We start from the raw sequence: 144,179 nt of genomic DNA, 5'->3' as shown, positions 1-144,179 counted from the left end.
AAGAACTGTGTCATTTCAGTTGTGAGGGATAGAAGCAAGAAGTATGATTTAACTCAGAGCTTAATATGAATAAAACAGTGAGTCCCGAAAAGAAGTAAACTGATTCCAGTTACGTGTCACTCTTCTCCACTGCCCATCCATCCCACTGAAAGTACTGAGGGCAATTATAATCACACTTTTATTCATGTTCACAAAATGAAAGAACAAAAAAACAGGTGAGAACTAACTGTGTGCAAGGCAGTGTGCTAAACACTCTACATATATTATTTCCTCTAACTCTTATTGCAGCATTGAGATCATTACTATTATTATAGCTCCCTAAGAACTTTACTTAAAGTCCCAAGACCAGTCCAGAAGGCCAGGCAAGACTGAAGCCCAGATCTGATGACTGTGTCATGCTGCAGTCTTTATGATCAGAAAAGATTTTGATTCTCCATAAGTGAAAGAAAGAAAGACGGCCTCAGCAAAGGGATGGGAGGGTAGGAAGAAAATGAACAGAAGTGAAATCCATCGACTCCACAGTTTTGCCTACAGCATGCCTTGGTTTTTGATTACATGGGGGAATAATATAAAACAATAATCAAAAGAGTATTAATCATTGAGTTACAAGAGGACAATGAGAAATAGGAGGGAAAACTTAGGGTATGAAATTGTAAGTCTGTTATAATGGACTTTTAAACATTTTAATAATTAAAATAATCTCTCATCTGTAGAGCTGTGGTTACTATAGAAGCATTATGCTTTGGGGGACAGGATCCATTTTCCCAGGAACTACTATAAGTCATTTGAAGAAAGGCCCATCAAGATAAAATAAGTTTAGTTCTTTCAAGGACAGTAATAAGCCCAATTTTAGGTATGAAGGGTACATTCAGTTTCAACACAAAGACTTCCTGAAGGGAGACTTTCTTCTCCATAAGTAGAAGCTTCTAAAGACTTTAAAGACTCCTATGTCATCTGGCGTGACAGTTCCAGCCAGTTTGAAAGCAGCACTTATGGAGCTTTTAGTAGTCTGGGGGCCTGGGATCTAGTACTGTTTCCTTGGAACATGGGGTGAGTGATTCCACCATTCAAGTATTAGTTTATTCATCTGAAAAGTGAAATAATTCTCTCTCTCTCTCCCATACTAGGAGTGTATAAGGGCAAACAGAAGAAAAGAACACTAGTAAAAGTAGAAAGCAAAATAAGAGGTTATTTTCATTTCAAATAAATTATTTAAAACATTTGTTTAAACCTATTGAACTTCTATTAAGTATTAGCTCATTCATTCACTTACCTATATTTCCAAAATAGTCCAAAGCCACCATCATCTCTTTCCTGGACCCTGGAATAGACTCCCAACAGGTCTATCTGCTTGTATTCTTACACCTCACCCAATCCATTCTCCAGCAGCCAAACTTGTCTTTTCAAAACATAAAAGAGCATTTCCACAATGACCATAATGGAGTAATAGTATTCAATTAGCCCTTCCACAATTAAAAAAAATTCTGAAACTGGACAAAATGTATGAAATAAATGTCTTCATATGTTGGACATATATAGCACAGGACTGTGATCCTCAAGAGAAGGGAAACAAACAAGGTGAACCACATGATTGTTCTTGCCTTTTTCTTGGAAGTAATTTTCAGCTACAGCACAGGTGGGGGACCAAACAGAGTTCAATGATTTCAACAAGCTAAGGAAACAGAGATTGGAATTCAAAGTTATAAGGCAGCTGGGTTTTGTGGGACAGTGTACCATAGAAAAGAGATTTGTTCATAGAAGGAACACTAGAAGTCTATACAGGGATCCCCTTGAATCTTTGCTACTTTTACTACTAGTGCTAAACTACTTAGCTGCACACTAATTGGATGAGTTTCCGTGAGACTGAATAAAGAATAACTACTAAGGAAATAACAATTACCAGAGATCACACTGGGCTGGGAAATGTTCAAGCTCCCATAAGCCAGAGTGAAGAGACATTGCCAAACATTCAGTAGAGACTCCAGAAAGATCCTGGAGACTGGGCATTCAGTAGAGACTCCAGAAAGATCCTGCTTTAGGAATTACAATAACCTAGTAATAGCAAAAAAGTTATTTTAGAGTCTCTTTAACAAAACTTGAAAACATGCCTCAAAAGTATCAAGATGATCCTAAGTAAATTAACAACTGCTTAAAAAAGAAGAGAAAAAGAAAAATGAAAGAAACTACTTGCTTGAACAAAACTCAACACTATTAAAGAAGACAACAAAATCCACTCAACAACATAGCCTCATAGTCTTCATAATATCCCGTGTACAATAAAAAATTACTAGATAGGGGGCTTCCCTGGTGGCGCAGTGGTTGAGAATCTGCCTGCCAATGCAGGGGACACGGGTTCGAGCCCTGGTCTGGGAAGATCCCACATGCCGCAGAGCAAATGGGCCCGTGAGCCACAATTACTGAGCCTGCGCATCTGGAGCCTGTGCTCCGCAACAAGAGAGGCCACGATAGTGAGAGGCCTGTGCACTGCGATGAAGAGTGGCCCCCGCTTGCCACAACTAGAGAAAGTCCTCGCACAGAAATGAAGATCCAACACAGCCATAAATAAATAAATAAATAAATAAATAAATAAATAAATAAATAAATAAATAAAATTTAAAAAATAAATAAAATAAAATGCACTTTATAAAAAAAAAATTACTAGATAGGCAAAGAAGCAGGAAAATGTAACCCATAACTAGGAGAAAACAAGTCAATAGAAACAGACCCAAAACTGACAAGATGATGAAAACAGTAGACAAGGATTTTAAACAAGCTTTTATAAATATGTTCAAGGACATAAAGGAAGATGTGAATAAAATAAAAGAGACAGAAATTCAAGAACTGAAAAATAAAGTATCTGAGGATTTCCACTTTCTGGAAGATGGAGTAGATGTACTTTTTTCTATTCCTCTCACTAAGTACAACTAAAAACACTGGGTGTTATGTATAAAACAAACATAAGAAGACTCTGAAAGATGGAGAGAAAAAAGCAAACTGGCTGGGGACCTTGGGACCTGGGGACCTGAGGAAGGACACAGTGATGAATTCCCTTGGTTTTATTTTTACCTCACATATCCCAAACAATGCCTATGAATGGGGGTGGGGGTGGGGGAATGGATGTAAAGGGAGGTAAAGTTATTATAGTTCACCAGAACTGGTAAAATGAAGGTACGATAGATTGTGATGTTATGTATACATAATAAAATACCTAGAGTGACCACTAAAACTTACCCTCCAAGATAAGGAACAAGGCAAGGATGTTCTCTCTCACCACTCCTATTCAACATAGTGCTAGAAGTTCTAATCAGTGCAATAAGGCAAGAAAAGGAAATAAAAGACATACAGATCAGAAAGGAAGAAATAAAACTGTTCTTATTTGCATATGATGAAATTGTCTATGTATAAAATCCCAAGGAATCCACAAAAAATTTCATAAAACTATTAAACTATAGTTAATAGTTAAACTATAGTTAAACTATAGTTAATAGTTAAACTATTAACTATTTTAACTATTAAAATTTCATAAAACTATTAAATGAATTCAGCAACATTACAAGATACAAGCCATAAATCGATTGTATTTCCATATACTGACTTTAGACATATGGACACCAAAATCAAAACTACAGTACCATTTATAAATTCTCAAACAACAACAACAAAAAGGAACTAGTTAGATGTAAATCTGTAACAAACCATGTGCAGAACTTGTATGCTGAAAACTACAAAACTGTTAAAAGAAATCAAAGATCTAAAAAAAAAAAAACGAATGTATGGGGAGAGAGAGGATCATAATATCTGGAAGGTACTTTCAAATGGTTAAAAAAAGAGAGAGAGTGAGAGCAAATAATAAAGCAAATGGAGCAAAATATTAACAATTGGTGAATCTGGATAAAGGGAATACAGATGTTTCTTAGACTATTCTTTTGACTTTCGTGAAAGTTTGAAATTGTATTAAATAAAAACATTTAAATATCATATTAAAAATAAATGTATGGAGAGACATACTATATTCAAGGATTAGAAAACAGCCTAGTAAAGAGGTCAATTCTCCTCAAATTAATATACAGTTTAATTCAATTCCTATCAAAATATCATAAGTTTTGATATTGACAGACAAGATTATTCTAAAATTTATATAGAAAGGCAAAGGAACTAGAATAGCTAAAACAATTTTGAAAAAAGAATAAAGTAGGAGAATCAGTCTACCTAATTTCTACACTTACTGTATAGCTAAAGTAGTCAAGACTGTGATAATCAAATTTCTGAAAACTAAAAATAACAAGAAAATCTGAGGATACATTATATACAGGGAAATAATAAGATTTACTGACTTTTCATCACAAACAATACAAGCCATAAAACAATGGAATGACATTTTTAAAGTGCAGAAAGAACAAAATGTTAACTCAGAATTCTATATCCAATAAAAATATTCTTCAAAATTAAGGTGAAATAAAGACATTTAAAGACAAAAGCTGAGAGAACTTGTTGCCAATAGACCCATACTATAAAAAAATTTTAAAGGAGCTTCTTTGGGCAGAAGAACTTTGTTCTATAATATGAATGAAGAGCATCAGAAATGATAACTATGAGGGGAATGGTTTTCCCTATCTTAATTTCTTAAAAAATAATTGACTACTTAAAGAGAAAATAATAACAGTGTTTTGTGGGATTTATAACACATTTAGAAGTAAAAGTATGACAAAACTACCAAAAGGCAGGAGGAAGGAAGTAGATACCTTCTATTGTAAGGCTCTTAAGTTATACATAAAATGGTAAAAAAGAAAAAAAAATTGAAAGTCTAGAAATAAATCCATACATCTATGGTCAAAATCAGTTGATTTTTGATGAGAGTGCCAAAACCATTCAACAAATGGTACTGGGACAACTGGATATCCACATGTAAAAGAATGAAATTGGGCCCATAATTCACACCATATATAAAAATTAACTCAAAGGCCCAAAGGTAAGAGCTAAAACTATAAAACTCTTGGAATGATACAGATGAAAATCTGTATGACCTTGCATTAGATAATAGTTTCTTAGATATGACATCCAAAGCACAAGCAATCAAAGAAAAAATAGGTAAATTAGACTTCATCAAAAATAAAAATTTTTTATGCTTCAAAGGACACATAAAGTAAAATGACAACAGAATGGGAGAAGAATTTTCCAAATTATATATCTGGTAAGGATCTAGTATCCAGAATATATAAAGAACAATTCAACAGTAAAAAGGAAAATATCTCAATTTTAAAATGGGTGAAGGATTTGAATAGACATTCCGCCAAAGAAGATATATAAAGGGGCAATAAGCACATGAAAAGATGCTCAACATCATTCATCATTAGGGAAATACAAATCAAAATTACAACGAAATACAACTTCACACCCACAAAAATGGTTACAATTTTTTAAAAGGATGGCCATTGGCAAGGATGTGGAGAAATTGGAACCCTCATACATTGCTGGTGGGAACGTAAAATTATGCAGCTACTGTACAAAATAGTTTGGCAGTTCCTCAAAAAGTTAAGCATAGAATTACCATATGACTCAGCAATTCCACTCATAGGTGTACACCCAAGAAAATTGAAAACATGTCTACACAAAAACATGTACATGAATGTTCATAGCAGTATTATTCGTAATAGCTTAAAAATGGAGACAGCTATCCATCAACTGATGAACTGATAAACAAAATGTGGTATATTTCATACTATTTAGCCATAAAAAACAATGTGAAGTGCTGATACATGCTACAACATGGATGAACCTTGAAAGCATTATGTTAGGTGGAAGAATCCAGACACAAGAGACCACAGGTTTTAAGATTCCATTTATATGAAATGTCCAGAATTGTTCAACCCATAGAGACAGAAAGTAAATTAGTGGTTGCCAGGGATGGAATGAGGAGGAAATGGGGGCTAACTGCTAATAGGTAGTGTACTTCTTTTGGGGTGATGGAAACGTTCTGGAATTAGATAGTGGTGATAGTTGTACAACATAGTGGATATACTAAAAACTACTGAAGTGTACACTTAAAAACAGTGAAATTTATGTTATATGAATTATATGTCAATCAAAAATGAAAAACAATTAACAAGGGTTATACTTTAATCATATCAATAATTACATAAAATATAAATGGTCTGAGATAGCTGAAGATAGTGATGGCTACTTGGCTACCTGTCTCACACTATTTCTTCCAAAAACAATACAAAAACAAAAAATAAATAAATCTATGCCTTCAGGAAATTAAAGATAGAGAATTCTGAAATTTCAAAATAACTGTAAGAGGAGAAAAATCTCCAAATTCCAGCATGTAGTTTCTCTTGCTCCTGCCACACTCCTGCCCTACTGTCAGGCTTCATGGTGAGCAGACACATGGAGAAAAACTGGGGAAGAGAGAAGAGATGGCTTAATGATGGGGCCAAAGTCTGGTCTACAACCACTCACTAAGTCTGAAAATTCCAAGAAATATCCAGATAGATTGGAATAGGGGAGGAAATTAAAAGTATAGGTAATTTAAAGAGGAAGTCTTCAAAATACATAGTTTCGGGGGTGGGGGGAAGGCAAAGAATGAGTCAAGGATGACTGAGTCAAGGATGACTGCGTCAAGGATGGACTTTTTAATACATGGTATTGGGACAGCTGGATAGGCATTTGGAAAAACATAAAATTAGTTCCATACCTAATGTCATACATAAGAATAAACTCCAAGTGGATTAGAGATCTAAATGTAAAGAATGAAATCATGTACTAGCAGAAAACATGGTAAGTTCCTCTTTAACCTCAAAATAGCAAAAAGTTTCCTATGACAAAAGCCAAAGCAATAAACAAAAAGATTGATAAATTTTACTACATAAAATTTTTAAAGTTTTGCATAGCCAGAAAAAAATATTCCATAAAGTCATAATGAAACTTATATACAGGGTAAAAATATTTGCAACATATACCACAAAGGACTAATATCCCTAGTATATAAAGAATTATTAAAAACTGAGTGGCAGGGACTTTCCTGGTGGTCCAGTGGGTAAGACTCCACGCTTCCAATGCAGGGGGCCTGGGTTCATGCCACAACTAAGAGTCCACATGCCGCAACTAAGAGTCTGCATGCCGCAACTAAGAAGACTGCAAGCTGCAACAAAGATCCCGCATGCCGCAACTGAGACCCAGCACAGCCAAAAATAATAAATAAATAAGTGGCAAAGGAAAAAAACCTGAAAATAAGAAAAAGAAAAATGGGAAACAACTTAACAGACTTTACACACACACACAAAAGATATAAAAATGGCCTTCAAACATATGAAAAAATGCTAGCGGGTCTAAATTATTTCAGAATAGAAAAGATTTTAAATATATGAATGTTGTGGTAGGTAGGATTCAAAGATGGCCCCAGTGACCTCTTTCCCTTAGGGATTTTGCAGATGCAATTAAAATTACTAATCAATGACCTTAAAATGTTGATATTATCCAGGGGCTTCCCTGGGGCTTCCCTGGTGACGCAGTGGTTGAGAGTCTGCCTGCTAATGCAGGGGACACGGGTTCGAGCCCTAGTCTGGGAGGATCCCACATGCCGCAGAGCAACTGGGACCGTGAGCCACAACTACTGAGCTTGCGTATCTGGAGCCCATGCTCTGCAACAAGAGAGGCCGCGATAGTGAGAGGCCCATGCACTGCGATGAAGAGTGGCCCCCGCTTGCCGCAACTAGGGGAAGCCCTTGCGCAGAAACAAAGACCCAACACAGCCATAAATAAATAAATAAATAAATAAATAAATAAATAAATAATTTTTTAAAAAAATGTTGATATTATCCAGGTGAGCCTAATGTAATCACGGGAGCTCTTTAAAAGAACAGAATTTTGGGGACTTCCCTGGCGGTCCAGTGGTAAAGAATCTGCCTTCCAATGCAGGGAATGCCCGCTTGATCCCTGGTCAGGGAACTAAGATCCCACATGCCGTGGGGCAACTAAGCCAGCGTGCTGCAACTACTAAGCTCATGCGCCTCAACTAGAGAGCCTGCATGCCACAAACTATAGAGCCCACACCCTCTGGAGCCGTTACACCACAACTAGAGAGCGAAAACTCGCCACAACTAGAGAGAAGCCCGCGTACCACAATGGAAGATCCCATGTGCCACAACAAAGACCTGCAGCCAAAAATAATAAATTAATTAATTAATTTTAAAAAGGACATCTTTAAAAGAACAGAATTTTCTCCCTCTGGTGACAGAAGGAATCAGTGAGATTTGAAATGTGAGGGGGATTCTGCAGCTGGACTTGAAGGATTCTGTTGCTTACCACAGTGTGAGAGGTCCACAAGAGACATAATACATGCGATCTCCAGGAGGTGAGAGGACCCACCAGCTAAGAGCCAGCAAGGAAGTGGGAAACTCACTCCTTATTTGTAAGAAACTAAATTCTGCTAATAACCTGAATGAGCTTGGAAGCAAACTTCCTTCATCAAGCCTCCAGATGAGAATGCAAGCAGCCAAAACCTTAATTTCAATCCTGTGAAACCTTTACAGTGAATCCAGTTATGTTGTGCCAGACTTCTAATGTAAGAACTGTGAGCTGCTAAATTTGTGGTAATTTATTATATAGCAGTAGAAAACTAATACAAGTGGACTAAACATTCCAATGTCAGATTGGATGAAAAAGCAAAACCAAACTATATGTTGTTTACAAGAGATACACATATGTAAGAACGCAGAGTAAAAAAGAGGCACAGTACTAACAGTAACCACAAAAAAGGCTGAAGTGGCTATATTAATATCTGATAAAGTAGACTTCAGGATTAAGGAGCATTACCAGAGGTGAAGAAGAACATTTCTTAATGATAAAATGGTCTATTCCTCAAAAAGACATACAGTTCTAAATATGTATTCATATAATAAGAAAGTTTCCAAATATATGAAATAAAAACTGGTGAATGGAAGGAAAAAGTAAACAAATATACAATTATAGTTGGAGTTCTCAACACCCTTCTCTTAGTTGATAAAGCAAGTAGTCATAAAATAAGTAAGGAAAACATGAATAACACAATGTAAACCAACTGGACCCAACTGCCATTTATTGAACTCTCCATCCAAAACTGAAGAATACACATTCTTTTCAAGTACATCTGGAATATTCATTAATATAGACCATATGTTAAGCAATAAATAAGTATTAATACATTTTAAAATTCAAAATAATAACAGAATAGGCTGTCTTATCTATTATATAGCCACAACAGAATTACATTAAAAATCAATAATGAAAAGTTATCTGGGAAAATCTCCAAATATTTTGATATTAAGCAAACACGCCACTTCCTAATCTATGGGGCAAAGAGAAAATCTAATGAAATCAAAACATTTTGAAGGGAATGATAGTTAAAAGCACATATCAAAAGTTATGGGACACAGTTATGCAGTCTTCAGACAGAAATTTATACCTCTAAGTGCTTATATTAAAAACAAAGAAAGATTTAAAAGCAAATGATCTAAACTTCCACATTTAGAAGCTAGGAAAAAGGAGAGCAAATTAAACCCAGAATAAGCAAAAGGAAGGACATTATGAATGTAAGACTGGAAATCAGTGCAATAGAATATAGACAAAAATTTGAGAAACTTAGTGATATAAGACATTGGTTCTTTGAAAAGATTAACAAAATTGATAACCTCTAGCAAAACTGATTAAGAAAAAAAGAAGATACTTAAATTACTAATATTATGAATGAAAGAGAGGATATTCAGACCCCACTGAAAAATATAATAACCAAAATAAAAAATTCATTTTTGGGCTCAATAGTAGAATAAAGATAACAGAAGAGGGAGCCTGCTGAGCTCCCAGGCCGATCCACTGCCCTCCAAATCCCCCTCCAGGCCACATGGGTCCTTGGGGGCATAGGAGGGAGGCCGGGGAGATCAGGAGAGGCAGATGGGAGGGGCCCACCCAGACCCCAGACTGGAGGGGCAGGAGAGGAGAGGAGGGTGGTTGCCCCACTCACTTAAGCCCAGGAAGCCTGCTGGGCTCCCAGGTGAGGTCCCCTGCCCTCTGAGACCAGGGGTCAGAGGCAGCCTGGGCCCCTTCTGTTCTTTGAGCCTAAGCCCCACCCCCCACAGCCCCCAGGGCCTTTTCCAGCCCTGTGGGTCCTGAGCATTGGCCCTGCCCACTGTCCAAACCTCGCCCTTGCTTAGGCCCCACTCTCCACAGCCAAGGCCTCCCCCCCTCCTTTTTATCCCCCTCCTCCTCTTTTTTCCTATTGTGGTACTGAAGTACCTTCCAGGTGTTGATTCATCTATATTTTTATTTTTATATTCTCTCTAACATATCTGTTTACTAGTCTAATTTTATTTTTTCCTTTGTTATTGTTCTCTCTCTTTTTTTTTTTTTTTTGCCACCCCACGTGGCTTGCGGGATCTTGGTTTGCAAGTCCGGGGTCAGGCGGAAGCTCCTGTGGTGGGAACTCTGAGTCTGCACCACTGAACTAACAGAGAACCTTAGACTCCAGGGAATATTCATCGGAGTGAGGTCTCACAGAGGTCCTCATCTCAGCACCAAGACCCAGCTCTACCCAATAGCCTACAAACTCCAGTGTTGGAAGCCTCAGGCCAAACAACCAGTAAAACAGAAACACAATCCCACTCATAAGAAAAAAAAATGAGACAGCAAAAAAATATGTCACAGATGAAGGAGCAAGGTAAAAACCTACAAGACCAAATAAATGAAGAGGAAATAGGCAATCTACCTGAGAAAGAATTCAGAGTAATGATAGGAAAGATGATCCAAAATCTCAGAAATAGGATGGAAGCACAGATTGGGAAAATACAAGAAATATTTAACAAAGATCTAGAAGAACTGAAGAACAAACAAACAGAGATGAACAACACAATAACTGAAATGAAAAACACACTAGAAGGAATCAATAACAGAAAAACTGAGGCAGAAGAACGAATAAGTGAGCTGGAAGACAAAATGGTGGAAATAACTGCCAAGGAGCAGAATAAAGAAAAAAGAATGAAAAGAATTGAAGACAATTTCAGAGACCTCTGGGACAATACTAAACTCACCAACATTCGAATTATAGGGATCCCAGAAGAAGAAGAGAAAAAGAAATGGTCTGAGAAAATATTTGAAGAGATTATAGTTGAAAACTTCCCTAACATGGAAAAGGAAATAGTCACCCAAGTCCAGGAAGCACAGAGAATCCCATACAGGATAAACCCTAGGAAAGACACACCAAGACACATATTAATCAAACTAACAAAAATTAAATTCAAAAAAAAATATTAAAAGCAACAAGGGAAAAACAAAAAATAACATACAAAGGAATCCCCATAAGGTTATCAGCTGATTTTTCAGTGGAAACTCTGCAGGCCAGAGGGAGTGGCAGGGTATACTTAAAGTGATGAAAGAGAAAAACCTACAAGCAAGATTACTGTACCCAGCAAGTATCTCATTCAGATTCGATGGAGAAGTCAAAAGCTTTTCAGACAAGCAAAAGTTAAGAGAATTCAGCACCACCAAACCAGCTTTACAACAAATGTTAAAGAAACTTCTCTAAGCGGGAAACACAAGAGAAGAAAAAGACCTACAAAAACAAACCCAAAACAATTAAGAAAATAGTAATAGGAACATACGTATTGATAATAACCTTGAATGTAAATGGATTAAATGTCCCAACCAAGAGACACAGACTGGCTGAATGGATACAAAAACAAGACCCATATATATGCTGTCTACAAGAGACCCATTTCAGACCTAGGGACACATACAGACTGAAAGTGAAGGGATGGAAAAAAATATTCCATGCAAATGGAAATCAAAAGAAAGCTGGAGTAGCAATACTTGTATAAGATAAAATAGACTTTAAAATAAAGACTGTTAAAAGAGATAAGGAGGAACACTACATAATGATCAAAGGATCAATCCAAGAAGAAGATATAACAATTATAAATGTTTATGCACCCAACATAGGAGCACCTCAATACATAAAGCAAATGCTAACAACCACGAAAGGAGAAATCGACAGTAACACAATAGTAGTAGGGGACTTTAACACCCCACTTACACCAATGGACAGATCATCCAACAGAAAATAAATAAGGAAACACAAGCTTTAAATGACACAATAGCCCAGATAGATTTAATTGATATTTATAGAACATTTCACCCAAAAGTGGCAGAATACACTTTCTTCTCAAGGGCACATGGAACATTCTCCAGGTTAGATCACATCCTGGGTCACAAATCAAGCCTCGGAAAATTTAAGAAAATTGAAATCGTATCAAGCATCTTTTCTGACCACAATGCTATGATATTGGAAATCAATTACAGGAAAAAAAACCTGTAAAAAACACAAATACATGGAGGCTAAACAGTGTGCTACTAAATAACCAAGAGATCACTGAAGAAATCAAAGAAGAAATTTAAAAATACATGGAAACAAATGACAACATAAACACAATGACCCAATACCTATGGGATACAGCAAAAGCAGTTCTAAGAGGAAAGTTTATAGCAATTCAATCTCACCTCAAGAAACAAGAAAAATCTCAAATAAACAATCTAACCTCACACCTAAAGGAACTAGAGAAAGAAGAACAAAGAAAACCCAAAGTCAGTAGAAGGAAAGAAATCATAAAGATCAGAGCAGAAATAAATGAAATAGAAACAAACAAAACAATAGCAAAGATCAATAAAACTAAAAGCTTGTTCTTTGAGAAGATAAACAAAATTGATAAACCCTTAATGAGACTCATCAAGAAAAAAAGGGAGAGGATGCAAATCAATAAAATTAGAAATGCAAAAGGAGAAATCACAACTGACACTGCAGAAATACTCAAACTCTTCCAAAAGTTGCAGAGGGAGAAAAACTCCCAAATTCATTCTACAAAGCCACCATCACCCTGATACCAAAACCAGAAAAATATATCACAAAAAAAGAAAATTTAGACCAATATCACTGATGAACATAGATGCAAAACCTTGAACAAAATACTAGCAAACAGAATCCAACAGCACATTAAAAGGATAATACACTATGATCAAGTGGGATTTATCCCAGGGATGCAAGGATTCTTCAATATACGTACATCAATCAATATGATACACCACATTAACAAATTAAAGAATAAAAACCATATGATCATCTCAATAGATGCAGAAAAAGCTTTTGACAAAATTCAACACCTATTTATAATAAAAACTCTCCAGAAAATGGGCATAGAGGGAACCTACCTCAACATAATAAAGGCCATATATGACAAACCCACAGCCAACATTGTTCTCAATAGTGAAAAACTGAAACCATTTCCTCTAAGATCAGGAACAAGACAAGGTTGCCCACTCTCATCACTATTATTCAACATAGTTTTGGAAGTTTTAGCCATAGCAATCAGAGGAGAAAAAGAAATAAAGGAATCCAAATCAGAAAAGAAGAAGTAAAGCTGTCACTCTTTGCAGATGACATGATACTATACATAGAGAATCCTAAAGATGCTACCAGAAAACTACTAGAGCTAATCAATGTATTTGGTAAAGTAGCAGGATATAAAATTAATGCACAGAAATCTCTTGCATTCCTTTACACTAATGATGAAAAATCTGAGAGAGAAATTAAGGAAACACTCCCATTTACCACTGCAACAAAAAGAATAAAATACCTAGGAATAAACCTACCTAAGGAAGTAAAAAACCTGTACTGAGAAAACTATATGACACTGATGAAAGAAATCAAAGATGACACAAACAGATGGAGAGATATACCATGTTCTTGGATTGGAAGAATCAATATTTGAAAATGACTATACTACCCAAAGCAACCTACAAATTCAATGCAATCCCTATCAAATTACCAGTGGCATTTTTTACAGATCTAGAACAAAAATTCTTAAAATTTGTATGGAGACACAAAAGACCCCGAATAGCCAAAGCAATCTTGAGGGAAAAAAACAGAGCTGGAGGAATCAGACTCCCTGACTTCAGACTATACTATAAAGCTACAGTAATCAAGACAATGGTACTGGCACAAAAACAGAAATACAGATCAATGGAACAGGATAGAAAGCCCAGAGATAAACCTACACACCTATGGTCAACTAATCTATGACAAAGGAGGCAAGGATATACTATGGAGAAAAGACAGTCTCTTCAATAAGTGGTGCTGGGAAAACTGGACAGCTACATGTAAAAGAATGAAATTAGAACACTCCCTAACACCATACACAAAAATAAACTCAAAATGGATTAAAGACTTAAATGTAAGACCAGATACTATAAAACTTTTAGAGGAAAACATAGGCAGAACAACACTCTTTGACATAAACCACAGCAAAATGTTTTTTGACTCACCTCCTAGAGTAACGGAAATAAAAACCAAAATAAACAAATGGGACTTAATTAAACTTGAAACTTTTGCACAGCAAAGGAAGCCATAAACAAGACACAAAGACAACCCTCAGAATGGGAGGAGATATTTGCAAATGAAACAACAGACAAAGGATTAGTCTCCAAAATATACAAACAGCTCATGGAGCTCAATATCAAACAAAGAAACAATCCAGTTAAAAAATGGGTGGAAGACCTAAACAGACATTTCACCAAGGAAGACATACAGATGGCCAAGTGGCACAAGAAAAGATGCTCAACATCACTATTAGAGAAATGCAAATCAAAACTACAATGAGGTATCACTTCACGCTGGTCAGAATGGCCTTTATCAAAAAAGCTACAAACAGTAAATGCTGGAAAGGGTGTGGTGAAAAGGGAACTCTCCTACACTGTTGGTGGGAATGTAAATTGATACAACCACTATGGAAAACAGTATGGAGTTTCCTTCAAAAACTAAAAATAGAACTACCATATGACCCAGCAATCCCACTACTGGGCATATACCCTGAGAAAACAGTAATTCAAAAAGAGACATGCACCGTAATGTTCATTGCAGCACTACTTACAATAGCCAGGACATGGAACCAACCGAAGTGTCCATTGACAAAAGAATGGATAAAGAAGATGTGGCACATATATACAATGGAATATTACTCAGCCATAAAAAGAAACAAAATTGAGTTATTTGTAGTGAGGTGGATGGACATAGAGACTGTCATGCAGAGTGAAGTAAGTCAGAAAGAGAAAAACAAATACTGTATGCTAACACATATATATGGAATCTTTAAAAAAAAAAATGGCTCTGAAGAACCTAGGGGCTGGACACAGGGAGGGGGAAGGGTAAGCTGGGATGAAGTGAGAGAGTGGCACTGACATATATACACTACCAAATGTAAAATAGATAGCTAGTGGGAAGCAGCCACATAGCACAGGGAGATCAGCTTGGTGCTTTGTGACCACCTAGAGGGGTGGGATAGGGAGGGTGGGAGGGAGATGCAAGAGGGAGGAGATATGGGGATGTCAGTATATGTATAGCTGATTCACTTTGTTGTAAAGCAGAAATTAACACACCATTGTAAAGCAATTATACTCCAATAAAGATGTTAAAAAATAAAAATAAAAATAAAATAAAATACATCTGGAATAAAAAAACAACAACCAACATAAGACAACTCTTAGAAAAAGAGATTAGATTTGCCATTATCAGAGGTGGGGGGAAAGAATGAGAATTGGATGAAGGCAGTCAAAAGGTACAACTTCCAGTTATAAGATAAATAAGTACTAGGGATGTAATGTACAACGTGATTAAATATAATCAACACTGCTGTATATTATATATGAAAGTTTGTTAAGAGAGTAAATCCTAAGAGTTCTCATCACAAGAAAAAAAAATTAAACAGACAGCAAGTAAGAATAAAAATAAATGAAATGACTAAGTGCTGACTTAAATAAGCTTTTTGGCATAAACTCATCTTTGATATATTTTTAAAATTGACTAGGGTAATATTTTGTTCAAACACTACCATTGTTTTCATGGGCCAAGGACAGATAACTTGTAATGTCTATTACTGATAATTTTTTGGTTCTTGGCATGATGTAAATAAAATGCACTTGGATAAAAGATTTTTGATGTTGGTAAACAGTGCTAGAATATTACCTCCTAATGTGTACACACCTAGGTAAATCTATAATGGTTTCTCCTCAAATTGAGTTCAACCTAATGTAATATAAAACCAGTTGTGATAAATTCTCCAGTCACAATGAAATAAGGAATAAAGCTTAACCATGTGCCCCAAACCTTGAAAAGCAACACCAAAGTAAAGAAAGAAATGATATGTGGAATTTTCATGTAGCACAGCTTCTGACCCCCACCCCACCCCAAAGAGAGAATACTGAGAAAAATATATAAATTATTTGCTTTTAAATCCTGAGTATTCCTACTAATAGCCTTCAATGCTGAGATATGCTAGCTGATACTTTGAGTGAGCAGACCTGGAAATGTAAAGCCACTGTGAGTAGAAGTTCTTGGGGTTCAACTTGAGACCTCAGCTTAGATAGAAAGATCATACACAGCTCTTCATCTTTCAGGGCACGAAGCTGAGTGGATGATGAAATTTTGCTATCATAAGAATAGAAAAGATCTCTAACTGTGATAGCTCAGACTGGTAAAATTTGGGGATGATATGTATTTCATTATTTATACTTTTCTTTCAATGTTTATATTTTTGAATAATGAGTTTGTATTATTTTTATTATAGCAATACTTATTTTTTAAGAAGCCAGAAATATAAAAAGTATAATGGGATAATCAAAGATATTCACAAAATACATGCAGAAGAAGGTTTATCATAATATTAGCGGTTATCAACTCATGTGGTCATTACTATCTTGGCATGTTCTTTTTTTTAATTTTTATTTTATATTGGAGTGTGGTTGATTAACAATTATGTGTTAGTTACAGGTGTACAGCAAAGTGATTCAGTTATACCCATACAAGTATCCATTCTTTTTCCAATTCTTTTCTCATTTAGGTTATTACAGAATATTGAACCAAGTTCCCTGTGCTATACAGTAGGTCCTTGTTGGTTATCTATTTTAAATATAGTTCTCGGCATGTTCTTACAGGCTGTCAAAATCATAAAACACCTCATCTCTTTAATGTTTACCCTTGCTTCATTATGAAAATAATCCTTTGAAAGTGCTTGGCTGGTCATTCTCTCAAAATGACCCCTTCATTCTCAAAGGTCTTATTTGGACTAATTTTTAGCTATGAAGCACTTCTTAGTTAATTGAAAAGGTAATTGAAAGTAAAAACCAAGTTTGAAGCCTATTTGTGAGGATATCTCATAATTACAACATTAAATCGACAGGATTTTGAAAATTACCATCACAACGACAATTCCTATGTCCATATATTACATTTTCTCAGAAGAAAAAGAATTATTACTTGAAAATGAAAACCATAAGAAATCTCAAAAAAAGATTTTAAACATGAAGGCAATGCTACTAGATATTGTAAATTGTATCTTAAAAAGGAGAAACAGGTATTCCTTCTTCTAAATTGATAGCAAATAACTTTATGACTTGAAATAAAATGTGATACTTGAAGTATATTTTAAAATATTTGAAATATAAAGATATTTACCAACTCTACAGGGAAATCAAACATAGCACCATAAGATATTTTACATCAATATTACCCAAGTCAGAAAAATTTTATAAATAATTTTATATGCAAATACTATCATTGAGCCTGAATCATTAGTATTAGTATCTTGTAACACAATGGGGAATAAAGCTCAACTTTTGGGCAGTAAAAAAAAAAAAAAAGATGCAGACATAGAGAATGGACTTGAGGACACAGGGAGGGGGAAGGGTAAGCTGGGATGAAGTGAAAGAGTGGCACTGACATATATACACTACCAAATGTAAAATAGATAGCTAGTGGGAAGCAGCCACATAGCACAGGGAGATCAGCTTGGTGCTTTGTGACCACCTAGAAGGGTGGGATAGGGAGGGTGGGAGGGAGATGCAAGAGGGAGGAGATATGGGGATATATGTATATGTATAGCTGATTCATTTTGTTATACAGCAGAAACTAACACAACAATGTAAAGCAATTATACTCCAATAAAGATGTTTAAAAAAAATGTTTGATGGTTGAAAGCAAAAATTATGATATTGTCTGATAGGGTTTTTTTTCTGTATGTATATGTAATATAGAAGACAAACACATCATAAAGGGGGGAGAGTAAAGGGACTAATATATTGGTGAGGTTTCTATGCTGAACTGGTAAAACTCCAGTTGTAAATGCACTGTGAAAGTTAAGTACTTATACTGTAATCCCTATAGCAACCATACACATACACAAAAACTATAGAGTTAAAGAAAAAAAATAAGCCCACAACAGATAAAATGGATACTAGAAAAAAATTCAAATTACCCAAAAGAAGGCAGGGAAGGGGAAAGAGAGGGACAAAAAGAGAGGAAACAAGTAGTAAACAAATATTAAATGGTAGACCTAAGTCCAAACATATTAATTATTACATTAAGTGTAGAAAGTTCAAATGTATCGATTAAAACAGAGCTTCTCAGAATGGAATTTTTTAAATGACCCAACTATATGCTGTCTACAAAAAAAGCTCATTTCAAATATAATGATGTAGCTAAATTAAAAGTAAAAGGATAGAAAAAAGATATAACAGGCAAACAGTACTCAAAAGAAAGCCCAATGGCTATATAAATATCAGACAAATTATTTTTTTTGAATTTTATTTAATTTATTTTTTTATACAGCAGGTTCTTATTAGTTATCCATTTTATACATATTAGTGTATATATGTCAATCCCAATCTCCCAATTCATTCCACCACCACCACCACCCCCCACTGACTTTCCCCCTTGGTGTCCATACGTTTGTTCTCTACATCTGTGTCTCTATTTCTGCCTTGCAAACCGGTTCATCTGTACCATTTTCCTAGATTCTACATATATGCGTTAATATACGATATTTGTTTTTCTCCTTCTGACTTACTTCAATCTGTATGACAGTCTCTAGGTCCATCCACACCTCTACAAATGACCCAATTTCATTCCTTTTTATGGCTGAGTAATATTCCATTATGTATATGTACCGCATCTTTATCCATTCATCTGTCGATGGGCATTTAGATTGTTTCCATGTCCTAGCTATTGTAAATAGTGCTGCAATGAACATTGGGGTGCATGTGTCTTTTTGAATTATGGTTTTCTCTGGGTATATGCCCAGTAGTGGGATTGCTGGGTCATACGGTAATTCTATTTTTAGTTTTTTAAGGGAACCTCCATACTGTTCTCCATAGTGGCTGTATCAATTTACATTCCCACCAACAGAGCAAGAGGGTTCCCATTTCTCCACACCCTCTCCAGCATTTGTTGTTTGTAGATTTTCTGATGATGCCATTCTAACCAGTGTGAGGAAATACCTCATTGTACTTTTGATTTGCATTTCTCTAATAAGTAGTGATGTTGACAAGCTTTTCATGTGCCTCTTGGCAATCTGTATGTCTTCTTTGGAGAAATGTCTATTTAGGGCTTCTGCCCATTTCTTGATTGGGTTGTTTGGTTTTTTGATATTGAGCTGCATGAGCTGTTTATATATTTTGGAGATTAATCCTTTGTCAGTTGCTTCATATGCAAATATTTTCTCCCATTCTGAGGGTTGTCTTCTCATCTTGTTTATAATTTCCTTTGCTGTGAAAAAGCTTTTAAGTTTCATTAGGTCCCATTTGTTTATTTTTGTTTTTATTTCCATTACTCTAGGAGGTGGGTCAAAAGGATCTTGCTGTGATTTATGTCAAAGAGTGTTCTGCCTATGTTTTCCTCTAAGAGTTTTATAGTGTCTGGTCTTACATTTAGGTCTTTAATCCATTTTGAGTTTATTTTTGTGTATGGTGTTAGGGAGTGTTCTAATTTCATTCTTTTACATGTAGCTGTCCAGTTTTCCCAGCACCACTTATTGAAGAGACTGTCTTTTCTCCATCGTATATCCTTGCCTCCTTTGTCATAGATCAGTTGACCATAGGTGTGTGGGTTTATCTCTGGGCTTTCTATCCTGTTTCATTGATCTCTATTTCTGTTTTTGTGCCAGTACCATATTGTCTTGATTACTGTAACTTTGTAGTATAGTCTGAAGTCAGGGAGTCTGATTCCTCCAGCTCTGTTTTTTTCCCTCAAGATTGCTTTGGCTATTCGGGGTCTTTTGTGTCTCCATACAAATTTTAAGAATTTTTGTTCTAGATCTGTACAAAATGCCACTGGTAATTTGATAGGGTTTGCATTGAATCTGTAGGTTGCTTTGGGTAGTATAGTCATTTTCAAATATTGATTCTTCCAATCCAAGAACATGGTATATCTCTCCATCTGTTTGTGTCATCTTTGATTTCTTTCATCAGTGTCAGATAGTTTTCTCAGTACAGGTTTTTTACTTCCTTAGGCAGGTTTATTCCTAGGTATTTTATTCTTTTTGTTGCAGTGGTAAATGAGAGTGTTTCCTTAATTTCTCTTTTCAGATCATTAGTGTATAGGAATGCAAGGGATTTCTGTGCATTAATTTTGTATCCTGCAACTTTACCAGATTCATTGAGTAGCTCTAGTAGTTTTCTGGTAGCATCTTTAGGATTGTCTATGTATGGTATCATGTCATCTGCAAACAGTGATGGTTTTACTTCTTCTTTTCCAATTTGTATTCCTTTTATTTATTTTTCTCCTCTGACTGTCATGGCTAGGACTTCCAAAACTATGTTGAATAATAGTGGTGAGAGTGGACATCCTTGTCTTGTTCCTGATCTTAGAGGAAATGCTTTCAGTGTTTCACCATTGAGAATGATGTTTGCAGTGGGTTTGTCATATATAGCCTTTATTATGTTGAGGTAGGTTCCCTCTATGCCCACTTTCTGGAGAGTTTTTATCATAAATGGATGTTGAATTTTGTCAAAAGCTTTTTTTCTGCATCTATTGTGTTGAACATATGGTTTTTATTCTTCAATTTGTTAATATGATGTATCACATTGATTGATTTGCATATATTGAAGATCTTGCATCTCTGGGATAAATCCCACTTGATCATGGTGTATGATCCTTTTAATGTATTGTTAGATTCTGTTTGCTAGTATTTTGTTGAGGATTTTTGCATCTATATTTATCAGTGATATTGGCCTATAATTTTCTTTTTTTGTAGTATCTTTGTCTGGTTTTGGTATCAGGGTGATGGTGGCCTCATAGAATGAGTTTGGGAGTGTTCCTCCCTCTGCTATATTTTGGAAGAGTTTGAGAAGGATAGGTGTTAGCTGTTCTCTAAATGTTTGATAGAATTCGCCTGTGAAGCCATCTGGTCCTGGGCTTTTGTTTGTTGGAAGATTTTAATCACAGTTTCAATTTCAGTGCTTGTGATTTGTTTGTTCATATTTTCTATTTCTTCCTGGTTCAGTCTTGGAAGGTTACACCTCCTATGAATTTGTCCATTTCTTCCAGGTTGTCCGTTTTATTGGCATAGAGTTGTTTGTAGTAGTCTCTTAGGATGCTTTGTATTTCTGCAGTGTCCATTGGAACTTCTCGTTTTTCATTTCTAATCTTATTGATTTGAGTTTTCTCCCTCTTTTTCTTGATGAATCTTGCTAAAGGTTTATCCATTTTATTTTTCTTCTCAAAGAACCAGCTTTTAGTTTTATTGATCTTTTTTATTGTTTTCTTTGTTTCTATTTCATTTATTACTGCTCTGATCTTTATGATTTCTTTTCTTCTACTAACTTTGGGTTTTGTTTGTTCTTCTTTCTCTAATTCCTTTAGGTGTGAGGTTAGATTGTTTATTTGAGATTTTTCTTGTTTCTTGAGGTGAGATTGAATTGCTGTAAACTTCCCTCTTAGAACTGCTTTTGCTGCATCCCATAGGTTTTGGATCGTCATGTTTTCATTGTCATTTGTGTCTAAGTATGTTTTGATTTCCTCTTTGATTTCTTCAGTGATCTCCTGGTTATTTAGTAACGTATTGTTTAGCCTCCATGTGTTTGTGTTTTTCACGTTTTTTTCCCCTGTAATTGATTTCTAATCTCATAGTGTTGTGGTCTGAAAAGATGCTGGATATGACTTCAATTTTCTTAAATTTTCCAAGGCTTGATTTGTGACCCAAGATGTGATCTATCCTGGAGAATGTTCCGTGTGCACTTGAGAAGAAAGTGTAATCTACTGTTTTTGGATGGAATGTCCTATAAATATCAATTAAATCTATCTGGTCTATTGTGTCATTTAAAGCTTGTGTTTCCTTCTTAATTTTCTGTCTGGATGATCTGTCCATTGGTGTAAGTGAGGTGTTAAAGTCCCCCACTATTATTGTGTTACTGTCAATTTCCTCTCTTATAGCTGTTAGCATTTGCCTTATGTTGTGAGGTGCTCCTATGTTGGGTGCATATATATTTATAATTGTTATATCTTTTTCTTGGATTAATCCTTTGATCATTTTGTAGTGCCCTTCCTTGTCTCTTGTAACTTTCTTTATTTTAAAGTCTATTTTATCTGCTACTCCACCTTTCTTTTGATTTCCATTTGCATGGAATATCTTTTTCCATCCCCACACTTTCAGTCTGTATGTGTCCCTAGGTCTGAAGTGGGTCTCTTGTAGACAGCATATATATGGGTCTTGTTTTTGTATCCATTCAGTGAGCCTGTGTCTTTTGGTTGGAGCATTTAATCCATTCACATTTAAGGTGATTAATGATACATATGTTCCTATTACCATTTTCTTAATTGTTTTGGGTTTGTTTTTGTAGGTCCTTTTCTTCTCTTGTGTTTCCCACTTAGAGAACTTCCTTTAGCATTTGTCATAGAGTTGGTTTGGTGATGCTGAATTCTCTTAGCTTTTGCTTGTCTTAAAAGCTTTTGATTTCTTCTTTGAATCTGAATGAGATCCTTGCCAGGTAGAGTAATCTTGGTTGTAGGTTCTTCCCTTTCATCACTTTCAGTATATGGTGCCACTCCCTTCTGGCTTGTAGAGTTTCTGCTGAGAAATCAGCTGTTAACCTTATGGGAGTTCCTTTGTATGTTATTTGTCATTTTTCCCTTGTTGCTTTTAATAATTTTGTCAATTTGATTACTATGTGTCTCGGTGTGTTTCTCCTTGGGTTTATCCTGCCTGGGACTCTCTGAGCTTCCTGGACTTGGGTGGGTATTTCCTTTCCCATATTAGGGAATTTTTCACCTATAGTCTCTTCAAATATTCTCTCGGGTCCTTTCTCTCTCTCTTCTCCTTCTGAACCCCTATAATGCAAATGTTGGTGTGTTTAATGTTGTCTCAGATGTCTCGTTGGTTGTCTTCATTTCTTTTCATTCTTTTTTCTTTATTCTGTTCCACAGCAGTGAATTCCACCCTTCTGTCTTCCAGGTCACTTATCCGTTCTTCTGCCTCAGTTATTCTGCTATTGATTCCTTCTAGTGCATTTTTCATTTCAGTTATTGTATTGTTCATCTCTGTTTATTTGTTCTTTAATTCTTCTAGGTCTTTGTTAAACATTTCTTGCATCTTCTTGATCCTTGCCTCCATTCTTTTTCCAATGGCCTAGATCATCTTCACTATCATTATTCTGAACTCTTTTTCTGGAAGGCTGCCTATCTCCACTTCATTTCATTGTTTTTCTGGGGTTTTATCTTGTTCCTTCATCTGGTACATAGTTCTCTGCCTTTTCATTTTGTCTATCTTTCTGTGAATGTGGTTTTTGTTCCACAGGCTGCAGAATTGTAATTCTTCTTGCTTCTGCTGTCTGCCCTCTGGTTGATGAGGCTATCTAAGAGGCTTGTGCAAGCTTCATGATGGGAGGGACTGGTGGTGGGTAGAGCTGGGTGTTGCTCTGGTGGGCAGAGCTCAGTAAAACTTTAATCCACTTCTCTGCTGATGGGTGGGGCTGGGTTCCCTCCCTGTTGGTTGTTTGGCCTGAGGTGACCCAGCACAGGAGCCTACTTGGCTCTTTGGTGGGGCTAATGGTGGACTCTGGGAGGATTCATGCCAAAGAGTACTTCACAGAACTTCTGCTGCCAGTGTCCTTGTCCCCATAGTGGACCATAGCCACCCCCTGCTTCTACAGGAGACCCACCAACACTAGCAGGTAGGTCTGGTTCAATCTCCTATGGGGTCACTGCTCCTTGCCCTGGGTCCTGATGCACATGCTACTTTGTGTGTTCCCTCCAAGAGTGGAGTCCATGTTTCCCCCAGTCCTGTCGAAGTCCTGCAATCAAATCCCGCTAGCCTTCAAAGTCTGATTCTCTGGGAATTCCTCCTCCCATTGCCGGATCCCCAGGTTGGGAAGCCTGACGTGGGGCTCAGAACCTTCACTCCAGTGGGTGGACTTCTGTGGTATAATTGTTCTCCAGTTTGTGAGTCACCCACCCAGTGGTTATGGGATTTGATTTTATTGTGATTGTGCCCCTCCTACCATCTCATTGCAGCTTCTCCTTTGTCTTTGGATGTGGGATATCTTTTTTGGTGAGTTCCAGTGCCTTACTGTCAATGATTGCTCAGCAGTTAGTTGTGATTCAGTGCTCTCGCAAGAGGGAGTGAGACAAATTATTATTCGAAGAAATAATAACTAAGAACTACAAAGTCTCAGAACAAAGAAAATTACCAGGGATTAAGAGGGTCATTACATAATGATAAAAGGGTAAATTCACCAAGAATATATAATAATCCTAAATGTGTATATATCTAACAGAAGAGTTTCAAAATACATGAAGCAAAACTGATAGAATTGAAAGGAAAAATGGGGGACTCCACAATTATAGGTGGAGTATCAACACTCCTTTCTCAGTAATTGATAGAACTACTAGACAAAAATTAGTAAGCATATAGAAGAACTCAACCAAATGGATCTAACTGACATTTATAGACTACTCCATCTAACAACAGCAAAAAAAATATTTTTTTCAAGTGTACATGGAAAAACTGATCAGGTGTACATGGAAAGTATAATCAAGATAGGCCATATGCTGGGCTATAAAATTAACCTTAACAAATTTAAAAGAGTTTAAATCATGCAAAGTATGTTTTCGGACCATAATGGAATTAGACTAGAAATCAAAACCAGAAAGATAACAGGAAAATCTCCAAATATTTGGATAGTAAACAACATGTTTCTAAATAATCAAAAAGTCAAAGTATAAAAATTAATGAAAACAAACAAACAACAATAGTAAAAAAATCAAAGAGTCTCAGGTGAAATTATAAAAAATTTTTACTGAACAAAAATAATACAACAAATCAAAAATTTTAGAATGCAATGCTTAGAGGGAAATTTATAGCATCAAATGCTTGTATTAGAAAAGAAGAAAAGTCTCAAATGAATAAACTAAGCTTTCACTTTAAGAAATCAGAGATGAACAAACTAAATCCAAGGCAAGTAGAAGGAAGGAAATAATAAACATAAGAGCAGGAATCAATGAAACTGAAAACAGAAAAAACAACAAAAAAAAAAAAAAGGAAAAAAAGCAGTTCTTTGAAAAGATCAGTAAAATTGATATACTTCTAGCAAGACCGACAAAGAAAAAAGATGCAAATTACCATTAGCAGTAATGAAAGTGATTATACACTCTTAAAAGATAATAAGAGGGCCTTCCCTGGTGGCACAGTGGTTAAGAATCCGCCTGCCAATGTAAGGGACACAGGTTCGATCCCTGGTCCAGGAAGATCCCACATGCTGCAGAGCAACTAAGCCCATGAGCCACAACTACTGAAGCCCATGCATCTAGAGCCCATGCTCTGCAACAAGAGAAACCACCACAATGAGAAGCCTGCACACCACAATGAAGAGTAGCCCCCACTTGCCACAACTAGAGAAAGCCTGTGCATAGCAATGAAGACCCAACACAGCCAAAATAAAAATAAAATTTAAAAAAAAGATAATAAGGGAAGACTGAACAACTATGCGCATACATTCAACAACTTAGATGAAATGGACTAATTCCTTGAAAATGACAAAAGCCACTCAAGATGAAATAGATAACCTCAATATTTCTATAACTATTAAAGACATTGCATTCATAGTCAAAAACCAGAAAGGAATCTCCTGTCCCAGATGTTTCAGCTTACATACTGTACTATTCCATTTTTATCACATTTTCAAAAAGACAAAAAACTATAGTGATAGAGAAAAAAAGAGTGGTTGCCAGGGGTTAGTTAGTGATGAGGGCAGGGTGGGGAGTAGGACTACAAAGGAACAGCATGAGGGAACTTTCTGGGGTTATGGAACTGTTCTGTATTCTGTTCGTGAATCTATACATGTGTTAAAATGAACTGTACACACAAAAAAGTCGATTTTACTGTATGTTCACTTAAAAAAATTTTTTTGTATAACCAGGACTCCTTGGGCAAATGGTTTATTCCAGACCTGGGGCACAGGAGGTACAAGATGAGCCTGGAACATCTTGTTATGCTATAAAGTAAGGAATTACTCAAAATAAGAATGGGCACATGTCTTGAGGGCAAAAGAGACAGCTTGAAGGAATTCATAATGACAATATCTTGAAATTTTAGCACCAAAATAATTAAGGACAGTAATAAATTATACACAATTAAAAATAGAAATCTATGAATCCCAACTTATAGCAAATAGATACATACATACATTTATACATACATACATACTGTTGCTTACAATAGAATGTCTAGTGCTTACTGCTAAATACAGAGGCAATACTGAGGTTGTGAAGTCATATTTTGCAGCCATCATAACAAAGATTACCTCAGGCAAGAATATCAATGAATATTAAATCTAGGAGCAAATTTTTATGAGGTGCAGGATATTTGCATGATCTTAAAGTGTGTCCCCATAGATGGTTTATTGGTTATCAGGGAAAAATTAGTAACTCTACAGTAGAGAAATCAAACAACTTGACCAGGTGATCACAACATCACAAATAAGGGGTAAATGGATATTGTATGCCTTAATGGATATTAAACCCTGAGGAGAACAGAGCTTTTATGTAGTATTCTGATCAGAAATGCATAACCTGAATCTAATTATAACGAAACATCAGACAAACCAAAACTGTTTCTATTTTTTGGAATGTTCTATTTTTTAAAATGTCAATGTCATAAAAGACAAAGAAAGGCTCTGAAAATGTTCAAGATTAAAGGAGACTAAAGAGACTTGACAACAAAATGCAGTGCCTGACTTTAGACTGGATCTTGTGTGAGAGGAGGGGAAAATTCCATAATTGACATAATTGGGTCAGTTAACAAAATTGGAGTATGGGGACTTCCCTGGTGGCACAGTGGTTAAGAATCCACCTGCCAATGCAGGGGACACGGGTTCGATTCCTGGTTCTGGAAGATCCCACATGCTGCAAAGCAACTAAGCCCATGTGCCATAACTACTGAGCCTGCACTCTAGAGCCCACAAGCCAGAACTACTGAGCCTGCATGCCTCAACTACTGAAGTCTGCGTGCCTAGAGCCCCTGCTCTGCAACAAGAGACGCCCCTGCAACGAGAAGCCTGCGCACTGCAGCGAAGAGTGGCCCCTGCTCGCTGCAACTAGAGAAAGCCCATGCGCAGCAACAAAGACCCAACGCAGCCAAAAGTAAATCAAAAAAAAAAAAAAATTGGAGTATGGACAATCGACTAAAGTTTCATATCAATGCTAAATTTGCTGAAGTTGATCAACATTGGGTGGTTAAGTCATAGGATATCCTTATTCTTAGGAAACATACTCTGAAGTATTTGGAGGTAAAGGACCATGATGCTTCCAACTTATTCTCAGACTGTTCAGAAAAAAACTGAGTGTGTGTGTGTGTGTGTGTGTGTGTGTGTGGCAAGATGTGTGTGTGAGTGTGTAGAGAGACACAGACAGTGAAAATGATAAAGCAAATGGATAAAAATGTTAACAGGTAAACATAGGTAAAGGAAATATAGGCAATTTCTGTACTATTTTTATTTTTCCCAATTTTTTCCTAAATTTAAAATTATTCCTCCCTCAAATTTTTAAAATTTTGTTCTTCAAAAGACACTGATAAGAAAACAAATAGGCAAACCTTAGCCTAGGAAATATTCACAATACACATACAGGACAAAGGATTTGAATATAAATAACTCCTACTCAATAATAAAAAGGCAAACAAGCCCAATTGAAAAAGGGGTAAAAACTGAGACAGGCAGTTCATAAAGGAAAATGTACAGGTGGACAATTAACATATGAAAAAATCCTTAACAGCATTATGCATCAAGAAAACACAAATTAGGCACTTCCCTGGTGTCACAGTGGTTAAGACTCCACGCTCCCAATGCAGGGGGCCCGGGTTCAATCCCTGGTCAGGGAACTAGATCCCACATTCATGTCACAACAAAAGAGCTCTCAAGAGCAACTAAGGAGCCCACCTTCCACAATCGAGACCCGGTGCAAGCAAAATAAATAAATTGAAAAAAAAAAAAAGAATCCACTATGATAGGAAAAATTTCATTAAAACACACACACACACACACACACACACACACACACACACACATTAAACCACAATGAGATACCATTTTACACCCACTAGAATAACAACAACAAAAAATGAAAACCTGTCACTGCCAAATGTTGGTAAGGATGGATGTGCAGCAAACAGAACTCTCATACATTGCTGATGGGAGTGTAAAAATGATTTAACCACTTTGGTAATGTCTGTCAGTTTCTCATTAAATTAAACACACACCTAACCCTACACACCTGCAACTCTACTTCTAGTTATTTACCCAAGAGAAATGAAGCCATATGTATACAAAAAGACTTGTACAAGGACATTCATAGCTGCTTTATTTATAGTGGACAACTCAAATGTTCATCAACAGGTGAATGGAGAAACAAATTGTGGTATATCCATTAAATGGAATTCTACTCAGAATTAAAAAGGAAGAAGTTTCTGATACAAACTGTGGATGAACCTCAAAAACATTATGCTAAATGACAGAAGCCAGACACAGAAGAGTACATATTGTATGATTCCAATTATATAAAGTTCTAGAATAGCTGAAGCTAATCTGTGCGAAAGAAATCTAACAGTTGTTATGAAGGAGGGTGGGGAATGATTGGGGAGGGGCTTAAGGAATCATTCTAGGCTGATAGAAATGTTCTGTATCTGATAAGGTGTGCGCTATACTGGCATATGCAGTTTTCAAAACCACACTTTACACATGCAGATTGCATGTGTATATTGTGTATGGTATGGTTATTGTGTATTTCATTGTATGTTAATCATATCTCCACTTTTTTAAAAAGGAAAAAAATAGATTATGTCACTACCCTGTTTAAAACTTTGCTTCCTGTTGCTAAGATCCAAACTCTTTACTGTGGCTGACAAGGCCCTGCATGATCTGGTCTCTACCTGTCTTTGCAGCCTCATCTCCCATTCTCTCCTGCTTGTTCACTATGCTCTAGCCAGATTGGTCTCCCTCCTGCTCTTCAAACATGTCAAGCCCTTTCCTGTCTCAAGATCTTAGTACTTGCAGTTTCCTCTGTTTAGAACACTCTTTTCCCAGCTCTTTGCATAACTGGTTCATTCTCATTCTTCAAGTCTTATCTCAACATCACCCCCTTAGAGAACCCTTTCCTGACCACCCTGTCTAATGTAAGCCCCTTCCAGTTACTCTTTGGTATTATCCTAATCATTTTCTTTTTAGCACTCTCATTATTTGCTATGATTTTGTTTTTCATTTTTCAGTTGTTCATTCTTTGTTCTTCATCTCCCTCCACTTTCATTGTTTTCATTGTTCAATACTGTATTCCCATTGCCTAGCAAGGAGTCTGGCACATAGCAGGTACTTAATAAATATTTGTTGAATGAATGAGTAAATTGTCCTCTAAGGGTAGAAAAAAGGAGAAGATAATTCTTCAGTAAATACAGAAAACAAAATTGAGGAACATGTGTTTCCATCCAATTTGCCTAAAGAGGTATTCAAGAATTTCTTGGAATAATCTGGTACATCCACTGGGAAAAATTATTAAGGGAAATAAACATGGTTTTAAACTGTTAAAGTTTAATTAATTTTATAATACACTGATAAATTAAATTCAGATAAAATTTAATTGAAATTTGGAATATAAAATTAGAAGATGTTAACAATGTGTTCAAACTTGAAAAAAATGAATATCTTGGGAAATAACAAAATGTCATCTTGCAGGACCAAGAAGTCATCTAGAATAACCAATACTGCAGAAGTCAGGAATCATGAATTTATCAGGAATATCTTATATTTGTATTCACTTGATCTTCCTAGTCTTTTGATAGACAAGCCAGAGCTCACATATAGGATGTCTCTGAAACCCCTCGCCCCAAAAAAAACAAGTTGCCAGCGTTGATGAAAATGTGAAATAGCCTGATATGTTGTAAAGATCACTGGGTAAGAAGTCAAAAGTCCCCAAGTATAGTTCACAATTCTTCCACTAACTAGCTGAGTAAATCACTTAATTGCTCTGGGCTGAGGGGTTTTTAATATGTAAAATAAAAGAGATGTACTAAATTATCTCCAAGAGCTCTTCCCATAATAAAGTTCTTTGAGGTGGAAATGGAAATAAAATTGGAGATGCATTGCCTAGTAAAGGTGTCCCATGTCCAACATGGTCATATGAGCTCAAGGTTTGAAAATAGAAAGTATTTAGCATGCTTATTTATCTCATTTTTTCTTAGAGAAGGAACAAAGCCTCTCTGAAGTGTCTTCCACCAGGAGAATATCTCCACTGATGTCTAGAAAGCTGTTTGGTTGGTGAAGGAAATGACACCATGGACTCCAGAATACTGTCAGGACAGCTTTCAAATCCAATGGGATGACTATACAGGCTAGTAAAAGAAAGGTAACTTACAAAGGGAAGAAAATTCTTTTGTGTGCATCACACTCTGTACTAATTACTTTATATAGCTATCTCATTTACTCTTTACTTATGTTATGTACTATTCCTATTTTTTAAATATAAATGTTTAGATAGAGGAGAAATTGAGGTTCACAGAGTATAAGTGATTTGGAAGCCCATATCCCTTCCACATTCTATCCCATCTCTGTCCAGAGAGTTAAATTCTTCCATGGAACTTTCTTACTCCTTCCGCAGAAGTTTCCTTGACCATCCTGGCCCAAGGTGATTTCTTCTTCTTCAGAGGTTCTCTGGTGCATATTACCTATACTACCAATTTCACACCTATAACTTTATGCAATGTTGGTTATATTTGACTCATTTATTAATCAGTAAGTATTTATTAAACAGCCACCATGGAACTTCACTAGGCAGGGGGATACACAAATGAATAAGACACAGTCCCTGCCCTCAGGAGTTAAAATTTAGTGGCGGAGACAACCTCATCTGCAGTCTATTAACACCCCGATCCATTCTAAGATTAAACCACTTTCTCTACTCCTCTCTCCTCCAGTTCAGAACACTTCCATTTCAGCTCTCAGGCAAAAACAAAACAAAACAAACAAACAAACATACCAATGATGAGCTGGAAAGTAGCAAAACTATGCCTTAAGGGAAAGGGGAATTTTAATTAATGAATTAACAGTAGCAAATACTCTATAAACATCGAGGACAAAACAAAGAGGAGGTAATAATTGACTGAGAAAGTTAAATTCTAAGCAATAGCACTCTTCCCAGGCAGCACAGAATGACTGGTAACACACAGCTGTCTTCCTAACACATCCCGGGGGGGTGGTGGGGGTGGGGGGGTGGTTATCTCTTGCTGGTAACTAGGCATGGCTTCAGGAACAAGACTATCTATTCCAGTCACTGTTCTAGCCAGTTACACTACTAACAACATATTTCTAAGATAGTCTTCTTGAGTGCAATGACTGTTTTGTAACAGATGGTGAAAGTCCACAGATAAAAGTTATGTGGTACATAGAGCAGTCTGGTACATAGAAAAGGTTCTGCTCAGCTTTGGTTTCTTCTTGGTTCTTTTAGTCAGTCTAGATCTTGTGCTCTAGCAGTGTTAAGTTACTTTTTTTTTCTTCAGTGTCATACTCCGGGATACTGAGTTAATTTAATCCAATTTAATGAGCACTTTCAATATGCAATATGGTTGGTACTTAAGAGAAATAAACATGAATAAGAGGATTCCTGCTGCAAAGAGTTGGGAGTTGTGCAAATAATTATCTAGACTATGGACCTGGTAATGTCATGTTCTGTGACAAGTACTTCTGTTCTTGAGAGCCATATATAAAATCCAGATATATGGCCTAGTACATTCTACCCCATAGTGTAAGATTAAATTACTGTCATCTCCAAGGTTCTGGGCTGCGGTATGTTAATGAGGAGTCCTGGTCATGCTTACTAATAGGCTTTTCCCAGAAATGAACTTGCAAGCATTCTCTGAAGTGGAGCTGAATTCAGACAGAGGATCTATTGGTCTTACCAGTGTAACCTAGGATCTGAGAAAGAGAGACCAATCCCTGTGACTTCCTATTACCCAACATCTTTCCTAGAGGTACCCTTGAGGTACCAACCCAAGCCTCACCCCGCCTACTAAGCAAGAGGTGAGGCAGGTGAATAGATTCCCTTTAAAATGTAAAGGGTAGGGTTAAGGGACTGAAATTCATTGAGCATCTACCATGTGTTACACAAAAATCTCATTTAAAGTTTACATTAACACTCTGGAGTATCATTGCCCCCATTTTACATCTGAGGAAACTGAGGCCCAAATAGGTTAAATAACTTGCCCAAGGTCACATAGCTTGTAAGTGGTGTTGATTCAACTTCGAGAATGGCACTGGATGGAGACCTAGTTCAGAAATCTGCTGGATCCTGCCTCTACCAGGGACCTATCATGGCTAAGTGATATTTCAAATTATCAAACTGCTCCAAAGCCATGGACAGGAAGCCCCCACACAGCACACTCAACTCCAGGAAGACCTAGACAATACCTGAAATTCAATTTCACCAAATCCCTTTGGTCTCCAAAATTCAGTTTTTTGCACCTTAATTTCAGGGTGCTTCCAGATTAGAAACGTGAGAGCTCAGTTGCCATAAAGCAAAAGAACTCACACCAGGGAAACTCCTGCTGAGTTGGCAACACTCTGGGAGGTGGAGATCCTTGAGGCAGAGGAAGCCAGGGAGCAGGAGAATATAGAAGCCCCGTAGCCCTGAAAGAACTGAAGATCCGGGAGGCCAGGCAAAGCGATCAGAAGGGTGGCCCCACAGCTGGTGGTCATTAACAGCTCAGGGCTGCATAAAAAGCAGTGGGAAGGCAGGGGATGGTTTCGGTCAGGCTGCCAAAGTCACTGAACCAAATCCTGGAGCCCCAGTTCACTGACCCTTCCCACTCAGCAATTTCCACAGGTAAGTCCAAAGGGGAAGTGCTTCAGGAATCTGACAATTTAATTCTGCTTTGCTGATATAAGGATATCATCACCAAAACTAGAAAGAAAATGGGCCAGTGATTATGACATGATTTTTTAATGAGGTCAACTCTCATTTTTCTGTAGGGAGCTTGCCAGGAATTCTCTAAAACAATAGACAACCCCCAAATCATTTATATTTAACTTTGGGATTTGGGGTGGCACTTGGCAGCAGGTTCCTGAGTATGTTTAACCTGGGTTGAAAATAAAAATTAGTAGTCTTTGAGAATGCACAGATTGATGAATGAGGCACAAAGGGGAACCAACTGTTCATTTAGACGTTGTCATTGATAATCCACAAATGGGGAGGGGAGTTACAAATGAATAATTCTAGCCACCATCAGAAGCTGGTTCTTTGTTAGAATTTGGGCACAGGCCTCAGCATGAAACTAGGCTGGGGAGAAATATTTATTAGCCGGAAGACTTCTGAAATCTTTTCCACAGCAAGTTTATACCCTTTCAGAGAGGAATTTATTTTCAATCTTTGTTTTCCTTTGGCCTCTAAAGTTCCTTCTCAGAGAAAAAGTCAATTCCCTGCTCTGGGCTAGGGCAAAGTACTTGAGGTTTGTCCGTTTCATCCCTGTCCACAGGCCTAGTAACTTTAAGATGGACTTCCTCAGGGTTGCAGGTCTACTGATGGTGTTTTCATTTATCTCTTAGGAGGGCCCTGAATTTTCCAAACTGCCTTTGAGAGACTCAGATATTTTATTTTATAAATAGTAGTTAGTACAGACTTTATGTATCCATCACTCATATCATCTGTGCAAAATCAAGAAAATATACTCTAGTGGGTACAAACTTAGAGTACCAGGCTCTTAGATATGAGAGGTAATGGAAGTCCCTTGATGGTTTGTTTTCAGTGCAAGACGTACCTGGAGCACATCACTTACTGTAAATGACCTTTACAAGGGGAAGTTACTTTGGAGTGGTTTCACCACGTGAAAATGAGACAGGACCATCACAAGAATCAATAAAATCGTTTATCAAAAGCCAGATCTCAAGTCTAAAAGAGGAGAAAGAACTATTCTTTGCAAGGTTCAAACCTCAGAACAGATTCTTCTCTGCTGGTGTGTGGCATTTCCGCATCCTGCTTAGACTATCCATCTGCCTCTGCTATACAGACCTCCTTATAGGCCCAGGCCAGCCTTAATGCCTCCTGCTGACCACAGGCATTCAGGGAGAAGAAAATTCTGTTGCTGCCTTATTTCTGTCTCTGGAAAGGATGCCTCTCCTCCTAGCCTGCAGCCCTTGGTCAGGCGGGACTGATGGACCGCTGCCTTCAGGACCCACAGAGGCAGGCAGGCAGGCTCCTGTCAGCTCTGCCACTGCCCCTCCACAGCCCTTCCAACGCAGGCCACAGGCCGGCCATGCTCTTAAGCAGAAGTCTAGGCAAGGATTTCAAGTCCTTTTAAGAATTCACACTGGGTAACGCTAACCTAGGGCTCTGAGTCAACAGCTGGGAATATCCTCTGTGAAGGATATAATGGGGGGAACTGCTGGCTCCCACCTCCTGCTCATCCAGTGGATTGGATCTGTTGCAGTCTTGGCATCAGCGCAATCACACCTGACTTTACCAGTTAGTTTACAGAACACCTCAGATGAGAACTGAGTAAGATAAGAGATATAAAAGCAATTGGTAAACTCCAAAGTCCCAGAAGAATGTACAAGACAATATGACCAAAGATTTCCTAACCCATTCCAGAGTTTAGTCCTTGGATTTCTGTCCTTTTCTCTATTCCCATTCTCCCTGAGTGATCTCATCTGTTCCCCTGGTTTTAATTATAACCTATACGCCAGTAACACCCAAGTCTGCATGTCTGGCTTAAATCTCTCCACAGAACTTTAGTTTTTATTTCTAATAGATTCCTAGATAACTCTATTTCAGTGTATCCCACAGATATGGTAGAGTAAACAGAACTCACCCGTTTCTTCACTCAGCCCTTCTCTTCCTTCGGAATTTAGCATTTAATTGGTGATACCATCAGCCAGATAGTCACCTGAGCTAGACACTAGAGAGCCTTCCTTGATTTTTGCTTTGCCTTCATCCCCTTGCATCCAAGGCCCTTAGGTCTGTTGCTTCTATCCCAAACTTACTAATTCAGGTGCTCATTTGTCTTTCCCCTGTATTATTCTGCTTTTAACCTTGATTATTTTCTCTGGTCTTCTTGTCTCCAGATATGTCACATCAATCTACTCTCCACACCTCTGCTAGCACAATATTTGTAAATTAAGTCTGACCATACGTCTCTCCTGCTTAAAATGTTTCAGCAGCATCACAGGATATGGTCCAGGCTCCTTAATCTGATATATATAAGGCTCTCCCTGTCTGTTTCTCCTCATCTTTGAGCCCTTCCTGCCCCCATCTTTATTTCCCTCCACATATTTGCTATCACTGACTGGTCTTTCTGTCTGAAATGTGGTCTCCTTCTGTTGTCAACACCCCGACCCCACATAGCTAAATCCTATTCATCATTTAAGGTTCAGCTCAGATATCCCTTCTTCTGAGAAGTCTTCCCTGACTAGCCCCATCCCCTGGTCCATAAGGTGCTGGCATATCTTATATATACCTCTAACAATGCACAAGGCTCATTTATAATTATTATTATTCATTTTTATAATTATATTATACTTATCTCTTCTTCTGGACCGTAAGCTCTTTGTAGGCAGAGACAATGTCTTTATATCCACCATTTCTAGTAGAGTGCATGGCATAAACTAAGCCCCCAATAATTGTTTGAATGACTGAATGTCAGAAAATTAATCTTAGCTTTTTAAAAAAGTCTTCAATGGTAAAAACTGAAAAATTATTTTAGCTAACCTCAGTTACCTAGCATCCTCTTGCCCTAAGTCCCTGAACATTTTAGGTAGTGAACTGAATTGATTTCTCTGAATATATTTTAAGTTTATGCCAAAAATTACATAGTGATATTGAAGAAGGGCATTCCTTAAACATTCCAGTACCCAATTTGATGATCGAATGTCTTGGTTTCTCCCCTTGTCTCCCCACTACTGGGTCTCCATAGAGTTCCTCTGAGACACACACACACCGCTCAGATATTCTTCTCCCCAAACCAGAGCTCTGATGTGGCCACCTGGGGGCAGTGCAGACTTGTGGATGGACTTCACAGTAAGGCTTAGGGAGTCCCAGCGCTGAGCAGTCCCAGTCTGTGTGCCACTCCGCCCAGTTCCCTTTCCTCCCACTTTGACTCAGACTCCTATTGAGTTGACATGAGGCTGACTGGAATAGGTGCTCAGGTGTGAGGCACACTCACAGAGCAGCATGCATACCCATACCCATATCCTGGAACACTTCTAGCCTCCAACTCCTGAGAGGCAGGGTTAAACAAATCAAGCTGGGGGTTTCTTTGAGCCAGGTTGTGAATATGTCATATTTCTGTAGTTCTCTAAATTAAATATCCTTGGCTCCCATCCACCAGTGGGTGGAAATCCAATCTTGGTCCTTTTTTCAGGATCTCACAGGTATTTCAGAAATGCCTCTCAGTCAGTGCCTGACGCCTTTGGAGCTCTTTGCCCGTGACAATTGTCTGTTCTAGGACCCTTTCTCTAGACCTAACTGGGGCATAGAGACCTCTCTTGAGGCTCCAAAATAGCAGTGCCTTTGGTCACCTCTTTGAGCACAAAGTCATCCCCATTCAAGGTCCTACTGTGCCAGGGGTCTGTAGGAGAGTGGGAGCAGGACCTGGCTGCTCAAGGAGACTGCAATGCTCCTTAGCACCATCCCTTTCAGAGCCAGGCTCAGGAAATTCTCTCTCCTCTGCCCTCCTCTACTCCTAAGAGCCCTTCTTTGTCTCAGACAAAACAGCTGTATCCCCTCTGAGACCTGGGCTGATTTCAAAAACAAAAGCCTGTTGATTTCTTTTATTTTTCTTTTCTGAGGCGAATGAAGCCCTGATCTCCAGAACAAAAGGCCCTCAGTTACTCTTTTGGGATGGCGAGTGTAGAAGATAGGAATAGTTCATTCTTTCACAAAGAACAGAAATGGCTGACACCACAGAAAATAAGACAGTTAATTCCTCAAGCAGGTTAGCCTGTCAAACACTAAAGCACTGCTTATCTCATACTTTGTTCCCAGAGTGTGGAGCCTGTCCAGGAAGAGGCAGTAGGCCATACTTCAGGTAGAGATCCACACTGATAACGTGCCAGCCTCAGACTGGGGAGTGCTTCAGGTTGAAAGTAAGCAGCAAACTTAGGCTCCCCCATCGTCTGTGTAGGTCCCAGATTGACTAGGGAGGATGGAGCTGGTACTCCCACATTCCAGTTCCCTGGGGCTGGCCTCATTTAGGCCTGATCTCTGGAAGAAGTTTGAAGAACCTATGGGAGAATTACCCCAAGACCACATCTAACCCTTGAATAATGAACTGGATAATGAAATAACAGAAGAGAGCAATCTTGATTACTGATTTTTTTTGTATAAATTTTTATTTTTTAATATTTAATTAAAATATCCTTATTTTGATTACTGAGATTTTTGACACCCCCTTAAATTTTGCACCTTAGACGCATACCTTGCTTGTCTCACCCTAGCCTGTCCATTGGCATCTGCCCCTTGCAGAGCTACCTAGAGTCCTTGTAGTTCATTCACAGGATATAGCCTGAGCCTAGCTATATGAGACCCTTGGTGGGGCACCAGCATCTCAGCCTGACCTTGGGTCAGAGTCAGGGGGCCCAGCATCCTGGGCTAGCACTTCTCCCACACCCTCAGCTAGACTGTATTGAGGTCACACCTGTAAGGTATTATACAATAAGACATCTGGGCATCAATCCAAGAGTCCTTTGATTGATTTTTTTAATAGATGGAGAGAATTTGCTAACATACCACTATTCATCAGGGGTCATATGAGGATCCAAGAATTTCACAAAATCTAGGTTGTTCTGATTTGATTAAGACCACATTCTTTTTTTTTTTTTTAATTTATTTATTTTATTTATTGGTTTTTTTGGCTGCGTTGGGTCTTTGGCTACACACGGGCTTTCTCCAGTTGCAGTGAGTGAGGGCTACTCTTCATTGCAGTGCACAGGCTTCTCATTGTGGTGGCTTCTCTTGTTGCAGAGCATGGGCTCTAGGCACACAGGCTTCAGTAGTTGTGGCACATGGGCTCAGTAGTTGTGGCTCACGGGCTCTAGAGCTCAGGCTCACTAGTTGTGGTGCACGGGCTTAGTTGCTCCCTGGCACGTGGGATCTTCCTGGACCAGGGCTCGAACCCGTGTCCCCTGCATCGGCAGGCGGATTCTTAACCACTGCACCACCAGGGAAGTCCCAAGACCACATTCTTTAGTGTGGCCCATAATAAGGCCAGCCCTTCACCACTTCATTTCATCTGTTTCTAGCCTCATGTCTAGCCATTCCCCCATGTACACTATACTCTTGTCACAGGGAACAATTTGGTCTGCTTGCTGTTTTCGAAGCATAAGAAGTACTTTCACGCCTCCGTGCCTTTGCTCATGTTGTTTCCTTGCCTGGAATACCTTTTTTCTTCCTCTCTGACTGATGAACTCTTTACTTATCTTCAGGCCCAAATAAAATATCATCTCCTCTGTAGTTTCCACTAATATGTTCCCCTTATTGAAGTTCACTAACATTCCTGATAGTCTCTGTCCCGTTTTCATGTAGCTGTTTTTTACTTGTCTCTTTATCGGTGAACTCAGTGAATGGCTTGAAAGAGCAACTCCTGAGGTTACTTCCTCTCCCCCTCCTCTTCATTCATTCTCCCCATCCTATGACTTCATTCATCTTTGTATCCGCAGCTCTTAGCATAATGCTTGCCATGGAGGAGTAGGAGTACTTAACAAACATTTGCTGCATTTGATGAAAGCTGCAAGGCATCAGGCAAAATGTGGTTCTTTTATTTTCACTTTCTATTTCCACTTCTCAGGAGATTTTGATTACTGGTCTCAATTTCCTCTCCTGATCATTTCTGTTCTTTCTGACCATATGCATCTCATCCCAGTTTTACCTAGTTTTTCTTGGCTAGCTCTCCCAACCCACTCCACTCATTCAGCACATATTTATTGAATACCTGTGGTTCCGCATGCACTATTCTAGGCATTGAGGATACAGCAGTGAACAAGATAGATGGGATACTTTCATGGAGGTTACATTATGGTTGAATAACTGGACCAAAACAAGTAAATGAACAAGATAATTTCAAATAATGATGAGTTATAGAAAGGAAATAAAGTGATGTGATAGGGAGTGAAGAGACATTAGTCAGGTAAGCCCTCTCTGACAAGGAAACACTGAAATCTGGAGGATAAGAAGGAGAAAGCCATATGGGGATCTGCAGAAAAAAATTTCAAGTGGAAAGGTCAGCAAGAGCACAGGCCTAGAGACAAGATCAAATGACTGAAAATTATAAAGCATTATATAAATAAACAAAATGATTGCTTCAAGACTTTCATTAGCCTGTCAGTATACCATCAGCCCTTTCACAATAGAGTAGCTTCAATCCCTTCTGAGAAGTGACTGATTTCCCTTAACCTCCAATGTCCCTACCACTCAAATCACAGAATTTTCTTCCAGTGAATCCCATTGAAACTCACCAGAAGTTCATCTGACTGAAGCGCCAATCCATGGGATTAGATGCGTTGTGTGGTCCCTTTTAAGGGACTTCCCTCCCCTATCACTTCCAGAAGGACTAGGAGCTGCTCTCCCTTCTCCAGGAACACTCAAATGGAAATCCAGGGGCAGCGTTAAGGGGAAAAAGTCAATTCTTTGGACAGATACACACAAGTGGGAGAGCCTGGAGTCCACTTCTGTGAATCCCAGGAGTGTCTCCTCACCCCTACAGCCATTCTTGTTATCCTTTCTCCACACTGTGTGTTGCCCTCCACTGGGCTGCCATGCCCGGCTGGTGAGGGAGTCCAAAAGAGCTGGCCTCCTCTCTTAGATACCAGAGCAGCTGCTTGAAGAGGCTGGAGGGCTTCCTGCTGCTGGAGACATGAAATACTCTCAGTAAGCCAGGAGCCAGAATCAAAACCATATGGTTTGCTTTGCAGTAAAGATCACAGGGCCTGAAAAACTAGAGGAAGGAGGGCCAGCCAGGGAACACGTTTTGGGAGTAAGAGAGTTGTGCCTATCCCAATCCTGGCAGCCCTGTACTCACAAGTATAGTCCCCCTACCTAAGGGCCCTCCTTTTCTTGGACTCATAGCCCATTTCGACTCTCTTCAGACCCAGATTGGTAGAAGTTCAAACAATAAAGCCCAGAGAATGAGATTATCCACTCCCTGGAACATCCTGGTCCCCTAAAGGCCTCCTGACCAGATGCCCCCCAAAAGAAAACTGTCCCTATTTATTCTTATCTCTAATGAACTGACATACCCCACACCTTAAAAATATTAAACGAGCAGCCCTTTATCTAGTTGTTTACTGTGAATCTAACTAGATACAGGTTCTCTAAGATTTTTCTTAGATTTTTAGATTTATCTTAGATTTTTCCAAGGTGCTCCTGAGGTAGATAGAATCCATAAGCATTAAAACGAAATTCATGCTAATGACTCCTTCTAAAAGGATAAACTGCATGGTTCTAATGTGGAAGCCTGGATTTGGATCTGCTTTAGGACTTTAAATGCCAGGGCTTCTGTTAGTTCCAGTGGGTTCCTGTTCTTACTGCTACATGAGCGGGGATTGTTTAATGACACTAAACAAGTTTTGGGGAGGAGGTGCTGCATGCCTGGAACTGGGATAGCTCCGTGTCTTCTGCTTTGCAGACCAAGGCCAAGGCACTCAAGGAAAAATTGAATCCTAATTCTCACTGTCCACCTGCTGCCTCCCTGCTCCCCAACCCCAGCCCATCACTTCAGTGGCTTCCTCTAAAAGGCAGCATTAGTGGGGAAAGCTCTATGTCCACAAGTCTCCATGTCCATGCAGAAGAGTTTGGGGCAGCTGGCTTTGTTTTAGGGCCCAGGCTGACCCATAAATGGGAGGAACATTCCAGGTAACCTTTTACTATAAGAAAGGGGTAGAGCCTCAGTACCTCAGAGTTGAGAGCCTGCTCCATAAACCTCTCCCATAATCTGTTCACCCAGGGCAGATCTGCAATATGCTGGGTGGTGGAAGAAAAAGCAAAAGCAAAAAATAAAACAAAAACAAATAAACATAAGTTTTCCTAACTTTCTTCTGCAGGTATTTTCTTGGATGGGAAGGGAAATGAAAGATCTGATAGAGAGAATGGTTCTCCTTCTTGGCTACTGTGGAAAGTAAGTGTTTACAAGGTTGCGTGATCAGGGATTTAAGGGTGGGATTTTGTCTTAAGTTTCAAAAAGTTGCAAAGATGATACTGTGCCTGCCTCCCAGACCCCCTGACCTGCTCCACTATATGTTTAAGTCAAAACAGGGAGCAATCACCTGAAGCCCTTTGGCTCCAAACAGGACCCTCAATTCTAGCCATCAAAGACATGGTCCTCATTCTAGAAGCTCCAACCCTGCATTCGCAGGAAATTTAGAAAAGCTGGAGTTCAGCCTTTGCTCCTCTCCTGATGTTATTTCTCATTGCCCCTCAAGGGCTGTACACAGAATGCAAGGGACTGGCTATTTGGGTGAATTCAGTGAGGACATTGCCAGTTATAATTCATTCTTATCAGCCACAGAAACAGGATTAAGTATCAGACACATGTGCCAGAATGTGTTAGGCACTGATAGGTTGACAGGATTGTTTTGAAGCTTTTGACCAAAATTAATTATATTTTAATATGTTCTATATATTTTTGTATAGACTCTATCTTATTTAAGCATCACAATAATGCTAAACTTTGGAAAGGGAAAGTATGACTCTCACTATCATATATACAAACACAAAGAGATTAAATGACTTGCCCAAACTCATCTAGCTTTGTTGTTACTAGAGTCAAGACTAGAACACTGATTGCCTAACTTCCAGTTCAGTGCCTTTTCCGCCATTTCAACTTAAGAACAAATATCCTCCAAAAAGTTGCAGTAAATCAAGGTATTAGCAGTCACTGAAGCCCTTCCCTGGGCTCCCATTATAATTATGGAGTCTTCCTCTTTCAAGGCTGAGTCGTCGTTTGCCACAATGTGCTCCCCCAGATTCACACACAGTTCACGTGCACGGAACACCATCAGGCACTTTGCATATCATTATTTCAATTCATTCCCCAGTACCTCCATTGAGGATATTATTTACCCATGGTACTGATAAACTGAAGCTCAGAGAAAGCAGATACATTAGTTTAAAATCCTAGAGCTTGTAAGCTGCAGTCGGAGCAGAAACCAGGTCTTCTGATACTCTGATCCTCTTTCTTGATACCCAAGGACCCCAGAAACATTAGCCATAATAGGAATCAAACATAGATCTCCTCAAGACATGAGTAAGTTTGTGGACTTTACCTGCATGAGGCAGATTTTCGGGCTGGAATATCATGTAATACAGGAGAGAACCTTCAGTTTCTCCAGAAGTGGCAACTATCCTTCCCACTGGGTGTCCACACAGAAACACGGGAGCATGCTTACGTGGCACGTGCTGCCCCGCCTCCCCCTGCCAGGGGTTTGGTCACAGCTACAGCATCTTGACAGCATATTTAAACCAACTTGCAGTAACTGGCAACAAAGTATCATTCCCGGACAGGCTGCGGGTCCTTGAGCTTCTGCAGACTTTGGAAGAGGGAATCCTTAGCTGAAAAATTCAAGAACCAGGGGGTCCCAGAGAGGTAAGTAATAAATTCCATTCAGATGTTGGGACTGGTTTTTTCCTCTTTCTTTCTTTCTTTCTTTTTTTTTCAATCACATTCGAAGAGCAAACAAGTTCTTTTCACCTTATCAAGCAAGGTGAGAAGAACATTGCTTCCTTTATTCTTGAGTGGGTCTGCACCAAAGGATTGAGAGGGCTAACAGCATCTGAGTAATTAAGGGTGACATCTGAGTTATCTGAGAGCACTTTGCACATGTGACAGAATTATCCGAATAGGTAAATGGTGTTGCAAATACTTCAGCAAAATCCAATTACAGGCCTCTGAGTCCATTCTAATTTACGGCTCCCACACTGTTTACCTGCAGTATAGGCAGCGCATCCGTTTTGAAATTCTTCTAAGAAACCATGACTGTGCAAATTGGTCCAACAAATAGCTGAATGTACACATTGCTCCGTTAGAGAGGGAAAGGCAGACGTAGATATAAGTACTAAATTTTATCTCATGGCATCTGAGCAGCCTAGATGGCCTGACAGCTTTGTTGTGCTACAATATATGGGTAACAATTGGGTCATTAGGTAGCTCACAAAACTCCCCTCCAGCAGCCCAGGCTCTCCTGGGGTTAACTCTTGCTGTGGGGCTGGGATGAGGAAAAACAGACATTCCCAAGCTGCAGCTGCAGTTGACGTCTCCTTCACCCCACACCTGAGCTCCTGCTCCCTGGAAGAGAAACCTGAGTAAAGACAGCCATGGCAGCAGAGAAGGGTTCTTCTTGGCAGTGGCTGCTTCTGACTTCAGAGCTGTGGGCACTGAGCTAGAAAGCAGTACAGAGAGAGAGGACCAGGAACTAAATGACACCGGAAAATGGGAAACTCAGGGGAGAAAGGACCTGACTTTCTTCCCCTCAAAGACGTGTGCTTTGCAAGGTTCGTCTTTTCATCTGGACTGGTGAGTCTCAAAATTTTTAGTCCTTAGACTATTTGAGCAAAACAAGAGTGTCTCACCTATTTACTAGACTAAATAAACAAACCAGCAAACAAACAAACAAAAAACCACTTTTGAGCTGTTTTTGCTGAATCCCTGTGATTATTCGTAGCTCCCTTTAAACATGTTTGTTTTGATGCATTTAAGTTTTGATCGAAATCCACAGTGGAAAATATTGTTTCAAAGGGAAGAAAAACAAACCACCCAACATACTTCTGTGCCTTGCATACTGACCCAGCCCACAGAACGATTGGAAGAATCTTTGCCGACCCACCAGAGATCCCTGGATTCCACTTGGAGAACCATCGATCTAAAAAACGACATCTTGATTTCAGAACCCTTCTTTTGATCTGGAATTATCTATTATTGACCACAGAAAGCTGCTACTGACGATTACCGGAACAGTGCCCTGTACAGCGAGAGGTGAGCCCAGTGTGGGAAGAAGAAATCTCTTTCTCTTTCTCAGCGGATGTTTCGGTACAGTGCGATATCTATGCTTAGTATGATATCTATGAGCTCAATTTCTTCTTCTTCTCTTTTTCTTCCTCTTCTTTTTCCTTTCTCTCCCCCCCTTCCTCTTCCTCATTTTCTTCTACTTTGTTTGTTTCTTCTATAGTAAAAATTTCCCCAAGCCCTGGGTGCCTAAATGATTTTTGCCTGGTACATTCCACTAATTGAAGTTTCGTAATCACAGTTTCTTATTCGGGTGTGAATTTTCCTATATCTGAGCACCCAAATTATTGTAAACGCAGCTGGCCCCTGCCCATGCCTTGTGTACAGTTACCTGAGATAGTACCAGAGAAGAGAAGGCTGCAGGTTTGTGCCTTTCACTGCACCCAAATGCAGAGCTCTACTGAGATAAGTGTGGGAAAGGAGAACCTTCGTGGAGGGAGCAGCCATGTTGCAATGAACCGACAACACAGATAATATGAAGAACAAATCCAGGGAGAAATGGAACCATACGCTGGAAGCATGAAGTTACAATAGTTCCTTTGGTCAAACTGCTCTGAAAATGCAGGAAAAGACTCTCACTCGTGTTGAAGGTAGGGCATGTGTCTGCATCTGCTCTGCTTAAACCACAGGGATCTCATTAAGGATCGGGGCACTGACACTGATGGCTTCATTCTGGGCACAACCCTCAGCAGGATGGCCCCATGCAAAGGTAATTGCCAGGAATGGAGGGCTCATTATAGCCTTTTGATTTGGTCACCCAAACATCCTGTCAGACAGATGTAGAAAGGAGACCAATCTTTACCTCAAAAGAAGTAAATTGTGGGTTGAAGTGTTTGGTTTCAGTCTCTGTCAGGTTGAGGCTTTGAAAAACAGACCTGTGGGTCTAGGAAACCACATACCGGATTCAATTGCTTTGGAGTCCTGAGAATATTCAAGGATATAAGGAAATATATAACCCAATTCAAGACAATTATTTTAATTGGCGGTTTTACTGTCTAGTGCAGTAACCCTCATTTTGTGTAAGTGGCTCGGGGTTGGAATGCAATCTGGGAAAGGGCTGTTTCTGGTTCTTCAAGTCAGTCTGAAGGAATATCAAAAGTTAAAATAACATAAAACTTGCCATCTTTCGGCTACACCATGAATCTTTCTCTCTTCCGAGCACTTCTACATATGGGTAAGCGTTCTAGCAAAGATGCAGTTACAATCCAGCATGGGGAAGCAAAGGAGCCCAAGTGTTCAAAGTTGGACATAAGAGCCAGGACACTAGTCAAAAAGAGAGAAGAGCTATTATAGAAGAGAAATAGAAAATAGAAACCAAAAAGATCAGATGTCGGTGTGTGTGTTGGGGTTGGGGGGATGGTGGTTGGTAGCAGAGGGTCATCTTTGATTGACATAAGAAAGAATATAGTTCAGGGAGAATGTGCACAAAGAAATAGATCGTGGCTTGAGAAAAAACTGACTTCAGTTGGGTAGGGAACATTTATTCAGATTTTGGAGAGAAAATTGGAAAGAACTGTAAAGCTAAAGTCTGTATCCAATTTGAATACCTATGCAGCTGGGTCTGGGGGCCAAAGTAGTCCTTAGAGCCCCTAGAGGTCTGCATTTTGCTCAAAAGGCAGCTCTCTTGAGGAAAAAGAAGAAGAATGGGGGCATTGCAGCGGGGGAGAGGTCCATAAGCCCTTCTGATGGCCCCCACACAGGTAGGACACAGCCATGAATTGCCTGCTAGACAGCCACCAGTTCTGTCTCCATCCGTTCCCGAAACCCGTGCTTACAGATTCTTTCTTTATATTCAGGTGTTTTTAAGAAGAATCAGCTTGGAGCAAAAGTACTAAATTCAAAACATTCTAAACCACAATTTAAATCTTATTTAAAAGATGAAAAGATGAGAAGTGTGACTCTTTTCATTTGTTTAGAAATAGTCACTGCACACAGTATCCCATCCAGTATGTGTTTCACTCTTTCCTTGGTTTGTTCTGCTCTCAAGTGCCATCAGGCCTCATTCAATACACTCAGTAACTGGACTTTTAGAAGGGGGAAAAGTGGTTATTTAAAATTGCCTCCTTATGTCCTGTGGTTGCACCCTTTGACATTTGCTTCCAGAGAAGTGTATACAGTGATGACTGACTAGGTATCTGCTTTAAGTTAGTTCAACTGTGAAATAAATTAGGAGGCCATCCCCATCCTTAGCATCACTGTAAGTTAGGGACACAGAGATAAATTCACTGGACCCTAGTGAAGGCATACACGGATTGGAGCTTCGGTGTGGTCAGGTGACCTGATTCACAGGAGCAGCAGGCCTTGGTGCACAAAGCTCAGGAATAGGAATTAGGAGACCAGTTTCTAGTACTGTATCTACTTCTAACAGCCTGTGAGGCCTTAATCTAGTCATTGACCCGCTCAGGGCAGCCATCTTCCCGTGCATCAAATGGGAAGACAAAGACTAGCTTCCCCTACTTGTGGATAAGATGACAGCTGAAAGTATCTGCCTTAGCTAGGGGAGAGGGAGTGGGGTCAGAGAGAGACAGTTGTGACAGCTGACTTTGTCACTTGATTGCTTAATTTTTAAAATCTTGATCTCCCTCTTCACTGGGATCCTGAATAGTCTGGACACACTTTTATTTTCTTTTAAGTAAAGTTGTTATTGAAAGTTTTTCTGTTTCTATTAGACAAAAAAGCCTTCAGCTTGATGAATTTTCACCACATAAACACACCCAGGAAACCTAAACCTAGATCTAGAAATAGGACATTACCAGTACCCAGAACCCCCTCATGCCCTCTTTAAGTCCCTTTCTTCCCAAGGGCAACCACTAACCTGACTTCTAACACCATAATTAAGTTTTGCCTGTTTGAGGTTTTATGTATGTGTGTATATACTTTGATGTGTGACTTTTTTTTGCTTAATATTACGTTTGTAAGATTCAGTTATGTTATTGCATGTAGTAATATTTTGGGGTTTTTTGGGGGTTTTTTGGTTTTATTTTGTTTGTTTGTTTGTTTGTTTTGTTGTTGTTGTTTGGCCACACCACGCGGCTTGTGGGATCTTAGTTCCCCGACCAGTGATCGAACTCTTTGCCCCCTGCAGTGGAAGGGTGGAGTGCTAACCACTGGACTGCCAGGGAATTCCTACATGTAGTAATATTTTATTTTCATTGCTCTATAGTATCTCATGAATTTATATACCACAATTTATTTATCCATTACCTTATTGATGGACATTTGGGTTGTTTCCAGTTGGGGACTATTATGAACAGTTCTATTAGGAACATTTATGAACAGTTTTTTGCTGAACATATGAATGCATTTCTATTGGATATATCTAGAAATGGAATTGCTGAATTATAGGACGTGTGAGTTCTGCTTTAAGAGATACTGCCAGTTTTCCAAATTAGTTGCATCATTTTACACTCCTACCAGCCATGTCTGAGATTTCTGTTTTTTTCTACATCCTCATCAACACTTGGTGTTGTCTGTCTTTTACATCTAGCCATTTTGGTGGGAGAGTAGTGGAATGCTTTTTTATTTTAATTTATATTTCCTTGATGACTAATGAAGTTGAGCACCTTTTAATATATTTATTGGCCATTTGGATACACTGTTTTGTGAAATAACTTTCAGGTCTTGAACCTATTCTTCTGTCGGGTTGTCTGACATTTTTATTGGTCTATAAGTGTTCTTTAAATATTATGGACATTGTTGTGTACATGTTGCAAATATCATTTCCCACAATGCTGTCAAATCATATTGGAGCCTGAGGCAAAGGAAAATTCAGAAATACTGATACCTATCTTTATTTAAAATTATGGCATTTTGCTCATCATGGATTTTTAAAAATTAACTCTGCTTTTTCAAAATATTGCATAACGTCTTATTTGTTTTGATTACTGAGGGGTTTTTTTGGTGCCCCTTTAAAAATTGTGTCCAAGCTTAACACCTCACTTGCCTCACCCTAAATCTGTCTCTTATTCCATTCTGTGGCTTCCATTATAGTCTTTATAGTGTTATTTGTTGAAAAGGAGTTCCTAATTTAAATTTAAATTTAAATTAATTGAATTGAATTTTTCAAGCTTTTCTTTTACGGTTAGCATCTTTTTAAAAAATTCTGTTTAAGAAATTTTTTCCTACTTAAGTCATAAAGATATTCTCCTATAATTTCTTTTAGAATAGTGCTATCCAATAGAACTTTCTGCAATGATAGAACTATTCTCTATCTGTGCTGTTCAATATGACAGCCAATATGATGCAGCTGTTGAGCGCTTGAAATGTAGCCAGTATGTCTGTTGCACTGAATTTTAAATTTTATTTCCTTTAATTAATTTAATTAAATATAGCTAGTGGCAATGTAGTCTGACAACGTTGTCCACCTGGAATTGATTTTAGGATATGCTATAAGGTCATGTCTCCTTTTTTTCTTCCATATGGATATCCAGTTGACCCAGGATCATGTACTGAAAAGACCATTAATTCCTTTTATAATTTACCAATGTTCTATATGTGAATCTGGTTCTGGGATGTCCATTTTTTTCTATTTATCTATTAGTTCGTCTTTGTGCCAATTCCATGCTGTGTCAAATACTGTAGCTACGAAATGATCACCATGATAGGTCTAATAACCATCTGTCACCGTACAAAGATATTACAGTATTACTGACTATATTTCTTATGCTGTATATTACATCTTGTGACTTATTTATTTTATAACTGGAAGTTTGTCCCTCTTAATCTCTTTCACCTATTTCATCCAACTCCCTACAGCTGTCCCCTCTGGCAATCAGTTTGTTCTCTGTTCTCTGATACAGTTTGTTCTCTGTATCTATGTCTATTTCTGTTTTGTTTTGTTTGTTTTGTTTTTTTAGATTGCACACATAAGTGAAAACATATGGTATTTGTCTGTCCAACTTATTTCACTTAGCATAAGTTGTGGCATGTTGTGGCAAATGGCAAGATTTCATTCTTGTTTATAGTTGATGATATTCCATTGTGTATATATACCACATATTCTTTATCCATTCATATATCAGTGGATATTTAGATTGCTTCCACAGCTTGGCTGTCGTAAATAATGCTGCAATGAACATTATTGTTCACTGAACATATATTGTTCATATATGTTTTAAATTAGTGGGTTCATTTCCTTTTGTTTTCCACCCAGAAATGGAATTGCTAGATCATATGGTAGTTCTATTTTTAATTTTTTGAGGAACCTCCATACTATTTCCCATGGTGGCTGTACCAATTTATATTCACACTAACAGTCCACAAAGGTTCAGTTTTCTCCACATCCTCACCAATCATTGTTATCTGTTGTCTTCTTTTGTTTTATTTTTTCTTAACATCTTTATTGGAGATAATTGCTTTACAATGTTGTGTTAGTTTCTTCTGTATAACAAAGTGAATCAGCTAAATGTATACATATATCCCCATATCCCCTTCCTCTTGCATCTCCCTCCCACCCTCTCTATCCCACCCCTCTAGGTGGTCACAGAGCACCGAGCTGATCTCCTGGTGCTATGCAGCTTCTTACCACTAGCTATTTTACATTTGGTAGTGTATATATATCAATGCTACTCTCTCACTTTGTCCCAGTTTACTCTTCCCCCTCCCCATGTCCTCAAGTCCATTCTCTAGGTCTGCGTCTTTATTCCTGTCCTACCACTAGGTTCATCAGAAACATTTTTTTTTTAGATTCCATATATATGTGTTAGCATACGGTATTTGTTTTTCTCCTTCTGATTTACTTCACTCTGTATGACAGACTCTAGGTCCATCCACCTCACTACAAATAGTTCAATTTCGTTTCTTTTTATGGCTGAGTAATACTCCATTGTATATATGTGACACATCTTCTTTATCCATTCATCTGTCAATGGACACTTAGGTTGCTTCCATGTCCTGACTCTTGTAAACAGTGCTGCACTAACCACTGTGGTACATGTCTCTTTTTGAATTATGGTTTTCTCAGAGTATATGCCCATATGGTAGTTCTATTTTTAGTTTTTTAAGGAACCTCCATACTGTTCTCCATAGTGGCTGTATCAATTTACATTCCCACCAACAGTGCAAGAGGGTTCCCTTTTCTTCACAACCTCTCCAGCATTTATTGTTTGTAGATTTTTTGATGATGGCCATTCTGACTGCTGTGAGGTGATACCTCATTGTAGTTTTGATTTGCATTTCTCTAATGATTAGTGATGTTGAGCATCCTTTCAGGTCTTTGTTGGCAATCTGTATATCTTCTTTGGAGAAATGTGTATTTAGGTCTTCCACCCATTTTTCGATTGGGTTGTTTGTTTTTTTGATATTGAGCTGCATGAGCTGCTTGTATATTTTGGAGATTAATCCTTTGTCAGTTGCTTTGTTTGCAAATATTTTCTCCCATTCTGAGGGTTGTCTTTTCCTCTTGTTTATGGTTTCCTTTGATCTGCAAAAGGTTTTAAGTTTCATTAGATCCCATTTGTTTATTTTTGTTTTTATTTCCATTTCTCTAGGAGGTGGGTCAAAAAGGATCTTGCTGTGATTTATGTCAGAGAGTGTTCTGCCTATGTTTTCCTCTAAGAGTTTGATAGTGTCTGACCTTACATTTAGGTCTCTAATCCATTTTGAGTTTATTTTTGTATGCAGTGTTAGGAAGTGTTCTAATTTCATTCTTTTACATGTAGCTGTCCAATTTTCCCAGCACCACTTATTGAAGAGGCTGTCTTTTCTCCATTGTATATTCTTGCCTCCTTTATCAAAGATAAGCTGACCATATGTGCATGGGTTTATCTCTGGGCTTTCTATCCTGTTCCATTGATCTATATTTCTATTTTTGTGCCAGTACCATACTGTCTTGATTACTGTAGCTTTGTAGTAGAGTCTAAAGTCAGGGAGCCTGATTCCTCCAGCTCCGTTTTTCTTTGTCAAGATTGCTTTGCCTTTTCGGGGTCTTTTGTGTTTCCATACAAATTGTGAAATTTTTTTGTTCTAATTCTGTGAAAAATGCCAGTGGTAGTTTGATAGGGATTGCATTGAATCTGTAGATTGCTTTGGGTGTATAGTCATTTTCACAATGTTGATTCTTCCAATCCAAGAACATGGTATATCTCTCCATCTGTGTGTATCATCTTTAATTTCTTTCATCAGTGTCTTATAGTTTTCTGTATACAGGTCTTTTGTCTCCTTAGGTAGGTTTATTCCTAGGTATTTTATTCTTTTTGTTGCAGTGGTAAATGGGAGTGTTTCCTTAATTTCTCTCTCAGATTTTTCATCATTAGTGTATAGGAATGCAAGAGATTTCTGTGCATTAATTTTGTATCCTGCTACTTTACCACATTCATTGATTAGCTCTAGTAGTTTTCTGGTAGCATCTTTAGGATTCTCTATGTATAGTATCATGTCCTCTGCAAAGAGTGACAGCTTTACTTCTTCTTTTCCAATTTGGATTCCTTTTATTTCTTTTCCTTCTCTGATTGCCGTGGCTAAAACTTCCAAAACTATGTTGAATAATAGTGGTGAGAGTGGGCAACCTTGTCTTGTTCCTGATCTTAGAGGAAATGGTTTCAGTTTTTCACTATTGAGAACGATGTTGGCTGTGGGTTTGTCATATATGGCCTTTATTATGTTGAGGTAGGTTCCCTCTTTGCCTACTTTCTGGAGAGTTTTTATCATAAATGGGTGTTGAATTTTGTTGAAAGCTTTTTCTGCATCTATTGAGATTGTCATATGGTTTTTATCCTTCAGTTTGTTAATATGGTGTATCACATTGATTGATTTGTGTATATTGAAGAATCCTTGCATTCCTGGGATAAACCCCACTTGATCATGGTGTATGGTCCTTTTAATGTGCTGTTGGATTCTGTTTGCTAGTATTTTATTGAGGATTTTTGCATCTATGTCCATCAGTGATATTGGCTTGTAATTTTCTTTTTTTGTGACATCTTTATCTGGTTTTGGTATCAGGGTGATGGTGGCCTCGTAGAATGAGTTTGGGAGTGTTCCTCCCTCTGCTATATTTTGGAAGAGTTTGAGAAGGATAGGTGTTAGCTGTTCTCTAAATGTTTGATAGAATTCGCCTGTGAAGCCATCTGGTCCTGGGCTTTTGTTTGTTGGAAGATTTTAATCACAGTTTCAATTTCAGTGCTTGTGATTGATCTCTTTATATTTTCTATTTCTTCCTTGTTCAGTCTCGGTTGTGCTTTTCTAAGAATTTGTCCATTTCTTCCAGGTTGTCCATTTTATTGGCATGTAGTTGCTTGCAGTAATCTCTCATGATCCTTTTATTTCTGCAGTGTCAGTTGTTACTTCCTTTTCTTTTCTAATTCTGTTGATTTGAGTCTTCTCCCTTTTTTTCTTGAGGAGTCTGGCTAATGGTTTATCAATTTGTTTATCTTCTCAAAGCACCACCTTTTAGTTTTATTGATCTTTGCTATTGCTTCCTTCATTTCTTTTTCACTTCTTTCTGATCTGATTTTTATAATTTCTTTCCTTCTGCTAACTTTGGGGTTTTTTGGTTCTTCTTTCTCTAATTGTTTTAGCTGTAAGGTTAGGCTGTTTATTTGAGATTTTTCCTGTTTCTTGAGGTAGGCTTGTATAGCTATAAACTTCCCTCTTAGAACTGCTTTTGCTGCATTCCATAGGTTTTGGGTCGTCGTTTTTTCTTTGTCATTTGTTTCTAGGTATTTTTTGATTTCCTTTTTGATTTCTTCAGTGATCTCTTGTTATTTAGTAGTGTATTGTTTAGCCTCCATGTGTTTGTATTTTTTACAGTTTTTTCTCCTGTAATTGATATCTAGTCTCATAGCGTTGTGGTTGGAAAAGATACTTCATACAATTTCAGTTTTCTTAAATTTACCAAGGCTTGATTTGTGACCCACGATATGATCTATCCTGGAGAATGTTCCATGAGCACTTGAGAAAAATGTGTATTCTGTTGTTTTTGGATGGAATGTCCTATAAATATCAATGAAGTCCATCTTGTCTAATGTGTCATTTAAGGTTTGTGTTTCCTTATTTATTTTCATTTTGGATGATCTGTCCGTTGGTGAAAGTGGGGTGTTAAAGTCCCCTACTATTATTGTGTTACTGTCGATTTCCCCTTTTATGGCTGTTAGCATTTGCCTTATGTATTGAGGTGCTCCTATGTTGGGTGCCTAAATATTTACAATTGTTATATCTTCTTCTTGGATTGATCCCTTGATCATTATGTAGTGTCCTTCTTTGTCTCTTATAATAGCCTTTATTTTAAAGTCTATTTTGTCTGATATGAGAATTGCTACTCCAGCTTTCTTTTGATTTCCATTTGCATGGAATATCTTTTTCCATCCCCTCACTTTCAGTCTCTATGTGTCCCTAGGTCTGAAGTGGATCTCTTGTAGGCAACATATATACAGGTCTTACTTTTGTATCCATTCAGCCAGTCTATGTCTTTTGGTTGGAGCATTTAATCCATTTACATTTAGGTAATTATTGATATGTGTGTTCTTATTACCATTTTGGGTTTGTTTTTGTAGGTCTTTTCTTTCTCTTGTGTTTCTGCCTAGAGAAGTTCCTTTAGTATTTGTTGTAAAGCTGGTTTGGTGGTGCTGAATTCTCTTAACTTTTTCTTGTCTGTAAAGGTTTTAATTTCTCTGTCAAATCTGAATGAGATCCTTGCTGAGTAGAGTAATCTTGGTTGTAAGTTCTTCCCTTTCATCACTTTAAATATGTCCTGCCACTCCCTTCTGGCTTGCAGAGTTTCTGCTGAAAGATCAGCTGTTATCCTTATGGGGATTCCCTTGTATGTTATTTGTTGCTTTTCCCTTGCTGCTTTTAATACTTTTTCTTTGTATTTAATTTTTGATAGTTTGATTAATGTGTGTCTTGGCGTGCTTCTCCTTGGATTTATCCTGTATGGTACTCTCTGCGCTTCCTGGACTTGATTGACTATTTCCTTTCCCATGTTAGGAAAGTTTTCAACTATAATCCCCTCAAATATTTTCTCAGACCCTTTCTTTTTCTCTTCTTCTCCTGGGACCCGTATAATTCGAGTGTTGGTGCATTTAATGTTGTCCCAGAGGTCTCCGAGACTATCCTCAATTCTTTTCATTCTTTTTTCTTTATTCTGCTCTGCAGCAGTTATTTCCACTATTTTATCTTCCAGGTCACTTATCCGTTCTTCTGCCTCAGTTATTCTGCTATTGATTCCTTCTAGAGAATTTTTAATTTCATTTATTGTTTTGTTCATCATTGTTTGTTTGCTCTTTAGTTCTTCTAGGTCCTTGTTAAACGTTTCTTGTGTTTTCTCCATTCTATTTCCAAGATTTTGGATCATCTTTACTATTATTACTCCGAATTCTTTTTCAGGTAGGCTGCCTATTTCCTCTTCATTTGTTTGGTCTGGTGGGTTTTTACCTTGCTCCTTCATCTGCTGAATATTTCTCTGTTGTCTCATTTTGTTTAACTTACTGTGTTTGGGGTCTCCTTTTTGCAGGCTGCAGGTTTGCCATTCCCGTTGTTTTTGGTGTCTGCCCCCAGTGGGTGAGGTTGGTCCAGTGAGTTGTGTAGGCTTCTTGGTGGAGGGGACTGGTGCCTGTGTTCTAGTGGGTGGGGCTGGATTTTGTCTTTTTGGTGGGCAGGGACACGTCTGGTGATGTGTTTTGGGGTGTCTGTGAATGTAGTATGATTTTAGGCAGCCTCTCTGCTAATTGGTGGGGTCGTGCTCCTGTCTTGCTAGTTGAGTGGCATTGGGCGTCCAGCACTGGAGATTGCTGGACGTTGGGTGGAGCTGGGTCTTAGCGTTGGGATAGAGATCTCTGGGAGAGCTCTCACAGAGTGATATTATGTGGGGCCGGGAAGTCTCTGGTGGTCCAATGTCCTGAACTCAGCTCTCCCACCTCAGGCCTGACACTAGCTGGAGCACCAAGACCCTGTCAGCCACACGGCTCAGAAGGAAAGGGAGAAAAAAAAGAAAGAAAAGAAATTATTAAAATAAAAAATAATAATAAAAGAAGAGAGCAACCAAACCAATAAACAAATCCACCAATGATAACAAGTGCTAAAAACTATATTAAGATAAACATAAAAGTCAGAAACAAATCAGTCATAGACAGCAGACCCCAAGACAACAGTTGCTCCCAAAGTCCACCACCTCAGTTTTGCAGTGATTCATTGTCTATTCAGGTATTCCACAAATGCAGGGTACATCAAGTTGATTGTGGGGATTTTATCTGCAGCTCCTGAGGCTGCATGGAGAAATTTCCCTTTCTCTTCTTTGTTCACACAGCTCCTGGGGTTCAGCTTTGGTTTTGGCCCCACCTCTGTGTGTAGATCACCTTCAGGCATCTGTTCCCACCCAGACAGGACAGGGTTAAAGGAGCAGCTGACTAGGGGGCTCTGGCTCACTCAGGCCAGGGAGAGGGAGGGGTACAGTAGTTATAATTGGAATGCAGGGCAAGCCTGCAGTGGCAGAGGCCAGCGTGATGTTGCAACAACCTAAGGTGCACCGTGTGTTCTCCCGGGGAACTTGTCCCTGGATCACGGGACCCTGGCAGTGTTGTGCTGCACAGGCTCCTGGTGAGGTGTGGATAGTGACCTGTGCTTGCACGCAGGATTCTTGGTGGCTGCAGCAGCAGCATTAGCATTTCATGCCCATCTCTGGGGTCCAAGCTGATAACCATGGCTTGCGCCCGTCTCTGGAGCTCGTTTAGGCGGTGCTCTGCCTTCTGTGGGCAGACAGGGAAGGAATCCCCTCTCCCCGTGCACCCCAAAACAATGGTCGTTTGCCTCTTAGGCAGGTCCAGACGTTTTCCCGGACTCTCTCCCAGCTAGCTGTGGCGCACTAGCCCCCTTCAGGCTGTGTTCACACGACCAATCCCAGTCCTCTCCCTGAGATATGACCTCTGAAGCCCGAGCCTCAGCTCCTAGCCCCCAGCCGCCCCGGCAGGTGAGCAGATAAGCCTCTCAGGCTGGTGAGTGCTGGTCCACACCAATCCTCTGTGGGGGAATCTCTTCGCTTTGCCCTCTGCACCTCTGTTGCTGTGCTCTCGTCTGTGGCTCCGAAGCTTCCCCTCCCGCCCACGCCCCGTCTCCGCCAGTGAAGGGTCTTCCTAGTGTGTGAAAACTTTTCCTTCTTCACAGCTCCCTCCCAGAGGTGCAGGTCCCACCCCTATTCTTTTGTCTCTGTTTTTTCTTTTTTCTTTTGCCCTACCCAAGTACATGGGGACTTTCTTGCCTTTTGTGAAGTCTGATGTCTTCTGCCAGCGTTCAGTAGGTGTTCTGTAGGAGTTGTTCCACATGTAGATGTATTTTTGATGTATTTGTGGGGAGGAAAGTGATCTCCACGTCTTACTCCTCCATCATCTTGAAGGTCCCCCCTGTTGTCTTTTTGATGATAGTGATTCTGACATGTGGGAGGTATTTCATCACGGTTTTGATTTCCATTTCCTTGATGATTAGTGATGTTGAGCATCTTTTCATGTATCTGCTGGCCATCTGTATGTCTTCTTTGGAAAAATGTCTATTCAGGTCCTCTGACCATATTTTAATTGGGTTTTTTTTTTCCAGTGGTATGAGTCTTCTGTATATTTTGAATATTAACCCCTTATCAGATATACTGTTTGCAAATATCTTCTCCCATTCAGTTGGCTGCCTTTTTGCTTTGTTGATAGTTTCCTTTGCAGTGCAAAAGCTTATTAGTTTGATGTAGTCTCATTTGTTTATTTTTGCTTTTGTTCTCCTTGCCTGAGGAAACAGATCCAAGAAAAGTATTGCTAAGACCAGTGTCAAAGAGTTCACTACCTGTGTTTTCTTCTAGGAGTTTTATGATTTCAGGTAAGTCTTTAATCCATTTTCAATTTATTTTTGTATATGGTGTAAGAAAATGGTCCAGTTTGATTCTTTTGCATGTAGCTGTCCAGTTTTCCAACACCATTTATTGAAGAAGCTGTCTTTTCCCCATTATATATTCTTGCCTCCTTTGTCATAGATTAATTGACCATATAAGTGTGGATTTATTTCTGGGCTCTCTATTCTGTACCATTGATATATGTGTCTGTTTTTGTGCCAGTACCATAGTGTTTTGATTGCTATAGCTTTGTAGTATAGTCTGAAATCAGGGCCCTTGATACCTCCAGATTTGTTCTTTTTTCTCAGATTGCTTTGGCTATTCAGGATCTTTCGTGGTTCATACAAATTTTAGAATTATTTGTTCTAGTTCTATGAAAAATGCCATTGGTAGTTTGATAGGGATTGCATTGAATCTGTAGATCACTTTGGGTAGTATGGATATTTTAACAATTAATTCTTCAAATTCATGAGCATGGTGTATCTTTCCATTAATTTGTGTTGTCTTCAATTTCCTCTCTCAATGTCTTATAGATTTCAGAATACAGGTCTTTCACCTGCTTGGTTAAATTTATTCCTAAGTATTTTATTCTTTTTGATGAAACTATAAATGGGATTGTTTTCTTAATTTCTCTTTCTGTTAGATAGTTATTAGTGTGTAGAAACTCAAGAGATCTCTGTGTATTAATTTTGTATCCTGCAACTTTACTGAATTTATTTATTAGTTCTAGTAATTTTTGGTGGAGTCTTTAGGGTTTCCTATATATAGTATCGTGTCATCTGCAAACAGTGACAGTTTTACTTCTTCCTTTCAAATTTGGATGTCCTTTATTCCTTATTCTTGTCTGATTGCTGTGGCTAGAACTTCCATTAGTATGGTTGAATAAAAGTGACAAGAGTGGGCATCTTTGTCTTGTTCCTGATCTTAGAGGAAACGATTTCTGCTTTTCACCATTGAGTATCATGGTAGCTATGGGTTTGTCATATATGGCCTTTATTATGTTGAGGTATGTTCCCTTTATATCCACTTTGTTGAGAATTTTTATAATATATGGATGTTGAATTTTGTCAGAAGTTTTTCTCCATTTTTAAGAAGATCATATGATTTTTATCTTTTGTTTTGTTAATGTGGTATCACATTGATTGATTTGCAGATATCAAACCATCCTTGCTCTTCTGGGATAAATTCCACTAGATAATGGTGTATGATCCTTTTAATGTATTGTTGAATTCAGTTTTCCTGCATTTTGTTGAGGTTTTTTGCACCTATATTCATCAGGGATATGGCCTGTAATTTCCCTTTTTTGTGATGTTTTGTCTGGTTTTGGTATCAGGGTAATGCTGGCCTCATAGGATGAGTTTAGCAGCATTCCTTCCTCATCAATTTTGGAATAGTTTGAGAAAGATAGGTATTAACTCTTCTTTAAATACTTGGTAGAATTCACCTGTGAAGCTGTGTGTTAGTTTGTTGGAAGTTTTTTGATTACTGAATCAATTTAATTGCTAGTAATGTCTGTTCAGATTTTCTATTTCTTCTGATTCAATCTTGGAAAGATATGTTTCTAGGAATTTATCCATTACTTCTAGGTTGTCCAATTTGTTGTCATATAATTGTTCGTAGTAATCTCTTATGATCCTTTGTATTTCTGTGATGTCAGTTGTAAATTATCCTTTCATTTCTGATTTATTTATTTATTTGAGCCCATTCTCTTTTTTTTTCTTGATGATTCTGGCGAAAGATTTATCAATTTTGTTTAACTTTTCAAAGAACTAGCTCTTAGTCTCATTAATCTTTTCTAGTTTTTGCCTCTATTTCATTTATTTCCACTATGATCTTTCTTATTTCCTTCCTTCTACTAACTTTGGTGGGGGGGTTGTTCTTTTTATTGTTCTTTTAGGTGTAAGGTTAGATTGTTTATTTGAGATTTTTCTTGTTTCCTGACATGGGCATGTATCACTATAAACTTCCCACTTAGAACTGCCTTTGCTGTGTTCCATAGATTTTGCAGTATTGTGTTTCCATTATTATTTGTCTCCAGCATTTTAGTTCTCTTTGATTTCTTCAGTGATCCATTGGTTGTTTAGTACCATGTTGTTTAGACTCCATGTGTTTGTGTTTCTTCTAGTTTTTTTCTTGTAGTTGATTTATAGTCACATACTGTTGTGGTCAGAAATGATGGTTGATAGGATTTCAGTCTTCCTTAATTTATTGAGACTTGTTTTGTGCCCTAACGTGTGATCTATCCTGGAGTATGTTTCATGTGCATTTGAAAAGAATGTGTGTTCTGCAGTTTTTGGATGGAATATTCTTTATATATCTACTAAGTTCATTGGTCTAAAGTGTAGTTTAAGGCCAATGTTTCCTTACTGTTTTTCTTTCTGGTTGATCTATCCACTGATGTAAGTGGGGTGTTAAAGTCCCCTACCATGGGCTTCCCTGGTGGCGCAGTGGTTGAGAATCTGCCTGCTAATGCAGGGGACACGGGTATGAGCCCTGGTCTGGGAAGATCCCACATGCCGCGGAGCAACTAGGCCCGTGAGCCACAACTACTGAGCCTGCGCGTCTGGAGCCTGTGCTCTGCAACAAGAGAGGCCCCCGCACACCGCAATGAAGAGTGGCCCCCACTTGCCACAACTAGAGAAAGCCCTCGCACAGAAACGAAGACCCAACACAGCCAAAAATTAACTAATTAATTAATTAAAATTAAAAAAAAAAAGTCCCCTACCATTTTTGAATTCCTGTCAATTCTTTCCTTTATGTCTGCTAATATTTGCTTTATGTATTTAGATGCTCCTATGTTGGTGCATATATATTTATAAGTATTATATCTTCTTTTTGGAGTGATCCCATTATCATTATGTAACGCCCTTCTTTATCTCTTGTTACAGTCTTTGTTTTAAAGTCTATTTTGCCTCTTATAAATATTGCTACCCAAGCTTTCTTTTTTGTTTCCATTTGCATGGAATATATTTTTCTGTCCCCTCACTTTTAGTGTGTGTGTCTTTAGGTCTGAAGTGAGTCTCTTCTAGGCAGCATATATGTGGGGGTTGTTTTTTAATCCATTCAGCCACCCTGTGTCTTTTGATTGGAATGTATAGTCCATTTACATTTAAAGTAATTATTGATAGGTATATACTTATTGCCATTTTGTTAATTGTTTTCTGGTAATTTTTATTGATCTCTATTCCTTTCTTTTTCTCTTGCTCTCTCCCCTTGTGATTTGATTCCTTTCTTTAGTGTTACATTTATATTTCTTTCTCTTTATATTTTGTGTGTCTTTTATTGGTTTTTGGCTCATGGTTACCATGAGGTTCTTATATAACAACCTATGTATTTAGCAGTCTATTTTAGGTTGATGGTCACTTAAATTTGAGTGCATTCTAAAAACACTACATTTTAACATCTCCCCCTGACATTTTATGTTTTTAACTTCATATTTTACATCTTTTTGTGTGTATACCTTTACTAATTATTGTAGATATATATGATTTTACTAGTTTTGTCTTTTAGCCTTCATACTAGCTATGCAGGTTGTTGATCCATGACATTTACTATATGTTTGCCTTTCTTGGTGAGATTTTTTTCTTTCATAATTTTCGTATTTCTAGTTATAACCTTTCTTTTCTGTTTAAAGAAGTCCCTTTAATATTTCTTATAAGTTCAGTTTAGTGGTGATGAACTCCTTTAGCTTTTGCTTGTCTGGGAAGCTCTTTGTCTCTCCATCAATTCTGAATGATAACCTTGCCAAGTAGAGTATTCTTGGTTGTAAGTTTTTTCCTTTCAGCACTTTGAATATGTTTGCTACTCCCTCTGGCCTGTAAAGTTTCTGCTGAAAAGTCACCTGTTAGTCTTATGGGGGCACCCTTGTATTTAACTAGTTGTTTTTCTCTTGCTGCTTTTAATTCTCTCTTTATCTTTTACTTTTGACATTTTAGTTATAATGTGTTTTGGTGTGTTTCTCTTTGGGGGTCATTGTTTGGGACTCTGTGATTCCTGGAGTTGGGTGTTTGTTTTCTTTGCAATGTCAGGAAGTTTTCAGCCATTATCTCTTCAAATAGGTTTCCTGTCCCTTTCTCTCTTGCTTTTCCTTCTGTGACCCCTATAATGTGAATATTAGTATGCTCGATGTTGTCCTAGAGGTCCCTTAAACCATCCTCATTTTTTGTTGTTGCTGTTTCTTTTTTCTTTCTGCTGGTCTGATTGGGTGATTTCCACTACCCTGTCATTCAGATCACTGATCCATTCTTCTGCATAATCTAATCTGCTGTTGGTTCCCTCTAGTGTGATTTTCATTTCAGTTATTGTATTCTTCAGCTCTGATTGGTTCTTCTTTATATTTTCTCTTTCTGTTGAAGCTCTCATTGTGTTCCTCCATTCTTTTTCCTGAGTTCAATGAGCATCTTTATATCGTTACTTTGAATTCTTTATCTGGAAGGTCACTTTATCTCCATTTTACTCCATTTTTTTTCTGAGGTTTGTCTTGTTCTTTTGTTTGGAAAATATTCTTTTGTCTTCTCATTTTGCCTAATTCTCTGTGTTTGTTTCTATGTATTAGGTAAATCAGCTACATCTTGTGGTCTTAATGGAGTGTCTTTATGTAGGAAGTGCCCAGTAGTATGGACCACCACCTCACCCTGGCAGGTTTTTACTCTTTTTTTAAATGGGTACCCTACAGATTACACATCATGAATCAAATAGGAACTTTTCTATTTCCCAGACAATGTAAGGACCTAAAAACACTTTAAGTTCAATTATCCAACACACACACATGCACACACACAGACACACACACACCTTTTGTGTTCTCAGTGCCATATATTTTAATTATATATTTTAAAATTTATATTTTAAATATAGTTTTATATAAATTTTATTTGTATTGTTGTTATTGTCATTGCCATTGTTTTATACAATCAGTATTTATTAAATTTACCCATTGTCTTTAACTTTATGTTGCTATTTTTCCTTTCAATTTTGTGCTTTTCCTTTTTCCTTCCACCTGAAAAAATACCTTTTTAGCATTTCTTTTAGTGTGAGTCTACTGGTGACAAATTTTGCAGTTTTTCTTTTTCTGAAACTGTATTTCCACCTTCATTTCTCAAAACTCATTTTGCTGAGTGTAGAATTCTAACTTGGCAGTCATTTTATTTCATTTTGAAGATATCTTTGCATTGTTTTCTGGCTTCTGTTTCCTTGAGAAGTCAGCTGTCAGTCTTATTTTTGGTCTTTTGCAAGTAAATTGAGTTTTTTCTCATTCTAATTTTAAGATTTTTCTCTTGGTCTTTGCTTTTTAACAGATTTACTATAATTAGCCTTGGTGTAAATTTATTCTGCTTAGGCCTTGGGATATTTCTTGAATCTGTGACTGGATAAAGATATCAAAAATATAAAGATAAAAACTTTAGAAAATACTCAATATTCTCAAATAGTGCTTTTGCCCCATTATCTCACTTCTAACCTACTAGGATTACAACTTTTTACCATGTCCCATATGTCTCTTACACTCTTTTCTATATATTTCATCATCTTGTATCTCCACTTAATTCTTTTTTTAAATTGAGATATAATTTACATACTATAGAATTCACCAATTATAAGTGATTCAATGATTTTCACCAAATTTAAATAATTGTGCAACCATTAGAACTTTTCTATCACCAAAAAGTTTCCTCATGTCCATTTGCAGTTATTCCTACTTCTGCTACTTCCAGCCCTAGGCAACCACTAATTTGCTTTTATCCCCCTAATTTTTTTTTTTTTTTTTTTTGGCTGCATTGGGTCTTCGTTGCTGTGCACAGGCTTTCTCTAGTTGCGGCAAGTGGGGGCTACTCTTTGTTACCGTGCACGGGCTTCTCATTGCAGTGGCTTCTCTTGTTGCAGAGCACGGGCTCTAGGTGAGCAGGCTTCAGTAGTTGTGGCATGCAGGCTCAGTAGTTGTGGCGCATGGGCTTAGTTGCTCCATGGCCTGTGGGATCTTCCAGGAACAGGGATTGAACCCATGTCCCCTGCATTGGCAGGAGGATTCTTAACCACTGAGCCACCAGGGAAGTCCCTCCCCCTAATTTTTTTGTGGTAAAGTACACGTAACACAAGATTTACCAGCTTGGGACTTCCCTGGTGGTCCAGTGGTAAAGAATCTGCCTTCCAATGCACGGGGCGCAGGTTTGATCCTTGGTCGGGGAACTAAGATCCCACATGCTGCGGGACAACTAAGCCCACACGCCACAACTAATGAGCTCACATGTCTTGAGAGAGCCCGCATGCTACAAACTACAGAGCCCATACACCCTGGAGCCCACACGCCACAACTACAGAACCCACGTGCCCTGGAGTCTGCGTGCCACAACTAAAGAGAGAAAAACCTGCATGCCACAACTAGAGAGAAGCCCGTGTGCCGCAACAAAGAGCCCACATGCCACACTGAAAGGATCCCACATGCCTCAACAAAGATCCCACGTGCTGCAACTAAGACCCAACACAGCCAAAAAAATAAAGAAAATAAATAAAGAAAATTAATAAATATTTTTAAAAAAAGATTTACCAGCTTATCCATTTTTAAGTATACAGTTCAATGATGTTAAATACATTCATAATGCTGTGAAACCATTTCCAATATCCATCTCCATAAATCTTTTCGTCTTGTAAACACTGAAACTCTATACCCATTAAATGATAACTCCACATTCCACCTCATCGAAGCCCCTGGCAACCATCATTCTACTTCTGTCTCTGTGGTTTTGACTACTCTCAGTACCTCATATACGTGGAATTATACAATATTTTCTTTTTGTGACTGGCTTATTTCACTGAACATAATGTCCTCAAGGTTCATCCATGTTGTAGCTTAGGTCAGAATTTCCTTCCTTTTAAAGGTCAAATAATTCATTTTTATGTATATATCACCTTTAACTTATCCATTAATCTGTTGACGAACACTTGGGTTGCCTCCATAATTTAGCTGTTGTGAATAATGCTGCTATGGGGTACAAATACCTCTTTGAGACTCTACCTTCAATTCTTTTGGGTACATGTTTACAAGTGAAATTGTTGAATCCTATGGAAATTCTATTTTTAATTTTTTGAGGAACCACCATACTGTTTTACACAGTGGCTGTACCGTTTTACATTCCCACCAATAGTGCACAAGTGTTCCAATTTACCCACATTCTTTCCAGCACTTGTTATTTTCTGTTTTTAATAGTAGCCATCCTAATGGGTGTGAACTATCTCACTATAGTTTTGATTTTTATTTCCCTAATGATTAGTGGTGAGCATCTTTTCATGTGCTTATTGCCCATTTATATATCTTCTTTGAGGAAATGACTATTCAAATCCATTGCCCATTTTTTCATTTGTTGTTGTTGAGTTTTAGGAGTTCTTCCTATATTCTAGATATTAATCTTTTATCAGATGTATGATTTGCAAATATTTTCTCCCATTCTGCAGGTTGCCTTATTACTCTGTTGATATTGGCTATTGATGCACAAAATTTTTTAATTTTATGAAGTCCAGTTTGTCTAATTTTTCTCTTCTTGCCTATATTTTTCATGTCATATCCAAGAAATCATTACGAAATGCAATACCATAAAGCTTTTTTCCCTGTTTTCTTCTAAGAGTTTTATAGTTTTAGGTCTTCACAGTTAGTCTTTGATTCAGTTTAAGTTAGTTTTTGTATATGGTGTTCAGAAAGGTCCAACCTCATTCTTGTGCATGTGGATATCCAGTTTTCCCAGCACCATTTGTTGAAAAGACTATTTCCCCATGGAATGGTCTTGACACCATTGTCAAAACTCAAATATCATATATGTGAAGGTATATTTCTGAGCTCTCTATTCTATCAATCATTGTTTTATACGTCCATCTTTGTGCCAGTACCACACTGTTTTGATTACTGTATCTCTGTAGTAAGTTTTGAAGTTAGCAAGTATGGGTCCTCCAGCTTTGTTCTTCTTTTTCAAGATTGTTTTTGCTATTTGAGTCTCTTGATAATCCATATGAATTTTAGGATGCTTTTTTCTATTTCTGCAAAAAATGTTTTTGGGATTTTGATAGGGACTGCATTGAATCAGTAGATTGCTTTGGGTAGTATTGACATCTTAGCAATATAAAGTCTTCCAATCCATTAACATGGGATGTGTTGCCATTTATTTAATTTCTTTCAGCAATGTTTTGTAGTTTTTGTTGCACAAGTGTGTATTCTTTTTGATGCTATTTATTCTTTTTGATGCTATTGTAAATGGAATTATTTTTGTAATTTCTTTTTCAGATTATTCATTTTTAGTGTCTAGAAATGCAACTTAGTTTTGTGTGTTGATTTTTTATCTTTCTACTTTGCTGAATTCACGTATTAGTACTAACAGTTCTTTTTTTAAATATTTATTTTCCCTTTTTTTTTTTTGGCTGCGTCAGGTCTTTAGTTATGGCACACGGGAATCCTCTTCGTTGAGATATGTGGGATCTTTTCTCATTACAGTGCGCAGTCTCTTCATTGTGGCACTCAGGCTTCTCTCTAGTTGCAGCACATGGGCTTCTCTCGAGTTGTGGCGTGTGGGTTTTCTCTCTCTAGTTGTGGCGTGAGGGCTCCAGCGTACGTGGGTTCTGTAGTTTGCAACACCTGGGTTCTCTCATTGAGGCATGTGAGCTCAATAGTTGTGGCACATGGGCTTAGTTGCCCCGCGGCATGTGGGATCTTAGTTCCCCGACCAAGGATTGAACCCGCATCCCCTGCCTGGAAGGTGGATTCTTTACCACTGGACCACCAGGGAAGTCCCCCTAACAGTTCTTTTGTGTAGAATCCTTAGGATGTTCTACATATAAGATTATTTCTTCTGCAGGCAGAGATAATTTAACTTCGTCCTTTCCACTTTGGATAATTATTTCTTTTTCTTGCCTTATGGTTCTAGCTAGAATTTCCAGTACTACATTCAATAGAAGTGGTGAAAGTGGGCATCCTTATCTTGTTCCTGATCTTAGAGGAATAGCTTTCATTGTTTCACCATTGAGTATGATGTTTGCTGTGGGTTTTCATACATGGCTGTTATTGTGTTGAGGTAGTCTCCTTCTAGTCCTAGCTTTTTGAGTATTTTTATCATAAAAATGATAAGCTTTTTCTGTATCAATTGAGGTGATCATGTGTTTTGTTTTTTTTCCCTTCATTCTGTTAATATGGTGTAAAACATTGATTTTTGTATATTGAACCATCCTTGCATTCCAGAAATAACTCCCACTTTGTCATGGCATATAATCCTTTTAATATACTGCTGAATTCAGTTGCTAGTATTTTGGTGAGGATTTTTGCATCAGTGTTCATAAGATATATTGGTCTGTAATTTTCTTTTCTTGTAGGGTCTTTGTCTGGCACTATGAGTTAGGACGTATTTCCTCCTCTTCGATGTTTTGGAAAGGTTTGAGAAGGATTGGTATTTTTAAATGTTTAGTAGATTTCACCAGTGAAGCTGTCAGGTCCAGGGCTTTTGTTTCTGGGAGACTTCTTATTACTGATTCAATCTACTTACTAATTATAGGTCTATTCAGATTTACTATTTCTTTGTGATTTTCTCTTTGTAGATTTTGTGTTTCTAGGAGTTTGTCCATTTCATCTAGGTTATTCAATTTGTTGGTGTAAAATTGTTCATAGTACTCTCTTAAAATCTTTTTATTTCTGTAGGATTGATAGTAATAGCCCCACTTTCATTTCTGATTTTAATAAGTTGAGTCTTTTCTTCTATTTTCTTAGTCTCTCTAGCTAAAGGTTTGTCAGTTTTGTTGATATTTTGGAAGAACTAACTTTTGTTTTCACTGATTATCTCTATCTTGTCTATTTCCTATTTCATTTATCTCTGCTATACTCTTTACTATCTATTTCCTCCTGCTAGCTTTGAGTTTAGTTTGTTCTTCTTTTTCTAGTTTTTTAACATGTAAAGTTAAATTGTGATTTGAGATCTTTTTTGGTTTTTGATGTAAGTGTTTATAGCTATAAATTTCCCCATCATCCCTGCTTTCATTGCATCCCATAAGTTTTTGTATGTTGTGTTTTTGTTTTCATTCATCTCTAAATAGTTTATAATTTCCCTGGTGATTTCTTCTTTGATCCATTGATTGTTTAAGTGTGTTGTTTAATTTCCAAAAATTTGTTAATTTTCCAGTTTTACTTGTGTTATTATTTCTAACTTTATCCTGTTGTGGTTGAGAAGATACTTTGTAAGATATCTATCTTTTTAAATCTCTTGAGACTTAATTTGTGACCTAACATATGGACTCTCCTGGAAAATGTCCCATGTGCACTTGAGAAGAATATCTATGCTCTTGTTTTTGGATAGAGTATTCTGTATATGTCTGTTAGATCTAATTGGCTTATTGCATTAAGTCTTCTATTTCCTTATTTATCTCCTGTCTGGTTGTTTTATCCATTATTGAGTGTGGTAATTAAAGTCTTCAGCTATTATTATTATTTTTTTTTTCTTCAGCTATTATTTTTATGTCCATTTCTCCCTTCAATTCTGTCAGGTTTTGCTTCATATATTTTGATGATCTGTTATTAGGTGAGTAAATGCTTATAATTGTTGTATCTTCTTGCTGTACTAAAGCTTTTATTAATATATAATGTCCTTGTCTCTTGTAACTTTTTTGCTTTAAAGTCTATTTTGTCTGATATTAGTATAGCCACTCCTGCTCTTTTTTGGTTACTGTTTGCATGGAATACCTTTTTTTTTTTTTTGGCCACACCGTGTGGCATGTGGGATCTTAGTTCCCTGACCAGGGATCAAACCCACTCCCCCTGCAATGGAAGCACAGAGTCTTAACCACTGGATGACCAGGGAAGTCCCTGTGCATGGAATACCTTTTCTCATCTTTTCACCTTCAATCTTTTTGTCTATTTGGATCTAACATGAGTCTCTTGTACATAGCATATAGTTGGATCATATGATTTTATCCATTCTACCAGTCTCTGTATTTTTATTGGAGAGTTTAATTCATTTACATTTCAAGTACTTACTGATAAGGAAGGACTTAATGCTGTCATTTTGCTATTTGTTTTCTGTATGGCTTGTTGCTTTTTTGTCCCTCATTTCCTGTCTCTATTACTGTCTCCTTTTGTATTTAGTTGATATTTTTATAGTGAAATATTTACATTCCTTTCTCATTATTTTTGGGTATATTCTATAGCTGGTTTTTTGTAGCTATCATGGAGATTACATTTAACATCCTAAAGTTATAACTCTCTAATTTAAATTTGTACCAGCTTAATTTCAATAACATACAAACACTCTGCCCCTTTACACCTCCATCCCACCCCTCTTGGTTGTTGATGTCACAAAATTATGTCTTTATACATTGTGTACCCAAAAGCATAAACTAGTAATTCTTTTAAATTAATCAGTATCTGAAATTATGTAGAAAACAAAAAATGAAGTTACAGTGCAAAGTTACAATAATACTATCTTTTAGACTAACAATTATTTTTTAAATGTCTCAAATAATCTAGAAAACAAAAACTAGAATTACAAACTGTTTTCCATTATTGTACTTTTCAGTTCCAGAATTTCTTTTTGATTTTATCTTAGGTTTTCTGTCTCTGTATGGACATTTCTATTTTGCTCATACATCATTTTTTTCACTTTACCCACATTTTCCTTTAGTTCTTCAAGCATCTTTAAGATGGTTGTTTTAAAGTCTTTGCCTAGTATATCTGCCATCAGGTCATTTTCAGGAACAGTTTCTGTTGATATTTTTTCTTTTGAATAGTCATATTTTCATATTTCTTTGTGTGCCTTGTGATTTTTCTTAAACCAGACATTTGCATTTAATAATGTGGTATCTCTGGAAATCTGATTCTTCCCCTACCGCAGGGTTTGCTGTTTTTGTTATCGTTACTATTTTGTTTTGTTTTTAATTGTTGTAGGCTGTCTCTTTGCCCAGGATCAGCCTGAGATGTAAACTTAAGATCTTCTCAGTCCTTTTCTAAGCCTTTCTGTGGGCATGCATGGTCAATTTCTAATTTTTCCTTATGCAGTTGTTTTTGAATGTCCTACTCTTTAATGTCCGGCTCCCAAAAAGGGAAAAAGAAAAATTAAGGGAGAAAAGGATGCTAACTCCTTAAATTGCATGGAAGTTGCTTTAACTGGAGAGAGAGGGGCTTGCAACAATGTGGGGAGGTGCAACAACATTGGCCACCTGCCTCTTTGTCTGCACCTCTGTGACCAGAAGCAACAATCAGCAATCAAAACACACATCCCAATATTTGGAGGATGGGATACTTTTTGCCCAGCCTCATTCCTGAAAGCTGTGTGCAAGCTCCCTCCACAAACACGCACACAGCTGCTTGCCACAGGTAGCTATACTATGCTAAAAGCCAGATTAACCACAATTTACTGTCTAAGCCTTCCCCTAGAAGTTGGAAGCCTTCAATGGACTCTAAAGTTCCTAAATAGTTGCATTAGACAGATTCTGTCAGCACAATTGTTGTCTAGGTGGGGAGGTAGATTCCTTATGCTCCTTCACCATCTTCCCAGAATTCTTCTATAGGAGTTCTTCATATGTTATAGACACAAGTCTTTGCCACATATGTATATTGGAACATTTTTTCTCAGTCTGTTGCTTGCTTATTAATTTTCAAAATGCTTCCTTTTGATGGGCAAATATTTTAATTTTCTTGAAGTCCAGTATTTCAATTTTTACTTTTATGGTTAGTACATTTTATGTTATGCCTAAAAAAGCTTTGCCTATTCCATGGTTGCAAAGATTTTCTTCTAGAAGCTTTATGATTCTAGCTTTTACATTTAGGTCTGTGATCCATCTTGAATTAATTTTTGTGTATGGAGTGCAGTAGGGATCAGAATTATTATTCTACAGAGATATCCAGTTTCAGCATAATTTGTTAAATAGACTTTCCTTTCCCCATTGATCTTATTTGGTGTCTTAGTTGATAATCAATTGACTGTATAAGCCTGGGTCTATTTCTGGACTCGATTCTGGTTATTAATCTACTTCTATGTATGTCTATTGTAAGTTTGATGTAGCTTTATGGTAAATCTAGAACTCAGGAATGTAAGTACTCTAACATTGTTATTCTGTTTTCAAAATTGTTTTGGTTATTCTAGGTCCTGGATCCTTTGAATTTCCATACAAATCTTACAACCACCTTGTCAATTTCTTCAAAAAAGCCTGCCTAACTCTAGAGATAATTTGAGGTTCCATATATTTTCTCCCTCCAGAGAAGACTTACTTTTTGTTTTTGTCAAGCAGATGGCCTATGGGATGAATACCTTTATCTAATAAATGTCTGAGAAATTCAAAGCTGGGCTGCAATCTTTCTGAGGACTGGTCTATTTCCAGTTCATCCTTATTCCAAGGGTGAAGTGCTTCTTGGTCCCAGTCTGAAGCCTGGGTGTTTACCAGGGCCCTTCCTCCTTTTCAGGCTCTTTACTACAATTTTTTTTCTTGCCATTCCTGACTGGGAAATTGCTGAAAGCTCTTTTCAGCTTTTCCGTGCTGTTTTTGTTTTCAGAGTCAGCAATTATCTTCAGGGTAAAGTTTCCCCAAACACCAGGCTCACATTTTTTGGCTTTTCTTTTCTTTCAGATCTTGGATCAGCAAATTCTCACTGCTTTGGTAACTCTTCTATGCCTTCAAATTGGTGTTTTAAAAATAATAATTTGTCCAACTTTTCTAATTGTTCTCAGCAAGAGGTGTGTCTGTAAAGCTTAATTAGTCAGCCTTTGCTGGAACAGGAACTCTGATGTATTTTTTTAAAATACAAGTTAATTAAAGTTAACTTGGTTTTGGAAAATATTTTCAGACTTTCCTAACGATTATGGAGATAATTGGCAATTACCTAGAGTGGTGGAAATTGTTAGCATGGGGGTTTGCTTCAGCATTTTAGGCAGGAAAATACCATAGGCCCTCAGACCAGAATGAGAGAGGCCACAAACAGAATGTGATGTTTGGAGCTGCTCACCAAGGCTACTTGGTGTGTCTTATAAATTTTCCACTCCCCCATTTCCACCCATAATTGGGAGGTTAGAGATAATATACCTTTGCTTATTACCTTCATCCAGCCCACTGAAGCAAAGTGGTATTACATTTTTCCATTACTGAGCTATAGCAACATGTGAGTTTTACGGCTATATAATACTAGTGAGCATTCCTCCTATTTGCTTTTAGATGCTGATAGTGGAATCTGCTCACTCTAGCTTAATCCCAGGTACTTCTCACTATGCTGTCACTTAACAGGGGAAATCAGGTTGGTGGAGGTGAAAGCAGCAAAAGGAAAGGAGAATGTGCCCTATTCAAAAATTTTAATTTAAGCCTCTGAAGTTTCCCAAATCAAATGTGAGGATAGCTAGAAGCCTATGGCTCTTGTACACAGATGTACACACATTGGCAGCTATATAGACTTCTATACACATGCTCCCAAGTACATGCATTTTACACACTCAAAGGTATATAGACATAGACTGATAGCTCCTGTAGAACAGGTATTGTGAGAACAGGAAGCTTAACCTCAGGCTAAACTAGATAATACCATATAATCCACTGGATACTATGTGGAAAGAGGTGACTCAGGTGACTCTCTTGCCCTCTTTTTTTTATAGTTATTAGAAAATATTGGCTATATTCCGTATGTTGTACAATATATCCTTGTAGCTTATTTATTTTACACATAGTAGTTTGTACCTCTTAGCCCCCTACCCCTATAGTGCCCCTACCCCCCTTCCTTCCACTTACATCACTAATTTGTTCTCTATCAACAAGTCTGTTTCTTTTTTGTTATATTCACTAGTTTATTTTTTAGATTCCACATATAAGTGATATCATACAGTATTTATTTGTCTTTCTTTGTCTGACTTATTTCACTTAGCATAATACCCTCCAAATCCATCCATGTTGTTGCAAATGATGAAATTTAATTCTTTTTTATGGCTGAGTAGTATTCCATTGTATACATATACCACATCTTACTTATCCATTCATCTGCTGATGGACTCTTAGGTTGCTTCCATATCTTGGCAATTGTAAATAATGCTGTTATGAACACTGGGGGGGCAAATTAGTGTTTTGGGGTTTTTTTCAGATATATACCCAGAAGTAGAATTGCTAAGTCATATGGTAGTTCTATTTTCAGTTTTTTGAGAAATCTCCGTACTGTTTTCCACAGTGGCTGCACCAAGTTACATTCCCACCAACAGTTTACAAGGGTTCCCTTTTCTCCACATCCTCTCCAACATTTGTTATTTGTGGGTTTTTTTCTTTTCCATTATGTTTTATTACAAGATATTGAATATAGTTCCCTGTGCTATACAGTACCTCTTGCCCTCTTGAGGAAGGACAGGATCAAGAAGCAAGAGCTGACTTTAGCTGATGCCTATTATGTGCCAAGTTTTGTGCTAGGACATCTTACATATATTATGACATTCAATCCTCATATGATCCTACAGAATAGGTATGTTACCCCCATTTTTAATTTAAGGCCCCAAAAGGCCCTAACAAATGTCAAATAGTCAGTGTACTTGCAGAGCCAAGATTCAAATCTAATTTTGCCTGGCTCCAAAGCCTATTCTCTGAAAGTATAAAAAAGAGGCAGAATTTCTTATTTAAACAATTAGAGTCTGCAATAGAGTTTCTAAATAGAAGCATAATTTATGACTTTTTGTTTATTATTTCTCTCACAGTGACCATCAGCATCAGTTTCAGTGAATAAGAGTCTATTGAGCACTTACTAAATGCTCAGTTACTAGGATTTTATGGGCAAGGGTAAGGTTATGTGTGAACAGTGAGAGGAACAGAGCACAGAACTATTAGCATTAACAAGCCTTTTCTGAACACCTAAGCACTGAACTGGTTATTCAGAACATAAAGGCAGGAAGTATAACACATGGTCCTCACTCTCCAAAGCTTACAGCCTAGTTACTTCAGATGTCGTTTATGCTGCATCTGCATGTACAGAATCTACACATACCTATAAAAGGCACAGAGAATACAAAGACAAGTAAGCCTGGACCTTCTCTCACGTAACTCACAGTCTAAGGGTGAGTCAGACTCACAAACAGGCATTTTCAATATAAGATATTGAGTTAAAAGTAAGCACAGGATGTCACAGGAGCATGGAAAGGGGACATTTAGCTCAATATAGTGGTTCAGGGAAGCAGGAAGAAATGACTTTTGAACTAACATGGGGGAGGCAGAATTAATGCATCTGAAACACTTAGCATGCAACACTGACAGTATATGTGTTCTGAACAGAATGATACTGATGATATGGCACTACAGAAAGTCAATGAATATTCCATGACTGAGCTGTTCCCTGAATAACTTCAGAGTGGGAGCTATCAGACTACAAACTTTTCCTTCTCTTCCCTTTGCTTTTGCAACTCCTAAAGCCCACTCTTGTTATGGGGAGTTTTTCTTCCTCCCTCCCTTCCTCCCTCTTTCCTTTCCTTCCTTCCTACCTTCCTTCCCATCTTTTCTTTGATTTTTTTTCCCAAAAAATAAGGAGGTCATAAGAGCTGGAGAAACTGGGGAAGTCTTCAAGCAGAGTGTGAGACTTGAAGGATTTATGGGATTTAAATATAAAAAGGGAGGACACTGAAAGGGAAACAAATGCCAACTATTGAGTCCATCGACTCACATTTTGTGAATCCCTACCCTGCCTTCTATACCATGTTCTGGGAACACTGAGATGAATGTGCCACGAGTTGAAATGAGCAGTACATGCTCGTGGGCAGTAAGTGGAAAGCATGTCTAGAATAGTGGGAAATAAAGTCTAATAAGCAAAATGGGATAGGTTGTAAAGGGCCTAGAAAACAAACAGAGGAGTTTAGACTTGATACGTTTTGATATCAAGAGTCCTCTTAGGCTTTTGAGCAGGTGAGGGGGGAAAAAGTGGGTGGGAGAGATTTGAGAGAGGGAAGACTCGTATTATACAGACTAACAAGAGGCTGTGTGTGAGCCTAATTCTGGTAATAAGGGTCTCTAGGGTATGGCAGAAAGAATGAGAGGAAAGGAGCAGGGCACATTTTAAAGAAAGAATGGACAGAGCTTGAGGATATAGAGAATCCATACCTCCAGGATATCAGTTTTTAAACATTAGGCAATGCCTAGTTACAGGCTACAAATCCTAAAAGAAGTTGGGTTGGGAATGGTAGGCTACAGAGAAGAAAAGAAATGAACAAAAAGGCTGCAGACTGGCGATGAGGTTATAACTGCTATGATCTGTGGCTAGTAAGTAGCCCAGGCCTTAGGTGTCTTCCAGTGAGGTTTAGGACTCCGGGTTTGTGAAGTACCTCTTTTTGGGGGAGGGACTACCACACCTCTCGGCTTGTGGGATCTTAGTTCCCCACCCAGGGACTGAACCTGAACTCACGCACTCGGCAGTGAAAGCCCACTGGACCGCCAGGGAATTCCCTGAAGTACTTTTTTAAAAACAGGTAAAGTCTCTGAGAACCATTGTTTTGAGGGCACTATTTATCAGATTGAGCAACTCCAAAGCTAGAGACAGAGCAGGGGTCATTTTAGAAGGCTTCGCACACAGAGAAGCTTGTGAAAAACAAGTTTTAAGGAACTAGATCCTGAGGTCCTGACTTGTGGGTCTGAAGTGGGGCCCAGGAATCTTTACCAAGCTTCTTAAGGTGATGCTAATAAAAAAGGTGCTCAGGAGACCCTTTGAGAAACATTTAGAGAAAGATAAGCTAACTGCTCAGGGAAGACTGGGCTGGTATCTGCAGATATGCCTTCTCCGGATCCATGTGACTTCACCACACAGAGCCTCAGGAGTGCTAGACCATTCTATCCCATCAAAGTTATTCTGCTCCACTGGCTGTGAAGGAGAAGGAGATATTCATGTTCCAGAACACTGGCTCAGACAGGCTTATTGAGTGAGTCTAAAGACTTGTAGACGTCAAAAGGTTTTTAAGAATAATCATCATAACATAGTAATGAATCAAAAACATGCAGACATTTGCTTAAATGACCCTGTAGAGACTGGAGTTTAAAAAAAGGAAGGGGCTGCCCAGATTCAGGGATCTAGCAGAATGGACTTGCTTGAGAAAAATCAAGCAAGACAACCAAAGGGGACTCTTGGGATTGCCCCACCAGGACTTCTGAGGCCACTCTAATGAAATGACTTACAAGTGTGGTAGAATAGCCTCTATGGCACCCACATCGGCCTAATTCTGGTTAAAATTGCACAACCAGGGTGGGCTGACAATCTTTGGGACACAAAGCAACGTCCAACATTCAAGGCTTGGCAGACCTGACCAAGACTTTTCTCCTGCCTTTGAATTTATATAGTTCCTTAATTATATGTCCCTCATGCCCCTTAACACTTTTTCTTTTGTATTAAAAGTTGTGCTCTTGTCTCAACCTTCCTTTTAGATTGGAAACTGCATCTTTTCCATCTTTGTACCCCCCACAGCACTTCCACTAGGCTTCGTGAAATACAGTCATCTTTGTTACATAGAAAATTCTTATATGAGTTTATTTTCTCAGACTTTATTTGGTCCTATTGACCTTTCTGGTTCTAGTACCCCACAATTAAAATTAATATAGCTTTATAATACTTTTTAATATCTCATAGGATGTGTTCCCCTTATTATTCTTCTTTTTCAATATTTTCTTATTTTTTGGCCACGCCACGTGGCTTGCGGGATCTTAGTTCCCCAACCAGGGATCGAACCCAGGCACCTGGCAGTGAGAGGGCCGAGTCCTAACCACTGGACCTCCAGAGAATTCCGTTTCAATATTTTCTTGGTTATTCGCGCGGTTTTTCTCAAATGAACTTAAGAGGCAATTTACAAAAAAATAAAATAAAATTGCATTGGGATTCAGATGGAGATTATGTTCAACTTATACATTAATCTGGGGGAAATTTTTTTAACCATAATAATTCTTACCTCAAGAAAAATAGCTTGTTTTTCCACTTATTCAAGTTTTTTCTCATATCTCTCAGTAGAGTTTATAGCTTTTTTCATATACATTCTTATAATTGCTTAAATGCCTAATTGCATAATTGCCTAATTATTTTTCTAATTCTTTCTGCCGTGAATTAGATATTTTTATTTTGCCATTATAATAGTTTTTAAGTCATTATTGTTGGCATATACAAACACCACTGGTTTTTTGTTATTTTTAATTTATTTATTTTATTTATTTATTTTTGGCCACGTTGGGTCTTCATTGCTGTGCGTGGGCTTTCTCTAGTTGCAGCGAGCAGGGGCTACTCTTCGTTGCGGTGTGCAGGCTTCTCATTGCGGTGGCTTCTCTTGTTGCAGAGCATGGGCTCTAGGTGCAGGCTCAGTAGTTGTGGTGCACGGGCTTAGTTGCTCCGCAGCATGTGGGATCTTCCCAGACCAGGGATCGAAGCTGTGTCCCCTGCATTGGCAGGCGGATTCTTAAACACTATGCTACCAGGGAAGCCCACCACTGGTTTTTAAATCTTTATTTAGTAACTAGATCTACAACTATTTTAGAACATGTGTCTCATAAGTCAGCTGATCATATTGGCAAAAACACTTTACCTGTCTGTTATGTACGTAATTTACATTAATTAGCTAGTGCATTTTCTTGGGCCATTATGAATGTAAATTAGGTTTAATCAGGAAGTGCTATTAAAAACTTAATCGTACATTGTCTGCAAGACATCCATCCAAGAAACCCACAAAATTTAATTTTTAAAAAAATTTTTATTGGAGTATAGTTGATTTATAATGTTGTATTAATTTCTGCTGTGCAGTAAAGTGAATCAGTTGTACATATATATATATCCACTCTTTTTTAGATTCTTTTCCCTTATAGGTCATTGCAGAGTACTGAGTAGAGTTCCCTGTGCTATACAGTAGCACAAAATTTAATTCTAAAACAAGTGACAGCTTTGCAATAAAAGAGCAGTGTCCTCACTTGGCTTATAGTTTACTAAATTTGAATACCCATGTGGAAGCTAATGGTACTAGTAAGTAAGTTTGGTAATAACAGCTACCATTTACTGAGATTTTACTATGTACCAGCCATTAGGATAGACATTTTGTATTAGTTATTTCAATTAATGCTCACAACAACTCTAGTATATAGGTATTAATATTCTCATTTTACAGATAAGAAAACTGAAGCTCAAAGAGCTAAAATTGCCTATCTATGGTTACATAGCTAGTTAATGATAAAGATAGAATTTAGACCTAAGTTGTCTGACTTTAACTCCAAAGGCATGCTTTTGACACTTGATTACTTACCCTGAGGTATAATACTGTAAATTTACTACAGTAAATACTGTAAGTTTACTATAGTATATACTTGACTCTCACAGATGGTTAAGACCACAGCATAATTCTGCTCAGTGCCTTAATTTTGTTACCTCAAATAGAATGAACACAACCAACCAAGATGGGATAACTGGGACTGAATTTACACTTAAAACAACTTAAAAAAAGGAATAAAATATTTGAAAAAAATGGGTTCAATAGATACCAGGTTATGAAAGGCAGTGATCCCTGAAAGATGGAAAACAGATGATCCTTACAATTTTCTTGGCTAAACGACTGGAAATTTTCCAGGCCATGCTGCAATGAGGGGGAAACCAGGCAAACTGGCAATCTCCTTGAGTTGAGGAGAGACAATGCTGGGAATCTTTAGAGGTCAAAGCATATACAGCTTTTGGAGCAGAGTTTCAGAGAGGAAATTACTGCACAGAGAAAGAACTCCAGAAATCTTCAGAAGATCCCTCCTAGAGTATATAGCAGAATATGAAGAAACTACCCAAGGCTGGGGAGAGAACCACTGAAAAAGATTAGTGGGGAAAAAAACCAAGATCACACAGGGCTGGAATGAGTACCTATTCCTACCATTCACCATGGAAAAAACTCATAATTCACATGGCATCAGGACGAGTACTCAGAAGGGTTTTGCATTAATACTGGGAAAAAATTAGTCCCAGACTAAAGATTGCTGTGGTCCAGCCTAACAAAGCTTAATATCAAGACCAGAAAGAATAAAAATGTTTCCAAGTACCCAAAACAAAGCTCAAGAATAGTTACAGGAATACAAAAATATACATCACCCAACAAGGTAAAATTTGCAATGTCTGGCCATCCAAACAAAATTTAGCACACATTCAAAGAAGCAGGAAAATATGAACCTATAATTTGGACAAAAATCAATCAATAGAAACCAACCCAGAAATGATACATATGATAGAATTAGTAGCAAGGACATTAAAATAGTTGTTGTTACCATATGCCTTATGTACAAGAAGCTAAAGAAAGGATTGACCATGTTAAGTGGAGACATGGAAGATATAAAAAAAGACCCAACTCAAATTTATAGAGATGAAAAAGATACTGGATGAGATTAATGGCATATTAGTTGTTGCAGAAGAGATCAGTGAACTTGAAGACACAGAAATAAAAAATGAAACAGAGAAAAATGACTGAAAAAATATACATACAGGCATACTTCATTTTACTGCACTTGCTGTTTTTTACAAATTGCATTTTTTACAAATTGAAGGTTTGTGGCAACCCTGCATTGAGCAAGTCAATTGGTGCCATTTTTCCAACAGCATTATTTTTAAATTAAGGTGTGTACATTTTTTTAGACACAGTACTATTGCATACTTTATAGACTACAGCATAGTGTAAATATATATGCACTGAGAAACCAAAAAATTTGTGTGAATCACTTTATAGCGATATTCACTTTATTTCAGTGGTCTGGAACTGAACCTTCAGTATCTCCAAGTTATGCCTGTATACAGATTATCAGTGAACTCTGGGACAATTTTAAGCAACCTTATATATGTGTAATTGGAATTCCTGAAAATGGAAGGAAGGGAGAATCAGAAAAAAATATTTGAAAAAATAATGGATGAATCTTTTCTAATTGTGATGAAAACTATAAACACATAGAGCCAAGAAATTCAACAAACCTAAACACAAGAAACATGAAGAAAACTATACCAAGGCACATCATAACCAAATTTCTTAAACCCATGATAAAAAGAAAATCTTAACAGTATTTATAGGAAAAAGGCACATTATATACAGAAGAACAAAGATAAGAACAATACCAGATTTCTTGTTGGATATAATGAAAATCAGAAGACAGTGGAGAAGACATGTTTAAAGTGCTGAAAGAAAAAAAGGCCCCTGACAACCTAGAATTCTATACCCAACAAAAATATCTTTCAAAAATGAAGGTGAGGGGCTTCCCTGGTGGCGCAGTGGTTAGGAATCTGCCTGCCAATGCAGGGGACACGGGTTCATGCCCCAGTCCGGGAAGATCCCACATGCCGCGGAGTGGCTAGGCCCGTGAGCCACAACTACTGAGCCTGCGTGTCTGGAGCCTGTGCTCCGCAACGGGAGAGGCCGCGACAGTGAGAGGCCTGCGCACTGCGATGAAGAGTGGCCCCCGCTCGCCGCAACTGGTGAAAGCCCTCGCACAGAAACGAAGACCCAACACATCCAAAAATAAATAAATAAATAAATTTATTTAAAAAAAAAAAAAATGAAGGTGAAAGAAAGATTTTTTTCAGATTAAAAAGTTGAAAGAATCACCAACAGAACTATACCACAAGAAATCTTAAAGAAATTCTTTAGGCAGAAGAAAAATAACACCAAATGGAAACTTTGTACATTCTATACACAAAGAAAGGAGAGTATCAGAAATGGCAACTACATGGGTAGATAGAAAAAAATTATTTTTTATTATTTAAATCCTTTAAAAATAGTTCAACTTTTTTCCCATTTTTTTTGTTGTAGTAAAATACACATAACAGTTCAACATTTTAAAGCAAATGTAATAACAATGTTTTGTGTGCTTTAGAACATTTGTAGAAGTAAAATGTATGACTCAATAGCACAAAGTCCAGAAAGGAGAAATGGAAGTATACAGATTTAAGGTCCTTTTTTTAAAAAAATAAATTTATTATTTTTTTAAATCTTTTTTTTTTAATTTTAATTTTAATTTTTTTTGGCTGTGTTGGGTCTTTGTTGCTGCGCGTGGGCTTTCTCTACTTGCAGCGAGTGGGGGCTACTCTTCATTGCAGTGCACAGGCTTCTCATTGCAGTGGCTTCTCTTGTTGCAGAGCATGGGTTTTAGGCTCACAGGCTTCAGTAGTTGTGGCACATGGGCTCAGTAGTTGTGGCTCACAGACTCTAGAGCACAGGCTCAGTAGTTGTGGTGCACAGGCTTAGTTGCTCCACAGCATGTGGGATCTTCCCGGACCAGGGCTAGAACCCATGTCCCTGCATTGGCAGGTGGATTCTTAACCACTGTGCCACCAGGGAAGTCCTTAAGTTTCTTATACGATATGTGAAGTGGTATAATATCACTCAAGGTAGATTGTGATAATTAAAGATGTATATACTCTTAACTCTAAAGCAGCTACTAAAATAACATAATAAAGTTATAACTAATAAGCCAATAAAGGAGATAAAATAAAAAATACTCAATCCAAAAGAAAACAGAAAAGGGAAACAAAGAACACATGAGATAAATAGAAAACAAAGAACAAGATGGTAGATTTAAACTCAGTCATATCAGTAATCACATTAAATGATTATTAAATGGTCTAAATATCAGTATTAAGGTAGACATTGTCAGACTGGATAGAAAAGCAAGACCCAACTGCAAACTGCCTCCAGGAAGCTCACTATAAATACAAAACCACAAATAAGTTAAAAGTAAAGGAATGGGAAAACGTTATACTAGCACTAATCAAAAGAAAGCTGAAATGGCTCTATTAATGTCAAATAAAGTAGATTACAAGGCAAAGAATATTACTAAGGATAATGATAAAGAGATCAATTCACCAAGAGGATATAACAATCCTAAACGTTTATACACCTAACAACAGAGTTCCCAAATATATGAAATAAAAAACTGATAGACTTGCAAGGAGAAAGAGGCAAATCCACAATTATAGTAAGAGATTTCAACATCCCTATATTAATAATCCATAAAACAAACAGAAAAACGTCAGTAAGGATATAGAAGACTTGAATAATGCTAACAACTGGTATTTGACCTAACTGGTAATTATAGATGAATCCATCCAGCAATAGCAGAATACACATTCTTTTTAAGAAGAGAATGTTTGTCATGATTGACAATATTCCAGAACATAAAATAAGTCTCAATAAATTTTAAGTAACTTAAGTTACACAAGATATGCCCTTTGACCACAGTGTAATTAAATCAGAAATAAATAACAGAAAGATCTCTGAAAAATGCCCAAGTATTTGGAAACTAAATAACACACTTACAGATAATCCATAAGTCAAAGAAGAAATCAAAAGAAATGTTGTAAAATATTTGAATTGAATAAAATTTATGAGACGCCAATAGAGCAGTACTTGGAAACTTATACTGCTAAATTCCTGTATTAGAAAAGGAGAAAATTCTTAAATCACCTTAAAGAACTAGAAAAAAAAAAAAAAAAAAAGCAAATGAAACCCAAAGAAAGGAAATAATAAAATTGAGGAAAAGAGGAAATAATAAAGATTTAAAACATAAACTAATGGAACAGAAAAGAGAAAAAACAATACAGAAAATAAATGAAAATAAAAGTTGGTTATTTGAAAAGTTCAGTAAAATTGATAAACCTGTAGCCAGACTGATTAGGAAAAAAAGAAGGAAGACCTAAATTACCAAGTTAGAAATTAGAGAGAGCAATCACTAGAGAGTCTACAGATATTGAAAGGATGAGGGAATACCAATAAATCAACAATTTATTTTTTTAATAAATCAGCAATTTAGATGAAATAGACAAATTCCTTGGAAGACAAAAACTATGAAAGTTCACTCAAGAAAAAAATCATATAACAATATTCCTAAATCTATTAAAGACACTGAATTTATAGTTAAAACTCTTCCCACAAAGAAAATTTCAGGCCCAAATGACTTCACTGATAAATTCTACTAAAGATATAAGGAAGAAATAATACCAATTCCACACTAACTCTTCCAGAAAATTGAAAAAGAAGAGAATGTATGCCAACTCATTCTATGAAGCTAGAATTACTCTCAAACCAAAATCAAAGACATTACAAAGAAAGAAAACTAAAGACTAATATACCTAATGAATATAGCTGTAAAATTCTTTACAAAAATTTTAGCCATTCAAATCCAACAATGCATTAAAAAGGATAATACATTATGACCCAAGTGAGATTTATCTCAGGAATGCAAGGTTTGCTTAAACTTTCAAAACTCAATGTAATTTACCATTTTTACAGACTAAAAAAAAAGAACCTATATGATTGTTTCAATAAATGCATAAAAAGCATCTGAAAAAATCCAAAATCCATTTCTGATTTTTTTAAAATCTTAGCAATCTAGAATAGAAAAGAACTTCATCAATCTGATAAAGGGCATATACAAAAACCTACAGCTCATGTTATATTTAATGATTAAAGACTGAATGTCTCTTTCTATGATAAGGAACAAGACAAGGGAATCTGTTCGTACATCTTTTATTCAACATTGTACTGGTGGTTTTAGCCAATGCAGTAAGGCAAGGAAAAGAAATAAAATTCACCCAGTTTGGAAATGAAATATTAAAGCTGTATTTATTTGAAGAAGACATGATTGTTTATGTAGAAAATCCAATGAAATCCTCCAAAAGTCTGCTAGAACTACTAAGTAAGTTTAGCAAGGTTGAAGCATTCAAGATCAATATACAAAAATCAATTGAATTTTTATATAATAGCAGAGGCAATAGAAATTGAAATGTAAAAAAAATCATTTATAATAGCATCAAAAATATTAAATTCTTTGTGATAAATCTATACAAGACCTATATGCTGAAACTATAAGACATTACTGAGAGAAATTAAAGAAACTAAATAAGTAGAGATATACCATGTTCATGGATTGGAAGACTCAGTACTGTTAAATATCAATTATCTTCATATTGATCCAACACAACCTCAATCAGAATCCCAGGAGGTTTTTTAGAAGTTGACAAGCTTATTTTAAAATTCATGTGGAAATACAAAGAACATAGAATAGAATAGCCAACACACTTTGAAAAAGAGGAACAAAGTTTGAGGACTTATTCTCCCTGACTTCAAGACTTGGAAAGTAATTAACAAAGTGTAGTATTAGAATAAGACAAATAAGTCAATAGTTCAAAATAGAGAGTCCAGGAATAGATTCACACATATATGGTCAATTGATTTCCAACAGTTACAAAGTATAGTCTTTTCAGTAAATGCTGCTAGTGCTGGAACAATTAGATAACCATAAGCAAATGGTTATGAACCATTTGGAGTTCATTTTATGAACTCCAACCCATAACCTCACACCATATACAAAAATTAATTTGAAATGGATTGTAGACATAAGTGTAAAATCTTGCTGTATGGTGAGATAACAATAGAACGTTTAAAATAAAACATAGGAGAAAGTTTTGTGACCTGAAGTTAAGCAAAGATTTCTTAAATATAACATGAAAAGCACAACATATAAAAGAAAAAAATTAGTAAATTGGACTTTATCAAAATTAAGAACTTCTACTCTTCAAAAGACACTGTTAGAGATAATGAAAATCCAAACCTCTGACTGGGAGAAATTATTTACAAATAACTTACCTGTCAAAGGACTGGTTTCCAGAATATAATAGGATATATAAGAAAACAAACAGCTCAACTTTTAAAGTATTTATTTATTTCTTTATGGCTGTGTTGGGTGGGTCTTCGTTTCTGTGCGAGGGCTTTCTCTAGTTGTGGCAAGTGGGGGCCACTCTTCATCGCGGTGCGCGGGCCTCTCACTATCGCGGCCTCTCTTGTTGCGGAGCACAGGCTCCAGACGCGCAGGCTCAGTAATTGTGGCTCACGGGCCTACTTGCTCCGCGGCATGTGGGATCTTCCCAGACCAGGGCTCGAACCCGTGTCCCCTGCATTGGCAGGCAGATTCTCAACCACTGCGCCACCAGGGAAGCCCAAACAGCTCAACTTTTAAATAGGCAAAATAGTTTAACAGACACTTTATCAAAGGAAATAAATAGATGGAAATAAGCTAATTAGAGAAACACAAATTAAAACCAAAGTGAGATACCACTATACACACCTATTAGGATTTCTAAAATTGAAAAGACTGATCATATCAAGTGTTGGTGAGGACATGGAGCAAATGGAACTCTCATGCATGTCACATCTAGGATTTGACTTTAACCTACTCATAAGTTGATAAGTTAGCTTATTGTTTTTTGTGGGTGCCAATAGAGACATGAGACTCTTGGGTCAAAGTACTCTATTACTCACCAAACAGCAAGCAGCATAAGCATCAGCCTTTTGCATCAGTTCCCCTTGCCCTCAGATTCAACAGGGGCAACAAAGAGGACCCAGATGCCTGTCTGCAAACATGGTGAAATGTTTTACATGAGAGGAATGCTGAGCTTGGGGAACCCACTGTTTTTTGTTTGTTTGTGTTGTGTTGTTTTATTGTAACGCCTATAGTTCATTTTATTTACATATCATGTAATATTTTTATAGAGGTATAATTGACATACATTATACTAGTTTCAGGTGTACAATATAATTACTCAATATTTGTATGTATTGCAAAATGATCACCATAATAAATCTAGTTAATTGTCACCATCCATATTTAGAGAATTTTTTTTCTTGTGAGGAGAATTTTTAAGATTTACTATTAGTAACTTCAAATCTGCAATACAGTATAGTATCCATGCTGTACAATACATCCTCATGGCTTATTTATTTTATAACTAGAAGTTTGTACCTTTTGACCCCCTTCACCCATTTTACCCACTGACACCTACCCCCTGCCTCTGGCAACCACCAGTCTGTTTTCTGTATCTATGAGCTTTGGAAACCCATTGTTTTATAGCAAGCAGTAAGCAAGCCTGATTTTCTGTCCTAGGGAGATATTACTGCATAGTTTAATGTTGCTTGCTACACAGACAATTCTGAGAAATGACCTGGGTAAAGAGCTGTCAATGCCTTGCATTCTTGGAATACTCTGTAATATGAAAGGGAGCATAAGAGATCCATGGCAGAGTGTCTCTCAACAACATACCCCCTCAGTTTACATCATCTTGGCTTATGATGAATTTTCACATGAGTAAGTCATTCTGTTGGCCACTCTGATTAATCTGTCTGGAACATAGGGACTGGAACCAAATCCATTCAATTTATCTCATACAGTATAGGCCACTGTCAACAGGTCTCCAAGCAGCAGGATGAGGCCAACTTGCAGTATTGACCTCAACCATGTTCCCCAGAGCTCCAGACTCAGTCAACTGTGAGGGAGATTTATAGGGCAATAAGATCAACAGGTCTTATTTCAGAGAGCCAGGATGTAGTCTAAGACAAGTCTCAATCACCATATAGCACAACCAAGGCTACTCAGGCATTAGGAGATGCATACGATTTTGTACCAGTAAGATTGAAACATGGTTATGCCACTCTGTGTGTTTGCATATATATAGGGGGAGGGGTCCACCTTTGGGAGCTGACATTGATAGCATCAGGCACAGAAGGTACAGTATCTTGACCATATGAGTTCTTCTGTTTTCATAGCACATGGGCAGGGATGACAAACCCAGCAGCAGGTGAGATTTTCAGCCTGAAAGCAGTCTGCCTCAAACAAATCATACAATTGTTTTGCCAGGTTGTAGTGCTAAATCTAAAGGACAAAGAGAACATTAATTGTTCCCTACCTCTCCACAATTCTTAGGGCATAGGATGTTCCTTTCCCAGGTGCTGGGGTTGTTGCTCTCCTTCCATAGCCACAAAATCAGTGTGTCCTATCCCAGTAGCTATAACTTCACCTTTTCTCCAATTCTTCCCTACCCACACCAGACTTTTTATCTGAAAGAGTCAAATGCGAGTGACACAAGGATATTTTTTTAAGAATCGATGGAGACACATCATATCCCCCACCTTAGCCTGCTTGGGCAACTGTAGGAAGACTTAGTGAGTAGTATACTCAACCAAGTAGTCATTGTTCTCATGATTTAGGACCACGTCAATCTAACAAAAGAATCCAGGTGGCTGAACCAGAATTAAGTTTGAATACCTGAGACGTCCTTTTGGCTAAGCAGTCCGTTAGAGGGTGCAACAACCAGGCTGACCTGGAGTTGCTGTTAGGGTAAAGAAAGGCACGTTATGCCCAGGAGTGGTCAGGCAGAATCCTGAATTTCCAAAATAGGTCTATGTAACTCTTCACCCCATTCACCCTGATCATTAGCCAGTAAGCAATTAAGAGGAGATGATTCCTTTCTAGAGACAGCCACATTCCATAACCAAACTTCCTTTCTAAGATACGTGGACCAGAAGAGCTGAGAGAGATGTCAGAAATTATTTTGAGTTGATTTTTTAAAAGACAATTCCATGACTACTACTATTCAACATTGTACTGGAGGTTCTAGCCAGGGAAATTAGGCGAGAAAAAGAATAAAATGCATCCAGATTTGAGAGAAAGAAGTAAAACTATCTCTATTGACATTATCTATCTCTACATGATATGATTTTGTACATAATAAATCTTAAGGAATTCACACACACACAAAAACTTTAGAACTAATAAGCAAGTTCAGCAAGGTTGCAGGATACAAGATCAAAATACAACATCAATTACTTTTCTATACACCAACAGTTAGCAATATAAAAATGAAATTAATAAAACAATTCCATTTACAATAGCCTCAAAAAGAGTAAAATGTTTAAGAATAAAGTTAAAAAACTGCAAGATTTGTACACTGAAGACCAGAAAAGCACTGTTGAAAGAAATTAAAGAAGATCTAAACAAATGGAAAGACATCCTGAGTTCATGGATTGGAAGACTTAATATTGTTAAAGTGGCAGTAATCCCCAAATTGAGCTATAGATTCAACTCAACCCCTTTTAAAATACCAGCTGCCTTTTCTTTGTAGAAATTGTCAAACTGATCCAAAGATTCGTGTAGAAATGCAAGGGACCTAGAATGGCCAGAACAGTCTTAAAAAAGAAGCACAAAGTTGCAGGATTCACACTTCCAATTTCAGAATTTACTACAAAGCTATAGTAATCAAAACAGCATGATACTTATATTAGTCATGGCTCCCCAGAGAAACAGAACCAACAGGAGATACACACACACACAGGGTGGAGTAGTAGTATAATATTATGGTGGAGTAGTAGCCCAATTTCCTCCTGGTAGTCAGGATCAATCGCACCAGCCAGTACAGTAACTCCCTTCTTTACTTGTTGATTCAGAGACATGAAGAACCCAAGGTGGCTTGGTAGTAGTCTTAACTTGCAGTTCAGTGTAATCATTGTTGTGTTTCCCGGTGGAAGCATTTCTCCCTCTGGAACTAAGACATTTAGACCAGAAGAACATAAAGTTGTGGGAACATGAAGCAAAAATTTTGCTAGTGGGTAAAAGTAAGTGTTGCCACTCCCATTTTCACCACTCCATCCCTGGATCTATGAATCCTGGCTATCAGAGAAACAGCACCATATACAGGCATAGCTCGGAGATATTGCAGGATCAGTTCCAGACCACTGCAACAAAGCAAATATTGCAATAAAGCAAGTCACACAGATTTTTTTGGTTTCCCAGTGCATATAAAAGTTATGTTTACACTACACTGTAGTCTGTTAAGTGTGCAATAGCATAATGTCTGAAAACTCAATGTACATAACTTAACTAAAAATTATGCTGTTGGGAAAATGGTGCCAATAGACTTGCTCCATGCAGTGTTGCCACAAACCTTCAATTTGTAGAAAAAATACAGTATCTTTACAGAGCAGTAAAATGAGACACAATAAATCGAGGTATAGCCTGTACTGGATGCTGATTCAGAACCTATACAGTTGACCCTTGAACAACATGGATTTGAACTGTGCAGGTCCACTTATACGCAGACTTTTTTCAATAAACAGGCACTACAATACTACACAATCCGTGGAACTGTGGATTTGGTGGGCCAACTGTAAAGTTACATGAAGATTTTCAACTGCTCAGAGGGTAGGCACCCCTAACCCCCAAGTTGTTCAAGGGTCAACTGTACAGTCGTCTTTCGGTATCTGCAGAGGATTGGTTCCAGGACACCCCTCCCCCTCGTGGATACCAAAATCTGCAGATGCTCAAGTCCCTTACATAAAATGGTGTGTTTGCATATAATGTACTCACATCCTCCTGTATACTTTAAATCATCTCTAGATTACTTATAATACCTAATACAATGTAAATGCTATGTAAATAGTTGTAAATACAGTATGAATGCTATGTAAATAGTTGCCAGTGCATGGCAAATTCAAGTTTTGCTTTTTGGAAATTTCTGCAATTTTTAAAAAATATTTTTGATCCCCAGTGGTGGAATCCACGGATGCAGAACCTGTGGATAAGGGGGCTGACTACAGCCTTCTGGAGAACCTTGCCCCACCCCTGCAAGATATTGCCACCTAGCTGGCCCTGTAATTGAGTCTTCAAAAGCCCATTCTGGGACTTCCTTGGTGGTCCAGTGGCTAAGGCTCTGTGCTCCCAGTGCAGGGGGCCCGGGTTCAATCCCTGGTCAGGGAACTAGATCCCACATGCTGCAACAAAGAGTTAGCATGCTGCAACTAAAGATCCCATGTGCTGCAACTAAAAGATCCCACGTGCCGCAACTAAGACCCAGTGCAGACAAATAAATAAATATTAAAAAAAAAAAAAAAAAGCCCATTCCACCATTCTATCAATCCAGCTGCTTCAGGATGTTGGGGAACATGATAAGACCAATGAATTCCATGAGTGTGGGCTCTTTTCTGTGCTTTTTTTTCCTGTGAAACAAGTTCCCTGATCAGAAGTAATGCTGTGTGGAATACTGCATTGGAAATGGCATTCTGTAAGTCCATGGATGGTAGTTTTGTCAGAAGCATTGTGTGCAGGGAAGGCAAATCCATATCCAGATTAAGTGCCTATTCCGGTAAGAACAAAATGCTGCCCCTTCCATGGTGGCCCAAAGCAGTCAACCTGCCACCAGGTAGCTGGTTGATCACCCCAGGCTATGGTGCTATATTGGGAACTCAATATTGGTCTCTGCTGTTGGCAGATCAGGGACCCAGTGGTGGCCATAGCCATGTTGGCCTCAGTGAGTGGAAGTCCATGTTCCTGAGCCCATGCATAACCTAAAACACTCACAGACACACCCAGAAATAATGTTTAGCCAAATTTCTGGGCACCTGTGGTCCAGTCAAGTTGACAAATAAAATTAACAATTATAACATTGGCATGCAGATAGACATATAGATCAATGGAATAGAATTAAGTGTTTGTAAATAAACCCATCCATCTATGGTCAATTGATTCTTGACATGCATACCAAGATCATTCAATGGGGGAAAGAACAGTCTTTTCAACAAATAGTGCTGGGATAACTGAACAGCCACAGGCAAAAGACTGAAGTCAGACCCTTACCTCACCCCACACACAAAAGTTAATTCATAGTGGATCACAGACCTAAATGTAAGACCTAAAATTGTAAAACTCTTTAAAAAATATATACAGGAATAAATCTTTGTGACATTAGTTTAGGCAATGTTTTGTAAATATGACACTAAAACAACAAATGAAGAGAAAAATAGATAAATTAGGCTTCATCAAAATTTTAAATGCTTGTACTTCAAAGGACACCATCAAGAAAGTGAAAAGCTAACCCACAGAATGGGAGAAAATATTTGCAAATCATGTATCTGGTAAGGATTTTGTCTCCAGAATATATAAATAACTCTTACAACTCAACAACAAAGACACAAATGACCCTATTTAAAAATGAGCAAAGGATTTGAATAGACATTTCTCCAAAGAAGATGTACTAACGGACAGTAAGCATATGAAAATATGCTCAGCGTCACTGGTCATTACAGAAATGCAAATCAAAACCACAAGGTAGCATTTCACACCCATTAGGATGGCTATAATCAAAAAGAAAGATAATAGCAAATGTTGGCAAGGACGTGGAGAAGTTGGAACCCTTGTGCATTGCTGATGTGATTGTAAAATGGTACAGCCACTTTGGAAAACAATTTTGACAGTGCCTGAAAATGTTAACAGAGTTATCATATGACCCAACAATTCCACTCCTAGGTGTATACCCAAAATAAATGAACATATATCTACACAAAACTTTTACATAAATGTTCATAGCAGCATTATTCAAACTAGTCCAAAAATGGAAACAACCCAAATTCCTGTCAACAAATGAATATGTAAGTGAAAATATAGTATATCCATAAAATGGAATATTATTCAGCCTTGAAAAAGAATGTGCTGATGCATGCTACAACATGGATGAACTTTGAAAACATTATGCTAAATGAAAGAAGCCAGTCACAAAAAAATACATATTGTATGATGGTTGCACAATTCTGTGAATATGCTAAAACTGCTGAAATTGTACATTTCAAAAGGGTGAATTTTATATGTGAATTATGTCTCTATAAAGCTGTTACTTTTTAAAATGTTTATTCCATCCCTCAGTGATTCCAGCAGTTTGAGTATGATAAGGGGACTGAAAGGTCTATCAAATACTTTGACTATCAGTCCATTGTTGAATGAGCTTTTGCAATAAAAGGTACGTTATCATCATCATCCAGAAAGCCAAAATCATGTTAGTTTTAAGGGCACAATGGTGTGGCCAGAATTGGCTGATCAGACTAGAACAGCAAAACCATAATTTAAGAATGAATCGACAGCAATGAGAAGCCCTCAGAAGGGCTCAAAGTTCTGATTCATCAATTCCCCAGGAGCCAGTAGGATCAATACCCAGTGCAATATGGCCTCTTTTCACCATGAGACAAATAAGGCAACTTTTGACAGAAGTCACAAGTCTGGCATGAGTGGTAGCTTCTGCATCAGAAACATAGAGTTCCTTTGTTGTGTGGCCAGTCCATGATGTGCTACCATGTCCAATGTGATGATGGGTCTAGGTAGCAGGTGTGGCAGTCTGGATGGTGCAAGCTTGATCAGCAGCTTGATTCCAGGTGGTCTTATCAGAAAGTGAGCCCTTATTTTGTATATCACATGAGTGATCCAGACCGTTTGATTGGCATCTGCAGTTTGTTTCCACAGTTCATGACCCAAAGAGAGGTGCCTTTAATCTGCCAGTCTGTAGTCTTCTAAGCAGCAAACCGGACAGCTAGGCCATTGGCAACAGCCCAAGAGTCAGTTAAAATATATAGCATGACTAGTCCTAAGGTAAAGGTGATGGCTTTCATTTCAGCCCATTGTGCTAATTGGCCCTTACTGCAATTGGTCTTCCAGAATTGTCATTGGAGCCAGCCAGCCAGTGGACACCATCAGCTTTCATTTTAACAAAACCATCAGTGAACCAGGCTTAGGCATTTAGGATAACCTCTGTGAATCAAGAGCCCAAGGGAGTCAGTGAGGGGAGAAACTTTTCACATAAAGTTGACTTGTCACTAGGGCCAGCCCAGCTATGCACTTGAATATACCATTTCCATTTGACTAGTGAGGCCTTTTGAACCTTTCCCTGGTTAGGTGTAGAGTTCTTGTTCACCCACCCAAAATGGGACTATCAGGCTGGAGAGTCACACAGCCTCATGGGTCAGCATTTGACTTCAGCATGGGCTTAGTAGCAGGTTAACAGTTGCCTTTTTTTTTTAAGGGTTGTACTTGGTGGCTGCATCAGGCAGGTGGTGCTGCTATCCTAGGAAATGGCCTCTAACCTCTAACTCATGCTCTGATTTCCCTTTTTCCTCCTAGGAATCCATATTGTTTCTGCTGGACCACTTGTTCCCTGTTCAACCAAACAAACATCTAATGTTTTTACTCCCCACAAAACTCAAGGTCCTTATTGTTGATATCATTTATTTCAGCTTTGGGAACTCCTGACTCATTGCCACATGGCCTTTTTACTGGGGCCCTGGGCTTGCTGTCCATTGTCATCCCTTCCTCCTCCCACACTGAGGAGAATGAGTAACAACAATTCAGGCACCATTTTTAGATGGTTGGTTTCAATCCTTCCTCTCAAACCGCTCAGCTTCATTAATAGGTAGGGTACTGGGAGACCTTTTCTCCCCATCTCCCACCCACCACTTGTGCAAGCATATTCACTACCAGATCCCAAAGAGTGTCTTCAGAACCCCAGTCCTTGCCTGAGGGGCCCAGATCCTTTGTCTTTCAAAGAGTCATGTCTCTGTCAGCATCCCATCCTCAGAATTCTCAAGTCTGGGATTTGATTTTATCCTACTTACAAGCTGTGTAAGAAAAACCTACTAGTCTTCCTGAGTAGAGAAAAACTGAGTTCTTTGCTCCTGCCTTTCTCTCCTATGTGCCTCCTTTACTCTCACACTTCTACCACATTCACAGCGCTTCTGACACCATATATGTGGCGGTCTTTCCCCACACCAAGCAGTTCTCGGCAGCACCAGCTCATTGTTCTGCAATTCAACTCAATTCTGACACTATCTACCCAAAAATAGCAACATATTCCACAGGTTAAGGAGTCAGTTCCACAAAGTACACCCCAGCCCCACTTCAGACGCCAGTCACAAGCTCAGGTTATCACCTGTGCTTCTGACCAACAAGGTATAGAATGGAAGTTCCAACAACACCCTCCCTGGGTTCAACTGATTTGCTAGGGCGGCTCACAAAACTCAGGGAAAACTTACTTAAGTTTACCAGTTTATAAAAGCATATGATAAAGGATACAGATGAACAGCCAAATGAAGAGCTACACAGGGGCAAGGCTGGATCTGAGCACAGGAGCTCCAGTCCCTGTGGAGTTGGGATGCTTCACCCTCCTGGTATGTGGATGTGTTCACCACCCAGAAGCTTCCAAAAACCCATGCTATGGGGATTTTTATGGAGGCTTCTTTATGTAAGCGTGATCAATTAACTACCTTTCTAGCCCCTCTCCCCTCTCTGGAGAAGTGGGGGATGGGGGAAGCTGAACATTCCAAGCTTCTAATCATGACCTGGTCTTTCTGGTGACTAGCTTCCATCCAGGGGCTAACCAGGAGCCTGCCCAGAGTCACCTCATTAGAAAAAAGATGTTTCTAAAGGTCTTATCACTTAGGAATTTACAAGGGTTTTAGGAGCCCTGTGTCAGGGACAGGGTCAAAGACCATATATTAGAAGAAGAGAGGCTACTAGTATTCTTATCACTTAGGAAATTACAAGGGTTTTAAGAACTCTGTGCCAGGAAGTGGAGAGGGGGTGGTGCAGAGACCAATATAGATATTTTCTTTTATCTTACACAAACTAATCAGTTAGCATGTTACTGTTTTGTAAATGCTGGCAGGAGACACAAGGCTCCTGAGTCATAAACGAAGTACTTTACTGCTCACTGCATAGCGAACAACATGAAATATGTTTACATTGATTCCCACAGTACTATGGGGGTAACAAGGGGGGCCCAGAGGGATGCCTAATGCTTCCAGTGGCTTGCATTACAGGAGAGGAATCCTGAGCTTCGGGAAACTGCTGTTTTATAGCAAGTAGTAAATAAGCCTGGTTTTTGTCACAGAGGGTGACATTATATCATCCCTCAAGATTGCTCACTGTAAGTGCAATCCTGAGAAATAGCCTAGGTAAAGGACAGTCAGGGCCTTGCATTCTTGGCGTACCCAGCAAGATATATAGGATTGCCAGGGACACATGGAGGGGTGTCTCTCAATTAATACACTGCTGGCAGGAATGTAAAATGGTGCAACCACTTTGAAAAATAGTTTGGCTGTTTCCTAAAAAGATAAACATACATGTAGTATATGACCCAGACGTTCCACTTCTATGTATTTAACCAAGAGAAATGAAAGCATGTATCCATACAAAGACTTATACATGAATGTTCATGCAGCTTAATTTGTAATAGCCCAAAGTTGGAAACAACCGAAATTTCTATCACCAGGTGAATGGATGAGCAACTTGTAGTATAATCATACAAGGGATTACTACTTGGCAATAAAAAAAGAAATGAACTATTGATACAGGCAACAACATGGATGTATCTCAAAATAATTTTGATTTGTGAAAGTGGCCATAAAATAAAAGAGTACCTTATAGTTCCATTTATATAAAATTCTAGAAAATGAAAACAAATCTATAGTGACAGAAATCAAATCAGTAGTTACCTGGGGACTGGGTTGAGTATAGGGGAAGGTGGGACATGAGCAAAGAGAGGGATTAAAAGAGGCAGGAGAAAATTTTTCATGGTTATGGATATGTTTATTATCTTGATTGTAGCTATGGTTTCACCAGTATTTACAGATATCAAAATGTATCACATTACGAACTTTAAATATGTGCAGTTTATTGGCTATCAATTATATTTTAATAAGGCTGTTAAAAACAGAATGAACAATGCTGTTAATCACAGTATATTTTGTAATAACAAAAAACTAGAAACAAAATTTTTATTAATAGGGAATATTACATAGCAACTGAAATTGCCATTGTATATGTACATTCACTGAAATGAAAAAATGTCCACAACATGTTAAGTGAAAAAGCAGGCTACACAGCTTGTGTATTGTCATTATAGCTACCCTCTATTGAGCATTAACTCTGTGCCAGGCACTGTATTAAGAACTTGCGTTATCTTGTTCATGCCCATAACTACCCTGTGAGGTAGGTGCTACTATTATCTGCATTTGACAGATGAGGAATCTGAGGCACAGAAACTTGGTCCAAGATTCGAAGCTCATAAACTGAAATTGTAACAGAATATTGCTGATTCCACAGCCTAAATTCTGAACCTCTCACTATATTACACTATTTTATCTATCCTGGATTAGGACGATCCTCCCTCTCTTTTCTTTTTTTTTTTTTTTTTTAAGGGTGTGTGTGGTATATACACATAGAAAGAGAATTGGAAGTAAATACAAATGAATATATGTCTAGTTATGGGGACTAGATTTCTAGTGATTCTTACTTTTCCCTAGACTTTTATGTATTGTCTGATTTTTGCAATGAGCACATATAAACATATCAACTTTTCTAAACAAAAAAAAAAAAAGCAAATTTCAGTTGAGGTAATAGAAATGATAGCATGGAGCTTCTCTTCTTGTGGTATACTGTTTAAGGGAAAAGTCTCTGGAATAAGATTACCTAATCCATCAATTTTATAGCTGTATAACTCTGAATGTGTTTCTTAATCTTGCTAAACTCCAGTTTCTTCATCTATAAAATAATAGAACCTGGAATTGTTGTGAGGATTAAATGAGATAAAGCATATGAAGTGCCTAGTACAAAACCTGGCACAGAGTAAGCTGTCAATCTATTTTTAGTTAATAAGTTGTTATTATCTTGAGTTCAACAAGCAAGTTGCCTGACATTTTAGGCATTCAATCTAGATGTCAATAGATGTCAATAGATGTCAATCTATTTTTAGTTAATAAGTTGTTATTATCTTGAGTTCAACAAGCAAGTTGCCTGACATTTATGCCTTCAGTCTAAAACTTTTAACTAACCATAAGTACAATAAGGTAGAGAAAGGGTAATTAAGAGGCCCAGTTTTAGTCTTGACTCTGCCGTGCAACAATATGTAACAATGGGCAAATCTCTTTATTTCTCTGGAACTCAGTTTTCTATTCCATAAACTGAGGGGGTTGGACTAAACAACTCCTAAAGTCCCACTCAGTTCTTAAATTCTGTGATTCTCAGATCATGAATTCATTCACTTCTCACTGGGTATTAATTGAGCATCTCTGGGGCCAGGCCCTGCACGAGGACCTAGGGATACAGTGGCAAACAATGTATTTAAATGCCTTCCCTCTGGAGCTTACATGATAGAAGAGAAATACAGGCACTGAACACATCACACAAATAATTATAATTTTATTCACTCTAAGAAAGAAAAGTACAGGTTGCTGTGAGAATGTATACTGGGGAGTCCTAACCCAGTTTCGGGGGTCAGAAGGTGTGTTAAATAGGTAACAAAAAAGGCAACAACCAGGCAAAACTACTTGAGGCTAATTCCATCTCATTGTGCAACTACTATAGGAATTCAAATAGTAAATAGTAGATTTAAACCACAGTGCCTTTTGGCATCTCCAATAAGTTCATAATACCCATGAAATCCAGTGGTAGTATTTGTTCCTATTATTCGTTATACAGCATTGAATCTTTCAACAGTTCATGAGCCAGTTAGTTCTGTAAAAACTATGTCTATGTAATGTCTATGGTGGAAGTCTGTCAAATGGGCTGTGCCTCAGATAGATGGCCCCTCATTCCAGTTGTCCCTGAGATGTCATAAAACATTTCCCTAAAGATTTTCTTTCATAACTGGAAATGGAATTTTTCTCTTGCTCCCACTTTCAACCCAAACTCTCCTAAACCCAAGATTACAGAGGCTCCAAGGCAAGTTCCACAAACTCTGTCCCATTGTTTCCTGGAGAAAATCAGACTGGGGTCTCTGTGGTGCCTCTGGAGTTCATAGAATGGCTATGGGGGCATTGGGTAGAAATGAAGAGATGGGAAATTGGGGCAGAATTGGGGTCCTCTGAGAGGGAGAGAAGAGTGATTGCCACTGCAGCACTGGGAGGCTTGAGTCTCAGCCCTGACTCTGGCCCTGACTTGCAGTCTGACCCCAGGGTGACACTGAACCCCTCTATTCCTATTTCTTCACTGAAATATTTCCTTGACTCATCTTAGGAGGATGGGAGATGAGCTCCCTGAAATCAGGAAAAAATCTTCTAAAATCTGTAATGTTCTATATTCTTGTTTTATCCTCTATAACTTATTTTGCCTATTTTTCCCTGGGCTGCACACCTATAATGCATTTAACAACTATCTTTTCCTCTGTGTGGTGTAAGGGAAATTTGAGAGGCAGTATATTGAAATAGTTCAAAACAAGTCATTTAACTGCTCTGTGCCTCTGTCTTCTCAACTATTAAATGAGAATAATTCCTAGTTTATAAGGTCATTGTGAGAGTTAATTGAGATAAGATATATGAAGTACTTAGCACAGTGGCTGGCACATGGTAAGAAATCACTATATGGTAGCTGTCATTATTATTACTGCTGGGCTAGGCCATATCCAGATCTTTCTAGAGGGTAAAAAAGCTAGTAAGTAAGGATTATAAGATGGTAACCTGAGTCTTGGACTGCTATTTATATCACTTACACTGCCATTAACTCATTTTCCCTTCACTTTGAGCAATGTAAGAAAGGAGGGGTTTACAGAGTAGTAAAGGATTAAGCAGAAATTGCCAGAAGGGTTGAACAATCACCTCAGTGGTCAATTGTCTGAATTGTTTGCTATAGTATCTTGAGTGCCCATGATGCTTGACACAAAATAGATGCTCAAAAAATATTTTAATTTGTTGAAATTGAATGAATTAATATACTGAAACTCACTGAGAACCTAGATGTTTGCTCTGTGTGATTTTAGACCTTCAGGAAAGTCAACCCAGTCCAAAAATTGCTTAGTTCATTACCTGCCCTAGTGTCAGACATGCTGTCACTCAAGAGCCATTTTTTTGAGTTAAGACTTTGTATCATAAAAAGGCTGTTAAAGATGCCTGAAGATGCCTCTTTACAGAGAACCTAAAAACTCCTTCATACTGCAAGCAAAAAGGAAGGAAAGAAGGAAGAGAGGGAGGGACTTAAATAGTGCTGGGGATTTCTCCATTGTTCCACTCAATACTGTTATTATGAGTGTTAAATGGGAAGGAGGAATTTGCTATCTCCTCATTTTGCTGAAATATTGGCTTCCCTGTGCACCGATGCCGAACAAAAGTATGGAGACAGAGATTTTGGAGGAAGAGAGATGGCTTTATTTTTCTGCCAGGCAGAAGAGAAGACACAGCAGGCTAGCGCCTCAAGAACTGTGACCCCCCCCTCCTTTTGGAATCGGAGATTTTATATGCGGGGCTCGCAGTCCGGGGTATATGATAAGGATCAAAGTAGTGAAGGTCTTGCATTCTTCTTCTTCCTGCATTATTTCAAAACAGTCACAGCTGGCGTCAGGCAGCCGGGTAATTGGGTCCGTTTGTCTCTGGTTATTGGCCTGCGACCTTTTTTCTGAAATGCAAATGCTACAAGGGGTGATTTGCTGCAAGGGAGTGCGGATGTAATTCACATAGTGTTAAGGAGCAATAGGTTATTCCTGTCCTGCCCCTAGACGCAGACTTAAGAGAAGGGACTTGAGGACACGGGGAGGGGGAAGGGTAAGCTGGGACGAAGTGAGAGAGTGGCATTGACATATATACACTACCAAATGTAAAATAGCTAGTGGGAAGCAACTGCATAGCACAGGGAGATCAGCTCGGTGCTTTGTGACCATCTAGAGGGGTGGGATAGGGAGGGTGGGCGTGAGGTGCAGGAGGGAGGGGATAGGGAGATATATGCATACATATAGCTGATTCACTTTGTTATACAGCAGACACGAACACAACATCGTAAAGCAATTATACTCCAATAAAGACGTTAAAAAAAAAAAAGAGTACTAGGTCAGCTTCATGAAGTACAAATCTAGTTACAGACACTATAGATTAGTAACAGTTAAAAAAAAAACAAAAACTAGGAGTGATTAACTCTTTCAGGCCAGGTTATGTTTCTTCTCTAGCCTGTTTACTGTTCCCTTTATTTTCCTTGTTCTCGGGAGAGGGAAAACTTCATTTCTATTTTTGCTGCAACAAATTCCCCACTGCTAGTTCATCCCCTCCATATCAATGGAGGAAGGGAAACAGGCGTCATTCGTGTCTGGCTGAGGACAAAACTTCAGTTTTGCTCCACTTGACAAACACCAGCTGTCTGGCCCAGGGGCCCATCTATCTCATATTTCAAATCCCCCCTGAGAGACATGAACCCCAAGGAATCTTTATTGGGAGGATGAGGGACGACAGTCTGTCTTCTGTAGCTTCTTTAGGCTGGCAAGGGGCTCGGAGACCCTACCTAGTTGGGGTCACAGAGCTTTCACCCTGTCTGATTAAGGGCCCCAGGGTGCCTTCTGTTGTTGTTTTGGCAGGATCTGTTCTGAGAAACGGCTGGAATCTTTGCATCATCATTATCTTGATGTGAACCTATTGTAATCTGGAAGAGACAGAACTTAACAAGTAGTTTAAAAAAACAGAAGCCAAAGATTAGTAAAAGGATTACTGTAGCACGGGTCCCAAGCAGGATTAAAAGCCATGTTCCCTTTGGTAGTAATTTTGATCCTGATCTAGATAGAGTCAGCGCTTGGGTTACCCTGTCTAAAGGAATTAAAGCCATTTGGTGTGTTCATATGTATAATTTTATGTCCTCTTCTATTAGCCCAGTGTGATTGATGTAGGTTTAACAGATCCTGTTGGAAGTATTTGGAGGAGTGACAACCTAAATGTTAACAGACAAAATAGATCTCATTTCTTTTTAGGAGAATAAGCCTGAAACCCAGTCTAGGCCTGGCACTTTGGGGAGAATTGTAGCCAGGTAGCTGGTTATCTAGTTTCATCAAAGTAGGTTTTAACCTTTGATGTGGTATTAACATATAAGTAATGGGAGCTATTGGTCACTACATATGTGTTTTCTCTTTTTGTTAATATAAGATCTAAAGCAATTTTATCATCTAAAAGTGTAATAGTTACAAGAGGAGACCTTTAAGAAGTAAGGTTGCAGTTACCAGCTGCCAGCAGACATTGTTTTGAGAATGGCTGGTGGCATCCCAAATCTAACACAGCTCAGAAAACTCAAGTTCTTAGCAATAAAAGAACTTGCCTAAAATCACACCACAGTGTCACCATTAATGATGTCAGTGTTTCTCTAGGTATGAGAAGATGCAAGAATTGGGGCTCGTAAAATCTTCTCCTGAAAGTATTTAACTATCTGAAGGCCTGTTCTGTCAATTTTTCCCAGAGCATAGAGTGCCTCATTTCAGATCTCCACCCTGAACTCCTTGTAGCGGGTGTTGAAGGTCACCAGCTACAGCAGCTCATGATTTAATCTTGTAGAAGTAGATGGCAAGTGTCAGTTTTCAGTCAGCAGGACCCCTTTTTGGTCATAATTTCAACCATGGTTTGGGGCATTTCATGACCATTTTGTCCCATGGTGCTAGGAATGCTCATTCCCAGGTCTGGCAAAGATTTTGCTGATAGGCCACTCCATGTGCTGTTACTGGACTAGGCCTTTACTAGTATCCAAAAGTCTCTGGACACCTGTCTTCCTAGTCTCTTATGGTCCAGGACAATATTCCCCCTTGTTGCTTCTTCTCATATCTAGAGTTAAGACTATTGCAATCATTGATCTCATATGGAACTATATATCATCATTTTATCAGAGGCTCAGTCACACTTTTGGTAACGTAAGAAACAATAATTTTTTTTGAAATAGGCAAAATACAAATAGCATAGCTGGCAGTATTAATAAAGTCATAAGTAAGAATTAAGCCAAGAAGTTCCATTAGGTGCCGCCCAGTATATCCCAGGTCGTGTTAGTCTGTTCTGTACCAGTCCCTATTCTTCAGGGAAATTATATATTGGCATTGTCCGTAAGGTACTCAGCCCAGTTTCCTAGTGTTACTAGACTGATTATCCTTAGTATGGTTTAATTGTTCCCAGCACAGAGGAGCCTTTAACCTTAAGTTACCATAGCATGGTGTTAATTATATAAATCCATCCCATAATTGTGGGAGGTTTTATTCCTTGGCTGAAATGTTGCTTGTTGCTCTGATTGAACTTTGAGTAATAGAGGAAAATTCATACTTATGGTAAGGGTCAGAGCAGGTGTTATTAATTGGTCAGGTGAGGGGATCTCATCCAGTAATATCAATAGTGGCCTGAACATGAGTATAATTTTCCTTTTAAGATAAATTTTCTAAGAGTCAACCAATTAGAGCCTTGGAGTGGATAAATCCACTCAGGTAACCCAGAAGTACTAGACATAGGTAATTGGCCACAAACCCAACAATTGGATTGATTTTTAAAACTAGCATAGGATCATGCCTATGATAGAAAAACATTTGATACATATGCAAAGGTCCAAGAAGTCAAGAAAACATTATAAATGGGCAGATGAGTCAGGTCCAGGATCTTGGGTAAGCTGTTTACTTCTGATGTTGTCTTTTTCTCATCCTGGTGTGAGTGTAGTTTCTCCTCTGTTTGAGCGTTGTTTTAAGGTGATTTTGAGGTCAGCAGTCCTCCCTATAGGCCAGTCCAGTGCAGGGGCCCTTTGTGAGTGGAAATTAATCCAAGAGTTAATTCCCTTTAGTTTTACTGTGTATGAGCTAGTTAAGAGTACCTGATAAGGGTCCTTCCATCCAGTTTGGAGATAGTCCTTTAAATTACGTCTTTTCCAGTATGTATAATCCCCTGGTTGTAGGTCAGGGGGCATCTGATCTTCATCCAAAAATAGATTACTGAGATAAGCTTTAGAAACAAATTTAGAGTGTCCTTTAATAATTCAATTAAACTTTTTAGCAATATAACATAACAGCAAGGAACTATCTGGGAAGTGAGTCTTAGTAAACACCTTAATTAACAAAACTAGAATTTAATATTCAGTAAAACATAATTTTTTTTCTTCATCGTGAGGGCATTAACCCTGCAAGACCCAGAAGGCTTTATCCCATCAAATAAAAAATGAGGTTTGTCAGGGAGCACAAAAAGCCAAGCAGCTGTCTTGTATTTTCCATAGCCCTGACTGTTTGATTTACAGCTATTGTTTACCCGTTTTAAATTCCCTGATTTAGGAGTAGACTGTTATCATGTCTTAAGGACATCAGGATGGGAAAAATCTGACAATGAGGGGTTAATTTTTGTAAGACATAATGAACTTTATCTACATGTGCCATAATCTTCATAGATCACTGTGAAATCATACTTATTTACTTTACCAAAGTAACAAAAGATGTTAAAAGTAAGTGTAAATCACTTAAAGGCAAATAAATTTACATAGTCTGTTATTAAAGCAGCATTCCAAGAAAACTTTGTTCTCTTAACAGAGGGAGAGAACCAAATTTCAGTCTGGTCTCAATAAACTTGGCCTGATGATTTATATAACTGTAATTAATCATATAGGCTTTTTGCTTGCTGAAACTGTAAGGAGTTTCAGACTGAACTTTTAAAAGACCTCTCAGGAAAGTCACACCAACGGCTTGTCACAGATTTCGCTTACCAAATCTAGGTGAATTCCTCCTTTTTCATGGTCCCAAAAATACCTTGAGATTTCTGTACCTGTTAGTGAGGTAGCCTTCCTAATTTATCTGATAAAGGTGCTGGGGACCTAAGAGTTTCCAGTCTCTGGAGGGAGCAGATAGAGAGAAAAGATAAATGTTTTAATTTTACCCATAGGTGTAAATTACCAAATTGTTGTAAACCATAAGTAGCTTGAGGAGAAGAGCTTCTTTTTATCCAGTTTAGCATTATGGTCTGAAAGTCAGAAACTTGTATTTTATCCAAAAGTCCTTTTTATAAATCTTCTTGAAGAGGAAGCATTTTTGCAAAGGCATCAGAGTGAAGCCGTTAAGTGTCTATAATGACAAAAGACTTAAGGCAAGTTTAAAATCTGATTACAATGTAATTAACAAGGTAGCTTGGTTACTGTGGTGACATGACACAAGATAATAACTAGAATTATAACTGATAACATTTTACCAGGACATATCAGAATTTTTTTGAAACTCCATATAAGTTCTGGACTATCTATATTAGTAACAATTACCATACAATATAACCTAAGAAGATTTATTACACACTTGACAATACTTCCCATGTACTTTTAACATACCACATGAACCTAATTAGTGTAGTATCTCTCTTTGGGATGTTTCAGGGGCCCTTTGAAGCACCCCAAAGTTAGCTAGAGGTCAAAGAAACTTCATTACAATTTGATTTGGGATGTTTTATCAAAAAAATCAAAAGAGTTTAGAACACTCAGTCAGATAAGATCATACGTCACTGTGAAACAATAGTTATTCACTTAGCCAAAGTAAGGATAAAAGATTTTAAAGGCAAATATCGAACTGATCACTTAAGAGGTAAAGAAGATTAAAATCTGTCATCCAAGGCAGTTCAACATCTTAAGAAAACTTGTACCATGCATAAAACTCTTTTCTCAGGGTCCACTTTCCACAAACCTTTTTTATCACTTTCTGTATCCATCACTTTATTGTCCCATTCAGAAACAGCCACCTGTAAGTCAGATCTACTTCCTTTTCCCTTAATAAAATGCGATTCCATTCCTCATACCTTCTTTACTCAAAACACACATCCTACTTTCCTTAAGCAACCATGAACTGTCCTTTATATCAGCACTCTGTAGACTGGTAAACATACATCCAAATAATAATTTTTGAAGAATGTGCTTTCTTATAGAAAATATCTCAGTGTGGCACTAAACACATTTTTAATAGTTCTAAACCTTTTGTTTCTCTGTAAAAGGAAGCCAATGTTCAGTAATTAATGTTTTAGTATCTTATTTTATTTGGAAATGGCCTGGTTATTTAATAAACTTCCATCCTTTAACTTAATTTAGCACAACTCTAAATTTTCAAGTTTTCAAACATCTGGAAAGATCATTCTTAAGTAAATATTCCTAAAACAGAATTATTCCTAAAAATTTCACCCAAAACTCTTATCTCATTTGCAATTTTTTTCCTTAAAAGTTTCTTCACATCGAGTTATTTTCATTGCTGACAAATTTGTAACAGATATAAGATCTTATTTATTTTATATTAAACCTAGGCACAATAAAAGTAATATACTTAAGGTTGATGGCTCTAAAGACATGTCTGTATTAATTAGATCAACAAACATTAATACCACGTATTAATTTAATATTGACTATTTCCCAGTTCACGTGAACGTGAAATTTATTTAATTTTTCTTGTATTTAGAATTGTTTGATTTGTAAGCGCTGACTTTTCTTTTAAGCCAGTTAAATAGAGCTCATTTACAAATTAACCTCAGCAATATTATCCAAAGACAAAAGCACATACTGAAACATACACATATATCCAGACAGAGAGAAATCTCAGAGTTTCCACCCACTTGAGATTTAAAATATCTCTTTGCCTCTTTCTTTTTTTTTTTTTCTCTTGGCTTGAAGTTCTACTAATTAACCCAAGGCTGAAGTCTCAGGCAGAGTGGCCTATGTTTGTAGCTCAAGGACATGATAAGAGTTAACTTCAAGGTTTGTCCTAGGCATATTTTTGTTCTCTCAGGGTCAGAATTTTGAAGAAAAGTATTTTAACCAGCTAGCTTTTTACTGCACATGCAAAAAGAACTGGTTTTGCAATTTTAAGAAAAGTTTTATTTTAACCAGTTTTCTCCAGTCTAAAGAATATTGTGGCCATACTGTCAAAAATCATCTTTCTCCTTCTGTGGTCGTGATTTCATAGCTAAAATTTAAACCAGATAGTGCTCAAATTGGCTCTGATAACAGGGGTAGAGTGGCTGATAAAATGTTGTCCCATCAGGGATTGTCCCTCTGGGGAGGTGGGGTCTTAGTTTGATCAGAAGAATCTGAAGGAGTCAGGGAACTTGCAGGAGTGGGGGAAGCTTGGTTTCCCCCCTCCCCGAGAGTTGGGAGAAGTTAGAAGAGGATCATTTAGAATGTCAGGAGAGGTAGTTTTTTTTGCTGATTTTTTTTGGTTTTTTCTGATTCCTCAGGCTTTTGATTATGGAGCCACCTAGAACAGGATTATAATAAAAAGAGACATAAATTCCTGAACATAAGGGAACCTCAGTTCATTTTTCCCATCCTGTGGCAATAAAGATGTAATTGTAGGAGACCCATTTTCAGTCCATTTTTCTTTGTCACTGGATCATAGCTATAGGTCGACCAGTCATTTAAAATTTTGCCTGCGGGTTCCCGGGTGGGGGTGGAACCTTAGGGGAATCGTTTCCCATTTAGGCTCGAGCAGTTGGTAACAGACGTTAGAGGTTAGCGCGCTCAAATCAAAACATAAACCTTCACCTTGTCAGCTGGAAGTCACACATAAAACATAAACCGTAAAAAGAAACAGCAAAGGGATGTTCAAAAAGAAAAAGGAGAAACATATGGCGGAGACCCGCTCAAACGTGACTTCCACATCTCACTCGACCTGGACCGTTGCCCCAAAGCAGCGCCTTACATCAGAATCTCTCTTTGCAGGGAGAATTCCACATCAGGATTTTCCCTTTGCAGGGAAATCCCAAAATTGGAACCGAAGTTCCCGTAAGGGGACGGTCAAAAGTCACGAAGTGCACTCGGGGAGACTCACGTAGGTGCTGACGGGTGTGTCGCGACTTCCCTACGCCCTCTTTCTGATCCTCCAATATTTAGTGTTTTCTCAGAGTGGAAGTCCAGGCCGGCGCGGGCAAGAGAAGAGAAGTTGTCCTCAAGGCAAAAGAAGCCTGGCAGTTGCTAGGTCAGCCTCTCCCCGGTTCTCCGCCGCAGCCTCCGAGTTCCGCAGCCCAGTCTGGTGGGCCGGGTGAGATCAGGGCACAGCTCTGCAGCAAGGAGTCCCTGGCGATCTGGCCTCAGAGATATCCTCCAACCCTCCGCTCTCCCAAAGGAGGCTGGCGTGGAGAGAGATCCCCGAGTTTCCGATCAAGCCGAGGGGCCCTGCGGGCCGCCTGCCCCAGAGCAGATCCCTGACGACCCCCCATTTTCTTGCGGAAATATCGGCTTCCCTGTGCACCGAAGCCGAACAGAAATACGGAGACAGAGATTTTGGAGGAAGAGAGAGATGGCTTTAATTTTCTTCCAGACAGAAGGGGAGACACAGCAGGCTAGCGCCTCAAGAACTGTATCCCCCCCCTCCTTTGGGAATCGGAGAAGATTTTATATGCGGGGCTCGCAGTCCGGGGTATATGATAAGGATCAAAGTAGTGAAGGTCTTGCATTCTTCTTCTTCCTGCATTATTTCAAAACAGCCACAGCTGGCGTCAGGCAGCCGGGTAATTGGGTCCGTTTGTCTCTGGTTATTGGCCTGCGACCTTTTTTCTGAAATGCAAATGCTACAAGGGGTGATTTGCTGCAAGGGAGTGCAGGATGTAATTCACATAGTGTTGAAGAGTAATAGGTTAGCTTTGTGAAGTACAAATCTAGTTACAGACACTGCAGATTAGTAACAGTTGAAAAAGAAAAAAAAACTAGGAGTGATTAACTCTTTCAGGGCAGGTTATGTTTTTTCTCCAGCCTGTTCACTGTTCCCTTTATTTTCCTTGTTCTCAGGAGAGGGAAAACTTCATTTCTATTTTTGCTGCACTCAGGCTGTCTCAATTCTTTCTGATGAGCTTCTTACCAAGCTAACTATGAGTCTAATGATTAAAGGATCATGGCCCCTAAATGCAAACCAACTCTTCAATCTGGTGCTTAACTGAAGTAACAGCAATCTGTTCGAACATTGGAGGAAAAACTGGCTGTATAAAATATGTGAAGACAACATGGCATCCTCTTAAGGGGTTTCAAGGGCATTTTGACTATATGCAATTTTCACTATATATACTGACTTTATTTATTTATTTTAAAATATTTATTTATTTAGCTGTGCCGGGTCTTAGTTGCAGCACGCAGGATCTTTGTTGTGGCGTGCGGGATCTTTTAGTTGCAGTGTGCAGGATCTAGTTCCCTGACCAGGGATCGAACCTGGGCCCCCTGCATTGGGAGCACAGAGTCTTAACCACTGGACCACCAGGGAAGTCCCTATACTGACTTTAGAATCTAACCCCAGGTCACGATATGCCTTCACTATATTCATTTTAATCTGCCATCACTCATTAGTCCTGTGTCTGTGTGTCACACATGTGTGCATTCTATGACTAAAGATGGAATGATAGCTAGTCTATATTCTCAGTGGAAAAAGAATAATTAACCAATTTGTGAATTATGTTCTAAATTTGTATTAATTTATATTCTAATTATTAAGCATTTAAATGAGATCTTCTGTCTTGATTACAATTTTTAGTAAACGAGCTTCAGTTTTGACATTGTATTGTAGTTTTAGTTTTTCCATTCAACAAATATTATTGTGCACCTACTAATACTAGGCACAGTGCCGGTTATCACATGTTGTTTCCTTGAAAAACAATAACCACAAAAGTTTTTGTGAAAATCTGCTTCCTCCAAAGCCACTGAGGAGTGATGAAAGGACTAGACTATGAGTGAGGCAAGGTAGAGTCTTAAATCTGTAACATAGAAAGGAAAACGGTGTAAATATGTGCTAAGGCAGAAAATGTGAGGTCTGAATGAGACTTTATTGACTCTGTAACATGTCTGGTAAAAGGGTGCTTGTTGCCATCTTTGGGAAATATTCTGTCTAGAGTTAAGTGCCAAAGAGTGCCTGGCATCAGGAAAAACAGCCTCTCCATTGTTGTGATTTAAATGATCCCTAAGCTGCTGGAGATCAAGGGGACACTCTTTGGGACTGAGAAAAAAAGAACATGGCACCTAACGACTACAGAAAACATTTTTAAAGTACCCTTGGAATATTTATGAAAACTGAACAAATGCTAGGCCATAAGGTGAGCCTAAACACATTTTTAAAGGATTAGTATCAAACAGACCATATTCTGAAGCCACAGTGCAATTAGGTTAGAAACCAATAATAGGAGTTCCCTGGTGGCACAGTGGTTAAGAATCCACCTGCCAATGCAGGGGACATGGGTTCAAGCCCTGGTCCAGGGAGATCCCACATGCCACAGAGCAGCTAAGCCTGTGCACCACAACTACTGAGCCTTTAATCTAGATCCCGCGAGCCACAACTACTGAGGCCCCCACACCACAACTACTGAAGCCCGCGTGCCCTAGAGCCTGTGCACCCCAACTACTGAAGCCTGTGTGCTGCAACTACTGAGCCCACATGCTGCAACTACTGAAGCCCACACACCTAGAGCCCGTGCTCCACAACAAGAGAAGCCACCACAATGAGAAGCCCACACACAGCAACAAAGACCCAAAGCAATGCAATCCCTATCAAACTACCAATGGCATTTTTCACAGAACCAGAACAAAAAGTTTCACAATTTGTATGGAAACACAAAAGACCCCAAAAAGTCAAAGCAATCTTGAGAAAGAAAAATGGAGCTGGAGGAATCAGGCTCCCTGACTTTAGACTATACTACAAAGCTACAGTAATCAAGACAGTATGGTACTGGCACAAAAACAGAAATGTAGATCAATGGAACAGGATAGAAAGCCCAGAGTTAAACCCACACACATATGGTCAGTTTATCTTTGATAAAGGAGGCAAGAATATACAATAGAGAAAAGACAGCCTCTTCAATGAGTGGTGCTGGGAAAACTGGACAGCTACATGTAGAAGAATGAAATTAGAACACTTCCTAACACCACACACAAAAATAAACTCAAAATGGATTAAAGACCTAAATGTAAGACCAGACACTGTAAAACTCTTAGCGGAAAACATAGGCAGAACACTCTGTGACATAAATCACAGCAAGATCCTTTCTGACCCACCTCCTAGAGAAATGGAAATAAAAACAAAAATAAACAAATGGGACCTAATGAAACTTCAAAGCTTTTGCACAGCAAAGGAAACCATAAACAAGACGAAAAGACAACCCTCAGAATAAGAGAAAATATTTGCAAATGAAGCACCTGAGAAAGGATTAACCTCTAAAATATACAAGCAGCTCATGCAGCTCAATATCAAAAAAAACAAACAACCCAATCCAAAAATGGGCAGAAGACCTAAATAGACATTTCTCCAAAGAAGATAAACAGATTGCCAACAAACACATGAAAGGATGCTCAACATCACTAATCATTAGAGAAATACAAATCAAAACCACAATGAGGTATCACCTCACACCTGTCAGAATGGCCATCATCAAAAAAATCTAGAAACAATAAATGCTGGAGAGGGTGTGGAGAAAAGGGAACCCTCTTACACTGTTGGTGGGAATGTAAATTGATACAGCCACTATGGAGAACAGTATGGAGGTTCCTTAAAAAACTAAAAATAGAACTACCATACGACCCAGCAATCCCACTACTGGGCATATACCCTGAGAAAACCATAATTCAAAAAGAGTCATGTACCACAGTGTTCATTGCAGCACTATTTACAATAGCCAGGACATGGAAGCAACCTAAGTGTCCATTGACAGATGAATGGATAAAGAAGATGTGGCACATATATACAATGGAATATTACTCAGCCATAAAAAGAAACGAAATTGAGTTATTTGTAGTGAGGTGGATGGACCTAGAGTCTGTCATACAGAGTGAAATAAGTCAGAAAGAAAAAACAAGTACCATATACTAACACATATATATGGAATCTAAAAAAAAAAACGGTTCTGATGAACCTAGTGGCAGGACAGGAATAAAGACACAGACATAGAGAATGGACTTGAGGACACGGGGAGGGGGAAGGATAAGCTGGGACAAAGTGAGGGAGTAGTACTGACATATATACATTACCAAATGTAAAATAGATAGCTAGTGGGAAGCAGCTGCATAGCACAGGGAGATCAGCTCAGTGCTTTGTGACCACCTAAAGGGGTGGGATAGGGAGGGTGCGTGGGAGACGCAAGAGCGAGGGGTTGGGGGATACATGTATACATATAGCTGATTCTCTTTGTTATACAGCAGAAACTAACACAACATTGTAAAACAATTATACTCCAATAAAGATATTAAAAAAAAAAGAAGACCCAATGCAGCCAAAAAATAAATAAATAAAGTTTAAAAAAGAAACCAATAATAAAAAGAAAAACTGAAAAACCTCACATATTTATGAACTTTAAAACTTAATTTCTTAACTCACAGTCTAAAAGAAAAATTATAATGGAAATGAGAAAATACTTATAACTGAACAGTAGTAAAACTACTATGTATCTAAATGGTTGAGATGCAACCAAGCACTGTTTAGAGGGAAATTCATAGCTTTAAAGGAAAAAAAGGAAGAAAGTGTTAAAATTAAAGAACTAAGCATCCAGTATATGACGTTAGAGGAAAAATAGCAGAATAAACTCAAAGAAAGTAAAATAAAATAAAAAGCAGAAATTAATGAAAAAGAAAGCAAACATCCACTGAAGAAGATCAACAAAGCCAAAATTTGGGGGTTTGGAAATACCACTGGTAAAATTAATTAAGTAAACAAGAGAAAATGTAAAAATAAACAACATTATAAATGATAAAAGGTGATATGACAGGTGGTGAAGAGATTAAATAGATACAAACAATAGTATAAACAATTTTAGGCAACAAATTTGAAAACATATGAAATAGATAAATTCCAACTGATTGATGAAGAAATATAAAATCTGAATTGTCCCATGACCATTAAAGAAATTGGACCATAATTTAAAAATCTTACCATAATCTGTATGATGCACTCTGATAAGCCTGGAAAGTAAGTTCTACCAAAATTTCAAAGAATAGACAATCTTACACAAAGTTTCCAATTTTTTTTTTTAATTTTTAAGGAGGGACACTTCCCATTTCATCTTATGAAGGTAGAATAACTTTGATACCAAAACCAAACAAGCATAGTGAAAGAAAACAAGACAGGAAAAAACAGTACTGTATGACCAAGTTGGGTTTATACTAGGAATGCAAAGTTGATTTAATAATGAAAAGTAAATTAATTTAATTCACCACATTAACAGATTAAAGGAGAAAAACAATATGATTGTACCAATTGATGAGGAAAATCCAAGATCTGTTCATGATTCAAAAATAAAAAAGGCATGGGAATTCCTTGGTGGTCCAGTGGTAAAGAATCTGCCTTACAATGCAGGGGACACAGGTTTGATCCCTGGACAGGGAACTAAGAACCCACATGCCACAAGGCAACTAAGCCCACGCGCCACAACTGCTAAGCTTGCGCGCCTCGAGAGAGCCCGTGTGCCCAAACTACAGAGCCCACGTGCTCTGGAACCTGCGCACCACAACTACAGAACCCACGCGCCCTGGAGCCCACACGCCACAACTACAGAAGAGAAAACCTCCATGCCACAGCTAGAGAGAAGCCTGCGTCCCACAACAAAAGATCCTGCATGCCTCAACGAAGATCCCCCATGCCACAACTAAGACCCGACACAGCCAAAAATAAATAAATATAAATGAATAATAAATCATTTAAATTAAAATAAAATAAAATAAAAAAGTCATGGGACTTCCCTGGCCGTCCAGTGGTTAAGACCCTGTGCTTCCACTGCACGGGGCATGGGTTTGGTCCCTGGTCCCAGAACTAAGATCCTGCATGCCGCACTGCACAGCCAAAAAAATAAAATAAAATAAAATAAAATAAAAGGCAACAGAAAGGAACCTCTTAATCTAATGAAGGGTATCTCTATTACCACAAGTAATTGTGAAATGTTAAAATATCCCCTTTGTTGAAAGATTAGCAAGAATGCTTCATCTTATTCAACATTATACTGAAGACCCTAGCCAATACAATAATATAAGAATAAGAAATAAAAAGTATACAGATTGGAAAGACACAAATGTAGAGAATGGACCTGAGGACATGGGGAGGGGGAAGGGTAAGCTGAGACGAAGTGAGAGAGGGGCATTGACATATACACACTACCAAATGTAAAATTGATAGCTAGTGGGAAACACTTGCATAGCACAGGGAGATCAGCTCGTGCTTTGTGACCACCTAGAGGGGTGGGTAGGGAGGGTGGGAGGGAGATGCAAGAGGGAGGTGATATGGGGATATATGTATATGTATAGCTGATTCACTGTTATACAGCAGCAACTAACACAACAATGTAAAGCAATTATACTCCAATAAAGATGTTAAAAAAAAAAAGTATAAGGATTGGAAAAGGAGAAAGCAAATGGTGTTTATTTGTGGGTATATGTTCAACTCTGCAGAAAATCCAAAAGAATCTCTAGGTGAATTCTTAGAATTAAAAGAATTTAGCAAGAGTTATGGGTAAAAATCATGTTATAAAAGTCAATTGCAACAATTAGTAAATAAATTTATATAAAGAGACCATTTACAATCATAACAAAAATTTAAAATACCTAGGAATAAATCTAACAAAAGTTGTGGAAGCCCTATGGAGAAAATTTTAAAACTGTATTGAAATACAGTGGGCTTCCCTGGTGGCGCAGTGGTTGAGAATCTGCCTGCCAATGCAGGGGACACGGGTTTGAGCCCTGGTCTGGGAAGATCCCACATGCCGCGGAGCAACTAAGCACATGTGCCACAACTACTGAGCCTGCGCGTCTGGAGCCTGTGCTCCACAACAAGAGAGGCCGCGATAGTGAGAGGCCCGTGCACCGCGATGAAGGGTGGCCCCCACTTGCCGCAACTGGAGAAAGCCCTGGCACAGAAACGAAGATTCAACACAGCCATAAATAAATAAATAAATAAATAAATTTATTAAAAAAAAAAAAAAAATACAGTGAAGAGTACCTAAATATATGGAGAGATAGGTTCACATAAAAAGATACTGTAAAGATGACATCTCCTCATATTGACTTATACATTTAATGCAATTTTGATAAAAATCCTAACAGTTTTTCTGTGTGTAAAATTTGACAAGATGTTTCTATAATTTTTATATGGAAGAGCAAAGGACCAGGAATAGCCAAGACATTCCTGATAAAGAAAAAGTCAAAGGACTTCCCCTACCAAATATCAAGATTTATAATGCTATAATAATTAAGACAGTATCTTAAAACAAATACACCAATGAAACAGAAAAGAAATCCCAGAAACAAACTCAAGCATATGTGGAAACTTTATTTATGACAGAGGTAGCATTACAGAATGGAAGGAAAAAGATAAACTTTAATAAATTGTGCTGGGACAGATGTTATGTATAGGAAAAAATTATATTGGATTCCTACTTTATGCCATATACAAAAATGAATTCTAGGTTTACTAAAGATTTAAATATGAGGAACTCAATAGATATTTGATGATATTAAGAAATTTTTAATATTTTAGGTATGATATTAGTATCATAGTTACATTTTAAAGTAATTCTTATAGTTTAGAAATATATTCTACAATATTAATAGGTGAAATATTATGTTCTAGAGGATGTAGTGGATGGGAGTATAGATAAAACAAGATTGGCCCTGATATGAACTTTTTAATTTAATATTTATTTATTTATTTATTTGGCTGTACTGGGTCTTAGTTGCGGCATGCGGGATCTTTTTTTTAGTTGCAGTATGCGGGATCTTTAGTTGCGGCATGCGGAATCTTTTGTTGCAGCATGCGGTATCTTTTGTTATGGCATGCGGGAATCTTAGTTGCAGCATGCAGGCTCTTAGTTGCAGTATGCAGGATATAATTCCCTGACTAGGGATCGAGCCTGGGCCCCCTGCATTGGGAGCATGTAGTCTTAGCCACTGGACCACCAGGGAACTCCCTGATTTGAACATTTCTGATGCTGGGTAAAGGGAATAAAGGGGTTTAATATACTATTTTCTCTATTTTATATATATTTGAAATTATACACTATAAAAAGTTAAAGAGATTTTAATGTGAAAGGTAAACCTATAAAACTTTTAGAAAACAATATAGAAAAATATCTTTATGACCATGGGATAGGAAAAGATTTCTTAAACATACAGAAAGAAAAATAAATTTGACTACATTAAAATTAAGAATTTTGATTCATCCAAAATACCATAAAAAGAGTACAAGGGCAAGCCACAAACTGGGAGAAAATATTTGCAATACATATTACCAACAAAGGATTAGTACACAAGATATTTATGAACCAATAAGAAAAAAGACAATCAATGGGAAAATGGGGAGGAGACATGAACTGGAATTTCACAAAAAAGAAAATTCAAATGCCCATAAAAATATGAAGGGAATGCTCCGTCTCTTGGTAATCAAGAAAATGCAAGTTAACACCATAATGAAATACTGTTTTATACACAATGGGCAAAATTTTTTAAAGTCAAAAGGTAAACAAATATTGGTGACATAATGGGCAAGAACAATTCATATCTACTCCTGACAGAAGTGTTAAATTGGTAAAATGAAGGTGGAAAACAGTTTGGCACTACCTAATTAAGTTGAACATGCATATAACTTTAATGCCATCAATTCCATTCCTAAGTAAGTATATGGAGTAACCACTGTATGTATGCCCAGGAGAATATTCAGAGCAAAAAAGAAAAAAAAAAAGAATATACAGAGTAGCACTGTTATTAATCGCCCACACTGGGAGCAACTCACCTGATCATCCTAGTAAAATATGGACAAATAAATTGTGGGATATTCACACAATTGAATACCATACAGCAGTAAAAGTAACTAAACCACAAATTCACATATCAACAGGTAAAACAAAAGAAACAAGTCCCATAAGATAAAGTTATGGGACTCCATTTAGATAAAGTTCAAAAACAGGCTAAATTAAACTGTTTATTGTTTAGAGATTCATACTGATGTGGTAAACCATGAAAGCAAGCAAGGGCATTATTCAGCTGAAATTCAAGGTAATAATTTTACAGTCTCTGGAAGACCCTTAAAGAGTGGTGCTAATTCCAGATAGAAGTAAAATTTCATTAAGGAAGATATTTTGGGATAGAAGTGTTTGGGGCCTCTTAAATAGCACCAGAGGGAGCTAGGCTCTTGTCTCTGAAAGGATGGTTCAGGCCTCACCTCTCAAAGCCACTTTCTTCCAATCAGCAGAGATGAGTACGGCCCTCAGAGGCAGTTCTGCCCCAGAAAAACTATTCCAATAAGTTCCAGATATGGTGCAGAAAGGGCGCCATCACCACCCCAGGCAGGCCACATGGCCCATGCCTAGCTCACCCCACACAGGGAACTGCAACCTGAATGAGGCAGCCCAGTGGCCTATTCAGAATCTTTCCTGGAAATACCATGTACTAGGTCAGCATTTCAGAGTTTTTAGAAAGAGTTCACAAGCACTTTCTCATCAGATCATGTCAACCCTGTGACATGCCCCTTGACCTTGGAGAACTTCCCAAATCCCACACTTATTAGAAGTCATCTGGTCACCTATATTATAGCCCTTTTGTGAAAACCAGCCAATGGGCTCTTGAGAGACGCCCAACTCAACTCTACTCAATGTGGGAAAACCATGAGGGTCTTCAAAACTAACAGAAATGTCAATTTTCTTGGAAAGAGAGCTTAATTATCTACACTTGGAATGCATTAGAAGATATTTATAAGACCTTGACAATTCAAACACAAACAGAACAGTACTAAGGAAATTAGCTATTTATTCTTCTCTTGGTTTTCAGCTAAAATAAGTAAATGATGGATAATTAGTTGATAAATGACCATATCCAGGAGGTCTAGAAAGATAGAAATGAGTCTGATCCTATTAGATCATAACAGGATCTCATTTGATCATAACATTTTAGAGCTGGATCAGACCTAAATGAGATCATCTAAGTCCCCTTGAGAAATGCTCACACCTGTGCACAAGGAGATTATAATCCAGGATGGCCCCTGACCTACCTGCCCCCTCTAGGAAATACTATTTTAGAGTTAAAACTGTAGTATAGTAGTTAATTATCTATACTTATAAAGATTTAATTATTTACATAGATAAATCTCAAACTAAATCTTTAAGTATTCACATAGATAAATCTCAAATAATAGTAGCAAGCACATAGTGGTTACTATGTGCAGGCATTATTCTATGGGCTTTACATGTTTTAACTTATTTAATTCTCACAGAAGCTCTATGTTACTATCCCTATTTAACATATGGGGAAACTGAGGTTCAGAGAGGTTAAGCAATTTACCCAAGATCATGCAGTTAGTAATGGTAGAGATAGGATATGAGCCCAGGCTATCTGCCCTGGAATCTTAGAGCTTGACCACCAGGCTATACTACTTCTCCATAGTATGATATTGCTGAAAAACAAGATGTAGCAGGAAACATATAGTATGTAACCATTTACATAAATGTTTAAAACTCTCAAAACATTTCTATGTTGTTTTTACAAAATCATATACCTAGAGGCATAAAAATATTCATGGGAGTGGTACTCGCCAACTCAGGATAGTGTTTATCTCTGGGAGAAGGAGGAGAAATGAATGGGGAGCTATATTTATAGCATTCTATTTCTTTGTTTAAAACTTTGAAGCAAATATGGGGACAACATTAACATCTGTGGTGAGCACATGTGTGAATATCACAGTTTATGTGACTTGTCCAAAGTCACATAAAAGTAACAAAGATGGAATTTTTTTAATAGATCACTTAGTCTAATTCTCTCATTTAGGATTTGAGGTCAGTCTGTATAGATTAGGGAACCAGCCAGATAGTAATTTGTTCAAGGGCCTACTGCGAGTCAGTGGCAGGAACCAAGTCCCCAGACTTCAGAGCACTTTTCACCCACACCACCATCCTTTCCCACATCCTGCCATTCTCAAACAATCTGTTTTACCTCCTGATTTATCCCCAAAGGCTCATGATTTTGCCTGCTGGACAACTTGTATTTGTCCTTTTGGCTAATTACTTTTAAGGAAATAATAATGTTCATTACTCATTTATATTCCATTGCTCCATACTTGAATAGGATTATATTTTAGAGTCATAAGGCCCAATCAGCATCAGAGCCAAGCCTTTCTCAGGAATTTTATGTCTTTTCTACTTTCTTTCCCTCCTTTTTCTTCCTTTTTTTCCCACTTAGCTCTATCTTTCATAGTCTTCTATTCCCATCACCTAAAATCCATCAGATTCAGGATGTTGCCTCCACCCAATTCCATATTCGAACTCTTGATTTATCTGAAGAGCTTACTTGGTGGGTCATACAATGAATTAAAATTTAGAAAACATTCACATTTGTGGAGTGCTTCACAGTTTTCAAGGTGCCTACATGATTTCATTTGATCTTCTTTTCAGCCCAGGATGGTAGGCAGGTGAGATAGTGGGTTTAGACAGTTTATGTGACTTGCCAAGATCACAGAAAGAAAGTAACAAAACCTGAACAGGAATCCAGATCTTCTGACTTCTTATTCACTTCTCTTTCCAATTGCCCCTGTCTCCATAAACCACCAGAAATAAGTTGGTCCCTAGAAATAAGGATAAATCAATGTAGGACCTTGCCACTACCTATCACATTCTTCCACCACCATCCCCACTAAAACAAACAATGCTTGCTGCATAGCCCTGTATTAAGCTGCTCCGCTCTAAAAGTCTCAAAGCTTCACATCACCCAGGGGTCATAAATTGTGATCTTGTAAATTCTACTTTATTCAAATAAAACCCAAGTGAGTGAGAAGAGGAGCGCCACAGCCTAATAACTTACTGTGTCAGCAGAAGGGCAGCCCTTCAACTGTTGAAAATTTATGTAGAAATTTGAAAATCATGAGACCAATATTGAAAGTTCCCAGAGAGATTTTACTAATAAGGCAGGCTGGGCCTCAGCAATCTGCCCACCTAGAGTTTAGCTTCTCCACCAAGTACTCCTTAGTCCACCCAGAACTTCTGAAAGAAGCTGAATTAAACCCTTCTTTGGCAGGATTTGTTTTTCCAGGTTAACTCATTAGGGCAAAGTTTCATTCTCTCTCCTGGGATCCATTCTGAACTAAAGTCTCATTAAATCCTGTGCATGAGTATCCTCAGTGCACCCACTTCCTTTCCAACCCCTTGCAACCTCAGTGTCAACACCAATTCTAATTCCAAAGACTGGGGAGAAGAATAGGGAGACTAGACCACAAGGCTTGTGGCCACCAGAATGAGCATGAAGGCAGTCTTTGCTTGGCTGAAAGCAAAGAGATGAGATGGGGAAGCCAGCTACTGGGAGTTCCCGGGGTCTTTTAAAAATCTCACAGCAACACATCTTGCCTCTGCTGTGTAAGGACAGGGAAGACGCTCAGCTCTGGCTTCCCTTAGAGAGGCTGATAAAGGGCACTGTAAGTAGGAGAAAATTTTTTTCTTTTCTTCTGCTGCCTGCAGAAATCCTATCTCCTCCTCTGGGTTCTTCAAATAACCTGGGTTGCTAGACATCCCCTACGTAAAATAAATGCTACCCTTTACTTTCACTTCTTTTGTAAAACCTGCTCTGTTTACTACTACTTTTCTGATGATGAAACACTTCTTCTTTTCATTGTGGATCAGTGAGAATCTTCCTGCCAATGAGATGGAGTGAAGTTTAAAATAATTTTTGTAGTATGGTTGTTTGTTTTCTTATTCTTGTCCTTGAAATTACAGACAAGCAAGTCCCAAGCCTCCTCTGTTGCAAGGTGAGAAAGTTCCTTTGGCCTTCATTTTTTGAGGGGAAGCATGTGAGTCTAGTTGGCAGCTTAAATATGCTTTCAGAGTGAGTGAAGCCACTGCGACTTTGGAAAGTTTAAAGAACTTGTTGGTCATCCCTCATTTCTTCATTTTCAGGAAAGCTAAACAGATTTATTTGTTTCACTTTTGTGGGTCAGAGTAGTTAGGAGTTTAGCATAAAGAAAGCAATCTACCTTTCGTTAACTAGTAGCTTCTTATTTCTCTTTACCCCGCTTTTTCTATTTTCTAGCAGTAAAAGAAAAAAATTCCATAGAAAGAGGTACTTTAAAATCTCAGCACTGACTCTGGAATCATATTTTAGCACTTTTTTAAATGTCTTCAGAAAGTCACTTGTAGGGACTTCCCTAGTGGCGCAGTGGTTAAGAATCCGCCAGCCAATGCAGGGGACACGGATCCAAGCCCTGGTCTGGGAAGATCCCACATGCCGTGGACCAACTAAGCCCATGTGCCACAACTACTGAGCCTGCACTCTAGAGCCCACGCACCACAACTACTGAAGCCTGCGCGCCTAGAGCCCGTGCTCCGCAACATAAGAAGCCACCGCAATGAGAAGCCTGCGCACCGCAATGAAGAGTAGCCCCTGCTCACCGCATCTAGAGAAAGCCCTTGAGCAGCAACAAAGACCCAACACATAAATAAACAAATAAAAGTCACTTGTAGTATCAGATTTCTAATGACTCTCATAGAGTAGAATTTGGGATTTAGGATCAGTCTGCATGTGAAGAATTGGTTCATTTCATATTTATTAGAGCAAAAAACAGACAACCAAACTTCCATTTATTGCGAATTTCCTTTTCCTTTCTAAGTGTTTGGTTTTTCAGAGTGGATGCCCATTTCAGCACATTTTAATGCCCCTTAGAGGAAAGCTCGGGTTAATATTTTCAATTGTGGGTTCGTTTGTTCTGCTTCAGCAACACTGGACATTTGTTCTGCCATTTCCATTGGAGAGGCTCTAGGAGGCTTAAGAGATGCAACATTGGGGTCACTTTGGGTTTTCTTTGGCTATTTTGGGGACCTTTGTGGGATCAAGAGATCTTGACCCATGGACTTCCCTTGTGATCCAGTGGTTAAGAATCTGCCTTCTAAAAAAAAAAAAAGAATCCGCCTTCCAATGCAGAGGATGCAGGTTCGATTCCTGGTTGGGGAACTAAGATCCCACGTGCCACAGGGCAACTAAGCCCATGCGTGCTGCAGCTAGAGAGCCTGCGCACCACAACTACTGAGTCCACGCACTCTGGAACCCGCATGCCACAACTAGAGAAGCCTACATGCCGCAACAAAGACCCAGCGCAGCCAAAAAAAAAAGAGATCATCACCCATTCCAGAAAACACTTTCACATGTGTCTGTCGCAAAACCTTTTCTACTTTGTCTAAACACAAAGTTTGTCTAATTCATACATCGTTTTAAGGTTTGCTCAGCTGTATTTCCTTTGGTCTGCCTTGATCCTTTTCTGCAGAAAATTTCTCTGACATCAAAGCCTCTTCCCTTCCTTCTGCTGGAAAGTTGTTGAGAGCTGTAGCAGACCATCCACCCAGCTTCAGGCCATGCTTAGTAAGTTCAGAATACATCCCAAGTAAAAGGAATTCAGAAAACCATAAGACAGCATGATGACTGGGGCAAAGAAAAGTGAGAGAAGTAATTTCTGAAGAGTAAAACCAAAATCAATAAAGTCCCCACTAAGGTCTTTGTTGAGTGATAAGCACTAAATCAGTCCAAAGGGAATGATGTCAGGAGGTTAATCATTTTAGCAGCTCCTACCAGCATTGTATTCCTTATATACTTTGGGAAGGCATATCTGGGAAGCCAGGACTCTTGACACCTGTTTCAGTAGAACAGGGAGACAGATTTCACACTGACATGCAGCTGCCTGGATGATTTGTGTCCTTTTGCTTCTTGAGGAAGAACACAGCATCAGGCCTTCTCTCGAATACTAACTCAGAGCCCCTTAGGCAGAGCCTGGGCCTGCCATGGTTCTTGGTCTCAGAAGAAGAGTCCTGAAGCAGGCTGTCCATATAAGACCCAAACCACCCATTAGAATATTATTCAATTTGTCATCTGTTAGGCATAAGAATTAGACTAGTCAATTCAGTCACAACAGTCAAATCAGTCTGTGTGTATAGATATAGCCCAAGAGATCAAATTGTTTTGGTATAGTATAAAAAAGTTATTCTGATATTTGTTAAAATGGTAAGGAAGACTTTATTCAAGACTATTGCGATAGGGATATTGCAATAGGAAAGGAAGATCAGGCTCAACTCAGAATACAACAAAGAGAGTTGGGAACTTTTAGCCAATGATTAGAGTAAGAGGGTCAGAGGATGGAAAATTACTAAGAGGAGACATCAAGGGTAAGGAGATCCTTGCTAAACTGACCTAACAGGATTCTCCCTAAAGTCAGGTTTATACATCAAAGGTGGGGGATGAGACACTTGATTAGATATCAAGTGATCAGATATCAAGGGTGGGAGGATTCTCACTAAATTGACAGCATTCTTGCTAAACCTGAGCTATGCAAGCCAAAGACAGAATGGAAGGCCAAAGTCAAGGCCTAGTTAAGAAGAGGGCTCAGAGGAGCCTAACTAAAGTTTGGTCAGGGAGAGAGTCTTTGTCAGTATCCACAAGCTTTCTTCTCTTCCTCCCATCCATTCCCATCCTACTTCCCCCAACCCCACCAGCCACAAAAGAGAGGTCTCCACTTTCCTCAGCCAGCCATCCCTTACACTTCCCAGATTTCCTCATTATCAAAAAACAGAGTGTGCCAGACTTCCCTGGTGGCACAGTGGTTAAGAATCCACCTGCCAGTGCAGGGGACAGAGGTTCGATCCCTGGTCCAGGAAGATCCCACATGCTGTGGAGCAACTAAGCCTGTGTGCCACAACTACTGAGCCTGTGCTCTAGAGCCCGCGAGCCACAACTACTGAAGCCCGCGTGCCTAGAGCCTGTGCTGCACAAAAAGAGAAGCCACCACAATGAGAAGCCTGCGCACCACAACGAAGAGTAGCCCCCGCTCACCACAGCTAGAGAAACCCTGTGCGCAGCAACAAAGACCCAATGCAGCCAAAAATAAATAATTAATTAATTAATTTAAATTAAAAAAAACCCAAAACAGAGCATGCCAGACTCTCAGGACTCCAGATTCAGCATCTCAACTAGCAGATGTATCTCTGACTCATTCCAGTCTCTGATTGCTAGGGTCGGTTTACTCTCTGATGAAAGAGTCAAGGCCCTCTCCACTTTGGGAAACTTTCCAGTTGTGGACAACATACCTGACAGACCCACTGGCAGCATTTGCAATCCCCATCCCTAGGGACAGTAGAGGAGGAAGAGCTAGTGATTAAGCAAACACATCACCCTTCCTTTAGCTGGCACATTTTTAGTCCATCTGACAGTCAACAACTCTCACTGATAGACACTGAGTGTATAGAACTGAAGGAATTCTAAAACCAGGGTTTGAGAAATGGGGTAAATACTGTTTTGTTTTTATTTCTACTGTAGCAAGCTGGACTGGGCCAGGATGGCAGACCACCAAACCAAGAAGTTTGCAATTTTCCTCCTTTTTCTACTTCAGGCAAAGGTACCAACCTTCTTGTGTGGCTCTGGAGTCCGGAAGACTTGGGATTGACTGCTCTCTCTGTCACTTACTACCTCTGTCCCTTGGGCTGCTCTGGGTTTCAGTTTCCTCAGCTGTGATCTATAGATTGTTAAAAGGATTAAATGTACATAATGTGCCTAGAGCAGAGCCTGGCATATAGCAGGTACTCAATAAATAGAAGCTATTATGATTCATGTCTCTGCCCTTGTCAGTAATTAGCAGTTTGAGTTGTCTTACAATGAAAAGAGTAGCACAGTGGAAGAGATTCTAGTCTTGACTCTTACTGATTCAAGTGTCTCCTTGGGAAACCCCTTTCCTCCTTGGAGCCTCAGTTTCCTTATCTGTAGAACCAGAGTGAATGGACAAAATCAGTGTTTCTCACACATGGCTGTATATCACAATTGCCTGGAAGCTTATTGAAAGTATGTCTCCCAGGCTCCACCCCTGGAAATTCAGATTCAGTGGGCCTAGGGCAGGCTTTGGGGTTTATATTTGGTAAAACTCCGCAAGAAAAGGGATGAACAAATGTGGTATGTTTACAGTGGAATACTAATCAGCTATTAAAAAAAGAACAAACTACTTATGCATGCAACAAAATGGATGAAACCTCAAAAACATCATGTTGAGCAAAGGAAGTCAGATGCAAATGATTTCATTCAGTATGATTCCATTTATATGAGTACAGAAACCAGCAAAATTGATCTACAGTGGTAGGAGTCAGAATAGACGTCACCTCTGACAGGTAAAAATGGGTATTGCCTGGAAAGAGGCACAAGGGAACTTTCAGGAGTGGAAGAAATGTTCTATACCTTGAGCTGAGTGGTGGTTACACAGGTTTGTAAAGTTAAAATTCATCAAGCTGGATACTTAAAATTGGTGCATTTTACTGTATGTAAATGATATCTTAACAAAGTACTGTTAGCATAAGGGCAAAATGTTCCCCTGACGACTCTAATGCATAGCCAGGTTTAAGTTTCCTGGACAAGATGATCTATAAGTTCTCTTCCAGTTCTAAAGCCCTATGGTTCTTATATCCCCGTCTCAGGCCCCCTTACCAGTCCCTTTTATCCACAAATTAGGTTATATCTTTTACCTTTCTCGATCAAATACAAGATAAAAGATATTAAGAAAAGTCAGAGTCCTGAGCATATCCTAGCACTCAGATAAGGGATGCTAATGAAATTTCAGGGTTGTCCAAGCCCCAGTATGACAGAACAAAGGCCAAGGAAAAGACATTAAGTCACCATCAAATCTGACTTGTCACCTGTCCTGTTGTCCCAAAGGGACCAACAAATCTGAGGACTTTCTGTTGCTGGTTTTCTTTTTTATTCATTCATTCATTCATTCACCAAATATTTATTGAGTGCCTTGCTTTGTGCCAGGTACCTCTGGGTAGTGGGAGTAGCAAAATGAATATGATAGCAAGGTCCCTGCCCTCAGGAAGTTTAAATTCTACAAGAGAAGGAAAGCCAATACAAAGATAAACACAGATAATTGTTAATTGTGATAAGAGCTATGAAAGAAATAGGATGATGGGATAGATAAATACTGGGGGAGGACGTTTCTATGGAGGAGGTAATATTTGTACAAAGATCCAGAGGTTGCCAATGATCCAGCCATGGGAAGAACTAAAAGAATCAAGTTCAAGGCCAGGGAATGAACATTAGGGGCAAGGTAGAAAAGAGTTAGCATATTTTAGGAACAGAAAGGAGTACAATATGTCTAGAATCTAGTGATTGAGAGGGAGAGTCTATCAGATGAGGTCAGAGAGAGTAACAACAGGGCCTTACAAGAAATCATGATCTTATTTCAAGAACAATGGGAAGCTATTAACGTTTTTAAGCAGGGGGTGATATGTGATTTTAATTCCCCCTCCCCCCGCAAAAAAATCACTCTACTATTTTGGAAATGGATGGAACAGGACAAGAGTGGAGACAGGATATCAATTAAGAGACATTTATAGTTGTCCAAGCAACAGTCCCAGAGGTTCAGAATCTGGGCTGAACTGCTATGCAAAGCTACCCTAGTTTGGTAACTCGGTTAACCAAAGACAGAGAGCAAGAAAAAACAACTTCAGAAGTTAGTGAATTCCTCATGCTCAGTTGGCCTTGTCTTCCTAATGTTTTCCCCACATGTCATAGATGAGGCTGAATAAAGGATCCCTCAGAATGTTGAGCTCAGTCCCTGAAGTGCCTTTCTTCAGACCCAATCTTGAGAAGCGAGCCAAATTTATGACCAGGGCTTCTCCAGGTCCTTTTCATCAGTTTCTTTCTCTCTTTTGGGGTCTCATGCCCACCCTCAGCAGAATCTGCCCTCCTAACACAGTGCCTCAAAGCTCTCTGGACCTTTCTTTCTTTACTTCTCCTTCTTTTCCTCTCCTCAGAGGTCTGCCCTTAGGTAGGAAAACAGAAAACTAATCCAATAACACTAATTGCTACCAACTTAACCATGACTGAGAACATTTGCACTTGATCCTTATATCCCATAAGACATGCTATGGAATCTGGCTAGTTAAGGGAAGATATTTTGAGGCAGAATGTGGCTTAAATTCTATTTTGTGAGTTATCCCACTCTGTCTTCCCAAAGAACTCAGACTAGCCAACAGAGGTTGTCTGAAGAAAAACATTAACTGGAGACACTGTTGATCTTGGACCCTGTGGCCTGGATCAACAGGTAGAGGGATCTGGAGCAACAAAGGGTGGGACTGGCTTTCCACAGAAATCTTAAGAGATGACGGTCCAGGCAGTCCCCAAGTAGAGGGCCCCCTCTTGTCTGGCAGAAGACAAGAGTCCAGAAATAGGCCAGAACAATGGGCCTGGAGGAGGCAAGACTTAAACAGGTTTTTGAAGGGAAGTGTAGGATTTGGAGAAGGAGATGATGAATGGCCATGGCATTCTAAACAAGGTGAATGGGGAATTCCCTGGTGATCCAGTGGTTAGAACTCTGCGCTCTGACTGCCAAGGGCCTGGGTTCAATCCCTGGTCGGGGAACTAAAAATCCCACAAGCCATGTGGCATGGCCAAAAATGAAAAAAAATAAAAGGTAAACAAGGTGACTGACGCTCTCTCACTTGCAAACTAGAAAGTACAAGTCCACAACTCTGCCCCTAACTTGCTCCCTATTTCCCACCCATGGTTGTAGAGAGAAAAGCTGGAGGTCAAGCATAAACCCATGTCTGACAACAGCTGATTCTGACTGATGCTGATGGTGCTACCTTTTCCTTCCTTCTCTCCTCTCCTGACCTAGGCAAGCTGGAGTCCACTTAGGGATGAGCAACACTAAGTCACAACCCTGGTCTTGTGAGTTGGATGAGCCATGCTTTATTCTGGTTAAAGGGAAACATCCCATTCAGAGAGAAACGGAACCAACATCTTGGCTTGGCTATAAATAATTGCCTCACTCTTAGAAAGTCTAAAGACCTAAGAGCTCTGAACCCTAATCAACATCTCAAAGGGCCATGATCTAACAGATACAGAGACCAGACCGCAGTACAATTTACCTTTTCTTTTTTTTCCCCATCATTATATTGTGAGAATGTTTTTAAATATGGAAAATTTCATGTTACCTCCACCCAGAATCATCCATATTTATTACCATATTTGCTTCAAGTCTTTTTTATTTAAAAAAAAATTACAGGGAGAATTCCCTGGCGGTCCAGTGGTTAGGATTCTGCGCTTCCACTGCAGGGGGCACGGGTTCCATCCCTGGTCAGAGAACTAAGATCCTGTAAGGCACCTCAGTTGTGGCCAAAAAAACCCCCACGAAAACAAACAATTACAGACAAAGTTGGAGTTTCCCTTACCCCCCAGCTCCAATTCTCATAATTCTTCTATTTCTTTGTCTTTTCCTCCCTACTTATCTTTCTCCTCTCTACTTTCCTTTTCTGCTTGTTTTATTCTCTTGTCATTAATTCTTTTAGTTTTTTCTTTTTTGGTTGTGGCTCACAGCTTGCAGGATCTTAATTCCCCCAGCAGGGATCGAACCTGCACCCTCAGCAGTGACAGCGCAGAGTCCTAACCACTGAACTGCCAGGGAATTCCCCTCTTCTCATTAATTCTAAAATCTAGTGAGTTTAATATTTTACATTCTCCTCTTCTAAATATGTTTTTTAAAAAAGAAGACTAATTTAAAAGGAGGCTTCTTTAAGGCTCTTGATTACTTTTTGGGTGCATATCTGGTCCTCAATGAAACAGGTTTCCATCCCAATATAAAAGTTGTGATTATTAAGTTATATGGTGTTTTTCTTGTATGACTTTTATTTTTTTTAATGTATTTCTTTTTCTAAAATTTTATTTATTTAATTTATTTATTTTTGGCTGCGTTGGGTCTTTGTTGCTGCGTGTGGGCTTTCTCTAGTTGCAGCGAGCGGGGGCTACTCTTTGGTGCAGTGTGCGGGCTTCTCATTGCAGTGGCTTCTGTTGTTGAGGAGCACGGGCTCTAGGCGTGCGGGCTTCAGTAGTTGTGGCACATGGGCTCAGTAGTTGTGGCACACATGCTTAGTTGTTCCACAGCATGTGGGATCTTCCCGGACCAGGGCTTGAACCCATGTCCCCTGCATTGGCAGGCGGATTCTTAACCACTGCGCCACCAGGGAAGTCCTTGTATGACTTTTAAATTGCCTTTAGAATGTCTAGAATTCTAAAGATATTTAAAGCAACTTGCAGCATTAGAATGAATTTTTGGCCTCTCAATGTTACAGCTCTGAGGAAAAACACTCAACAGGCTATCTCAGTTCTGGTTGTGTCAGCTTAAAATTAAAATCATTTTTAAATTATAAAATCTCATGCCTTAGGCCATATATTACTATCCTTACCAGACTTGGCTGTAAATCATTGTCTATTTCCAGAAATCATATTTATTCTCAGAGGACAAATTCTTACCATCAAAAGGAACATTCAACAGAATGTGTTACAGCCTCTCTGAAGGGGATGCTGCTCGTTTGGAATCACTGCAAGTCATGTTACTGAACTCAAGTCCAGCTGCTTGCTGCTCAAAAATTAATACTCGAGAGGCAAGTGTTGGTAGAAACAGAAAATGTTGGTTTTAATCAGAAAGCCAGCATTCTGGGGAGAAGGTGGAATCAACTCCGAAGATTCTGCTCAGGCATGAAAGTTTTTAAAGGAAAAGGGGAAGTAATCTGAGTTAATCATTGAGATAGGGAATCAGACTCGTCGCCATCTCCCCCTATGTGCAGGCTTGTCAACTACTTGTGATCTTTCTTTAGATGATATATTGTTCACACAATTTGTGAGATTACTGAAGGGGAAGCTGAGGAAGAGATTTGGTCATCTGTTAATTACTTATTCTTCATTTCTACTTCTTTGATCTACAGAAAGAACCAACAGATTAGGCAAGGTATTGTGTGATCAAAAGATTTGAAAGGTGTGCTTGGGCCGGAGGTGAGTAGAGCATGGGGGTGTCTGGCTTAAGGTTAGTTACATTATAGCTCTGCTAAAGTGACAAGGCAAAACGGGCCTCCTCCAGAGAGCTCTTTCCTGCCAAAAGCTGCTTACAGTCAAGAGTTAGAAGAGACCTTAAACATCTAATCCAAATCCTTTTTTGTACAAGTGAAGAAAAAGATGCCCACAGAGAGAAAGTAACTTGCCAGAAGTCCCACAGTGAATTCCTGGCAAGGCTGGGTCTAGAACCCCGGTCCATTCTTTGGTGTCTGCTCCACTGAGATGTCTGATGCCTGGAGCACTAGTAAGGCAGCTGCAGGGGATGTCTAGAAGCAGTCTCATCATTATATAACTTACTGCTGAAACTACTGAGTGTAATTTAATGTTTCCCCCAATCCACAAACTTCTTTATGTTCTCACAAACTTCTTTACAGCCACCATGTCATACAATCAGTGTCAGCTTTCTCAATCTTGTAACCAGAAATGACTTCATGGGTGTGCACTTGAGCAGTTGCATAGGCCCTCGTACTTAGAGGGCCTCATGCTTGCTTAGTTTAATGCTCTCCTTGAAATTCTTAATTTTTTAGCACATGGTCCCACATTTTCACTTTGCACAGAGCCCCACAAATTAGGTAGCCTACCTGTAACTTACATCCTGGGAGAAAAGAATGAGAAGGAAAATGGTCTCCCTGTTTTATTAGGAGATTGTAATGAAATACCTAGAACTATCCCCTGGGAGAGGATCAGGAACTTGGCACCTGTACTCCTGACTCAGGCCACTGACTATTTCCCACAACCCCAGGCCACCAGCCTGGTTTGGATGTACAGGACCTAATGATCTTCCCAGTATGAGATTTGGCTTCTTAAGAAAAACTCTAGCCAAATAATTGATTAAAATAGGATAGAAATCTCAGTAATTGGCTTTGGCTGTGCACATCTGGCTCCCGGTGGCCTGATGGCTGTAAAAGGAAGCCACTCTCTAGGGCAGGAAATTCAAGGAGACTGCCAAAGGGGAAAGGCAGCAGAGGCTGTCTGCTGCATAGAACCATATGAAAGAGGGAGGAACTGGCAAGAGCAGCACAAAATGTTTGAGCACTCCAGGAGCTGCAGCCCAAAACTGGAAGGAGGCTGAGGAAATTAGAGAGGTCCTTGTTCAACAATAACTCACAAAATCATCCAAGACCCTGTGCAGTTTAACCACCCTCTTTTTTCTGCCTACCCAAGGCATTTATTTCACTAGTACCTCAACTCTAGCACTTCTCTCCTCATTTTTTTTGTTAGTTATTTGTTTGTCTTCACTGCAGGGCTGAAAGCCATCTAAAGGCAGGGACTCTTTAATCATCTTTTTTTTTTTTCTTTTGGCCGCACCATGGTGGCTTGTGGGATCCTAGTTCCCCAACCAGGGATGGAACCCACATCTGCAACAATGCAAGCGTGGGGTCCTAACCACTGGACTGCCAGGGAATTCCCATATTCATTTATATTGAGCATATAGTAAATTAATTCAATTGAGAGAAACATTTATTGAGGCCTTATTTTGTACTGAGCTTAGGCACTGGGGCTAGGGGTAGTAGGGAGGGGATGAGCATGGAGATGAATAAGGCAGAGGCTCTGCCCTTAATGAGTCTTCAATCTAGAAGAGACAGGCAAATGAACAAATCATTACAACACAGTGTGTCTAGGGAGGAGAGAATAATTTTCTCCTCTGGAGGGGACAGTCAGGGAAGGCTTCCCACAGCATTCAAAAATTTTTTGTTGCTTGATTGGCTGTTCTAGGACAAAACTAAGTAGATAAAACATATTGCCACTCTCCTGCTACCCCAGAAATTATCATCACTAATAAGCCTGGGTGAACATTAAGGAATGGGCCGGTAGCCCCAGTGGAGCCTCCGAAGCTCAGCCTGGCCAGGCACTTGTAGTGGATGCGTATCACCAGCTGCCCAGGTGGATGAAAGAGGTGTAAGGCAGTGGGATCCTTATGCAGCTGCTGAACATCTGGTGTGGGGAATCTAGGTAACTATGAATGAGAGATATTTCTTCTCTGGCCCTGACCCTCAGTATTTGATACAGCTAGTTTGGCTGAGAAACTAAACCACAACAAAAATTGTGTGTTACTTCTCCCAGGTTTTGGCATATCAGAAACTGTGGCTGATGAGCCAGAAGAGTTATAGGCTTTGAGAGTGTTCCAGGGCAGAGAAAAAAATTGACGATATCCTCTGCTCTCACGTGCCTGTGATTCAGGTTGAGGCCGTCAAGTTGCAGGAACATAATATACCAAGAAGGGGTTTCCATTTTAGCTCCTAGAAGCTGAGTGGTTCTGAGCTTTGTAGGGGCCAGAGACACACTTTTAGATCCAGAGAAAGCTATGAACCTTCTCCCCAGAAAAATGTGCATATGCACAAAATTTTGCAGACAATTTTAGGTTAAGATTCTCTCCTGCTATAATTTCCCTTTCCTCCCAAGTGTATGTTTTGTTCCAAAAGACTGGTCAGAGGAAAATCTGCCTCTGTCACCACTAGCCTATATGAGTTGCTCCTCCATGTTGGATGCATACCCAACACTGCTTTGCTTCTAGCAACTTCTTTCTTCACAGGGATGAGTTTCACCAGATCCCTAGCCATGGGTGCTTGGCAGGACTGATGGAAGCCACTATTACAATCAACTGAGCCCCGTCTCCTCCCCTGCAGTGCCAGCTTGCCGGCTGCCCAGACACCCTGGTTCCCCTCACAGGTGCCACCAGCACAGCCCAGGGCAGGCTGTCAGGACTGCACCTCATTACACCTAGTTTGGTCAGCAGCTAATATTGTTCACTGTCTTCAAGAAGACTGCTGCCTTCACCTCTTCTTCCGTTCTCATCTCTTACTATACCTCTGTCCCAATAGGTGGTTAGCCATCCCCCATCACTGGAACATTATAATCCTTTCCTTTGCTTCTAGGATCAAGGCCTTGACCCTAAAGGATTAAGATATCAGGCTATCCCAGTGCCATAGCTAAGGGGATGTATGCAGTGTACACTCGGTGTACGCTGCATACTGATACACCGTCTCCTCACCTTACCATACTCAGAGATGCTCTGCACACTGCTGTCTCCCATATTCCCTCAATCAGAGCCCTTACACATTAGTACTCATGTGCGCGCACACGCCCATGCACACACACACATCAACAGCACTCCTGAGGTATATAAACCACTTACATTTAGCCATGACTTTCCATGCCCTCTTTTCCAGAGTTTAATCAGATTCAGTCACACTCATGCATTTGTAAATCCCTCAGCTCTTAAGGATACACAACAATTGGCTTTTACAAAATCCTTCTCTGTGCAACTGCTTAATCTCCCTAAAGTCCAGGAAGCAGGAATCAGAAATTATGGATTCATAGAATTTAAGAATAGAAAGGTCTTTAGATTCTTTAATTCATTAAACAAATCTTTATTAAATTTCTACTCTGTGCCTCATAATGTGTACTGAGTCGTGTAGTCCTATCCTCTCATTTTGCAGATGAGAAAGCAGAGGCCCAAATGGGCCAAGGGTCACACAGCCACTTAACTGGCAGGTATGTCCATGTAACCTGATTCCCCTTTCTGGATTCTTTATATCCACATGCTGAAGAGAAACTCATCTTAAGTCCTAAGCAGTAACTTAAAGCAGATGATGAGTTTAAGAGGAAGAATTGTCATCAGTGATACCACAGATCAAAGAACAGTCTTTACCACCACAGAGTGGAAGGACAATTTACTCTTGAGAAAAGCAATTGCACAGGTAGTCTTTGTTGTCAGCATTATGATCCTGCATTAATAGGTGGAATGTGTGTCCCATGTTGAGGGTTTGTATAGGTCCATAATCCATTACCTGAAATTGCAAAATCCCAAAACTCTGCTGTAAGTTTTTTTTTTCCTTTGGTAACTCATTTGGCAAAAAACCTGTCCTGAATTGATGCGAATCAATTCACAGTCTTTGTTTATCCTTTGTTTGTTTATCCATAACTTTTTGCTACAGAAGCATCAGTACATTTTTAATGGGTGCTTCTAGAGCCTTTATATGTGGTTTAATATAGAAGATATTGTTTTTCTAAAATTCTGAATCCTAAAAAAAAATCTGACCCCAAGCATCATAATACACCTAGGTATTATGGACATATATTACATTTAGAATATACATATCTCCCCAGGATTTGTGTAAGCAATGTTGGTTCTTACCTTCTCCCAATACACAAATAAGGTTAATTCCACTGAGACTTCACCTTTCCCAGACTCAGTCTAGTTTTATAATTCCACTAAGTTACTTAGGTTCTAAGAAATTGTATTTTAAGTTTATTTCTTAACAGTTACTTGCACAGCAAAGGAAACTTTTTAAAAAAATTAAGTCCTGTAGGAACTCCCATAAGGTTAACAGCTGATTTCTCAGCAGAAACTCTACAAGCCAGAAGGGAGTGGCATGATATATTTAAAGTGATGAAAGGGAAGAACCTACAACCAAGATTACTCTACCCGGCAAGGATCTCATTCAGATTCGAAGGAGAAATCAAAAGCTTTACAGACAAGCAAAAGCTAAGAGAATTCAGCACCACCAAACCAGCTCTACAACAAATGCTAAAGGAACTTCTCTAAGAGGGAGACACAAGAGAAGAAAAGGACCTACAAAAACAAACCCAAAACAATTAAGAAAATGGTCATAGGAACATACATATCGATAATTACCTTAAATGTGAATGGATTAAATGCTCCAACCAAAAGACACAGGCTCACTGAATGGATACAAAAACAAGACCAATACATATGCTGTCTACAAGAGACCCACTTCAGACCTAGGGACACATACAGACTGAAAGTGAGGGGATGGAAAAAGATATTCCATGCAAATGGAAATCAAAAGAAAGCTGGAGTAGCAATACTCATATCAGATAAAATAGACTTTAAAATAAAGAATGTTACAAGAGACAAGGAAGGACACTACATAACGATCAAAGGATCAATACAAGAAGAAGATATAACAATTATAAATATATATGCATCCAACATAGGAGCACCTCAATACATAAGGCAACTGCTAACAACTATAAAAGAGGAAATCGACAGTAACACAATAATAGTGGGGGATTTTAACACCTCACTTACACCAATGGACAGATCATCCAAACAGGAAATTAATAAGGAAACACAAGCTTTAAATGACACAACAGACCAGATAGATTTAATTGATATTTATAGGACATTCCATCCAAAAACAGCAGATTACACTTTCTTCTCAAGTGCACAGGGAGCATTCTCCAGGATAGATCACATCTTGAGTCACAAATCAAGCCTCAGTAAATTTAAAAAAACTGAAATCCTATCAAGCATCTTTTCTGACCACAATGCTATGAGACTAGAAATCAATTACAGGGGAAAAAACGTAAAAAACACAAACACATGGAGGCTTAACAATACGTTACTAAATAACCAAGAGATCACTGAAGGAATCAAAGAGGAAATAAAAAAATACCTAGAGACAAATTACAATGAAAACACGATGATCCAAAACCCATGGGATGCAGCAAAAGCAGTTACAAGAGGGAAGTTTATAGCAATAAAAGCCTACCTCAAGAAACAAGAAAAATCTCAAATAAACAATCTAATCTTACACCTAAAGGAACTAGAGAAAGTAGAACAAACAAAACCCAAAGTTAGTAGAAGGAAAGAAATCATAAAGATCAGAGCAGAAATAAATGAAATAGAAGCAAAGAAAACAATAGCGAAGATCAATAATACTAAAAGCTGGTTCTTTGAGGAGATAAACGAAATTGATAAACCATTAGCCAGACTAATCAACAAAAAGAGGGAGAGGACTCAAATCAATAAAAGTAGAAATGAAAAAGGAGAAGTTACAACAGACACCACAGAAATACAAAGCATCCTAAGAGACAACTACAAGCAACTCTATGCCAATAAAATGGACAACCTGGAAGAAGTGGACAAATTCTTAGAAAGGTATAACCTTCCAAGACTGAACCAGGAAGAAATAGAAAATATGAACAAACAAATCACAAGTAATGAAATTGAAACTGTAATTAAAAATCTTCCAACAAACAAAAGTCCAGGACCAGATGGCTTCACAGGTGAATTCTATCAAACATTTAGAGAAGAGCTAACACCCATCCTTCTCAAACTCTTCCAAAAAATGCAGAGGAAAGAACACTTCCAAACTCATTCTATGAGGCCACCATCACCCTGATACCAAAACCAGGCAAAGATACTACAAAAAAAGAAAATTACAGACCAATATCACTGATGAATATAGACGCAAAAATCCTCAACAAAATACTAGCAAACAGAATCTAACAACACTTTAAAAGGATCATACACCATGATCAAGTGGGATTTATCCCAGGGATGCAAGGATTCTTCAATATATGCAAATCAATCAATGTGATACACCATATTAACAAATTGAAGAAGAAAAACCATATGATCATCTCAATAGATGCAGAAAAAGCTTTTGACAAAATTCAACACCGATTTATGATAAAAACTCTCCAGAAAGTGGGCAGAGAGGGAAACTAACTCAACATAATAAAGGCCATATACGACAAACCCACAGCAAGCATCATTCTCAATGGTGAAACACTGAAAGCATTTCCTCTAAGATCAGGAACAAGACAAGGATGTCCACTCTCACCACTATTATTCAACATAGTTTTGGAAGTCCTAGCCACGGCAATCAGAGAAGAAAAAGAAATAAAAGGAATACAAATTGGAAAAGAAGTAAAACTGTCACTGTTTGCAGATGACATGATACTATACATAGAGAATCCTAAAAATGCCACCAGAAAACTACTAGAGCTAATCAATAAATTTGGTACAAAATTAATGCACAGACATCTCTTGCATTTCTATACACTAATGATGAAAAATCTGAAAGAGAAATTAAGGAAACACTCCCATTTACCATTGCAACAAAAAGAATAAAATACCTAGGAATAAACCTACCTAGGGAGACAAAAGACCTGTACTCAGAAAACTATAAGACACTGATGAAAGAAATCAAAGATGACACAAACAGATGGAGAGATATACCATGTTCTTGGATTGGAAGACTCAATATTGTGAAAATGACTATACTACCCAAAAAAATCTACAGAGTCAATGCAATCCCTATCAAATTACCAGTGGCATTTTTTACAGATCTAGAACAAAAAATCTTAAAATTTGTATGGAGACACAAAAGACCCCGAATAGCCAAAGCAGTCTTGAGGGAAAAAAACAGAGCTGGAGGAATCAGACTCCCTGACTTCAGACTATACTACAAAGCTACAGTAATCAAGACAATATGGTACTGGCACAAAAACAGAAATAGAGATCAATGAAACCGGATAGAAAGCCCAGAGATAAACCCACACACCTATGGTCAACTAATCTATGACAAAGGAGGCAAGGATATACGATGGAGAAAAGACAGTCTCTTCAATAAGTGATGACGGGAAAACTGGACAGCTACGTGTAAAAGAATGAAATTAGAACACTCCCTAACACCATACACAAAAATAAACTCAAAATGGATTAGAGACCTAAATGTAAGACTGGACACTATAAAACTCTTAGAGGAAAACATAGGAAGAACACTCTCTGACATAAATCACAGCAAGATCCTTTTTGATCCACCTCCTAGAGTAATGGAAATAAAAACAAATGGGACCTAAGGAAACTTAAAAGCTTTTGCAAAGCAAAGGAAACTACAAACAAGACGAAAAGACAACCCACAGAATGGGAGAAATTATTTCCAAATGAATCAACGGACAAAGGATTAATCTCAAGAATATATAAACAGCCCATGCACCTCAATATTTAAAAAAAAAACAACCCAATCGAAAAATGGGCAGAAGAACTAAATAGACATTTCTCCAAAGAAGACATACAGATGTCCAAGAAGCACATGAAATGCTGCTCAACATCACTAATTATTAGAGAAATGCAAATCAAAACTACAATGAGGTATCACCTCACACCAGTTAGAATGGGCATCATCAGAAAATCTACAAACAACAAATGCTGGAGACGGTGTGGAGAAAAGGGAACCCTCTTGCACTGTTGGTGGGAATGTAAATTGATACAGCCACTACGGAGAACAGTATGGAGGTTCCTTAAAAAACTAAAAATAGAATTACCATATGACCCAGCAATCCCACTACTGGGCACATACCCAGAGAAAACCATAATTCAAAAAGACACATGCACCTTAATGTTCATTGCAGCACTATTTACAATAGCCAGGTCATGGAAGCAATCTAAATGCCCATCGACAGACGAATGGATAAAGAAGATGTGGTACATATATACAATGGAATATTACTCAGCCATAAAAAGGAACGAAATTGGTCATTTGTAGAGACATGGATGGATCTAGAGACTGTCATACAGAGTGAAGTAAGTCAGAAAGAGAAAAACAAATATCGTATATTAACGCATATATGTGGAACCCAGAAAAATGGTACAGATGAACCAGTTTGCAGGGCAGAAATAGAGACACAGATGTAGAGAACAAATGTATGGACACCAAGGGGGGAAAGTGGTGGTAGGGGGAGTGTGATGAATTGGGAGATTGGGATTGACATATACACTAATACGTATAAAATGGATAACTAATAAGAACATGCTGTATAAAAAATAAATAAAATTAAAAATTAAAAAAAAAATTAAGCCCTGTAATTCACTATATCCTTAATTAGTCTAGAGATGTTACCTAGTGACATCTCCTCCCTGCCCATTGTGCAGTGGCTACTATTTATATTAAGCCTGCTGGTTGCTGTGATGGTGATAATTCCTGCATTATCAGGTGTTCAGAGGAAGTGATGAATGTGGACTTTGGGTCTCAGTTCATCCACCCCGAACTCCAGACACTCCTTCTGTAACTCACATTTCCCAGTTACCCTTTCACTTCTTTGCAGGAATTCCCAGCATGTTTTTTGGTCAGTTTTATATCACTCGTGATAAGGAAAACCCAAAGAAATAGAATAACTACGTATAATGCCTCTCAATCAATGACATGACTTTTGTGACTTGCCTTAATCAGAGCTTTTCCTTAATCAGAGCTTCTCCCCAACCCATTCCACCATATCTCCATTCTTTCCTTTCTTTTTTTTTTTCTCTTTTCAAGTTGAATTTATTTCTGATTTGTCCTTCTAATTAATACCCATTGATACCAGAGCTCTGCTGCTTGAAAAAAAAATGGTCTCTTGGGACTTCCCTGGTGGTCCAGTGTTAAAGAATCCGCCTTCCAATGCAGGGGACGCAGGTTCGATCCCTGGTCGGGGAATTAAGATCCCACATGCCACAGGGCAACTAAGCCCACGCGCCTCAAGGAGAGAGCCTGAGTGTCCCAAACTACGGAGTCCACGCACTCTGGAACCCGCGCACCACAACGAGAGAGAGAAAACCTGCACTCCACAACTAGAGAGAAGCCCGCATGCCTCAGCGAAGATCCCGCGTGCCGTAACCAAGACCCGACGCAGCCAAAAAATAAATTAATTAATTAAAAACAAGAAAGAAGTTTTTTTAAAAACTGCTTTTGGAAGAGATTGAGGATACAAAATAAAATCTTAAAATACACATTTAATTTTATGCAACTAATCAAAATATTATCTTGCAATTTCCAATGATTATATTTCTTATTTGTATTCCAGGGGTTATTGCACTGCATCTTTATGAATTCTAGGCAGCATGGTGTAATAGAAAGTTTCAAAACATTATGATAACTACTCAGAATGGATATTTTCCCTCTGCCTCTAATAATCAAAACTTACCAAACCTAACTTTTGTCTCATTAGGACCCAGCCCTGTCCTAAAGCGAATCTGAAACCTGATAAATTAATGACAAGTATTATTGGTTGGTAATGGCGCAAGTTAACTTTCCCAAGTCACATTGGTCTTTTAATAAGGATCATCAATACCTTTACCCAAAGAAGCAGTTAATTACTTCAATCAGTTAGTAGATATTGAGAGAGCAGACGAGACGTGCTTGCTTGCCTAACAGCCCCTCACGATTCTCACAATCTAGACAGGGTCAGCAGACTTTTTCTGTGAAAGGCCAGAGAGTAAATATTTTATGCTTTGTGGACCACATAGGGTCTCTGTTGGGTTTTTGTTTTTTTAATAGAACACTTTACAAACGTGAAAACCATATTTAGCTTGAAGACTGTACAAATGCTACACGAAACATGGAAAGGGCAAACGAATACTGCAGTCACTAACAGCTACAGATTCAGCCTCAGTGGTAAGTAAATAAATGCTTGTATAACAAGCTAAGTACTGTGCTTAGGTCAGAAGTGGTCAGGCTTAAGAAGTGGTAAAGGAGGAGCTTTGTATGGGGACCAGGAAGTAGCCAAGCTTGGCTAGGATATATACTTCCTATAGGAAAGGATAAAGCTGGAAAGGAATGTGGAAGGCAGGTTGGGAGGGCTCTGGTGCCTTTTTGAGGCTATGGATTATGTATTTCATTTGGTAGTCAGGGTAACCCCTGCAGAGGAATAGAATGCTTGGAATCCAGCAGCAGCCTCTTAATTGGTTTTCCTTCCTTTCAGTCTTGTCCCCTCCATCTCCACACCCCAGTCAGAGGGGTCTTTCTACAATGCAAATCTGAACAAGTCCCTCCCCCTATTCAAAACTTTTCATTCATTTTCCATCGACCTTAAGATATTGTTCAAACTCCTTACCATGGTTTACAAGTCCCATCATGATCTGGCCCCTGCTTCCATCTCCTGTTATGTTTATTTGCCAGCCTTACTGATCTTTTCTAGTTCCTCAAATGCACCATCCTCTCTTGCCTTTGGATCTTCATGTATATGGTTCTCAGTGTCTGCAACACTGTCATCACCACCTCTACTCTCCTCTCCAACATGGATAAGTCCAAATCAGCCCTCTGTTTTCAGCTTCAATACAACATGCTTCAAGAGACCTTCCCTAGTCCATGCACTAGTTGAGGTCTCCCATAGCACAAGCTTTATTAGAATAACTTATTTAACTTGTCAGTCATCCCTGATAGAGTGTAAGCTCTGTAAGGACAGGCATCATTGTGTATCTTGATCACTATTTTTACCCAAGAATCTAGCATAGCACTGGTTCATAGTTGGTACTTAACAAATATTTTTTAACTAGCTGAATGAATGTATGTATGAATGAATGAATGAATGAATGAAAGGAAATGGGGCTTTATTTAAAAGGAAGCTTAGTCTGGTTATATGTTCTAGAGTCAAGGAGGCCAGTAAGGAGGCTCTTATGGAAGACCAAGCGGGAGGAACTGGGCTGCTAGGGACAGGAGGAATGGAAAGGGAGGGAGGGTTGTGAGAATTGGGGGGAGTGAAAATCACTAGAACTTAATGACTGATTGACTGGGTGTGGGGAACAAGAGAGAAGGAGAAATTGCTCTCCAAGCTGAGAGCCCAGCAGCATCATTAGAGAGAGAGAGAGGGAGTCCTGCTAGGAAGAGAGGTCCAAGTTACTGCTTGGGGCTCGTCAGTGTGCCAGGTTCATGGTCATAGAAATGAGTAAAACATGACCTTTTTTTATCAAGTGGGAGAGACAAACACATAAACAATGTGATAAAGGATTTGACAGAGAACAGTACAAAGTTCTGAGAAGCAGAGAATGGAGCAAATTACTATGCCTCAGTCCCCAGACTTTCCTGATAAAGGTTTGTTTGGGTTAACTATTGCTGATAGGGACTAGAAACCTCAGAGATCGAACTGCATGGAGCTGGGAAACTTAGGGCCTCAAAAAATGTTTTGGGCTCTAGGGCCTGAGGAGGTGTATTGTCCCACCACACAAAAAAGATGTGAGCTGCTTGAAAAACCTCTGTATTGCCTCTTTCTGTTTTATAGATTGGGATTCTTCAAGTCATTGTTTATTTGAAAAAAGAGTTCCCCTGCTAAATGAATGCAAACCACTCACCTAGCCCACTCCCCTCATTTTACCAAAAAGAAAATTAGAGTCCATTAAAAAAAAAAAAAAAAAGAATGGATTTGTCCAAATTCACGCATTTACTAATGCTTAAGCCAAGACAAGAACTCAGAGGTCCTGACTCCGAGCCCAGGGCTCATCCTATTGACTTACTACCAGGCTTTGTGAAAGAAAATTGGTGGCCAGTTCATGATAGGCAAATAAATGCCCATTGATGAAAGGATCTGAAGGTATCAGAAGAAATGGAGTTAGGGCTGAGAGAGGTAGAGGATGGACTTCAAAAGGAAGGGACTGTCCCCCCTACCTTTAAGAAGTTTAGAATGAGGTTGGGGGCTGGCTATTTGGGTCCTCCTTCTCCTGGAATGTAACAGAAATGGAGAAAATTTTACTCTAAGCAATCTGAGGGCTGGGAGGAATAGGCTAGAAATTGCCAGGCTGAGCCCAGGAATGGGCAGGACCAGCACGAGCAGATTGTTTTATTCTCTTCTCACCCACTATGCCTTATGGCAGGGCCAGAGAACCTTGGGGAAGCAGTCTCAGCTTTTTCCCAGACCAGAAAGAACACGCACAGGGTGGGTGAGGAGTAGGGATTCCACACTCAGAGAAGATGAAGATGCTGTTGAAGCTGTGAGCCCTCACTAAGCCAAACCTAGACATTCATGGGAAGAAATCCACTCTGGGATCTGTCTGGTTCATCAAAATCCAGCTAGCAATAAATCAATAAATATAGTTAGCCTATTTGAACAGGTCCATCCTATCCTCCTGACGCAAACCATATCTGCATTTATTTCCTCTGGATGTCGGAATATAGCATATGCAATGACGTACACACTTGTCCAAAAAAGCCATTTATCCCTACACCTTCTCATTCAGTCTTAACTCATGAGCCTTATTCTCTGCACTTCAGTAAGACCTCTGCCAGTGTGAGGCATTACTGGGGACCTTTCAACAACTCTGCCCAAGCCTAGGGTCTCCTGGGGCCACTGACTTAAAAAACCCCAGCACCCCACCCTCTGGAAGGCAGAGACCAATTGCAATGCATTCCTTTTCTCTTTGCTTCAATCTCCCTCCCTTTTTTAAAAAATAAATAAATTTATTTATTTATTTATTTATTTATGGCTGTGTTGGGTCTTCGTTGCTGCGTGCGGGCTTTCTCTAGTTGGGGCGAGTGGGAGCTACTCTTCATTGCTGTGCGCGGGCTTCTCATTGTGGTGGCTTCTCTTGTTGCGGAGCACGGGCTCTAGGCGTGCGGCTTCAGTAGTTGTGGCTCGCAGGCTCAGTAGTTGTGGTGCACGGGCTTAGTTGCTCCACAGCATGTGGGATGTTCCCGGACCAGGGCTCGAACCCGTGTCGCCTGCACTGGCAGGCAGATTCTTAACCACTGCACCACCAGGGAAGTCCCTCCCTCCCTTTCTTGTCTTTCTTTCTTCCTCTCCCATCTCTCCTTTTCTCTCTTCTTCCTTTATCAGTTCCCCTTCCCTGTCCTAAGCCTTGCTGGTCCTCCAGCTCCCCTGGGACACTGGGGTGTGGAATGGGATCAGAGCACCAGCCCAAAGAAAGCAGGAGGGCACATCCATTTGCCAGGGCCCCTGGCCCACCTGACTGCCTTCTCTGTCCCACTCAGGCCTCCCGGAATGGATGTCATCCGCCTCCTCCTGGCTACCCTGCTGGTCTGCCTGTGCTCCCTCACTGCCTACAGCCACCTGGCACCTGAGGAAAAGCCCAGAGATGAAAGGAGCCTGAGGAGCAACTCTTCCATGAACCTGTTGGATTTCCCTTCTGTCTCTATTGTGGGTAGGTAGCCTGGCCTGGGGCCCAGCCTCCAGGCTCTGGCCCAAGAGAACTGCAGGATGGCAAACACACTCCCCAAGCTGATACCAGGATCCACTGCCATAGGTCAAGAGCTCCTTCGTGCTCATTCCTCAAAACAATCCTGGAGGAATAAAGTGCCCCTTAACTCATTTGGTTTAGGAAAGCCCTGCCTGCCACCAATCGAATACGCAGCTTAGCATGTTAGAGGCTCTGAGAAACCTTAAAGTCATGACACTTGGTGAATTTGGTTTAACTTACCATTTCTGAAACTTAATGAGTCATGGAACTCCTATCAATGGTAAAAATTTTAGGAAATGCTGCAGAATATAACCAAGTCTGGGATGAACTAGTCCTTTCATGCCAGGGTTGAGAATTGAAAATGACTGCTTGGGAGAAAATATCAGGGGCATTAGAGCCTGGCATGGAGATCTTCTGGTTCGACTTCATCTGACAATAATAATAATAACATATATACTTACTTTGTGCTAGGCACTGTGAAGTGAGTATTATTTTTATTCCTATTTTATTTCACAGCTAAGTAAATTAAGTCTTAGAAAAGTTAAGTAACTAACACACAGTTCTTAACTGGCAAAGCCAGAATTCAAACCCAAGTGTTTAACTCCAGAACCTAAGCTCAAAACTAATATTCCTTGCTGACTTGTCTCTCACTTCAAAAAGAGGATATTCTAGATATATCAGGGAAGGGACTGGGGCACATTAACATTGATTGATCACCTTCGATGTGTCAGACTTTCCACTTTATAAACATACCTCATTTACCCCCAAAACAACTCTTCAAGGTAGGTATTACAGTATCCTACTTGCAGATGAGAAAACTGAGTCTTAAGGAGATTAAGTAGGTTGCTCAAGGCCACAAAGCTGTTATATGGCAGAGTCAGGATTCAAATCAGGTATGCCTGGCTCCAAAGCTCTGAGAAATGGAAAATAGGGATACAGGAAAAACAAGTCCATCCATGTACAAGACACTGAGTCCATTTTCCAGGGCCGCCTTTGCTTTCCATCAGAGGACTCTTTGCTCTCAGTCTCTGGCTCCAGGTCTGCAGCCAGGCTAACAAGAACCTGCTGGCCTAAGTCCCAAGATGTGATCTATCCAGCCAACCCTTCATCCTCTCCCCTACCCTGGGGCTTCCTGGAGCCCCCTCTGTTCCTCCCACTTCATTGCAGCTCAGGGCCCTCAGAGACTGGCTTTGCTCCTTCTCTCCTTGAAGCACAGAACAAGAAATCCAAAAAGATCAGCAGAAAAGAAGCGGAAAAAAAGAAAAGATCTTCCAAGGTAGGTCTGGGAGCTCACATTGTTGGGGTGGGACTGGACTTAAAGGGAGAGGATCCCCAAGCTCTGGCTAGGAACTAAATAAAAGATTTCCCAGGCCTGCATGCCCAAAAGAAACTGAAAGCTACCAAAACTTCCTGGCCTCAAGCCCTGAACCAGACCCCCAGGAGCTGAGGCCCAGAAAGCTAAGGTTCACTGAGCAAAATAGCTTACCTGCTAAAAAGCATCTTCCTATACTAGCTCACACCCTGCCTGAAATTTCACCATCACTCATTCTTTTGGATGAATGCAATGTTTCCCAAACCTCAGTCATTTCAGAACCATTTCCACAACTTTTACCATATCTGAGTTTCACCTATTTAATATATTTGTTTAAAATTAAAACTTTAGTTTTAAAACTTTTCTATCATGGTTATATAGTTATTTAAAAACCTATATAACCATGATAGAAAACCAGTATCACTTGACATAAATAGAAAGTAACCCTAAAAATAAGTAAAATGAAAATAAAACCTTGTTTTTTGAAAACTCAGTTCCTCAGTTGCACTAGACACATTTCAAGTACTCAGCAGCCACATATGGCTGACTGGCGGCTGCCTGTATTGGACAGCACAGCAAAGAATGTCCCCAGGAAAGGGAGTAGCTAACTCAAAGCTCCTGCAGTAGGAACTCATTTCTTGTGTTCGGTGCACAGAAGGCAGTGTGCTAAAGACCCGTGGGAGAGGTGGGCGGGCCAAACCACAGAGGGCCTCAAGGACCAAAGTAAGGGGGAGGAGGGTGTGCTTTAAGCCCGAGTGTGATGCCATCATAGGTCTTCTGAGCGGTCCCTTTTGTGCACTGGAGGTTGGACTGTAAGGGGGCAAGAGCAGCAGACAGGGGCCTAGCCCAGAGTAGCAGCGGTAGTGAAGCAGTGGGTAGACTCCGGATCTATTGTGAAGGCAGAACTGACAGGGACTGTGGCTACACCGGAAGGGGAAGGCAACAGAGACGGTAGTTAAAAACGGTGGAGCTGAGTGGGATGCCCTAGGGAGAGAAGAGGCCAGGCCGGAGCCAGTTAAGTTCTGATGAAGTGGGGCATTGTTGGGGGGAGCAGGCGGGGACCCGCTGGGGTGCCCTGTGGGCATCAGTCGAGCGGGCGGTGGGCAGCAGGTGGGGATGTCTGGTCGGGGGCCTCCATAGTCCAAAGAGTTCCCAGGCAGAGGTGAGGACGAGTGGGGCGGACGTGGACTGCTCGGGCAGCCCCGGCGTTTCCCCGCAGAAAAAGGCTTCGATGAAGAAGGTGGCACGGCCCCGGCCCCCGCCGCCTGGCCCCTGCGTGGCCACCCGCGACAGCTGCAAGCCGCCGGCGCCCGCCTGCTGCGACCCGTGCGCCTTCTGCCAGTGCCGCTTCTTCCGCAGCGCCTGTTCCTGCCGCGTGCTCAACCCCACCTGCTGAGCGCGCCTCTGGGTGGTGGGCGGGGTGGGGCGGGGCTTCTAGGGGCGGGGCTCCCCGGACGGGCCCTTCTGGGGCGGGCGATCTCTAGTAGGTGTGGCTTCCTAGAACAGGGAGTGGGGGTGGCTACCGACGTTGGGGCGGAGCTTTCAGGAGGCGGGGCTTCAAGGAGACTTGGCTTGGGCTGGGCTAAAATCCAAATATATGTAGGCTAATCAAAGGTGTGTGGCTGTTTCTTTAAAGAACCCAAAAGATCCTTTTCCCTTCGCCGAGTCCCCTTCACCGCAGAAGTTCTGCGGGCTGCGCACTTGCTTTCTCCTGGGCCTGGGGAAACCTGGTTACCTGGCCCTGAGGCTGCCCTCCTGGTAAGCCCATCTCTGGGTGTGGCCGCCAGAGACAATGCTGCCCCCTTCCTTTAAGGCTGGGAACACCCGAAGCTGCCTCCAAAACCAGGGAGGCAGAAAGGAACCATTAAGGAACTGCCTTTC

The 144,179-nt window shown here is 38.9% G+C and overlaps 1 protein-coding gene and 1 non-coding gene across 8 annotated transcripts; one reads left to right on the top strand and one right to left on the bottom strand.

Annotated features, from left to right (window-relative positions):
• The first annotated feature begins 42,865 nt into the window (after positions 1-42,865).
• Positions 42,866-143,704, top strand: ASIP (agouti signaling protein). Of its 7 annotated transcripts, none has more exons than XM_059896458.1 (5): positions 42,866-42,947; positions 44,287-44,333; positions 140,781-140,950; positions 142,198-142,262; positions 143,518-143,704. In XM_059896458.1, exons 3-5 carry the CDS (start codon positions 140,791-140,793, stop codon positions 143,692-143,694), a joined length of 402 nt encoding a protein of 133 aa, XP_059752441.1. In that variant the 5' UTR covers positions 42,866-42,947; positions 44,287-44,333; positions 140,781-140,790; the 3' UTR covers positions 143,695-143,704. The 7 variants fall into 7 exon arrangements, with proteins under 7 accessions (XP_059752441.1, XP_059752439.1, XP_059752437.1 ...); XM_059896456.1 differs by having other exon boundaries at positions 44,246-44,333; XM_059896454.1 differs by having other exon boundaries at positions 44,097-44,333.
• Positions 106,630-106,702, bottom strand: TRNAG-CCC (transfer RNA glycine (anticodon CCC)). The gene has a single exon. It is a non-coding gene; the product is annotated as a tRNA-Gly (tRNA).
• Positions 143,705-144,179: the final 475 nt, after the last annotated feature.

The sequence above is a fragment of the Balaenoptera ricei genome, chromosome 15, assembly GCF_028023285.1.
Source record: "Balaenoptera ricei isolate mBalRic1 chromosome 15, mBalRic1.hap2, whole genome shotgun sequence".
Lineage (NCBI taxonomy): Eukaryota > Metazoa > Chordata > Mammalia > Artiodactyla > Balaenopteridae > Balaenoptera > Balaenoptera ricei.
The sequence above is the reverse complement of the archived record's forward strand: the minus strand, read 5'-3'. Positions and strand labels throughout refer to the sequence as shown.

Coding starts and splice junctions, on each gene's coding strand:
- ASIP (XM_059896453.1), top strand. CDS start 43,791: ATGGGAAACTCAGGGGAGAAAGGACCTGACTTTCTTCCCCTCAAAGAC. Junction 44,334..140,780: donor AGTGCCCTGTACAGCGAGAG/GTGAGCCCAGTG, acceptor TGTCCCACTCAG/GCCTCCCGGAATGGATGTCA. Junction 142,263..143,517: donor AAAAGAAAAGATCTTCCAAG/GTAGGTCTGGGA, acceptor GTTTCCCCGCAG/AAAAAGGCTTCGATGAAGAA.